At 39.1% G+C, this 138,974-nt stretch overlaps 6 protein-coding genes across 13 annotated transcripts in view; 4 read left to right on the top strand and 2 right to left on the bottom strand.

The window, feature by feature from the left end:
- LOC116437549 (MARVEL domain-containing protein 2-like) overlaps window positions 1-8,350 on the top strand; it is an 8,729-nt gene extending 379 nt beyond the window's left edge. The window contains exons 1-6 of one of the 2 annotated variants that reach the window (XM_032095286.1): window positions 1-1,011; window positions 2,584-2,616; window positions 3,702-3,838; window positions 4,664-4,835; window positions 5,248-5,298; window positions 6,214-8,350. The exon at window positions 1-1,011 is cut by the window's left edge and continues 370 nt beyond it. In XM_032095286.1, the coding sequence (XP_031951177.1) occupies window positions 1-1,011; window positions 2,584-2,616; window positions 3,702-3,838; window positions 4,664-4,835; window positions 5,248-5,298; window positions 6,214-6,330 (1,521 nt within the window). In that variant the 3' untranslated portion in view covers window positions 6,331-8,350. The remainder of the gene's footprint in view (window positions 1,012-2,583; window positions 2,617-3,701; window positions 3,839-4,663; window positions 4,836-5,247; window positions 5,299-6,213) is intronic. The other variant, XM_032095288.1, reaches the window with a different exon arrangement.
- Window positions 8,351-10,899: 2,549 nt separating this feature from the next.
- On the top strand, window positions 10,900-22,927 carry LOC116437551 (general transcription factor IIH subunit 2). The gene is made up of 15 exons (XM_032095289.1): window positions 10,900-11,296; window positions 11,389-11,466; window positions 12,389-12,425; window positions 13,037-13,123; window positions 13,943-13,993; window positions 14,393-14,447; window positions 15,494-15,599; window positions 16,581-16,671; window positions 16,836-16,923; window positions 17,479-17,586; window positions 18,752-18,815; window positions 19,692-19,795; window positions 21,657-21,759; window positions 22,052-22,091; window positions 22,510-22,927. Exons 1-15 carry the CDS (start codon window positions 11,241-11,243, stop codon window positions 22,627-22,629), a joined length of 1,188 nt encoding a protein of 395 aa, XP_031951180.1. The 5' UTR covers window positions 10,900-11,240; the 3' UTR covers window positions 22,630-22,927.
- Window positions 22,928-31,769: 8,842 nt separating this feature from the next.
- On the bottom strand, window positions 31,770-37,097 carry LOC116437552 (survival motor neuron protein-like). 4 transcript variants are annotated; one of them, XM_032095291.1, is made up of 9 exons: window positions 37,000-37,096; window positions 36,841-36,912; window positions 36,628-36,753; window positions 36,150-36,350; window positions 35,627-35,767; window positions 34,548-34,619; window positions 33,918-34,028; window positions 32,979-33,064; window positions 31,770-32,350 (listed from the first exon to the last, which is right to left on the bottom strand). In XM_032095291.1, exons 1-8 carry the CDS (start codon window positions 37,036-37,038, stop codon window positions 33,008-33,010), a joined length of 819 nt encoding a protein of 272 aa, XP_031951182.1. In that variant the 5' UTR covers window positions 37,039-37,096; the 3' UTR covers window positions 31,770-32,350; window positions 32,979-33,007. The 4 variants fall into 4 exon arrangements, with proteins under 4 accessions (XP_031951182.1, XP_031951183.1, XP_031951184.1 ...); XM_032095292.1 differs by having other exon boundaries at window positions 31,770-31,956; XM_032095293.1 differs by lacking the exon at window positions 31,770-32,350 and having other exon boundaries at window positions 37,000-37,097.
- A 1,659-nt stretch (window positions 37,098-38,756) lies between these two features.
- Window positions 38,757-43,270, bottom strand: LOC116437553 (small EDRK-rich factor 1-like). 2 transcript variants are annotated; one of them, XM_032095295.1, is made up of 3 exons: window positions 43,094-43,270; window positions 39,852-39,960; window positions 38,757-39,282 (listed from the first exon to the last, which is right to left on the bottom strand). In XM_032095295.1, exons 1-3 carry the CDS (start codon window positions 43,098-43,100, stop codon window positions 39,210-39,212), a joined length of 189 nt encoding a protein of 62 aa, XP_031951186.1. In that variant the 5' UTR covers window positions 43,101-43,270; the 3' UTR covers window positions 38,757-39,209. The 2 variants fall into 2 exon arrangements, with proteins under 2 accessions (XP_031951186.1, XP_031951185.1); XM_032095294.1 differs by lacking the exon at window positions 43,094-43,270 and adding an exon at window positions 42,903-43,062.
- Window positions 43,271-43,668: 398 nt separating this feature from the next.
- BDP1 (B double prime 1, subunit of RNA polymerase III transcription initiation factor IIIB) lies at window positions 43,669-96,009 on the top strand. Of its 3 annotated transcripts, none has more exons than XM_032095284.1 (42): window positions 43,669-43,902; window positions 48,122-48,674; window positions 49,337-49,443; window positions 50,436-50,495; window positions 50,852-50,992; window positions 51,867-52,000; window positions 53,001-53,095; window positions 53,677-53,731; window positions 54,401-54,544; window positions 56,101-56,385; window positions 56,723-56,897; window positions 57,913-58,072; window positions 60,468-60,544; window positions 61,941-62,085; window positions 62,249-62,325; window positions 62,908-63,067; window positions 63,484-63,566; window positions 64,745-64,976; window positions 66,024-66,208; window positions 66,881-66,968; window positions 67,611-67,798; window positions 68,364-68,547; window positions 69,948-70,063; window positions 70,753-70,972; window positions 71,486-71,673; window positions 74,766-74,961; window positions 75,968-76,185; window positions 77,096-77,486; window positions 80,285-80,383; window positions 80,668-80,704; window positions 81,132-81,215; window positions 81,857-82,085; window positions 83,259-83,416; window positions 84,053-84,194; window positions 84,767-84,953; window positions 86,231-86,291; window positions 87,824-88,013; window positions 89,430-89,640; window positions 90,543-90,585; window positions 91,409-91,703; window positions 92,975-93,209; window positions 93,569-96,009. In XM_032095284.1, the coding sequence occupies exons 1-42, from the start codon at window positions 43,721-43,723 to the stop codon at window positions 93,695-93,697; spliced, it is 6,939 nt and encodes a 2,312-aa protein (XP_031951175.1). In that variant the 5' UTR covers window positions 43,669-43,720; the 3' UTR covers window positions 93,698-96,009. The 3 variants fall into 3 exon arrangements, with proteins under 3 accessions (XP_031951175.1, XP_031951174.1, XP_031951173.1); XM_032095283.1 differs by having other exon boundaries at window positions 66,881-67,097; window positions 87,827-88,013; XM_032095282.1 differs by having other exon boundaries at window positions 66,881-67,097.
- A 539-nt stretch (window positions 96,010-96,548) lies between these two features.
- Window positions 96,549-133,568, top strand: MCCC2 (methylcrotonoyl-CoA carboxylase 2). Its single transcript, XM_032095285.1, has 17 exons — window positions 96,549-96,745; window positions 100,019-100,085; window positions 103,979-104,063; window positions 104,308-104,409; window positions 105,039-105,166; window positions 107,520-107,632; window positions 112,512-112,625; window positions 117,232-117,296; window positions 118,216-118,315; window positions 119,249-119,344; window positions 120,542-120,614; window positions 120,820-120,896; window positions 122,936-123,002; window positions 123,269-123,425; window positions 124,217-124,331; window positions 125,572-125,657; window positions 133,137-133,568. Exons 1-17 carry the CDS (start codon window positions 96,614-96,616, stop codon window positions 133,252-133,254), a joined length of 1,695 nt encoding a protein of 564 aa, XP_031951176.1. The 5' UTR covers window positions 96,549-96,613; the 3' UTR covers window positions 133,255-133,568.
- The last annotated feature ends 5,406 nt before the right edge of the window (window positions 133,569-138,974 follow it).

Here is a 138,974-nt window from a genome sequence, read left to right as displayed (position 1 = left end):
GCCGCCGCCCCGCTGCCGCCGCCTCCGCTGCCCCTGCAGCCTCCCTTCGGCCCCGGCGGGGGCACCCCCAGCCCCGGCGCGCCAGCAGAGCTCAAGCCGGTTCGGCGGTTCATTCCGGACTCCTGGAAGAACTTCTTTAAAGGGAGACGCCACCCCGGCTCCAGCTGGGATAGCACGGCCTCCGACATCAGGTACATCTCGGACGGGGTCGAGTGCTCGCCGCCTCCCTCTCCCACCCCGCTGCAGCCGGGGACCAAGGCTGTGCCTGGCTCCTACACGGACCCTTTCGGGGCGTCGGGCGGGAGCTACAACTCTCGGAAGGAGGCCGAGGCCATGCTGCCTTCCGGAGACCCCTTGAGCTCGCTGGAGCGCCGCGCCGGCACTGGGCAGACGTACAGCGAGCGGGTGGAGGAGTACCACCAGCGGTACGCCTACATGAAGTCCTGGGCAGGGTTGCTCAGGATCCTCGGCGTGGCTGAGCTGCTGCTGGGCGCCGCCGTCTTCGCCTGTGTCACCGCCTACGTGCACAAGGACAACGAGTGGTACAACATGTTCGGGTACTCGCAGCCCTACGGATACGGGGTGGGCAGCGCCTATGGGGGATACTCCTACAGCGGGCCCAAAACGCCTTTCATCCTGGTGGTGGCGGGAATGGCGTGGATCGTCACGATAGTGCTGCTCGTGCTGGGCATGTCCATGTACTACCGAACTATCCTCCTCGATTCCAACTGGTGGCCTCTGACCGAGTTTGGGATCAATGTGGCCTTGTTCTTCCTGTACATGTCGGCTGCCATAGTGTACGTAAACGATACCAACCGAGGTGGGCTCTGCTATTACCAGTGGTTTAAGACGCCGATAAATGCATCTTTTTGCCGTGTGGAGGGAGGTCAGACTGCAGCAATCATCTTCTTGTTTGTCACGGTGATCATGTATCTAATTAGTGCGGTGGTTTCCCTAAAGTTATGGAGGCATGAAGCAGCCAGGAGGCACAGGGAATTAATGGAACAGGAGGTAAGTTATTAGTTATCGCTTTCTATCTACCTGTTACCACATGATGGGGAGCACTTTTAAGATCTTACCATGGCATAGATGGAGTCGAAGCAATTGTCTTGTCTGCAGCAGGGCTATAGCCTTGAGGCTGAATTTTAACCAGCCATACAGTATTAGAAACTGACAAATGAAAGGCATTTTTAAGGTGTCAGATCCAAAGTCTTGGATACCTTTTTTTTTTTGGTTGTTTATAATTCACCTTGGGTAAGGACCTGGCAGTGTTCTCTTCATAATACTGGGCTCTCTTCCTGAGTCAGCTGTTGAACTACTTCCTAGTGTGTGTTTTCCAAACAAAGGAAGAAACGAACAACGTTCATCTGTTCAGCAGGGTTAGGTGGCTTAAAGCCACCTAGCATTTATCTGAAGACTGTGCTTTCAGCACATCAAGTGCTAGTGTGCATAAACCTAAGAATGTGAAATACTGATTTTTGTTTTGCAAGCAAAACTCCAAGCAACTTCTTTATGCCTTTTCAGCTTTCCTCACAATAGTTATCAGCAAATATTAGTAATAGCAGCATTGGCTAAATTGCAGTGTCTCAAATTGCGGTCAGCTGCATCTTTTTCATATAAAATATTTTGCCTGACTACTGGCCTTGCCCACACTAGAAGCATTCGATACTTGCCTGGTTAATGATAAACTATAACAGTAGGGATTTAACACTCATACCTAGAGAGTTCAAAGTAATTTGTGTAAAACGTCCTTCATTTGAAAACACCAACAAAAAACCCTTTAAAAAATGAGTAAGTTAATATAGCGTGAAAATTAATGTGTGTCAAATGTACATAAGCCTAACTTAAGGAGGGGTCAGCCTTTACATGATTTTAGAAGGAGAGAGAGAGAGAGTTTGAAGTTGCATTTCCTCTGTTCTGTGACTGCAGTCTGATTTGCAGCATTTTCATTTAACACTGGTTTCCATAAAACTGAGACTTTTCTTTTGGAAAGTAATTATAACTCTTCACTGAAAGTTTTTTAACCGACTGATAGTATGTCCTGCAAGAATGAGGTGATTGCCAGAGTTACACACAAGGTATTAATTCTTCCCTGTTACTATCCAAGTTTTTTTAGGCCAGTTACTAAACATTTCTAAAGGGAATACTTTAATAAGAGAGATTAGACTCTGGAGAGTGCTGTGCAAAACAGCTGCAGGTTGAGCTACCGGTTAGTGCACTGTTGCGTGTTCTAGGCAATGAATTAGGCTCAGAGTGTTAGTGAGTTAACATGGGCTGGAATGTGAAATAATAAAGGAGCTTGGGAAGTGGATGGAGTATTTCCTGCAAGCTGTTCCTTACAGCTGTGCTCTGGGAAATCCTGTTGTTCTGGGGTTTGGGTGGTTGTTTTCCGTAAACACTCTTTAAATTAGTGGATCTGAAAATATTCTTGTGCTAAATTTCTTCACACCTAAATATAAATGTAATTTTCTGTAGAGTATTATTTTGAAAATGTTTGTATTTTAGGAGTCTGTGCTTTTGTATACTATCTTTGCTGAAAATAAAACTTAGTTATTTCCTTTTTTTTTATATTTTTTTTGATAGATGAAAACACAATCCACTTTTCCAGAAAAGAAGGTAGGAAATAGGAATTTATTTTTGTGTTTACTGGTAATTCTAAATGGTTATTATTTTCCTTGTGACTATTTAAATTTATTTATTTACTTACTTATTTGACTGGGAAGAGATGGGGTTTCGTTCTTCAAGTTAGTTTGGAGAGCATTCCCCTGCCTAGAAGATTCAAAAGAAGCTTGTTAAGAAGTTACTCCTAGTTCAGCTAGGTTATAAAATCTATAAAATTGTAAAATAGCAGATGTGATGGCTACCTCTCTATGTGCACTTGCCCTTTTCTACGAGGTGACAAGTTCGGTAGCATTTATCACAGAGTTTGGCAGACATGACTAAAACAGCAGGTCGTCTGATGATAGGTTTTAGACACTCACTCCTCCTAGCTGTGTGCCTAATTTGCAGGAGAGCCAGCAGACGCACAGTGCTGGTGCCCTGTGAGTTTAGCTTCTTCCTTGGTCTCTGAGACTACTCCAAAGACCCCCTTGCCAGTTTTAAAGCATCAGCAATGTGAGTGTTTCAGCCACAGAAACTGTTATTGCATACACTGCAAAGATTGTATAAGGTTTCCAGAGAAATTACGGTGTATTAATTTCAGTCCTAAATGTCTCCTGTTAGACACTGTGAATTTCCTACCACTGTTTTCTCTGTTGATTCAGTACTGGATCAGGATCCTTTTGTTTGTCTTCTAACAAGATTGCACATGTTTTTATTTGTGGATCAAGGGATGAATGGTGCAAAAGGAAACAAGGAGAAAAGGGAACTCCAGAGAACTGAATTATTCCAGTTCATTCACAAATTAAATGAATACCGAAGGAAACTTCCATACACTTATTTTTTAAAACAAATCTTTCCAAACCTGCAGAAGTATTTATCTGTACTCCCCTTAGGACAAACTGAAGAAAAATACTGTGTGACAAGCATTACTGTAACTCATTGAACTGATTTTCTAATTACAATAAGAGTTGTAAGAAATATCTGTGACTTCCTTCTACTACTCCTCAATACATGTATCTCGGTCTTCAAACAAGTTGTGTATTTTGTGATTTATATAAAACTGATTTCATTATGAACAAATTCTTTCTCTTTTAAAACAGTATGAAGATGATGACAGACCAAGGGAAGAAGTCAGTTACAGGCAGCTCAAATCAGTGGAAAGAAAACCAGAGCTACTTAATGGTCATATACCTGCAGGCCACATTCCTAAACCTATAGTGATGCCAGACTACTTAGCGTAAGTGACTTGATTTTGATGAACCAACTTAGTGGAGGATACTTGAACAATGTTTTTCACTCTGCATTTCTCCTGTATACACTTGTGGTTTCTCTCCCATGCATATGCTGTGGGAACTCATAATTGTGTTTTAAGTTAACGTTAAGAGGTAGAGAGGATGGGGCTGGTATCAGTGGCATAAGACCAGTAACTATAAATAAGGAATCTCAATTTAAAAAACAAACTTCAAATGTTAAAGCAGAATTTAGCAAGTACACTAACTGCCAAAGGAACAGAAGACCACCATGCAGATATTAGAGGGAAAAAAAAATAAAATACATGGGAAATTGCCTTTTTAGGGCCTGAAATTTGACTACTCTTACACTTTGTAAGTGCTAAATTTGTAACATGCTCCCCTTTAAAGGGTAGGCCTTTCCAAGTATGATGTCATAAATTAATTTTTACACTATTTGCTGTGGGCACAAATAGAAATAAGGGAGGTTTCACCTGAATATTAGGAAAATTTACTTTTCTCTGTGAGGGTTTGCACAGGTTTCCCATAGAGATTGAGTCTCCGTGCTTGGAGATATCAAAAGCTGTCTGGACACAGTCCTGGTCTAAGCGTTCCTGGTTGTGCAGGAGGTCAGATCAGATAACCTCCAGACGTCTCTTACCACCTCAACTATACTGTGATTCTCTGATTTCAATGCTTTACAGATATGCAAATTTCAGGAGGTTATGAGACTAGCAAAAAAATACAGAAATGCACTGTCAAGGTGGAGAGTCTAAGTGGTGTTAATAAGTTGTATCTCTAAAACTAGTTCTTGACATTTTTTTGTTTTTCAGGAAATACCCTGTAATTCAAACAAATGAAATGAGAGACCGGTACAAAGCAGTATTCAACGATCAGTTTGCTGAGTATAAAGAACTGTCTATGGAAGTTCATGCTGTATTAAAAAAGTTTGATGAGCTGGATGCATTGCTGAAACAGCTTCCATACCATCCTGAAAGCATATATGTAAGTACCTTTGAAATGGGCTCATGGAAAGTAGTGCTATTAGGTGGTATTAGGCAATTTCTGACTGTCTTTCAGCTAGGGCACGATGTCTTCTAATGCTGGCTGTGACTTGGTGCGAGTTTCCCTATATGTTACATCTTCTCTGGGCATTAATTAGGGATACCAAGTTCCAGTTATGATGTATACATGGTTTTCTGGGCGGGGGGTTGTTTCTTTGTTTCATACAAGTAGCTTTTAAGCTCTAGTGAGTCACAGTTGATGTATTTTCATTATGTCTCAAATAGAAGATTTACATCTAAAATGTTAGAACCACAAGGTACTGATCAGATGAAAATTCTGATGAGTATTTTGTAGAATTTACATGAAGATGTGGAGCACACTCAAAGTTTAAAAATCTGTGGTCTCTCATTAGGAACAGGAAAGGATATCAAAAGTTCTGCAAGAATACAAGAAGAAGAAAAATGTAAGTGTTTTTAGATTTACATTGCTACTTAATCTAATGACTAGCAAAGAGAGTGTAAATAGCCAGTACTTCTGACACTAGGCAGAATTGAGTACCTCAGGGCATCTGTAGCTATTACAGTCTTCTTAAACTTCGGCAAGGTTTGGACACAACCCATACACTCATGCCAACAAGCATGCCAACAAGTTTTGAGAATAATGATTCCAGTAGCCACGTGTGGGAAAAAAAACCCAAACCACAACCCAACAGTTGAGCATTTTCATCTTCTGAGAGTATGCTTCATCTCTTAGCATTCTGCACTCAGAAGACTAATTCAGTTATAGTCACTGACTGACACAGCCAGCAGATGAAAACAGAAAACATAGTCTTACCCTTGAAAAGAAGTTTTGTATTTTTTGAGGAATGGAATTTAGACACTCTCAAAAAGTAATTTTCAGTGCAGTCCAAGAGGTTTCTCTTTTTAAATGCAGGTAGCAAATGTGCATCTGTATTCCATTAAAAACATAATGCATTACAAATACCATTTTTTTCTCCATGGAGTTCAGAGTTTGTGTCCATGTTAGTTAAACTTCATTGCTTTTTAGGGGGGGAAAAGATTTATTGCACATTTATTGCAGTAAAAATATATGTATAAAATCTAAATTATGTAGTAGGATGTCATTTATATTTGCAGATTTCTGCTTTAAAACAGCTGTTTACTAAGTAACTACAGCATATAAAAGCAGAACATCTTCTTCTGGCCTTTCATGAAGGAAGGGGAAACAGGAAATAAGAAAGGGCCAGGGAAAAAGAGTGTGATTTTTGAGAATATTTACGTACTGTCCTTTTAGTCAAGAACCTAATTGATACTAGACTGTTCTTGGAAGAGCATGGGAGCCTAATATATTAATGTAAAGGTTTTTGTATTTTTGGCAGGATCCTTCATTTCTGGAGAAAAAGGAGCGTTGTGAATATCTGAAGAATAAGCTTTCTCACATAAAACAACGAATTCAGGACTATGATAAAGTTATGAATTGGAATGTAGAAACTTAGCTATGCCTTCACTTCATGGATACTATTCTCTATTTTTTAAATTGATATGCATATTTTAACCTATTTATTTACTCTTTGAACAGTACACTTATGGGGATTACTTAATCACTGTCATATATTTGGATGTTGTACATTACTGATAGTTTTGTAAACAGATCAAATTGTAATTGAAGTTAGGAGATAAGTTAGGAAACTAATTCTGCTTGCATTAGTGCAAATACTGGCCTCTTAAATATCAATACTTTATTTGAAAATACTTCATTTGCAGACTTTCAAAGCCTACGGGAGAAAGCAGTTTCCAAATACCTTCTGGAAACTGCACAGAAATACTGTTAACAATTTTGGATTTTCTTTATATGTGACATCTTAACGATATCAGAAGGATATCATTAAGATGCCTGTCTGGGGTTTGATGGACTGCCTAATTGCATTGAATAATTGGGGCAGTTTAGAAGCTAGTTTACTAAGAATTTTTGTATTGTATTTCCAAATGCTGTATGTTATGCTAGAAATTATCTTGAATTTTGCCCAATGAGAGGGGAAAAAATGACTTCTTATTTAAGCAGCTGGGGGAGGGGGACTTGGGTTTGTTTTTTTTATTGCCCTCTTCAGAGATGATGCAACAAATCTATACTTGGCCTTAGAGGAAAAGAGGTACAGGAGGAGACATATTAATGTTCCATTAGTGTTGCTATGGGTCAGTGTGCTCTGCCTACCTTTCCTGGATCATGCTGTTGGGGGTACATGTGTTTAAGGGCTTCACTCTGCATCAGCAAGTAACAGGACTTTTTGTCTAGGCAGCAGCTGTTAGTGAACTTGGCATTCAGAGAGTAAGTACAGCAAAATGAATTCTCATTCAAGGTATAAATTGTTAGTAGCCTCTAAAAAGGCCAGGTAAAACGTATTAAAAGACATACTTTCCAGAGCATATTTGCATAAATTCAGTATATGTTTTTATATTTTCTTGGGGATATTATCCTGGGGATAGGTTTGTATGTGCAAGTATTTTCATAAGCCAGTAAATTTTCTCTTTGTATCCTTTTTCACATCTTTATTTACTTTATTAACTTTTTTTTTACTTACTAAAATGGTTAGAAGCATTGATAGTTTCTCTGTACAGTTTTCTACTACTGAAATTTGTCTGTTCTGAAATGTTTTTTAATATAAAAACCCCCACCAGTGTAGCCATATTACTCTAATGCTTATAAAGACATTTTGTTAGAAAAAAGTGCATTGATTACAGTTACTGCAAATTTTGTTAGTGATTTGTTTCTTCTTTGAAAGAAAGTTTTTAACTTCTGCCTTAATTTAAAGGAACAACATCAGGAGAGCCGTTTCCAGTTTAGTATGGTCGTGGTAGTACTACCTGTGCTCTTCACTGCTGGAAATGTATTAACACACCTCACTCTGACCACTGTAGCCCTTCTGGTTTTTAAGCCATTGTCATTCACACTGCAGTCCTGATGGCCATGCACCCACCTTCCTATTTGTAAAATTGACATTCCAATTTTATCAGCCACTTAATTCCAAGAGCTTTAGTGGATGAAGTAAATAGCCACAAAAAACAAGATGCCATGGGAATACTGAGAGAATTTGAAAACTTGGCACCTCTTAATTTCAAAGCCTTCAGTCTCATCTGCCTGGAAGGTGCCTCAGTATTTTCATCATTCTGAGAACAGATGAGTGTCAGTGCTTGTGCTCTCTCTCTTTTCAGTGCCTCTCTCTCTGGTTCTTGTTTGTGTTTATTCCAAAGGAGAAACCTCTCTTCTTTATAAAGGAGATGGGCCAATTTTTTATACTTGTGCTGAATACTTGTTAAATTGTTCTTTGTAAGAGAAGTACTTGTCCAAGTCTCCACAATCTAAATAAATTACCTCTCACTGTACACCCAGGTTTCTCGGTTTTTCTCAGTGAGAGTTCTGGGCATTGCTTCAGTAACAGAAGAAGATTAATGCAAGTTTGAGGATCAACTGGTGTTCATAAGGTGCTAACAATAAACTGACTGATGTTTTCTTTGGAAGATTCACAGTCTGCACGCTTAATAGGTCTTCTTTCTGTAGGACAGTGAGACCCAGCTCCAGGCTCCTTTTGACAGTGGTCTGAGTTTCAGTCTTTGAGAAACTGGCTCCTGGTCCCTCAGACAGTGTCTACATAGCCTTTGGAGAACCATCATGCTGCTTCTTTCCTGCAAAGTTTCCGACAAATGGATTGGGAAAAGGGAATGCCATACCTATGCCTAGAATGAGGAAATTAAGTGGAAACATCTGTATGTGGGTTCTCTGTTTCCCAGCAAGATGCCAAAGGTGTGGCCAAGTAGATTTTCCAAACGTTGGGAAGAGAAGCTGGGACAAAAATAGTCCCTTCTGCCTGCCTTCTGAGTTCCAAACAGGATTAGTGTAGGGCATGACAGAAGAAAACTACCATCCTAAGGTACACAGGCCAACCAGTAAATTACAGTAAATTACTTGCTCAGCCCTGTATCTGTTACAGGCCTCAGGACTGCTGAAGCACTTCTGGTGTGTACAATCTGTGCACTGGTTTTGCTCTAACCTACAAATGGATGAATGAAAAGGGTCTTGTCAACATGCTGCAGACACGCTGAAGAAAAATTATTAGTCTAAGATTAGTCTAACATTTTCATCTCTCAGAGAAATGAAATAGGAATTAATGGCTGGAAGCTGAAGCAAGTTGGAGCAAGACAGAAATTAGGAGGAAAGTGAGGGAGAATCTCTCAATCTGAGTTACCATCAGAACTATCAAGGGAAGTGGTCTCTTGATATCCTTAAAGAATAGATGGCATACTCAAGACAAAACTGAAGTTTTTAGATGATTACCACCTCAATCTCTCTGTGCAACTCCTAATCTACACTTCTGCATGTATGTGTAAACAATCTGCTATGTGGTCTTACTCGTGACTGTGCTTTTGCAGAAGTTAGTTAACATGTAAATGAATCACCGAGGAATACTGCCCTACATTAATGGGCATGCCTTTAGTTACAGTTTGTCCTCAAACAGGAGTGTATACAACAAAAAGTTTTATCCTTCAGTCTTCCTGTTAGAAAATGCTTGCCTGGCCCCATAGATCTGCAAAGCAAGATGCTGAAGATTTTTAGCGTTTCTACAAATATAATAGTTTCTAAACTGGATTTTTGTTTCTTCTTGTCTTTGTAAGCAGTTGGGTATCCTCGATCAAAACAACTCTGGCAAGATTGGCATACTTTTTACTAAACCGTACATTTTTTCAGGCCAGATAAAGTGCTGCCTAAAAATGTACCCAAAAGTTTGTCTTGCACAACAGTCTGACTAGCTTTCATGACAGCATATTGAGTACAAATACTCATGGCAATGAAAAACCTAATTGTTTAGAAATTGTGAAAGAAGGTATCCAGTATGTAATTTATTAATTTCAAAATTGTGGTGGGATATCAAGCACTTGTACAATCAAGTTTTACAAAATTACTGTATATCCTGTATTCCAATCCAGCACTGAAATTCTAGGCCCTGACAATAAAAATACTCTTGTTCTGAAAGAAGTCTCATTTCTCACTTCTTGTATTAAAACCATCAGCTTGCAGCCATTTTTCATTTCAGTGTTTTATAGATTGGACCTTTTCCTTCTAAAGAGAAGATGGTGTACGTCCTAGTAGGAGTTGATCAAACTACAACTATATCAGTTCCAGGAAGCAAATCCTGACTTTTCAAAGGATTCCTGTTTTCCTGTCTTCAGACTGCTTTCCTTCAAAAAAAATCATTGATTTTTCGCAGGTATGGTTTAACAGAAAGCTAATTAATTTCTCCTCTCTTTCCATTATAATTATACATTGCTCCTGATAAATGCAACAAGCTGAAGGGTAGAGTGGTTAGTTTTTCCCCCACTCCTGGTTCAAGAATTGTTACTACTGTTTACATGTTTTCTTCCTCATTTATTGTCTTACTTGGATGCAGAGTGCGACTCCTTAGAAACGGATGCTCAGTAACTTTCCTGTAATTCAGGAGGTGAAGCCCAGTCTTGGCACACTTCCACTGTATCCAGTAAAGTTTTAATTGCTCTGCAGAGCAATCGGCAGTTAGCTCTGATCTAATCCTCACTGTGGTGCTTATGAAATGGAAACTCTTGGTGACATGAGATGAAAATTATTTTAGGTAGATGCAAATCATAACATAACATCAAAATACCTGAAACTTCTTGCTTTTGCTGTCAGGGTGATAGATGGCTGCCTTCATTAACCGGCCTATGAGCATAATTATGTGTTAAAATCCAGTGTTTTTTCCAGGCTCCTGCGTTCCTCTATTAATTACTGAAATTGCTTCAGTTAACTGCAGAAGTGCCAGACAGTGCCATGACCCTGGGGCCTGTGCCTGGAGACACGAGCGAGGGACCACCTCAGAGCGACGCCACCGTGGGCTCCGCGTCCGCACGGGCGATGTCTCCGTGAGGCGTCTTCCCTAAGCATCGTCCCCTCCATGACCGTACTTGAAGTATTTCGACGATGCTGTGGAAAACACAGCGGAACGTTCCCGGAACGGTCGCTCCGCGGTCCTGGCGGCGGCCGGGACGGTTTGGCGGCGCACCGAGGCGGAAGAGGGCGGGCGCCGACGTGTCCGGGGCGGCAGGGCTTAGCGGCGGGCGCGGGCCGGGGCTCCTCTCAGTGTCCTGCGGCTCTCCTTAGCCCCCCTGGGCTGCCCTTAATCCCCCTCGGCCCTTCTCGCCCCACTCAGTGTCCCTCGGCTCCCCTCAGACCCCCTCTCACCCTCGTCTTCTTCCCCCAGTCCCCCTCTTCACCCCGGAACCCTCTCATCTCCGCTGAGCTCCCCTCATATTCCCTTAGCGCCCCGCATCTCCCCTCAGCCCCCCACAACCCCTCTTAGCTCCCTCTGCGCCCCCTCAGCCGCCCTCAGCGCCCGCGGAGATGGATGACGAACCCGAGCGGACCAAGCGCTGGGAAGGAGGCTACGAAAGAACATGGTATGTACTTCCCCGCTCACCTTTCTCTTCTTTCTGGCGAAAGAGGAGGAGAAATCTCTCCTTTGCCCGCTGTAACATTCTGTTTTGCGTAGGGAAATTCTTAAAGAAGATGAATCCGGGTCGTTGAAAGCAACCATCGAGGACATTCTCTTCAAGGCAAAGAGGAAAAGGTATTTGGTATGGCCACGAGTCTGCTAACAGTACTGACCTGGTCGGTTATAAGGGCTTGATCATCCTCAAACTGGGTCGTCTGGGATGAGTTAAGCATAAGGCATGCCTGCAGGATGTGTTTATGTACTTCCTCCTTCAGAGGGGCAGGTGCATGCTAGATAAAATGGTAAAAAATTAATTTTATCTCTAAACACTGAATGTATACAAGCTAGGTATCCCATGTGTATGCAAGCTACAGGTCTGATGAAACAGTGCAGAGCACTGCAGTTGCAATCTGCGTAGCTTAGAGAAATCATATACAAATCAGAAATCACAGGATAGTTTGGGTTGGAAGGGACCTTAAAGATCATCTTGGTCCAACGTGCCATGAGCAGGGACACCTTCCACTAGACCAGGTTGGTCAGAGCTCCATCCAACCTGGCCTTGAACTCTCCCGGGGATGGGCATCCACAGCTTCTCAGGGCAACCTGTTCTAGTTCCGCACCACCCTCATGGTAAAAACATGTTTATCCTCTAATCCAAATTGATCCTCTTTTAGTTAAAAACATTGTCCCTCGTCCTATCACAACAGAAGCTGGCTTTTGGTATCATGGTTACAGATTTCTGTTTCACATTTCAGAAAAATTGCTAGAAAAAAACCCTAAGTTTTGCTTTATTTCAAGTTACATTAAAACTGGATTTGTCAAATTTGGATAAAATTTTAAAGTTTCATTAAACCTGGCAGAAAGAAATAGTTCTTATTTGTTTTCTGAGAGGTGTGAAATCTGGGATTGAGTTGCGGGGTTTTTCAGTTTGAGTAAGTCTGCATTTTGTTACTGCTACGTATTTGCCAGAAGTCTAGTATTGGATTTGTTCTGGACTTCTTTTTTAGGGGCTGTTCACTCTTTTGAATTTGACTTAAATTCTTCTGTGTTTTGTTAGACTCTTTGAACACCATGGACAAGTTCGTCTTGGAATGGTATGTTAATATCTTAAGCCTCTTCTGTCCTTAGTCCAAAACTGCTTGGCTAGAGGTGGTCATCTGGATCTGAAATACAGTTCTGGTGGCCTAACAAACTTCATACCAAACTTTGTGGTTTCCACCATTTTTATTTCTTTTTGAACATTCTTTGTTCGTTAGCAGTGTGGATCTGAAGCATGGCTATTTAGGGTTGGAGGTTTGACACACAGGGTGTGTTTGGCAGCAGCAGTCAGATCACATGCACTCAGACTTGTCCACTTCTCTTCGTGTGAAAAATGAGCATAATGGAAATGGGTTGTAAATAACCACATTGCTCTGTGCAATGCTGAGCTCTTCAGATGAAGACATGAATGTTCAAACTATGCATGTTTTGTAGCTAGTCACGAGAGGAGAAGAACAGTGTGCGTTTTTCAAGAGGGGGCTTTTTTCATTTTAAGAGAGAAGTGGAAAAATGCGTTACTTTTCAGTTGATGTTAATTGCACCACTCAGTATACTGAACTTTCCTTGTTGGAGGGAGGAAGTAGTGTTTTTTTAAAGTAAATGGAATAATGAATTCATTTCAATGAATGTATTCTGTGAGTGATTTTCACATATGGTGGAAATGCAGATGCGTCACCTTTATGTGGTTGTTGATGGATCAAGAACAATGGAAGACCAAGACTTAAAACCGAACAGACTTACTTGCACTCTGAAGGTATTCATGCACTCAAAAGTTTTTTCTTACTAAGCCACCTTTTCTCTGTGAGCTGGTTGCATTTTGCATTTAAAAGAATTGCAATCTCCTGTATGTGCATAGCCTCATCTCTCATCCCTACATTTTTCTCCTTGCTTCTGATGCTAGTCTGTCGCTTTCCTGTTTTTTGAATAGTAAAATCTGTGTGGCTTTATTTTGCCCTGCACATGCACTTCTGAACAGTAAAAACACTTTGCGAGGGCATATTATGGGAAGACACATTTGGAAACTGTGGAAACTACGTGTTGCCTATAGTAAGGGGATGACATGTTTTAATTACGCATCTAGAATTGGTTTATATCTTTTTCTTACAGTTGGGTTTTTTTAATGAATTCTTATTTGAAAGGATGCTAGATGGGAGTTGAACTGGATTGCTGTTGTAGATCATGGAGGACTTGAACTATGTACATCGTGTTCTATATGGTCTTCTCCAACAGTACTAAAGCATGAAATCCTGGATTTTGATGGTTTTGTACAGATCAGTGCTTTTTGGTGTATTGTAAACCTCCATTTGAACTGGCAGGAATCTAGAACTTGAACACAGGGAGTGAATAAAATAAGGGGGGAGTAGTTTCTGAAATCTACACTGCATTGGTTACATGGGATGAAGGAGGAGGGACGGGTGAAAGAAGGATGAAAAGGAAAGGCTCAGGCCACCTGTTTGTGTTACCCAACTTTTGTTTTTTTTAGTGATACTAGATGTTTTTCAAGTATCACCTACTTAATGCATGTGGAATAAAAATATAATTAGTTTTTAACTGTCTTAACTTTTCTTTATAGTTACTGGAATATTTTGTTGAAGAGTACTTTGACCAGAATCCTATTAGTCAGGTATGTACCACCATGCAAGAAACAAATAACAGAAAACTATTTTAAAAGGTAGTTTTGGTTATAACCTAGTAAAATGTTTTCAATTTATGTGTACCTTCCCATCCCTTATTCATCAGTCTATTGAAATTCTTGTTTCTGCCTGTTTCTGCCAGGCGTTTAGAATTTTAGAATATTCCTTTTTGTACGTTTTAACAGTAGTAATGAAAATACAGGAGTGTTTGTTAACTGGTGCATCATGTTGTGCTGCTGTTTTTACACTTAAAGTAAAACTTGTATAGACTTGTATGGTTAAATAGTTCTGGTCCATAAAGAAGTAAAAAAAGTATAGTAAAATTCTAAATAAACTCATTTTAAAACTTCCTAAGAAAAGTTTTGTCTTTTTTCCTTCCCCTTTTTCAGATTGGCTTAATTGTAACCAAGAGTAAGAGAGCGGAAAAAATGACAGAACTCTCAGGTAGGGAGGTCGTATTTTTTCTTAAATTTAAGATGTTTTTATCCTTTTCATTGATTTTACAAGTTCTACCTGATATACTGCTGAAAATGAAGTTATGTTATCATAACTCATTTTAATTTAAAAGATAAATTATTGCAAGTTGTCTGAAACCATAGTCTTTATTTTGATCTGTTTTGATCCACAATTGTCATTGTGTGCTTGTTTGTGATCAAGTCTTGACCAGAATGCAACTCAGATATATTGTTTCCCCTGTATTTAATTTTCTACCCTGTTCGTTAATTTTGTGTGTTACAATATCTGTGTGTTTTGTGAGATTTGATCAGATGCTAAGAAGTCAAGGTCTGTTTGGTTCCTGCCTGCTGTTACGCCGATCTCTTTGACTTCAGCAGGCTTCATTGAGGAAATTGGGGATCAATCAGTCTTTCAACCGTACTTTGAGGATAACAGAGGAAATAAAACTCTTTTTCTGTTTGTGACACAAGTCACACTCATGTTGAGGGCTTAATGATACCCTACAGTGATCTTATTCTTTTTGGCTGCTAAATTTTCTAGCAACTGAGTGCCTATAGAGTAAATGTCTGTTTTCTGCGTTCTGATCAAGATACCAATTTCTAAGGAAAAATACAGACCAGCCCCACTTCAGTTACAGTGGGGATACTGCAACACGATGTATCAAACAAGGAGGCCGTGGAAAAGAAATATATATGGACAGACAGATTCTTGCTAGATGTTTCAGAGATGTTTATTTCTCCAGCCACATGGCCGGGGCTCTGCCGAGGAACTGTTCCAGTCACGGGACCAAGGGTCCTTCTGCCCGCGCAGGGAACACAAACCAACCAATGGGAAGGAGGCTGAGCAGGGGCAGGGAAACCCCGTGTCTGTGCCCTCAGGGCCCCTCTCCCAGGGCTACACGGCAGGGGGAGGGACCCTGATACACTTCGAAAGCTGTTGTTACACAAGTACACCTTATTACATATGCAGTTTAAATATTTCAGTTCTTTAACTTGTTCTATCACTTAAATTGATTGTATTTTTTTCACTTACAGGAAACTCAAAAAAGCATGTAACTGCTCTGAAGAAAGCAGCGGATATGAACTGCAGTGGAGAGCCTTCTCTATATAATTCCCTAAATCTGGCTATGCAGACTTTAAAGTTAGTATATACAGGGAGTTTTTTTGTTTTCTTCGTGATTGTGACTTTTTTGAGAGGCAGGGATAGAATTTTTTTCTAAGTAGCATCTTGTATAATGCTGACTTGAGTCTTTAAAAGGTGACTTAATGTCCTCTTACAATACAAATCATTAAGTTAAATACTCTAGTAGTGCACAAGTTTATTTTCTATCACTAGATGCTTGTATTTAGTAGTGTGCTTCTTATAGAAAAGAAATTTGAAAACCAAGTTGATGGTATGTAGATATTGTGATGAAAGACACTGCAATTGTTTTTTACTGAAAGGCTAAGGTATGAGAGAGGACAGAGTTACGGGTTAATAATGTAAGAGAACAGGAAGAGAAACAACATTGTGTCACAATAATCTTGTGAGAGTTTTGGCATAGAAACATCAATTTCTAGAAATTTAGAAAGATCAATTTTCAGGTAGGATTGATTCAGAACAGTTGTCTGCTATGTGTGGTGTTGAGATGTACCCCAGTTCATGGAAGACTGAATTAAGAATTACAGCTAAAAACACTGACAGAACAAAACTAATAATCAGTGTCATGAAAAGCTATTTTAATTACTAGCTGGAAGAGAGTTTTCAACTGAGAACTAGAGGTAATTAAAAGTAATGGATTTACATTTAAAAACTGATTAGAGGTTTTTAAGAAGTCAGGAAGACTTACTATAGTGTTTCTAGTTTGAAGTGAATTTTGCCTGTGAGTATGGGTAAGGTACAAAGGATTCATTACAGCAAACAATTAGGTAACAACTACACAATTAAATACTGTATTTTAGATACTGGAAAGGTTTGGCTTTCAGAAGGTGAAAATCTGGTGCTCAGACAAGGATCTTGTCACAGTTTCTAGAGCACTTAATATCATGTCATCTTCTGACTTTGATACATTAAGGTCCTTGGAAATGTTATCATACAAATAGCTAAGTGTGCAGAAGTAAATTAATTGTGTGCTTTCCTTAGGCACATGCCAGGACATACAAGCAGAGAGGTTTTGGTAGTCCTCAGCAGTCTGACAACATGTGATCCAGCCAACATCTATGATCTAATTAAGGTACAGAATTGAAGTTTGACTACTGCATTGAACATTCAAGCTACCGGAGGAAAAACAGGCATTGCGGTGTCATCACCAGTTAATCTTCATTTAAGACTTTAAACCTTTTTTACTATTTCTTGTTCTGCACATGAACTTGAGTATGTTTTTTTCTCTGTTTGAAGTGTTTAAAAGCAGTAAAGATCAGAGTATCTGTCATCGGCCTAAGTGCTGAAGTTCGAGTTTGTACAGTACTTGCCCGAGAAACTGGTGGTATGTATCTGAAGTTCAGTAGTTATATTACTAACACAGATTTTAAACCAAAATTAAGTAATTTGTTATATATTCATTACTGCATTTTGATATTTAAGGATGAGTATTTTACATTGTGCTGGCAGAAAATTAAAGGGTTTCCTAAATCTACAAAATACACAGTAGTAAGTGAAATTATTATCAGCTGGTAGCTACAGCTCTAGAGAGAAGAAATACATGTCTTTTCAAACCTTGTGTTCCACATAGAAAGCTATGTGATGTGGAACTTTATCAATGTAACATGCTAGTATCAATTGCTGCAGTGGTAACTCTTACACTGTGAGTACTACACTGTCAAGTTGGAGAAAAAGCTTTGTGCCTTCATATCTAATTTAACATTCTGTTATTCCTAATTTTAAAACTTGCTGTTTTCAGTAGCATTAATAGGGCTGCTTTTTAGGAACAGGATTGGATAAATTGTGTTTTCTACCTAGTTGTTTTCTGTCATTTGGCGTATATGTTTGTACTGTTTTTTGCTCATAACCTGACAGTACGGCATTTCTTCATTTGTCACAGGAACATACCACGTTATTTTAGACGAAAGTCATTATAAGGAACTGCTGATGCACCATGTTAGTCCTCCACCCGCCAGTTCAAGTTCTGAGTGCTCCCTTATTCGAATGGGTAGGATATGGTTTTGTCAAATTCCTAGCACAAGATTTGCTTTGTCTTTTCCTTTATTTGCCTCTCCTCTGTTAAAGCTATACAAGTAGTAAGAAGCGTAATAAAGACATTGTGGATTTTTTTTTTTATTTTAACTTTTATTTTGCTAAATAAGTATCAGTTTTCATGATGTTGTTCCTGCAGAGTACTCAGCTATTAAATAAACCTTATTAAGTGAGACAAATTACTGAACAGAAGTTGGAAACAATAAAGTGGAACAATACTGACTGCACAGTAATTGTTATAAATTTAATATTTAGAAATGAACTATGAAAAGCTATTTTGTTTCTCCCTCTGCTTTTTTCCCCTGAAGAAGGCAACTGTTACAAGTATTAATTGATTTTAAGAGCCAGAGGTAGTAGACATTTATTAGGAGCACTACTGTAGTGTTCTTTCAACAAGTAGATTAGGTACCTTTTCTTTTCCTGATGTGTTTCTTAATAAATTTAAGCTTGGAGTTAAACCAGGATAGGAGGAGGTGGAGCATTGAGTTCTCACTTTCATCCACCCTTTTCATAGAAAGAATGTATTTATTTTTATGGCTAGATATAGATACTGAAGAGGTTTACTTCTCATAGGTAAAGCCTGAGCAGCAGTTGGAAAAACAACTTCTCACCTCTCATGATCTGTAAAAAATAAATGGTAGAAAGACAGGTATCAGTCTCCAAAAAGTCCTGTAGTTTCATCTGTCATATACTGCACTTGGAAGGTGAATATAAGCTTGATGGATGCATATAAAAATATTGCCCCCTTAATTAGAAACTATTTTAAGTTTAAACTAGTTTAAGTGGATATTTGTATGCTGCTCATTCTGCTCTCCTACCATTGCACGTAATTTTCTTTTTAACTGTTCTTCAAAAATGGGGTTCCAGTGTGCTTCAGTTAACACAAAGTCTATGACAAAGACATTTTTTCAGCTGGGGGTAAAGTAAAGTCAGGGAGGTGCGGATGTAGGTAAAGAAGAATTTGGTACCTAGCAAGAGTGTATCAGTTCTCCTGCAATAACAAATGGGAAAGAGATAGGCCTGAATGTCTAGAATAATTTTTGAACTTCCTCATTGAAGTAAGAAGCTGACACTTGACTTGCATGTTTAAAATTGTTAATATGGGATGTTTTTCTTTTCAGGTTTTCCTCAGCATACTATTGCTTCTCTATCTGATCAAGATGCAAAGCCCTCCTTTAGCATGGCGTAAGTAACATTGATTAGAATTCAATGAGCTGATAAGAATTCAGTATTAATTATTCAATATTTAGAAAATCTGCTTGACAGTGAAAGTATTGCAAAATAATATGGAAAAAAGACTTCTCAGTAGAAATTTTATTTCCATTGGTAGCTCCAATATGTGGCCATAGTTACCTCTGTTAAATACGTGTTTTAAAATTTGCATTTAAGCTTTTTGAAGGTAGTAACTGGTACTTAGTTCTGTTACACAGTGATTGGGACACAGAGGTGGTACAAGGTATAAAAGTAATTACTGCCAATTTTACTTGCAGTTCTTGATTTAATTATTTAATTATTATTATCATTATAAAAGATAATTTTGAAGATGGAGGGATGTTATCTGAATAAAGTACTTTTTATGTATTTCTTAACATGACTTTAAAGGGAAGTTTGAAATAGAGGCTTCATTTGATGACTGTACCAGTGCACTTCTCAATGAAAAAAATAATTGTTTGCCAGGGTGGTAGGGGAGTCTGAATTTCAGAAGGAAACAGTGTCCAACAGCATGTGCTATTTGTAAGAATAAGTACTACGTGCATTTTAAAGTCAATACAGAATATTTTTGTGTCTAAAAAGAAACAACCATGCAGTTATTGTTCATATTTTTATTTTTAAAGATTGGCTCCTTTATATGGAAATACTTGGTCTTTGTTCTGTTCCTGTGGGAAAATGTGGTTACTGGTACCTCACCGTATCGATTGTTTTCTGACACTTGCACATTAAACTGTTGTATGCAATCTAGTGAAACTTTTAAAATGATATGTTGTGTAAATAACACGATTTGTAGTTACGTGGTAGCATGGTATTATCTCTTAAGTACTGAGTTGTTTCTTTCTACTGTAGGCAATTGGAAAATAACAGTGACCCAGGTCTCACACTGGGTGGATATTTTTGTCCTCAGTGCAGAGCCAAATACTGTGAGCTTCCTGTGGAATGCAAAATCTGTGGTAAGTAGCAAGAAAAGGTGAGCAGATGAATCAGGAGTTTGTGGTAAGAGAATTAAGGGGTAGAAAAATTCAGCTATACTTAGTAATTAAAAGCCAGCTCTGCTTTAAGGGTCCTGCGTTTTTGTGACCTGGGATGTCAACTCCATCCAAATGTCTCTCAGGACTATACCTGTAACAGTAAAGCTGTATCATATTCCTTGGGATAAAGAATATACCTATGGCAAAGTGGGGAAGAGGGGTGATGCATGCGGGAGTGGTAACTTCTCAAGAATCCTCATTTAACTAGACACACCCATATTTCAGACTCCTCAGTGCAAGGCCATGGAAATAGAGTGCTTTGGAGTAAGAGGACAGAAGTACTCTCACCTCCAGGAGTACATGGATGAGAGATTTCCAAGTTGAACCCAAGGGCAGGCTGCATAGTGACACATGACAGGTTGTAAAGTTGTAAACAGAAGCCTTGCAAATGTTAATGGACTGTGCAACCAAAACGATGCCTCCGCCCATTGCTCTTCGTGAGGGTGGGAGAAAGGATTAGCATGGTTTATAGTATTAATATTGTTGGGGGGATGCTGTTCTCCTAGCTTCTACAGGCATATGACTAAAACATGATAGGTATTACCAGGATGCATGTATTTGGAAAGAGGATGAAATAATTATAGTTTTGGGTCACTTTAGCCTAGTTTAAGTTTTTCCTACCAGCATGAGTTCCATTCCAGCAAGGGAATAGTGTAAACTGGAGATACCCTATGTATCTGCAGTGAGGTCTCCACAGCTGCAGTGATCAGCAGAACAACAGTTTGGACAATTACACTGCATGTGAGTGAGCGATGGAGATGTTTGTGCCAGTCCATGCCCCAGCTAACTTATTCTCATGGTCTAACCCCAGCTGGCGAGTCAGCCCCAGACACCCACACACTCCCCACTGGTGAGATGGGGGAGAGAATCAGAAGTGTGAAAGTGAGGAAACTCATGGGTGACGTTAAAGGCAATTTAATAGTTACGGCAAAAGCTGTGCACGCAAGCCAAGCAAAGTAAGTAATTCATTCACCACTTCCCATCAGCAGAATCTCCCAGAAAGGAGGACTCCATCACAAGTAAAAGTTACTTGAGAAAGTAAATGCCATCACCCTGAACATTTTCCCATTTCCACCTTCTCCACCCAGCTTTATAGGCTGAGCATGATGCCATATGGTGTGGGATATCCCTTTGTTCTGTTGGTGTATTGTTGACTGCAATCCTGACTGTATCCCCTCCCAATGCCTTGTCCACCCCCAAGCCTACTCACTGGTGGAGTAAGAAACAGAAAGGGCCTTGATTGTGTGTAAGCACTGTTCAGCACTAAAGAAAATATTCCTGCCTTATCAACCCTGTTTTCAGCATAGATCCAAAGCACAGCCACATGCTAGTTAGTGTGACAAAAATTAACTGTTTTAAAACCAGCAGACCTGTGTTAGCTGAAATGGGGCTATGACATGGTTTTGGCAGTTGTGTAGCAGGCTGTAGTAGAGGTTTGTAATGGGGCATCATTGTAACTGGTGGTGTGATATAGCAGAACTATCATTGCCAAAAGGAGCTTCCTAACTTCACCACTGTGTGTTGTAAATGTATTTCCAAAGACCGAGTTAAACTTTTTCAGTAGAAATGTGAGCAATTTGCTTGTTCTTTATATTTGGATTTAAAACTGGACAGGATTACAGGTTTGGCTAATGGAACAAATAATTCTATTTTTTAAAATTCTTAGAAGCTCTCAACCACTGAGTAATTAAAAATATTATTTTTCCTTTTTACTTTATTTGATACAGAAAAGTTTTTCAGTAAATCCTCCCTTGTAACAATTTTGGTGTCTCTTTATTTGCAGGTCTTACGTTAGTGTCTGCACCTCACCTGGCTCGGTCTTACCATCACTTGTTTCCTTTAGATGCCTTTCAGGAAGTTCCACTGGAAGAATACAAGGGGGAACGGTATGCAAATCATATTGTGATAATGAGTGTACTTGTGGATCCTGTAATTTTTTTGTCACAAAAATAAGAACAGTTGGTAACAGCTTCCTTGCTACTGGAGTTCCTGAGTGTTTGGGTGGTGTGGGGCACCTCTAGCATTAAGAAATACTTGTAGTTTCCATGATCTGTGAGTTCAGTTGAATAGCTGAAATAATTGCCAGAAATTGTTACTGTGTATGAGATCTTTTTTAAACACTGATTTACACAGTCTTGACTCTTTTTTCCAGTTAAAATAATACAGTTTTGCTTTTAGGTATTGTCAAGGCTGCCAGGGAGAAATAAAAGATCAAAATGTAAGTATGTTGAATGGCATTGTAATGTGTGTTGAGGGGTGTGAGAAATAGAGATGATCCTTTAGTGTTGTCTCCTAAAGACCAGAAAAATATTTGTGAAAGTTAATGTCATGGTAGAGTTCTGTGTTAAACAGTCACGCTTTCTAGACTTCAAAGTCTGTAGAAGTGTGGGAAGGAATCTCCTAGTGAGCTGCATAAAAAAGCTTCCACTCTGAGCCATTTGGAAGCATCTACAGTGACCTGAGCTCAACCCTGTGGATATACTTGCTGTCAGAAGCTTTAATTCCACTGAGTTTCTGTGATGCTAGCAGTATAGTCTATTTACATTCTCTTGATGACATAACTGTTGCCCTACTGTAGTGTTATGATGATGATAATTTCTGCTAATTTGACTTGCCTTTCTATCCTTCCTACACAGGTGTACATATGCAAAGTGTGTCAGAATGCATTTTGTGTGGAGTGTGATCTGTTTGTTCATGATTCGCTGCACTGCTGTCCTGGCTGTATTCACGAGCACCCTGCTCCTGTATCTGTATGATCTCATCTCTTTTTAAAAATTGCTTGTCATTGCTTGTCATTCTTGCATGAATCTAATTTGTTTATTCAGCCATCGCTTTAACTAACAATCTCTGAACAAGAAGATGATTACAGCGGGATGAACAGTGGAGTAGGTGCAAACTTTAATGTTTTAATGATTTTATTACTTTTAATATATACTTGAATTATCTGTATCTATTTTCTTTGTTCTTGTCTAAAGACCTACAGCTTTTTCCAGCTGTTACTATAATAACGTGTATATTTGTAAATGTGAAAGTGATAAAACTGGTTTTTATGATAATGTGATGTTTTGTCTTGGTTTCATTATTTGTTCAACAAGAAGCCCTGAAAATACATTTTACACATCTATTTTTACAAACTTTTGGTTTTGCTGGATGGTGGATTTCTGTAGATCAAAATACTCTTTTCTAAGAATTTAGCAAAGATGTTTTTGAGCAATTAATTGGACATTTCATGTATTAATTTCAGGTACTATGGGTATTCACCTTGGCGTTCAGTAAGGCAGCTCAAATACAGCTGTTACAAATGTGCTGAAAACACATTTTAGGTTTTAATGGTGCAACTCAAAGCTAACTGAATTCTATTACTGCTGTATCTGCAGCTGCCTGGTTGAAGTTTCAATTTCTTACAGGAGGGTAAGGTTGCTGAAAGGCAATGAACTTGCAAAAGGGCAAGACCTGAGTTAATACAAACTATTGTTTGATGGACTTAGTGTTGAAGACAAAAAGCTGCTGTTTGGTTCTTAGGCAACATTGAATTGACAGAACTGCACATCATCTTCTCCCCTTGGCTAAACCCTTAGAGCAACAGACAGTACGGTGGCTGCAGAAGGGGAAGTGTCTATCCTTACCTGAACTTTGAAGAATAGAAGTTGAGACAAATGCAAGACTGCCATTTTTCAGTGTCTGTTCAAAGTGTGTTTGCAGCTTGAACCTGTGAGAATTGTAATGTACACCTCAGTAAGAGGAGGTTACAGGTGCAGTGTCTGAAGCAGTACATAACATTGGGTTTTCTAGAGTCACCTTGTGATGATTGTAAATACATCAGTGTCTGAGTCGCTCTGGGTGTATATGACTTAATTTTTGAGCTTTGTTTTTTGTCAGATTAGAAATGACAATATAACAACTGAATCTTAACACAGAAACAAGCAAAAAACCCAAACCCCTCCTCTTGCATTAGTTCCATTTTTCATGCTCACCACATATAAACAATACATGCTACTTATCAGTTCTTATAGGCAGTTTTCATTCAATTGTTAGTGTAGCTCTTTCTGTGCTTTTTCTACTGTTTGTGCCCCCAGGCTGGATAGAGTGCAGTCATTCTCTTGTGTTGGCAGAAAAACGACAATGTTGAGCATCTGCGTCTCGTTTTGTGCCAAGTCAAACAATCCCTATAAATCCTTTGTGCTGTCAGCTGGTTGCAGTGCCTACTGTAAGGGTGTCCTAAAAACTAGCTGAAAAAGGACATAGAGTGTTGTGGTCTAGCAGGCCATTCCAAGCCAAACTAATGCACTGAGCATCTGGCTCTTAGATATTCTGATGCTGATGACAGCCTCTTGAGACAGTGTTTTCTGGTAATATTTTCATCTTTGCAGTCAGTATTTTCTAATGGAAGAAAAAGGGGGTTGTCAGAACACTCCAAATCCTCCTTCTTCTCTTGCTAGATACCAAAATAACATACTCCTACACAGCCTCTATTTCTGGAAGTAAAAACTGTGTAGAAGTTGCAGCCATATACTTCATTATCAGCTTGTGGTCACAGCAATAATTTAGTTTGTACTTTCCTATCCTTCTCATTGGAAGAACAGTTTAAACTAGCTCCTGAAAAATCACTACTATTTCTCTGGTGTATAAAGACTTTAATCTGTGTCCTGTGTATTTAAAGCAGCATGGAGGAAGTTTTTCTTCCACCTGTTCTCTTTGACAGGATTCACTAGCTCTCCCTTGCTTGTGGGAAGCTCGAACCTTCTTAATTCTTGTTTATTTCCTTATTTACTACATCTGCCACAAGATCAGTCAATCAATGAGGTTATTAGGAGCCCTGTGAGAAATCTTGTAGTTCTTGAAGATGTTGCATAAAAGGTTCCAGACTTAATGTGCTGAAGGAAGGGAGAAAAAGACCAAAACACCCAGTGGTGGGGTTGAGGACGCAACAGTGGCAAGAAGTTTGAGACTATAGAGTGCTGCCATGTGGAAGGGATTGGATTTCAGAAAGGCAAGTGCCCTTGCTTTCCTTCCAGTTTACATTTTCTTTGTAGGACTAAAAGTTGCCATCTGTAATAACACTCATAGCTAATTTCCAGGAGTGGAAATGCTGAAAATATAGACATTAAAATACGAGTAAAAGAGGACCCCACATTGGAACAGGTGGATGCCTGAAAGAGGCTGTGACCCTGTGGAAAGTCCACACTGCAGCAGGCCCTGTGGCCCCAAGGAGAGAGGAGTCCATTCTGAGCTGGTGTGCTGGCAGCACTTGTAACCCTGTGGGGAGCTCATGCTGGAGCAGCCTGATCCTGAAGGACTGCGCCCTGTGGACAGGACCCACTCCGGAGCAGCTCTTTAAGAACTGCCATCCTTGGGATGGACCCACATTGGAGAAGTTCATGGAGGACTGTCTCCCATGCTAGGGACCCCACGCTGGAGTGTGGGGTATGCCCAGCTTCTGCCCCAGAGGGAGGTCTGCTGAGATAAGGAGATTGCATACCTCCCAGCAGAACTCCCCGGGAAAGACAACCACCTTTCAGTTACGGTGAGAAGACAGACCCAGAATCCTCTAGGAGACCCTATGCAGATCTTTTAACCCATTGGCTTTTACCCTCTGACACCCAGCCACTGTATCCCTGTAAGATCTAGCCCTCTGCCCCTATGAGACCAGAGAGAGCTCGTCCCTTGCCTCCCCTTCACGGGGCACAGACTAATAAAGCTGCCCCATGCGGAACTGCTACACGGGTCTCTCGTCTGTCTCCTCCTGGTCTGGCCTGGAGATTGCCCTGCAGAGCAAGAGCTGAAATCACAAGCTGAGAATCACTGAAGAGCTGATAGCTTCTCTGCAAAGGCACTGTGGCTACGGCTGAGGGAAGACACAGGGTCCCGGGAAGACGGTTCCTCACGGGACCATCTCTCCAGACCGGTCACAGCTTCCTGGGTCTGAGCTACAGACCCCACACCAGCCACCTCACTGGAGTAAGGGAAAAGTGTGAGGAATCCTTCCCCTGATGGGGCAGAAGCGGCAGGGTTGTGTGATTAATTGACCACAGCTCCCTTTTCTCTGCATTGCTGCAGGGATGAAGGTAGAGAAAATTTTAAGTGAAGTCCATACAGAAGGGAGGGGTGGGAGGAAGATGTTTTAAGATTTGGTTTTATTTCTCATTAACCTACTTTAATTTGGTAGCACATTAATTTCCCCTGTTCAAGTCTGTTTAGCCCAACAGTAATAGGTAAAGAATTATTTCCCTGTCCTTACCTTGACCCACAAACCTTTCATTGTGTTTTCTCTCCCCTGCGCAGCTGAGGAGGGCAGTGATAGAGAAGCTTTGGTGGGCACCTATCGTCCAGCCAGGGTCAACCCACCACAGTAATTTTTCAGAATACAGTAGGACTAGAAGACTTTTGTAACTATCATAGCACTTTTTGGCTTGGGATTTGGATGAGAGAGGAAGGTGACTTTTTTAGCCAGAAAAAAAAAAGCCCAACCAAAAAAAAACCAGAGTGGAGATCCTGGATCCAGAATGCCTTCTGAATACTTGCTATTGTCATTGTAAAGGCACTAGTCAATTGGAGTTCACAGAATTTCAATTTGGCTAGTCACATTTAATAATAAACACCTGTTTATACCATCTCTACAGTTACCTTACCTCTTCTTAGCTAAATCAAGTTCTTATAACCTGTAGAAACCATGTTATTAAGGAAAGAGAGGTGATGATGAATGTTAGCTAAAAGATGTGTAAAATATAATTTAGTAGTCTTCCTTGTTTTTTCAAAAAAATGTGAAAGAAGATTTGTAGCAGAGACAAATGACAACTAGGTGAGCTGAATGTTTCTGTTTTGCACTGATTCCCACACGTAATCTTTGATTTTCACAAGTTTGTCAAATACATGGAGACAGAATTCCAGGAAGTCCATGAACAACTGCAGAAGAGTTAAAACCCTACCATAAGAAATAAGTACAATAGATTAAAGTCCTTTTTGTCCTATACATGATTCATCATGGTCTTTGACAGAAATGGCAACAGCTGCTTTTTTTCTCACACTCTTATTCAATCCAGTATGCAGTGTTTTTGCTGTGGGTTAGTTTTATGTACCATGATGGTTAGATGTACCCCATGCGAACAGCACAAGAAATTCTGTTCCCCTTGTGAATTTGTTCTGGGTAAAAGTGCGGGTAGTATTTCAAAGTATGGCATATGTGTTCAGAAAAACCCAGCAGAGTACACGTACAGGTAGAGCGTGCAGGATGCAGTCCTTTGGTAGATGGCTGTTCTGTGCCAGAGGAACCAATCCTGATTTACCTGCCAGAGCTGGATTTTTTTTTACAGGTAATTGAAAGCAAAACTGGGAGGGATTGTTGGTTTGATTTATAAAATGGCACAAGTTTACTTACAGTACTTGAATATACATTTTATTGATGTATATTCATGTATACAAGATACTTGAGTATACATTTTATTTTCATGCTGCTCGTCATTTTGCATTGCACTGTATCCTTCATAAATGCTCTCTTCCGAATGAAGAATAAAGGCAACTCAATTGGTCCTCAGGCAAAAACTGTTCTACATTTTTTATCATTCTTGTTGCAGTTCCCTGCACCTTTTTCTGTTCTAATACAGCATTTTTTTGAGCTGAGGGGACTTCTTTCAAATGCACTGTTTAAGATGTGGATCAGCCATGGGTTTTTACAGTGACATAATTATGTATTTTCTGCTTATTTGTCTGTAACAGATGCCAGGCTTACAGATCTGATGTCTCTTCCTTTACCCCAGAGGTGCAGACTGCTCTTTAAAAATTGGCAGTATGTTTTCCCCACTGAGCCATGAAAGATCTACTTTCTGATGTATGCCCTCCCCTTTTCTGATTTAGACAATGGAAATCTCCCTGAATTCGTCTGCAGGAGACATTAATAAAATTATTCCAGTGAGTGTCACTTCCAAGTCCTCTGCAACTGTATTGTCCCCTTCGAAAGGTTCCTTTACAACCTGGTTAGCAGTTGGCTCTTCCAGCTCTCTTCACTGGCTCTTTGTTCCTGCTGACTGGAAGAAGGTTTAGATTAGTTTAGCTATTCTCAGACTTTTTTTTTTTTACCCAGCCTGTCTGATTTTCTTTTACCCACTTCATTTGCCAGAGGTTTTTAGCCTTTTGTTTTCTTTGTAAAAAAAACTTCAGTTTTTTGAATGGTGCTTTCTGTCATGGGCAGAATGGGAGCTTCAGATGAGGTTTATTAGGGAGACCCTCCCACTGAGACATGGGGTGCAGAAAAGACCTTACCTTCTAAACTCCTTCTGAGAGAGGAGTTCAAATGTGGCTGTATCCATTCTCAGCCCCAGATTTTGTTTTGTTTTCTTGTAAGCCTGAGATGTTGGCAATCCAGTTCTGTCCCTGCTTTGGAAGATGTGATAGCAGGCCAAACCTTTCCCAACTAATCAAGTATCTTTGATTGCAAAGGTGATCTCACCTTGAGCATCTTTGAGGATGGAGGAGTCTGACCAGACTCTCTTAAAACCTGGCTTGCAGAAGCGCATGCGGAGGCCACTGCTGTTACTAAAGCCAGGCGTTTTATACAAGCTTGAACTGAGCTGGTTAGTTACATAAACACAGGACAAGTAAAAGATTCACTTTCCAGTGCAGGTGGGACAGAGGTTCAAGATAGTCCTGGTGCCTAGTTAAAATCTCTTGGCTTTCAGTTAGGAGAGAAACACAGCTGAAAAATGAGAATGGCTTTTGCAAAAGCTGTAACAAGGAAATTGAAATGAAATGGCCCTAGCCCTGTATGAGGTGAAAGCCAGAGCAAAGAGTGGCAAGCAGGGTATGTTTTTGGAAAGGAGAAAGCATTTATCTGGACACTTGTACATTTATTTGTCTGGTGTTACTAGGAGACTAACACTGAATCAGGTCTCACAAAGCAGTTGTGATGAAGGGCATGTGTTCAGGTCCTTCTGAGAGGGAAGAGCCGAATGAGATGAATGGCTGTCCTCAACTATGGAATCAGAGGTGTTCAGCACCACTGAAAGCCAAACACTGTCATCCTGCAAAAAACAGGTTTATAGGGAGCAGGGGAAGGTTGAAAAGCATTGCATTTTGAGAAGGGAGGATTACTGTTTATTTCCACCCCGTCCCCCTCTTCCTTTCCTGTGGGTGCCTTGAGTTTGTCAACACAGAAAATTCCTTCTATCTCTAAAGTACTCATGAGACCTACACGCTCCCTGGACATGTATTTTGTCTTTTCTGTTGATGACCTTTATAAGCTATTGAGTTACAAAATGAACAACAGCAGGGGCAAACTTGAGAAAGGAAAGCAGATAGTAGCCTATTGCCCAGAAACTAAATTTTAATGGATTTTTTTACTTGGATCTGCTGCTGTCACTCATTGGCACAATATTCAGGAAATATATACTTGTTTAATCTTTAACAGGAAAGGTCATCCCTCTGCGGCATAAAACTTAGTTGTTTTTCTTAACCTGAAGGCGCTCATCCTTCCTGCAGGGTAAAAGAATAAAAGTCTACAGCCAGCCTGATTGTTTAGTAGTGTCTACACCTGCAGCACTTCAGATACTTCCCATTTATCCTGTAGGATAACTGCAGGAAGACAGTCTGTTAGGTGAGTTTAAAGGAGAGAATTTCAAATGAAATTGTCTGAGTAGAAAAGACTTTAATCCTGCTTCAGGATAAATTAATCTTCTGTTTGTATACTTTTTCAGTTGCAAATTGTCATTTTTAATGGGTATTATTTCTTTCTGTTTTATACACAGCCCAAAATGTGTCTTGCTTCTTGAAGTGTGTTCAGCCTGCTTATATACTAAACTTTGCTGAGACCTCTATTGAAATGCCTTCTTAGTTCCCCTTCTACAAAGCAATGGAAATTACAAGGAAAATAAGCAGTGGAAAAATCAACTGACTTAAAATGGAGCTTTGTAACTTTGTTGCTAGTTATATAAGCTTAGATGCCCTAGCTGTTAAAACTGTGTATTTCCAAAATGATTCTTGAATGTAATTCTTTTTTAGTATAGTCTTTACTATGTTATACATAGGCGAGGGAAAACGTCTTTTTCTCTAAGCAAATGCCAAGTCTGTCATATTATCTTCCTTTATTTTTGACATACATTTCAGTATATATAGTGACTTAATTACAGGAGTCACATCTTGTAAATAGGTTCACCATAAGGCAAGGCTGGAGAGTATATGTGATGGCACTCAGGCCTGAGGGAGATTGTTATGCTTGGTATCTTGATGTCTGCAGAGCTGATCTGATGTCTGACCTCCAGTGGCTGCACAAGTGGGTGTTGTGTTTGCTTTGTTCTGTAAGAGTGGTATATGAACACTTGAAAACACACTGGTATCTTATTCTACCAGGCATTAATATGCCTGCTAGAATATCCTTTATCAGTCTCCTCAGTCTGAGTATCACAAAGCTCAAATGTGTAGAGTTCAAAGTTCTACTGTTTTTTCCAACCTAGCAGCAACAAATTTGTTTTATTTTTAATGAACCATACCTCAGCTTCACTGCTTATTTGTTCATGTTTCATATGGCTTTGGAGCATCTTTAAATCCTTACTGAAGCCTGTTTATTTTTGCAGTGAAAGTAGCAAACTGTGGAGGTTTCCAGAGGCTTGGAAAGCCCTGTTAGCAAATCATTATGTTACAGAAACTTTATAATACTTGATAACGTGTCTGCTTAAAAAGAACTGGCCGTTATCCACATCAGATCACAGCCAGAGCAGCAGCAATAGTGGCTTTTCATCACTGTGTTTCTCAATTGTCTGGTCCCATGACAATAGCAATGGTGGGTTGGCTCCTTGATACAGAAGCCCTTAAAATGTCTAGTATCGTGATGAAGCATCCCTAGTGTAAGAGTTCAAAATTCCTTGGCAATGGGTTTTGCCCCTTTCACCAATTTTTCAAGCCTAGAGAAGTTTGAAAATTAGGGTTTGGGGTTTTTTTCCTCATCTTGTGTTATTAATTGTACACCTCCATTGCAAATAAGCATTGTCCTGGTTCCAGCCAGGAGAGGGTTAATTTTTGCAGTAGCCAGGAGAGGGCATGACTAGGATCCTGAGATATACCACCTCACATCTTTGCTGGGGATGGGAGAAAGGACCATTCCAGCTCACATATCCTGGTAGTGATCAGTTGTTGTTGGGAGCTCTTGGCCTGGCAAGCCCTCGTGTGTGAATAGTTTGCCTCTTTCTTGTACATCCTTTTATTAATATTCTATTCATTGTTTTGCTTGTAATTAAATCAGTTATATGAATCACTTGTGAAATAACAACCATAAACCCCTTACTGAAGTCAGAACTGCAGCAAAATTAGTGTATGCTAGATTTTACTAGTGTTAAAACCTGATGAAAGCCACTTTTTGTAACAATACCAGACACCAACACAGCTGATTGAAGCAGAGGGCAGTTCTGCCTCTTCACCAATCTGAAAAGATGATTTAGAAGCTTTGCCTCACTGCAATCAAACTTAATTTACTTCCCCATGACAATTAGCAACAAAGAAAAAAAAGCCTTCAAAGTAGCTTAGGTAAGTTATGAGTAAGTCTTTTTTTGCTCAATTACTTGTGGGAAAACTGATTTTCTGACACTTGACCACAGTAGGAAAAGGAAGTGAATGCAGTGAAGTTCATGCCTGTATTTCCCTGAAAAGCAAACCACTGGCTTTAACTAAATTACTGCCTAGTTTTGTGGCTACAGCCTCTATTAAGAGTAGAACTGTAAAGTAAAATTCAGCCCTAAAGGGCTGTGTCCATACTTACCTTTCCACGGGCTTTCCCTAAATTGCTTTCAGTAATGGTACTCAGAAAATGGCAACACAGCAAGACTTTCTGCTGTATTTCAGCCATGCATCCAACCAAGAGATGTCTATGGAAGCTCAAAATAAAAACTACCCCAAAACAAACTACATCCCTAAATTCAAAGTTTAAAAAGTAGAACTTTATTCACGCATTTGAAACAAGACAATAGCCTTCCTGAAAACAGCTGTCATATTTCATTATTCTGATCAGACCAGTAAGATGTCCCTCCTACTATAACAGTAGAGTTTTCCATGTCAGTGCCGCCAGTGGCCACTGTAACACACATTGCTGCCATAGCTCTCTCCTAAAAGAGGATACCATAATCAATAATTCTGGTGCTGTCATTCACACAAAAATTCTGAGGAATGCAAGAAATCTTGAGACATAAAAGAAATCTATTACATGGGGTCAAAAGGATTACATCTATCATGCGGTGAGAAGACTTGAAATTGCCTCAGGGAAGTAGAAAGTATTTTGTTGCTGCAGCGCTTTCAAAATACATTTGACTAGAGGTCTTTAAGAAATAGCTCATTTCAATGCACATTTAAGTAGCAGTCTGAAGTTATTTATTTGTTAACAGGGACAGCTCAGTATTAAGAAAATGTTATGACTAATTGTCTTAAAAAATGCAGCTCTTCACCACCAACCACCAATGCATAAGTGATAAACACTTCTCAGTGGAAAAGATTTGTACCTGGCTTTAAAAAAGAAGCAAAAATTAGTATAAAAGAGCTTTTTGTTTTCAAACACACAAAGAATTACTTAACTACACAAAAATTACATGTTGTCACAGAAAATCAGAAAACAATTCCCCATGAGAATATAGTTTTGTTTTATAAGGAAGTGAACAATATATTGGAGAATTCTGAACAAAGCATTTCAAATAAAAGCATGGGTACTGAAGTACTGAGAACAGAATTGCTCAACATTATGAAACTGGACTTGTCCTGAAAACAGAGTTTAGCTACAACCTACCATCCCATCTGTGTAAGGAAACACAGATGAAAAAACTGCATTTCGCTTACAACCTTTTGTTCCCAAAACAGCCCACAACAAACCATTAATAATTCAAATAAGCTGCACTGTTCATCCTGATGTAGACAGATGCTGTAGTTACAACTCTCATCGGAGCAATGAATACCTTCCTTCATTCTAGCTACGAAAATACAACTCCACAGCTGCTAAGCAAAGAAGGGATTACTACTGGCAGAAGTAGTCTTTACAGAGAGCCGTAAGAGTGGATGGAAGTCCCAAAGCCAAGAGGTTTTTGAAGGGAGTTCAAAACTTGACTGTATCTTAAATTTACCACAAAGCTGCAATACTTACAATCCTTCAGAACAATGGTGGATATTCAGTTATTTTTCATGTGTTTGTCTCTCCAGTGCTGCTTCCATTCGGCTTTGTTTTAAACCCTACAGGATACAATTTAGAAAATCTTGGTTTTGCCAACATGGAAAGCTTTAGTCACAGAACGAAAACATTTCTGGACAATCTTTTTCAGTCCTCTACAAATCATGAATAGTTTTTAACTTTCTTTGGAAATCAGAATGGGCAGTTTAAAAAGGATAAAAGCCAAACTACATGTCTTCTTTATAATCAGAGGCTATGAAGAATAATTTCAACTATATACTTCTTGTGCAATTGGAAGTAAATTAAAGCAATGCACAATTATATATAATCTGAAGCACCAAATCCTCCTTTTCCAACTTCCTCAGTGCAAAGAGTTCATTGTGTCATTTTCTTTCTTCAGGAGTGTAGAGATGAAAATATGAACCAATAATACAAGTCACAGATTTTCACAACTATGCTGACAGCTTCTACTGGACCTTCATAATGACATGAAACAATTACTGATGAATAATCTCTGCAAAAGTGCCAAATCTGCTCTTAAATGTGATACTACCACTAATACATAGAAGAAAAGAAAACACATAGAAGACTATTGAAAAGTAAACATTTACTCCACCTGTCTACAAACACAGAATTGGTAGTTTTAAAATGGCTATAAAAGTACCTCATAGGACACCTCCAGTAGAACAAAGTACCAGAACATCAACTAAATATATATGTATGTATATGCTGGCTTATGTGAATTCTACTCAATGACAATACTTATACAATACAAAACACCCTTAAATGTAGCAATTGCAATTTAGAATAAGAGACCTAAAAAGCAGCCCTCCCTGTCTAACTTCTTGCTGCAAACAGGAGCACCAACAGCAGAGCAAAATTACCAAGACACTTCAAAACCAAAGCGGCACGTACCAGGTAATATCCAGTGTGGTAACCACTCATGTACCAGGCTATCAGCATGCTCCCCAATGCTTCATCGTCCTCAGCAGAGTCTGGCCGCATGGGTGGTGGAGGAGGAATCAACTAAGAAATCACAAAGGAAATGTCTATGTTTCAATAGTATGTCCCAGATCAGAGAGCACCTGATTCTACAAGATTAGAGCATGAAACTGAAAAACAGGAATGTATCCTCAATTTGTACTCTGAAAAGGAGTCAAAGATGATGTTTTCTGAACACATGTAATTTCCAAAGCCTAGAAAGAAACAAGACTCCTTTAGCTTAACTGTACACAAAAAGTGCTACTAGGGGGAAATACTATCTTCTTCAGTGAAATGCTGTTGCTAGAAAGTGTAGTTTCTTTAAATAATTTTCCCCTTGTTATTCTTACCAACAGCTTCACTGTCACAGAAATGAGTACAAATCAGACCTCATACATTAGATTACTGGGATATTTGGAACTGAATGTGTTAACAAATATGTGAAAAAAATAGGCAAACAGTACAAACATGTTCTAAAAACAAAGGCAGTGAGTACATTCAGTGAGAAAACCTGAGATCACCAATACTCATCTCTGACATCGTCCCCATTCTCTCATCACTTACTGGTGGTCCTCCTGGGAAGGGTGGGGGCCAGCAAGATAAAAATGATGGAGGTGCCTTGAATTTTGATCCAGGCTACATGGAAAAAGTGGAACAGTACAAATTAAAAGGCAATATGGGATTTTACTTAGGAGAATTACATGAAACAATTCATGTATCTTAAACAACAGAAAACACACCCCAACAATTTAATGAAAATACAGACAGTAGCTATTTCTGAGGCACATTCCATAACTTGAGAAGTACCACTCAAGATTACTCATCTCACTGAGGTAAACACTGCTGAAACAGGGTTCTGGTTTATTTTTAAAGGGTTTTCCTAAGTGGAAGTCAGTGGTTACACTCTCAACAGGAAGAAACAGATCAAATATTCACACAGGCAAAAAGGTAATTTCTCTAATCCTGTGCAGATGGGACAAAAGCTGACTAAATTCTATTATGCTGGTGAATGTCTTTAAATAAAGATCTTAGATACAAATCTACTGATACGAAAGGAAAAAGGTAAAATAAAATCTTATAAAGAAATCTTGCACAAACAGTAATATTTAGAAAACATACTGCTGAGTTCACTGCACTATTACTTAGACTCCTACACAACAGGAAAACTGAAGGGTGTATCAATACCCCATTCACTCCTAATTCAAGAGAGGAGCTACAACTGAGAGGCTCTACGACATGTGGACATCACTTTTAATGCCTTCAATGTCCTGTGAAGTGAAACACATCAATTGGCTAGAAAAAGTGAAATTTTAAAACATCAACAGCACTGTCAATTAACAACAGCACCAGAATCCAGGGAACAATACCCCTCTTTTAAGTTACAAGACAATTGGAAAGCAAGTGTTACCTAAGGAGCAGAAGGCTCTCCTCATTAGACAGCAGCACTGCAGGAGGACTATGCTGTGGCCAGATTATTACAAAATGACAGACCAACAGATATTTAACATGCATATCTGTACATCCATTCTCAAAATGTTAATTGAACCTAGACAATGATAAATATCATCATATTGTCTCAGGATTCAGAATAATAACAGGCTTAACGATGGTACATGAATTATTTCAATTAAGGTTGAGCTTACCCTTCCTAGGCCTGGGGCTGGTGGTGTGGGAAATTGCAAGTTTTGAGGCGAAAATCTTCCTTTTGTGCAGTTGTTTTTGTTTTGAGGTGACTGGGAAGATTTTTCACTTTCATCTGTTGAATATGGAGTCTCGTTTTCATTCTAGAAGACAAAGACAGTTTTATGAAATGCACTAAAGAGGAGCTTACAACAAGCAATTTTAGAGTGAAAAAGCTTGGCAAGTCCCATTCACATCCTCCCTCTCTCCAGCCCTCCCAGTTCTACCCAGCAATAACTTCACCTGCTCACTAGTTTAGCTATGTTATCTTTCACTGGTGAATTTCTTGTTGTCCCCTCCCTTCCTCCCATGCTGAGTTCAAGAAGTAAAGGGATGCTTTCATTCCCTCCATCAGCTTGTGTCTGTTTACAACAGAATTGTGCATCGCTTCTCACTCTGAATACCAGCAGTGCCACTAGACATACTAAAAGAAGTAGATTCTCCCACTTTCCCATTTCTTTACAAGAGAATGAAAAAGTCCCTCACCTCCCCAGAATGTCCCATCCCATTTACTGTTTCATCACTGGGTGGAGGAAGTAGATCAGACAGGTTCTGCTCCTCCTGATTTCCATATCCTGTGTAAGTGACAACACATGTGCCTCTCTTCTGGTTGATGGAGGCAATAGTTGCTAGATATAAATTACCATCCTCAGACCAAACCGCATTGCAGCTATCACCAACCTTCCACTGCAACAGAAGCAAGAGAAGCGTGTAAATACCTACACCAATGGTTGGACAGAAGGTGCCTTTTCCTAAACTACTTTTTGTCCAAAATGATGGATCCCACCTACAGTGTTTTCTTTGTATTTACTAAAATTCCTCTGTGTAACCTAAAAATAAGGTTTATAACGTTATCACTCCCCACGCCACCACCCCAAAAGGTTAATGTCAAGATGCAGCTACTTTTGAGTACCGAAGTACAACATGCAGTACGAGCACCACTGGCATTTACAAGTGAGGCGACCTGTTTCAAAGGCGCTGTATTGCTCTTCTTTCTATTTCTGATCTTTTTATGGTTTTTTCTCTTTATCACCAGGCGCTGCTCCTGCTTGTCTGAAGGCTCCGAGCACTCCCCATTCTTTAAGGCATTCTTCGGGAAGAGAAAGGAGAAAACCAATAAATGCCAATCCAGCGGCCTCAGCCCCACGATCCGGCCATGGCAGCGCCGACCCCTTACCTTGAAGGAGGCCACCGCCTTGTCGTACGCCTTGATGAGGGCCGTGTCGTCCCAGATGTCCGAGTCGTCGCTCTGTGGAGGCCATACACCCTTTAGCGCCACGGCAAGGCCCCGCTCCCGGCCCCGCTCCCGCTCCCGCTCCCACCCCGCCGTTCCCACCTGCCCGGTGCCGCGCCGGAACAGCACTGCGTCCGCCATGGCCGCGCGCCCGCCGCGCACGCGCCGAGCCCCGGGCCCGCCCCGCTGCCGGAAGAGGGAGCGGCCCTGCCGGGGCCCGCCGGGTGCGCCGCCGTCGCGCTCCGCGCAATGCCCTGGGCGGACGCTCTTGGGAGCCCCGCCCTAGCGAGGTGCGGAGCGGCAACCAGGACCGAGCCAACGACAGGCGAGCAAAGGAGTTGCTGCTGTGTTGAGTGCTGGGCTCCTCAGTACAGGAAAGACAAGGAGCTACTGGAAAGGGTCCAGCAAAGGGTCACAAAGATGATGAGGGGTCTTGAAGCATCTCTCTTACGAGGAGAGACTGCGGGAGCTGGGCCGGTTCAGGCCGGAGAAGACTGAGGGGGGATCGTCAATACATACTACTATCTCAAAGGCAGGTACCCACCCAGAGGATGGCACCACTCTTTTCTGTGGTGCTCAGTAACAGGACAAGCAGTACCGGCCATAAACTAAAACACAAGAAGTTCCACCTCAGTATGACTTCTTTGCGTTGAGGGTGGCAGAGCACTGAAACAGGCTGCCCAGAGCAGTCATGGAGTCTCCCCCTCTCTGGAGACATTCAAACTGCACCTAGGTGCATTCCTCTAGGTGAGCCTGCCTTGCCAGGGGGGTTGGACTGGATGATCTCCACAGGTCCCTTCCAACCCTAACAATTCTGTGAATTTGCTTAATTTCTCACCAACTGCAGGTGTTACGGTGCCAGCACCAGATACATTTTTCTTCCAGTTCTCAAGCTGTGCCAGGGGCCTGTTACCACTAAATGAATGCAGTTAGATGGAACAGAGCTTACAAAAGCAAAGGCTTCAGAGGTTGTCTCTAGAGATTGAAAGCAGTTACTGAGGAATACATTCAGTGCAGGCAGCTCTGGGTGCAGCTGCAGTGGGAGCCCAAGGCAAGAGGCCATGAACTGCAAACCCTTTGCAAAACAAAGGGCACAGAGACCTGTGGCATCAGCCAGGGAATTGGACACTGACACAGCAGGAGCAAAGGACCCACCCTTAGACTGTGAGGATATAAAGCCCAGGGATTCCCTCCTCAGAGGTACAAGCTGGAGCTGTTACTTTTTAAGTTATTGCACCGAGATTGAATAATATTAAATATCAGGATGTACGACACTCTGCTGTGGGAAACCTGGGGTTGAGCTGGTAAGGAGTCCTGGTCAGACTGTGAGTGTGGGAGGTGTAGCTGTGAAGGGGCTTCAGTCCCAGCTCAGGTGGTGTGAATGTGGCTGCCAGAGTGGCTTCTGGATGGTCAGACAGGGAAGTTTCCTCAACAGTTTTCCGCTGGTAAGTACACAACATTCTCCAGCCTGCCTGTGAAGCAAGGGCTGAATTTGTCACACTACCTTTTATTCCTGAGGCAAGCTTAAGCAGTAATTTCAAATCATTTTAGTGGCATGACAATGTCAACATCTGCTGACATTGCAGCTCATTAACATCAAGCCTGCAGCTTCTCTAAGTATCTGGACTAGATTGAGTCCATTTTGTACACCAACAAAGTCTGCAACTCAAGAAGCATATTTTCCTGTAAGGCAGACTTACACTGCATGTGATAGTGCTTACAATATGCATTTCCTATAAACATTACTTACACTTTATGTTACACTTACATTCTTATATTGCATGTCTCCATAATCCATTTCTTGTCTTCTTGGGTAACTTTTTAGAAATCAACTGATTATTAACCATAACCATTTCAAATTAGACAGTACTTCATGCAACATTTTATTGTAAAAATATTTTAAGGTGAGATTTACAGTTCACACCTCTGCAAGGTTAAGCACATTTTACAAGTGTGTTCCATTCTGAATGAAGCTGTACTTCTGAGAATTCAGACAACCAAATCTGGTCTAACTGTAGATTCAGAAATTCTGTTTCTGGAACCACTAAGTAAAACTAACAAATGCAGCAAAAGCTAGAATAAAGCTATTGCTTGGTACTTTTATTCATACACATGCAGAAGAGTGTAGTCAGTTTTTGAAAGAGCGCTCCAGACAACTAGGCCTATAGTAACCAGAAAAATACTCTAACTAATGCTAGTTGAACAACTCTGCACAATAAACATTTAATCATTTAATGGTTTGACACTTTTATAAATGATCTTCTAGGTCCTTCTGCTTCATTGGTGCACTTTATCTTCTCCATAGCACCAGCTCAGTTTGTTCCTGCCTGCAGAGACTTCCTTTCATTAGCTGCTTTTTGCTTTTGCTGCATGATTTCAGAGTCTCTGAGAAGGGAAAAAAAAAAAAAAAAAAAAAAGAGTTGGATACTGGCTCACAATTTTTCTAAGCAGAGTTCCCTCCAGCTTGCTTTTGCTCTTTAGTAACCCCCACTTGAAGAAGGTAAAAAGATCAGTATAAAATTTCTCAGTTAGCCATGAGCACTGTTTTTATTACCCTGTGTTTTTTCAGTGCATGCATTACCCCATGAGGCAGACAATTTACTTGATTAGTAGACCTCATATAATTCAGTTTTAGAAGTAAAGGACATAATGGATCAAACATCTTCAAGAAAGCATTACACAATCGTTTCCTCTTTGTAGTAGGCAAAAAGCTGCTAAAAAAAACAAAACAAAACAAAAAAAAAAAAGCAGCTTTACAGGACTTAGAAAAAACCAGATCTGTTTAACAGCAGATAAAGCAAACTTTCATCCATGGTTTATGCTCTGGCACATGACTGGACAATGAATCAAAACAAAGTATTTAAATGCTGTGTCAGCTAAGACAATGGATTCTTTTTGACCCATTTCCCCCTCCTTTTCTGCCTAAACATTTACTCAACTGTACTATATCTTACCTCTGTTTCCTCTGAGAAGCAGATAGGCTATCTTCTTTCCTTTTGCCTTTGTGGATCTCCTGAGTTTTCTTCAGGTTCTTTTGGCGGGCAAGTTCACGCTGGTTCCCACCTACAAGATAATATACAGTTAAACAAGTACTACCACTTGTTTTTTTCCACACAGTCTGCCTGTGCAAAAGTATTATAAAGGTGGTACAGTTTGGGACAATGTGTAGAGCTAGTATGGTCATATCTTCTATCTCAGTGTCCTCTTCTAGTGCACAACAGGAGGAATTAAAGGCTCATAGCTGTCACATTTACAATTCTGTATGTCATGTTCAAGAGATCACCAAAATTCTAATACTCCTTACAGAAACAAAATGTAGTTTGCTATAAAAGACTGAAGGAAAACCATTGCACCAATAGGCTGGGCAGAATAATGTCAGTAATGTCAGTAACTCATCCAAAGAGGAATCATCCACTCTCAAACAGATTCTAGCATTCAATATAGCTTACAAATTAATTTTAGACTGAAAGAACAGCATTAAAATTGATTACACCCAAATACTATTGAAGAGGTGACCTCAAAAGGTGTTTTTTAATTTGAAATCAAGAGCAGAACTTAAGCACGGGCCTTAGCAATTGGTTGGCCTTACTACCAATGAAAGTGAGAAGAATAACATTTCTTTTATATATATATGTATATAGACACAAAACCCATATCACTGTCAGTATAGATGACACTTCTTCAGGGAAGAGACAGCTTTCCCCAGGACTACCAACCACACAAACTGCCACAAGTTAGGAATGCAATCTCTTTGCTCACACAAAGTTCCTGAGGGCATGGCATCAAAACTTTCAACTCCCCATCTAAATACTCAGGGTCTTCCAGGCAACGGCCACAGACATCACAGCTACAAACTCTTCTGCATTAGCTGGTAATCTTCACTCAGTATTCTCTTCCTTAGTTCTAGTTTGCTCCAACCTGCCAGAACTGGTTCACTGGCTTGGTACTTCCTGCTCTACTTCTTTCGGACTGAGAATGTTTCAGATATGCTAGGCATAATCATTTGTGCTGTTGAACGAACATGATAACATTCTTTTATGCTCAAAAATGACAATTGCATCTCTCCATAATTTCTGTTGTGTCTCTTTTCAGTCCCTCTACAGTCTTAAGACTGCCTATGCTATCTTTCAGTCTCAAAGCCAGAGATCTCAATCTTGAAGTGTAACTTCTGGTCTACGAAAGCATCTTAGGACTAGGTCACTTTTAAACAACAACCTGCTGATATGATCCACCACCTTGTACCCACACCATTTCTGAGCAGACACAGGTACCTGCCACATCAACAAGTAGACAAAAGCAACCCTGCAGAAGCAGGGGTTTGTGCATTCTTCACAACAGCCCATGGACTGCCTGGTAAGAGATGCCAGAAGCTCAAGTGAAAACAGCCCTGTATGACTGCTGCTTCCCAAGGGCTGCTCCTGCCCTGGAAAATATTTTTTTGACAGGACATTAAGTGAAAAAAATTTTTTTTTTTTTTTGAAAAAGCTAGCAGAACTTCTACTCATCCTCCTCACTAGCATCCTGTCCCCAAAGTCCATCTAGACGAAGGACAGCTGTTTCTTCAGAACTGAAGGAAACCAAACTGTGTCTGGCAGTACTAGTGTTGATTAGAACTTGATGACTCATGAGCAGATGACACATTCCAGGCCATAAATGGTTCCTGACTTGTGGTGCTCAGGAGGCAAGAACATTATATGAACGACTGGGCAGCAACAAAAGCACTCTTCTATGGTGCTTTAAAAAAAAAAAAAAAAAAAAAAAGTAGTATCTTCTTTTATCATGAAGAAAACAGAGAGGAAGTCAAAACACACTGCTAAAGCCAGAATTACAATCCACCCCAAACCTCATGCACTTCCTTAAGAGCAGTTACTCTCCACCCTTAACCTCCAGTTCTTCTTTGTTTTCCGAGCAAACACTGGGCATGGGCCTTGCAGAGTTTTTCCATACACACAGTACGGTTTTGAATTTAGGAACAAAACTCAGTTGCATCACTGAAAAGCAGCTGGCACAGCAAAGCAGAGCACATAGAAAAGCTGAGCAATACAGAATGCACACAACACAGAGTACTAAACAACTATCTAAAGAGAAACTTACCTGTACCATCCCTGCTTCCAAGTAAATATTGCCAAGGACTATTTGGCCCCACTACTTCACCTGGGATACTGAATGAGTATCCCTACCTTCAAGGGAGCCAGCGGTGTTTTCTACATTCTGTAATATCAACTCAAATCTTCCATGAAATTGTCCCAACAGAAGACAATTCAGCTTCCTGAAATTCAAGCATGAACTGCCACAAAAAGACCAGTACACCCTTCCTGCTTCTACATCTTTATACATTCCTCCTCAAGCATCCCCATCTTGGCCTATTTGTGCAAGACATATACCTTAGTTCAACCTGTCCTTGCTCTTCCAACTCCAGAAGAAGGAAAATACAAACAAAAATCCTAAACATGCCTCTTTATAACGTTCTGTGCACAAACTGTTTACATTCCAAGTCTTCAGCTACACTTCTGCAGCAGTGTGCCCTCATTACTACACGTTTTCGAGCTGAATGTGAAAGCACGACCTCAACTAAACACAAGGAGCTTCTGTACTGCCAAACATAACATGCAGAAGGCACAGGAGCAATCCCAGCAGTCAGGAGAGCCAGAGCACCCTGGGTCCGGTCCACAGTTCTCCGCCATTTTAGAGCGGGTATACGAACATTGCCGTTCGTCAGCACTGAACACAGTGATGATTTACCAAGTGCTCTTGCCCTTTCAACAACGCTCTCAACAGCCACAAGTTAAGCAGCATAATATTCAGTGCTCAGCACTGAAACAAAAGTCCTTTATTTTCAGTCTGGGCGGCACCCGGGACTGGCTGTTGTTGCAGCCCATCATCACCTGTATTTCTCGCCCCCATCCCCCCAGCGCTGCTACATCAGAAGGCGGAGAAGGATGTTTTCGCCTCCTGCTTCGGACGGCGGCAGGCTATGGGAAAAAGCCTCATCCCCACGCACTCACTGCTGCCGAGATTTTGCCAGTGGGACGCCAAGTCCACAAAGACCCAGACGCCGACTCCCGGACCCGGCATGACTCCCAGCCGAGCTGCCCTCAGTGTTGCGCCCATGCCTGGAGCCGACCAGAAGGGCAGCCCAAGTTCCGCCGCCCACTTCGCTACCCAACAGGCCCCAAGCAGCACCCCCGGTGCTCACGAGTCATGGCGAGACGCTCAGGCCGCGCAGCACCGCTACGGCCGCCACCTGCCCAGAAGCGCACAGAACCGCTGCCACCGCCGGAGCCGCCTGAAGCGCTGCCCCTCGCCGCTGCCCCCTATGGGTCCTCTCTGGCCGCTGACGTCACGGCGCCGCGCAGCCCCAGCCCAATCAGCGGGATGCGCGCGGCTGCCTCCGCCCCCGTGGGTGGGATCCCTAGGGGGTTGCTGCCATGTATCTTCCCGGGCCTGGGTGTGAGGGAGAGATGGGGACGGTGTTGGTGTAATAGCCTGGACTCGGCGCCAAAGCGGGCGCCAGGAGAGCTGCTTAGAGCCGGCTGAGCTGAGGGCTAAGGGGCCGAGAAGTTGCTGGGGCGTTATAGGCGGCTCCGGCGCCGTTATTGGTTGCCCTGTACAGGCTCCCCATCCTGCCCCTCCTCTCCCGTCTGACGCACGCTGATGACGTCGCGGGGCGCGGCGCGGGGGCGGCACGCCGGGAGCCGGCCGGGCTCGCGGCCTTACCGGGCCGCCGCCGCGCGCTGCTGACGCCGCCGAGCTCGTGGGCCGGCGGGCGGGCGCGCGCCTCTCCCGGGAGTGCCCGGCGCGCGCCTTTCCCGGCGCCGCCGCCATGTTCCGGCGGGCCCGTCTCACCGTGCGGCCCAATGTGCGGCCACCGGCCAGGGCCGCCGCCACGGGCACTGCCACTGGCGGAGCGGACCCGGAGCCGCCGGAACTCCCAGGTTCGGACACCCCGGTGGCGGACAGAGCCGGGACCGTGGCCGTATCGACGGACGCGCGGCGGGCAGAGAGGTGAGTACCGCCAAGCTCGCCCTGGCCGGGCAATGTCGGGCCGCCGCCAGCACCGGGTCGCGGACCCCCGGGAGCGGGGCGGACCTGTGCAGGGCGGGACCCGGCGGATTCGGGGAGGTAGTGATGTCTTTCCGTAGCGTTGGTTGTCGTGGCCTGTCACCCTCTAGTTGTCAGTGCTATGGTAGGAGGCTGGCTCGTTCTGAAGACCTTCTGAAACACGCGTGCGATCGGTGCTCGCTGACAGCGCGTCCGTGGTTGTCAGACAAGGCCTTGTGGATGTTCGACGCGTTCGCAGCCTAAGCTGAACCCGCGTTTCTTCACTGCGGTTGTGCAGCAGGTGCTTGGAATAACATTGGAGTGGGCTGCCAAGGGAGGTGGTGGAGTAACCGTCCATGGAGGTATTTAAGGAAAGACTGGACATGGCATTTAGTGCCACGGTCTGGTTGACAAGGTGGTGTTAGGTCATAGGTTGGGCTCGATGATCTCGAGGTCTTTTCCAGCCTGATTGATTCTGTGATTCTGTAAGTTAAGACTGCAAAGGAGTGGGTGGCCCAGTATGGTCTGACACTCTTTTTTTCTGGCTCCACAGCAGCCAGGAGCCCTGGTTTGCTGTGTGCAGCAAAAATTCTTTGTGCTCTGTAACCAGATGAGATTGATTTTGCATTCCTACAGCATTTTCTCTTTTGTGTTCATTTCTTCATGAACTGGCAAGGGAGGACTTTCTGTCTTTGTGTGAGTTTTTTTGCCTGTTTTGTTTTTTAAGTGCTTTTTATTGTGATGGAAGCACATGATAAAGTTGGCCTTAGGACTGGTCCTCCCTGAGGACCTGCCTGTTGTGGGTTAAGCCCAGCTGGTTGCTAAACCCACACAGTTTTTTGCTTGCTTCCCCACGTCCGTGCCCCTCCCAGCCTCGCGGGATGGGCAGAAAATCAAAACGGCAAAAGCGCAAGAAAAGATATGTCAAGATAAAGACAGTTCAGTAGATTAAGAAATAACTTGATAGTGCACATAAGCAAAACGAACTTGTAAATTCATTCACCACTACCCGCAGGTGTTTTACTCTCTCCAGGAAGGAGGGGATCCATCGCTCACTCACAACAGTTCCTTGGGAAGACAGATGCTGTAACTCCAAATGTCCTACTTTCTTCTTCCCCCAGCTTTTATTGAGGAGCATGATGCCACATGGTGTGGGATATCCCTTAAGTTGTTTGAGATCAGCTGTCCTGGCTTCGTCCCCTCCCAGCTTCTTGCCCATCCCCAGTGTGTTCAGTCAAGGGGCAGGGTGAGAAAGGACCCTGGTGCTACACAGTCCTTGCTCAGCATTAGCTGAAAACATGGGTGTGCTATCAACGCTGTTGTGTCACAAATCTGAAACAGCACCATGGGAGCTACTGGGAACCAACAAAAGCAGTACAGATCAGTATTTCAGGACATTTCCTGTGTCTGGTAATTGTTCTTCAGAACGACATTCACACTTCTTTTGTACAGTTGGGTTTGCATCTTTCATGAATACCTCTATTCTTTAAATTGTAGCTTGTCCCTTATGACAGTATGATGAAACAGTGTTAGTGTCTTCTGTTTCAGTGGCTAGAAATTCAGGTATCAGACCAGTTGGCATGGCATGTCTTTAGGAAACCTGTGCTACTTTTTACAGAACTTGTATCTTACATCTTTACTTGTTTTCCATTGTGTTTTAAGGATGTCATTTTTTCAAGTTTTATTTATAAAATTTTTATGTTACAGGGAGCACCTTACTGGATCCTTTGGTATCTGATTTTTTTTTTTTTAATGAAGACAGTTTTACTATTTTTAACTTAGGTGGTACTGTTGCTGATTCAGCAGATTTGTTAAAGACTTTTGTGTTTGCAGTATAACAGGTGTGCCAGTGTAATATAATTTTAAGTTTCAAAACTAGATACCAGTGCAATTCTGAAAAGCACTCTGATCTATTTTCATGGCCTAAAAAATAGGCCTTTGCCATATAACCTTCTGACAGGGTAGCCTACCTAGCTGACCAAGGGAAGCCAGTTCATGTAATCTTTTTGGATTTCAGTAAAGCTTTCGAGACTGGCTCTGGACAAAACATCCAGCATATGGCTGGATAAACACATCATGAGATGGGTGAGCAACTGGCTCATGGGTCAGGTGCAAAGGGTTACAGTGAATGGGGTGACATCAGACTGGCGACCTGTCCCTGCTGGGGCTTCACAGGGCTCCATTCTCAGCCCTGTGCTCTTCAACATCTTCATAAATGACCTGGACACAGGATTGAAAGATATATTAAGTATGTTTGCAGTTGATACAAAATGGGAGGACCTCTTGACTCCCTCAAGGACAGGGAGGCCCTGCAGAGAGACCTCAACAAATTAGATGGCTGGGCTAACACCAGCCGTATGAAGTTCAAAAAGGGAAAGTGCCAGATTCTGCACATGGGATAGGGCAGCCCTCAATGTAGGGACAGACTGGGGAGTGAGAGGCTGGAGAGCAGCTCCATGGAAAGGACCTGGGGGTTCTGGTCAGTGGCAAGCTCAATGAATCAGCAGTGCCCTGGCAGCCAGGAGGACCATCCATGTCCTGGGGTGCATCAGGCCCAGCACTGCCAGGAGGGTAAGGGAGGGGATTGTCCTGCTCTGCTCTGCGCTGGGGCGGCCTCACCTCGAGGGCTGGGATAAGGTCTGGGTGCCACAATATAGGAAAGACATTAAACTATTAGAGAGTGTCCAGAGGAGGGCAATGAAAATGGTGAAGGGCCTTGAGGGGAAGCCGTACGAGGAACAGCTGAACAGAACACTTGGTCTGTTCAGCCTGGAGAAGAGAAGACTGAGGGTAGACCTCATTGCAGTTACAACTTCTTCATGAGGAGAAGTGGAGGGGCAGACACTGATCTCTTCACTCACAGCTGCTCAACTCTGCATCTGTAGCATCAGTCACTTTACGCTGTTTTGTTTTCTATATACTGAGTAAGTTTTGTTAATTATCAGGGAAGTGAAAATTTTATAAGCATAAGATAATTCTAAATTTTTAATATACTTTCTGTTAAATTGTATTTAACTGTTCAGAAATCCAGTATTGTACTCTGATTAAAAACTCCACATAACACAGGTGGTATGGGAAAGGTGAATGAAGAATTATTTTCTACTGTCTCCTGCTGTACTAAGAATAGTGGGTGTTGAGTGGAACTTACAAGGATCTCATTCAAAACACACAAATAGGCACCATGTAATAAGCCCTCTAAACACTTTGCCCAGGGCATTTGTTCTGTACTAAAAATGTGTATGAACTCACAGTGTGGGACAAATTGATTCAGCCATTTACCAGAGGCTGCTAAATGCAAACACATCATCTGCAGCATTTGCCTGAATCACAGACAGTAGCCAGAGAGAATTTTAAAAAGTTTCACTGAATGTTTATACTTGTTTATATTCCTTGGAAAGCATTTGCTTCTGACCATTTTTAAAAAGGTTCAAGTGAACCATGGGTGTGGTTGTCCTTACGTACAGAAACGAGGCATAGTTCCAACATAAAATTAAAAAAAACCTCTTTATGACTCAGTTATAATTATACTAGTCTTACTGTGAGTAACAGCCATGAAGGCGAACACTGGTGGAGTCAGCAGATTTGGGATGATCATAATGGTTGGCAATTTTACTTGGACTTTGAAAATTATTTCTGCATGTGTGATAGAAAAAGTACTTATATAACAATTTTTTCCAGGGAAGCTAAGGATTTTTGATGTGTTAAGCGTGAGTAAGGGTTTGACTGCCGAAGTTTTTCTGGAAGTCAGAGTTTACATGTCATCTACTTGCAAATGTGTAAGAGGAATGTTCACATTTATTGTAAGAAAAGTCATCAAACTACTTGTTACATATAGCTTTGTTAAAATGTTTTTAATATGTCACCTATATTATGTGGGTAATTTTTTATAAATCTTTATGGTGCTGGTATTTTCAGCTGAAAGGAGACAGTCTTCAGGGTGTGGGAACGTGTTACTGTTGCAAGCTTGTTAATCAGTAATTTGTATTAGAAACTAATATGCCAGTTCTTATAGCGGATTATTTTATTAGGAAGTACCAGCTAAAGGTTGGTCCTGGCATCGCTTCTTGTGTATAACTGCTTTTCCTGTAGCATGGTGTTTATACTGATTGGCCCATAAACACATCTTAAGAGTAACAAAGCTGTCACTGTAAAGTACTTCAGAATACTCTCTTAAATTTTCCAGCAATGACAAGGCTGATAATACAAGTGACACTGGGGAAGCTAGTAAACCTGCAGAGATGCTTACACAGAGAAGAAAACGTATCTCCACCATGCCAAATCTTGTCAAACCAAGAGCTGGACCATCATCTGCTCATCGTTCCACACCAAAACCTCAGAGGCGAACATCACAGGCTTCTGATGGCAGTGCTTCACTTCAGAAAGATCCCTCCCCATCAGAAAAGAGTAATGTTGAAAGCTCTGTAAAGTCTCCCATGCTTCCTGAGAAGAAAACACCTGTGCCACAAGTGCCACAGTTTTCGCCGCTAAAAAAATCTGTGAACAAAGAGCAAACTGTTGGTGTAGCTGCTCAGAAAAGTGATGATAGCTTGCAGAAGAATGTACCCTCTCCCCTCAAGGAGAGACCAACACAGGAAAGATCACAAACACAGGAGGAAAATCTGCCTGCAAAGTCTTCTCCTGAAAAAGTCAAACGAACCTGTTCTGACCGTGAAAGGATCCTTAAAGCTCGAAAGTTAAGAGAAATGCTTAAAGAAGAGCTGAAGAAAGAGCGGATGGTAAGGCCTCTGTGTTTAGCAGTGCTTATCTGTGAAGGGCAAGACCTGATTCACCTTTCATACATTATCTCTGCAGTAGTGTTTTCTGACGATCATGAGCTGCTTACTGCTAGTAGTCTGTCGTACCTCGTAACTCTCTATGTGTTTATTCTGTTTATAAGCACTAGCAGCACTTTGTTCCCTAATAATACAGATTTCACAAGGAATTGTATATCTTTTTATTTGATAGACCCCAAGTCTTTTTGACGTGACACCTGGTATTACTTTATAGTCAGCGTTCCAATTTTGAAAGTTTCGCGGTTGGTAATACAGCAGGGAAGTGTGCTGCAAGAAGCTTGGATTTGGGATGTCTCATATTTTTTCAAGTTGATCTTTGTCAGAGTTCTGTAATTTTGAATAACTTAACTTATTTGTGCCAGGTATTGAATGCCTCTGAAAGGGTAAGTGACATAAGGGTCTGTAATGCCATTTCTGAGAATTAAAAATTTTAAGATAATCTTGCTTTAGTTCTTGGAAGTGCTGTGTGTGTGTGTGAACAACAGAATTCCATGAATGAGGTACTTTGTAAACAAACTAATAATAGTTAGTGAAATATAAAATACTTTTAGGGTGAATCTAAGTGTTTGTTGTTTTCTTTTGTTTCATTTTGTTTTGTATGGAAGAAATTGAAACACAGGCCTCCAGTAATTGAGGGACGTTCTCCACCAGATCGTTCTAAAATGACCATGAGAGACTTAATATACTATCTGCCAGAAAACAATCCGATGAAGTAAGTATGACTTCTTTTCTCTGTCCTTAGGTTAAATTACTTCTTGACTTCTATATTACTTAAATATGGAGTATTAGCACAGATACAGTATTGTTGCAATGGTAACAAAAGCTTCTAGACTAGCTTATAGTTTTCACATCTGCATAATTCTAGCACAGAAGCGAGAATGGAGCTTAGTGTACTTGTTGAAATACACAATCATGAACCTGTCCCTAGTGTTGATCTATCTCTGTAGAAAGATAGAATAGTAGATTTTTTTTTCAGCTGCCTGCTGTGAAATTTTTAGTTGTGGCTGTTAGGGATGTTATAATTGCCTACCAGACCTAGTGGACTCGGGAAGCTAAGCATTTCTCCTTCTAAGTGCTGAAGTACAAAAGGCACTGCAAGACCCTTGAGGTCTTGACATTCCAACTGGATAGGTGTAGCTGTTGCTGTTCCACTGACATGTTTCACCAGTGGCGAGGCTGAGGTGCATACAGGGACTACTAATGCAGCTGGCTGCACAGACTGCCACAGACAGAGCAAAGCAGGGCCTTTTTCTTGCAACTACCAGAAGTACATGTATCCAAGTCCTTGTTCTTTCAGTAGCAGATGAGTTTTCTGGTATTGGCTGTTATCACCTGCTTGTTAATGTTTGTGTGCTTGTGTGTTTTATTTATCACTTGTTTTTTCTTCTACACTGAATAGTCCCTAAGGAGGTAACAAGCAAAATGCTCTCACATTCCCTTTATCCCTACACTGGATTTCTGCTTCAAATATCTTTTTTTGTCCCTGCTTGTACAAAAAAAGGGCAAAATTCATTAAGCAGTGGTGGTTGTGTAGTTAGACTTAAATCTGTGTGATACAAATGTGTAAATAATGTGATACAAAGAATTGAAAAAAGAAAAAGCTTTGTGTTTCTTTGTTCATTGTCCACTAAAAGCCAATTTTGTGGAATAAAGCAGAAATGTATCTCTACAAGCAGTCATCTCTAACTTTTTGTGAAATTCTAGGTCTTCATTGGTGGAAGAAAAGAGAACAGAAAAAAGTTCTGCGCTGAATCAAATGAAAGAGTAAGTCTTGATGGTGAAGTATAGTCAAAAAATTTTCTGGTGTAAAAAAACTGCGTTTCTGTGATAATACTAACAGTGTAGGTGTATTTTTCTACTGTTTCAATATCACAGCCTAGTTTACAAAAATTGTGATTTGGCAGGTAGGGTGGCTAAAGAACATTTTGCTTTCAGTGTTAAGTTTTTGCATATTTCCATTTTAAAGCAGAATGAAAAGCAGGTTTCAAAGTTCATGTATTAACTAATTTCTTGATGTGTTGCATTGCTGGGTAGTTCATCCAATTGTTGAATGTCTGGCATACTGAGCAGCGATTCAAAACATTGAACAGTATTTTTGCTTACTGTCTTAAAAATTGTAGACAGGAAGAGAAAAGTGGTCCTGATCATGAAGAAGAGGAGGAGGAAGAAGAAGAGAATGGGGAAGAGAGTCAGGATGGCCCACTTCTTGTTCCTCGTGTGAAAGTAGCAGAAGATGGTTCAATCATTCTGGATGAAGAAAGGTAAATTCTGTGCCTGACTCATGGACAGTATTGCATTGCAGCTTAGTTTGTAAACAGAGGACTACTTTGGACTGGGACAAGTCTGAGTGTATTTATGTTTGAGAGTTTGCGCTAACTTGGGAAACAGCTTAAGTATGTGGCAAAATACGAGCAGCAGTAATCTGCATCTCTGTTATGGCATACTTTATCAGAAATGCTTTTGGGGAAGGAGGTAGAGAGGAAGATGACATATTTTATTACAGTGAGTGAACTGAAGATTTGCCAAACTTCCAAATGTCTTCTGTTTAGCTGACTTCATTGCTTCCCACAGTTAACATGTATCTGCTTACAATTATTTGGTTTTCAGTACGATTTGCTCCAGTTTTGCATCTTGCATGTTGCTGCTTTATTCTTCTGTCAGTGTTTTCAGTAACTTTGCTTAGAATATGACTTTCAAAAAGTAGATTATCAGATTTCTGAGTTCCCCAAAGATGTATCTAACACGAAGTTTAGGCCAAGGTTTAAGGATAAAGAGGACCTGGTAAAAGAATTTGAAAGTTTTCTTGAAGGATATTGAGAGGCTGTCGTGGTTTTGCAAACTAGATTTCTCAAATGTTAAAAGGTCTTTTTTTTTTTTTAAGCTACTTAATTATGTCTGTCTGTATTAAATCTTACAAAACAGAAAAAACAAATTTACTTACACAGGGTAAGTAGGGTAGTGATTTCTTGCTGCATTCTCCCATTAAAGTACACGTTAGTGTAATTATTAAAATTAATTACACAGTAGAAGTGCTCACTTGTGACAAAAAATTTGAACATCTGTCTTGTAAACATCTACTACATGTTTTCTTAGCAATATTTTGAGGTGAGTCTTTTTGTGTGTTTACTTTCCCAGCTTAACTGTAGAAGTTCTAAGAACAAAAGGTCCATGTGTTGTAGAAGAAAATGATCCCATCTTTGAGCGTGGCTCTACAACAACGTATTCTAGCTTCAGGAAAAGCTTTTACACAAAACCGTGGTCAAATAAAGGTGAGCATATTTTTGATTTCAAGTTTTGAGTCTGCAGAAAAGTCCTAGTTTTCCTCCTATGCTTTATACTTGGCAGTTTTTATTCCCAGTGGAGTAAATGAATCTACTCACATGCCATGTCATCTCAACCCTCCAAACTCTTACAACAGACAGAGCTGTGGTATTTACTGTGAAAAATGGCATTTTTAAAAAATCAAGTGCCTTTTTATATGTAGGCTACCTGTGCTTTTTTCTGCCACGGATGTTTAAATGTTGAGGAAATGCTAGTTTGCTTTATCAAAAGCATAGTTTTGGATTCTGGCTTACAGATATTTGAGCTCTGTATGGTACTTCTTAACCAAGTTCCTCCAGCATAGGTAAGAAGAGATTGTAGAAGGTATCTCTGTGTGGACTAATTCCAGTGCAGATGGACAGCTGTGTTTTGATGAGTGGGTGGGTTGTGTTCTTCATTACTCCTGCTGTCAATTGACTATGGTCTCTAGCCTTACAACACTGCAGGACTTTTTACAATTGGAAGTTACTTTTTACAGCTGTAGATGGAAAAATTAGCTTCAGAATTCACTGTGCTCTTTTTGGAATGCACTCTTCCTGTTAAATAATAATGGAGACAGTAGACTTTACATGGTGTTTTTCTGAATTCTGTTTGTGCTTGTGTTCGTAATGAAAATGGACAGGGGCAATTTTGGGTTGGTTAGCTTTGATTTACTGGCTTTAGAAAACATACTTCACATTTTGCAGTTTTCTAATAGATTAGACAATTCCTTCTGTTGATAGTTGGTAGTTCTGTTGATAGATTCAATAAACGTTTACTATAGTGACCTAGGTAAAATAACAAACATACTCCACATATACTCATCTGAACTTGCAGCTACAGTAGACAGCCTCAAAGTTACTGATCTTATGACAGTAAGTTTGCAAGGTGTTTTTATTTCTGATAGCAAGAAAGATGGTTTAGTAAATACTTAAGTGTGTATAATTTTTTCTTTCTTTTCCCTTCTAGAAACAGATATGTTCTTTCTAGCTATCAGTATGGTAGGAACAGACTTCTCCTTGATTGGACGGCTGTTTCCTCACAGAGCCAGAGCAGAAATTAAGGTAAAAATTAAAGTACTCAACAGAGCAATTAAGCATCTGGTTTCACTTTTCTTTTTCTTATTTACATTCCCATGATTCCTTTATTGTGTGATAATTGTGGTGCTAATTTTTTCCATAGTAATGCTTTTTTTTAATACCTGTTTCAAGAGGTTGTAAGTATCTGAAACATTAAAATGCTCGTTGAATTTCAGTGAATGTATCTAGTAAATCTAGCATACTTAGACACACTTTGTTTTAGTTGAAGAATCCTGGTAATCCTAAATGGCTGTTTGGTAAGGGGCTTCGGTGTTGTCTCTTTTGTTGTACACAGCTGGGAAAGTCTTCACTATTTCAAACCTTGCTTAGATTAAAAGTCAAGAAAAGGTGTAGAAAATAATAAAAAGAGTGTAACTGGGATAGCTATGGTAACAGATTTTATATTTAAAAATTAATTACAAGCTTGTGTTCTGTGAATGTGCATGAAAATTTCAACCACTTTACTTGGTTTGTTGCACTGAAGGCTTATCTTGAGCTGCCATTTTGTACAACATATTGTTGCATTTTTTGCTTAACGATAAACACAACTGTGCATTTGCTTTTAGAACAAGTTCAAACGTGAGGAAAAAGCTAATGGATGGAGAATAGACAAAGCTTTCAGTAAGTAAATATTCCCCACCCTAAAATGAGTCATTAAATGGTAGCCATCTCTTTTCATGGTAATTTCTGTGCTTTGCCATGTTTGAATTACTTACAAGAGAGTTTTTGCTCGTAGATGAGTCCAGAAGCTGTGGAGTCTTAGGTTTTTATAACAAGCATAGTTCACAATAACAATCTTTAGGGTTATTTTCTGTCTTTTCTAGATGTCTGCTAAATGAGGTTAATATAAACTTTCTTCTGTATATATTAGTTGAAGATAATTCTTCTGACTTGTGGGAATTTCTAACAGTTATTTATTGTAAACTGCTTTAAGAGTCCTTAAAGACTTTCTTTGTTAGTTGAATGAGGTACATATGTCCTACAGCAGCATGGTAATACATTATTTGGTACTATGATACAGTTAATGTATTTGTCAGTTCTTAAGTTTTCTGAACTACTTAGATTTATAACTTGTTTTTTAAAACTAATATACCATAATCCAGTCACCTTTATGTCAACTTCAGCCCCTGCTCAAGTGATACAGAAAATATTTTCAAGAAGAATTCTCTTTTAAATGTACGTAATGTTTGCTTTTTACATGTTGTGTATCACTGATTATTTTACAAAGCTGAAACTCAAAAAAATAATCAACTTCGAAATCTGTTCTATGTCTTTGCTTTAATCTGATAGAAGAAAAACGACCCTTTGATTTTGAATTCTTTGCCCAGCTGCTTGAGAAGGTCTTAGCAGATGAGGAAAAGAGGAAGCAAAAGACTGTTAAAAGCCAGAAACCAAAGAAAAAGAAGTCTCCAAGGCCACAGAAGAAGTCAAAAGGTACTTTAAAAGAGTGCTTGAGATGGCATTACAGAGCAGTGGTCAGTAATCTAGCAGAGGAAAAATCACATATGGAATCTTTTCCTTCCCTGTTGTGCAGAGGGCAAGATCTTAGCTTCATAGTGTAGCTTTTTCAGGTGTAGTTTACTGATGTGCAGGATGGTAATAATTAGTAACAGAGCTGAAACAGGATACCACAGTGAAAATAGTGCTCTTCCACAATCTGAAGCACTGATGTTCTAGTTCACCAGTTCAAAGGATCTCCCTGAGCTGCTAATGAATTCACTTGTAGAATTTTTGGGCCAAAATCATATTTTTGGCAAACTCTTCTGTGTTGAAAGTTTTCTTGCATGTAAAAGCCTCCTCTTTTAAGGGTTCTGTTTCTCCTTTAATAGTAGTTTATCTTCCTAAGTTTGAGGTGTATGATTCTTTTCACAGAATCATGTAAAAGTTGTGTTATCTTTCTGGTCTGTTCAAAATAAAGATTGTGATTAATTACTGTTGATCACCACTGTGTCTTACTATCTTAGTACCTGGGAAAGGACTTTTCACAGATGTGCTTTAATTAAAAATAGTTATACTGACCGTTTCATAAATTTCTTGCTAGTTCTTTGGTATTGTTCACTTGTTTGCTCCACAAGGACCCATTCTTTTGTAGATGGCATTGTGAAACAAACAAGTGAACATCTTTTTAAAGGGGATGCCAGCTAGGAAGCAACATCTCTTAAAACTGAAATAGTTGCTGCTTTTCTATAGCCTTGGTTTTGGATTTGATTAAGTAAAATATCCCATGTACTAGGACTTAAAACCACATAGAGAAATTCTGTTTCTACACTTTAGTGGTAGATTAAAGGTACTTTGTGTGTAAAGCAATGCGAGTATGCTTTTCTACTTCTCTTGCATTTTGGACTTCTTAATTACAGGGAAACAAATTCATTTAAGAGTAATAAAAAGGAAAGGAAAGGTTCTTGGTGGTTAAATACAGGATCAAGACAAAATTTCCTTTAAAACAGCAGGGAGTAAAATTTTAGAAACTCATTAAACCCAGAAAATAATTTGCAAATTATTAGCTAGATAATATTTCAGCTTTCTTATGTAAGTTAGAATGATCAACTGTAATAGATTTCTTGATAAAAAATTACTTTTTTATGGCGTACATTCTGTAACCTTCATCACCTATTTCTGCAGAGATACAGGAATTCTTTATAGGAATAGCGATGTCTATTTTCCCTGAATCCAAATGTGTCTGTGTAAACTGTGAAAAAGCATAGGCACAATAACATTTACTAAATTGGCTTTACATCCCATATTGACTTTCCCCTGGTGAAGTGTTCTCCCGTGTACAGAATATGTTTTGTATTAAATGCTGAAGTTATTCTATGATGAAGCTTTTCTGGCAAGTCCATGACTGACTTTCCCCAGTCCTGCTCATACACCTGGCAGTGTACTTGCAGTGATATATGAGTACACAAATGTTTTTAGTAGAAATGCCTTTGCTATTTATGACTCCTAATACTCCACCAGTCTGTTAACCGAGAACCATATTGTCTCAATAGCAAAAGCTGCCAGCACAGAAGCTGCTAATGATCAAGATGATCTTCAGGAAGCTGAAATTTCTGATGCAGAAACAGAAGCAGATGGTGTGACGGCTGAGAAAGAAAATGAGGAATCTTTGGGCATTTCTGAACAGGCAGAGGAACAGGTTGCCTTAGAGCCAGCATTAGCAAAAAAGAAGAGAAAGAAGAAGAGAAAAGAGGATCTTGAACAGGAAGTAGAGAATATTCTAGAAGAAATGTCTGTTCCTTCAAAAACTGCTGAAGAAGGGATATCCTCTAATAAAAGTAAGAGGCAAAAGTGCTCACTTTCAAACATTCAAATAGAGATTTTATATAAAGTCATTGCAAGCTTAAAAGTCAGAATTTGGTCTTTGGTTCGTACTGCTGATCTGCCTTGTGGGAGGTTGTGGAACAATGCCTTTCAAAATCAGCTTTCATTCTAAATTGAAACATACTTTTTTTTAGACGAGAACAGTTCTCTTAAATCTTAGTACTTAGACTTTTTCTACTGGGATTTTTAGTCTTATATGAACTCTTTTTCACTGTAGCTAGGATTTGATTACTGGAATTCTAAGATATTTCCCAGAATGTCCAAACTGATTTAATTCTTATTAATTATCAGGGAAAAAAGTGATGCATGATGCAAGCAATGATGGTCATACTGCCTGTGGAGAAGAAGTGGATTGTGCTATTGAAGGAAAACAAAATGAGACTGCTGTAACAGAGGAAGAGAGGTCAGAGTCCTGTTTACCAGTGAATAACCAAATGGAGAGAGAAGGTGCCATCAATTTAGGCAGGTAATGTTTATAATGGAACACTTAGGCAAAACAAAAAATACTTTAAAGTTTTAATATTGGTTTTATTTTTTCATATTTACCACCACTTAACTGCCACATAATGTGCAGATTTCTGGTTTCTGAGAGCTGTCCTGGGGTGTAATAAGCTGTTTATGATTTACACACCAAAATATTCTCTGTCCTAATGGCCGCTCTTGCAAAATTAACGTACATAATTACTAAAGTCACTTCCAAAAGTTATTTCATTTTTTAAGAGTGTTTAGGAAGGCCATTGTTTATCCTAACTTCTAATATTTCTCTTGAAGTACTGCTTGACAATGTTGCTAAGTTGAGTTACTAAATGCTTGGAATTTTTATCTGTAATAAAATGGTTCTTGTGGAAAAGGAATGTTGCTTAGATTTTATTTATGCAGAGTCTGGCTGAGAGGAAAGCTTTTGGTTTCAGTTTTGGGCATACTGTTACTAGAAAGAAAGTGAATGCTTGTTTATTAAACTTGTTATATGTGAAAGTGGTAATCTGAAAGTTCATTATGACACTGTGAGTGCTACTTTAGAATTTTGTGTGTTGATTTGTTGTATTTAGCTGCATTGTAATTGTTTGTTATTTTATACAGATTCCCAGAAACTTTTATTTTCTTTAATAGTCCATTAGAAGCATATGCAGGAACAGCTATTTGCCTTTGGACTCAACCTAGACTGTTACAAAAGATCAGAGGCAAAAAGCATCTGCATATAGTTGTTCATGTTAAAGTTTATTTTTTTAAAAGCAGTCAGTCTAGAATAATGAGGTGAGATTTTAACATCATCTTAAAATTGCAGTGCAAAAATACTGAAGTTGTTTTAAAGCTCATTTTCTGCAAATATTACTAAAACTTTGTGAGATTCTCTGAAACACGGGTAGTTATTTTGCATCAAAATTGCATTGTTTTTCTGTGCAACTTAATCTATCTGTAAGCAGAAATAGCTTTTTTCATACAAATACACTAATGTTCCTATATGTTTTTATTTATTTCAGCCTTGAAGATAGCAATGATGTTACACTAGAAGCAGAATCTGCTAAATTGAGGACCAGAGATATTAGAGATGACACATCACAGGAAAGCCAGAGTCCAGAGTTACCAGTTGCAAATATTAGAAGCAAGGAAGGACAATCTGTAGAAACTACAGAAACAAAGGTATTGTTATTTTTTAATGTAGTTCTTCTCGAGATCTTGCCCATGATCATTAGAAGTGGTTTGTAAATCAAAGTCATTTTTTGGTTGTTTTTGTGTCATTTTCACCACCAGGTGGAAAACAATCAACAGGCCTAAGAACATGACCAAAATTTAAATACTATCAGTTTTCCTGGGTTTAATGAGTTGTCTGTTAACCTAAATTTATTCAGAAAGTATAGTGTGCATGCCTGACTTCTCATAGACAATTTAAACAGCCAAACAGTTTAATTATTCAAAAGTGAAGGGCTGCAATATGAACAGCTGGGCCTTGGTGCAGGATTTTATTGGCATATGCTTACTGGCACGGTGTTGGAATCTGATTTGAGTGGAATGTGCATTGAGTTGTTTGTGCTGCTCAACAAATGATCTGGATGATGGGATAAGCTGTAACCTCAGCAAGTTTACACATTAGGCAGATCTGGAAGGAGTTGCTTCCCAAAGACAGAGACACCCAAAGGTTGTAGTGGCCTCCAGAGGGACCTGGAGAGGCTGGAGAAATGGGCTGACAGGAATCTCAGGAAGTTCAGCAAGGGGAGAGGCAAAGTCCTGTGTCGGGGGAGGAACAACCCAAGGCACCAGCACACGCTGCAAGCCACCCAGATGGAAAGCAGCTTTGCAGAAAAGAACCCAGCTGTCCTGGTGGTCTCCGAGTTGAACATGAACCAGGAAGGTGCTGTGGCTGCACAACCAGCTAATGGTGACCTGGGCTGCAGCAGCAGCAGAAGCACTGCCAGCAGGCTGAGGGAGGTGATCCTTGCCCCTCATTCAGCACTGATGAAGCCACCTGGAGGACTGACCAGTTCTGAACTCCCTGGTAGGAGAGACCTGGACACACTGGAGACAGCCCCTCAAGGGCTCACACAGATGGCAAAGAGGTGGAAGCATCTCTCCTACAACAAAAGGCTGAAGGAGCAGGAGCTGTTCAACCTGGAGAGAAGGCTCAGGGGGTCTCTTCAACAGTTACACAAAAACCCAGGGGGAGGGTGCAAACAGGACGGAGCCAGGCTCTTTCCAGGGGTGCCCATTGACAGGACAAGAGACAATGGGCAAACGATGCAAGACAGGAGGTTCCTTCTGAACACCAGGAAATCCTGTTTCATTGTGAGGGTTACCAAGCACTGGCACAGGCTGCCCGGAGAGACTGCGGAGTCTCCATCCTTGGCAAGATTCAAAAGCTGTCTGGACACAGTATTGGGCAACCAGCTCCATGTGGCTTGATGTATTGTTTTTGCACGGCCTGATTTTGGTAACAAGGGGCTACAGGGGTGGCTTCTTTGAGAAGCTGCTGGAAGCTTCTTCCATGCCTGGCAGAGCCAATCCCTAGTGGCTCCAGAGATGAACGTGTGGCTGGCCAAGGCTGGGCCAATTAGAAATTATGTTAACGCCTCTGTGATAACAGATTTAAGAAGAATTCAAAACAAAAAAGGGTTTTGCAGTAGTAATTACAGCCAGAGAAGAGTGGAGTGAGAACATGTGAGGAGAACAACTCTGAAGACACCAAGGTCAGTGGTTGCTTTGGGCACTGGAGCTGAGATTCCTCTGCAGGCTGTGGTGAGGCAGCTCTGGCCCTGCAGCACATGGGGATCCATGGGGATGCAGAGATCCACCTGCACCCCATGGAGGAGCCCCACATTGGAGCAGGTGGAGAGGAGGCTGTGATCCCATGGGAGACCCATGGAGAGAGGGGCCCTGCTCCCAGGCTGGAACAGCCTGTCCTTGGAGAACTGCAGCCCATGGAAGAGTGACCCATGCTGCAGCAGTTTGAGGGGGACTGGTGCCCATGAGATGGAGCCACGTTGGAGAAGTTCATGGAGAACTGTCTCTCATAGGAAGGACCCCAGGGTGCAGCAGGAGAACGATTCCTCTCCCTGAGCAGTAGGATGAACTGACCATAGCCCCCATTCCCTGTCTCCTTGCACTGCTGGGGTAGGAGGTAGAGCTGGAAGGAGGGAGAGGTGTGGGGAGGGTGTTTTTAAGGTTATTTTACTTCTCATTATCTTGTTCTGATTTTGTTAGCAATAAATTTACTTCATATCTCTAAGCTGAACCTGTTTTACCCATGATGGTATTTAGTGAGTGATCTCTCTCCTGGTCCTTATCTCAAGCTATGAACCCTGTGTTAAATTTTCTCTCCTCTGTCCAGCTGCAGAGAGGAGTGAGTGAGCAGTTTTGATAAGTACCTGGCATCTGGCCCAGGTTAACCCACTACACTTGATCAAGGGATTGGACTAGGAGCCCTCTAGCAGACGCTTCCACCCTCAGCCATTGTGGGAATCTTGTTTTTGCTTTTCTTTACATTACAGTAAAAGATCATCTGTATTTATTGTTTCTTTTCTACATTTCTTTTCTTCCTCAGGACGAAGGTACACATCACTCACAAAAAACAGATGAAAAGCAGAGTGCATCAGAGGGTGGTTCACAGTCTGAAATCATGTAAGTAGAATTATTTGACTTTGCAGTGGCACTTGAACTAAACCTGTATCTACTCAATTTGGATATAATTCCAATTGACCATAGCAGGTTGAATCAGTCAGGGGATCATGATAATTTGTTTTCCATATTCAGTGAAGTTTTTGATTACTGAGTAGCAGTGCATTAGCTATGATCTAAATGGTAGATAGGAACAGGGATAAAGACTTAGCTAAACTTTGAAAAAAAACAAACTAGTCTTACTACAACCAGCAAGAGCAAGAGAATGAAGAAATCCTGTCACATTGTGGGTAAATGTGAAAATCTACAGCTTGGCTGTGAAATTTGATTTTTGTTTTTTTTAATAGAAGGGGCTCACTGAATTCTCTGACATTTGTAGTTGTCCATCAGAGCTTATTAGCTGTACACTAATAAGTTGTACTTCAGATCTTATGTGTGTAGTGTAATTCTTTCTTTTTTGGAAACTGTTCCTCTTCAAAACTTGGTGCAAGCCTCTAAGATACAAAATACTCCAGAATGTCTCTGTCTTGTCTGTACTCCTTTATGAAGCTGATTTTGGTGACTGTTTCTTATGGTGAGAAATGGTGTTTAAAGAAGTCTGTGCCTAAAGTTTCCATTTTTGCATGATCATTGACTTCTTATTTAATGATAGAGTTTTTTGAGGGTGATTTAGAGATGGGATACTAGTTAACGCTGAGTTGATTTTCATGCTTCCGTCTTTCCTTTTTGGCATGGCAGCTCATTCTTACGATGAAGACTGTCAAAAGCTTTATTTGTCCTGTTCTGGGGAGAATATAAGAAAAGGTAGTAGTTCGCAATCTGAGGATTGTTGATAAGATACAGGGCTGTGTCAGTGTGTGAATCCCAGGACAATCCATTGCAATGGTTAAGGACACAGAGAGTGATGTATGTACCCCATTCTTCAGTAACATGTGGATGTTGTCTGTAGGACAAGGTATTTGAAAGAAGTTTGTTTTTCCATGACTGAGATAGCTTTGAAAGGGGATGGGGGAACAGGAGAGGCAGATGCAAAACATTGTATATAGGGCAGATTTATGTTATTTCTATATAAAAGGGAATTCACGTGACTCGTGAATCTCTAGGAGAAGAAATATTCCTATTTATTTAACAGCAGGAAATGCTTCCTTCAACTGTTTTTAAGTAGATTCCACTGAAAGCCAGCAAAGTTGCTAAAGCTTTTTTGATGCTGTTTTCATAACACTGTAGCATGTCTTTTAATATCAGAAACATGCAATGGATTTTTTTCTGTCAATTATCTTGCTGCATGCAGTGTCTTGACCCATGCAGTCTGCGATGCTCTTCAAGTACATCTTGAACCATGTAAGACTTTAAGTCTCTTATTGGTAATAATGCATACCACATTCTTTTATATCTTAAGGAAAACTGAGAAGTCAGCAGACAGAAGGCGCTTGCAAAGACCTAAACCCAATTTAGTGAGATCATCTGGAAGGAGGGAGACAGCAACACAAGACAAAACAGAAGCGAAAACTTCCCCTCCAACCCTTGCAAATGCAGGTGAAAAGGTCAGAAAGAGGAATGTTACTTAGTATGTTGTTCTTGATGCTGCATCTGTTTTGCTCAGTGTTGATACTATGGACCATCTACAGTCTTCTAAGTAACATTTTGAGAACTGCTACTGAGATGTCTGCACTTGTCAAAAGAGTAATATTCTTGCCTCGATTCCAGTGCTCCGAAGAGGACAGTAGGAGAAACAGAAATGAAGCCACGGAAGTAGAGAACAGGGATTTGGATACTGCATCTGAGTAAGTATTGAGATAATTTTTCCACTTTCCTGGAATTAACTGACTGTAATTGTTAACTTGTTCCGTATAGTTCTCTTAATAAAAGATAGCAATGACTGTGAAGCTTTAATATAAATCTCAAAATTGACTTGAGCATTTTTGTTTTGATGATACCAGATGGTACTTTGGTAGAAAATATGTACATCTTTTGTGGAAAGTTGAGGAAAGCACTGCTTTATGAAGTACCAACAATGCCTGTAATTTGAGAGAGGAAAAGTGATAACTATGGCTTTGCTTTCCTCCCAGCCTCAGTTATCAGGTAATGGCTCTGCTTCTGATGCTTGCAGAAGCAGCTATGGCATGTAGTCTAGGTTCCTCCCCTGTGTGATAAATTAATCTCTTTTTAACACATAGATAAATTGAATTTTCACATGTTGTAAGACTAAACAAATCTTGTTTCTTGTGTGAAGCAACTTGCCTAAGTTTGGCCAAATCTTTCTGAAGACAACACAATTCCAGTAAAAAAATCTGTGCAAGATATTGTATGTTAGATAGGCTTGAATATTATGGAATGAATGTCACTGTTGTGGATCCTTTGTGCAGAGAACCTGAAAAAACTTCCATTGCAAAGCCAATAGTTAGAGGATATCGACAGAGATTTAAACCTAATGTCACAAGAGCATCTGGAAGGAAAGAAGAGCCTGAAAAAGATGCAGGAAATGATAAAATGTCCCATCTACAGCCTAAGGGGGAAACTGAGAAGGTATTTAATAAAGTAATGTAACTGAAGATAATGTGTTAGCTGAAAATCTGCTGGATGCAGCAGTAATGTTATCTTTTTGGTTTTTTTCTTTACTTTTTTGCTCCTGAATATAATCAGGAATTAGCCACTTACTTAACTTGCTTTCAGTGACAGTGTGGTAACCTCAGCTATGCTGAGAGGTTGTTAAACACACAGTAGATACCAATAATCTTTCATGTCCTGCAGCAAATACAACTTCAGGTGTTTGATCTAGCTTTTACTGCACCTGTCTGACTGTGAAATGTACCCTGTAATTGTATATGTGTCATAAGCAATCTATTTTGTCTCCTCTTATGAACAGTTACTTGGTCAGTTAGGTGATGCTGTATTTTATAAACCTAAGGTAGTTCATGTCATAATGTTCTGTTTCTATTCAGAATAATGACCAAGGTAATAGATCTGATGTTACCAGTGAAGATGCTGCAGAAAAAGATGACAAAGTCCTGGAGACAATGTCTCAGTAAGTATGAGATAAGTAAGAAGATAAGTGCTGCTGTCTTGCAATTTACCATTCCTGTCACTTCTGGTGGTATTTTACAGTGTGGTAGTTGGAGAAGTTTTTGCAGAAACTTCTGCAGTGAGACAGAAATTGAGGGCAAAATAGGAATCTTCACTTAGGAAACATAAATTAAACACTTCTGGTTTTAAAGTGGTGCTTTTAAATTATAAGTCAGTCATGGTAAATGCAAAAAACCCTGAAAGTTTAGTCCCTTGAAAACTAAAACAAGCCTTAGCTACTGGCTTTTAACACTAAAATGCATCCTTTTCAGTGCTTAAGTATTTAAACAGGAGTAAGTGTTCTTAAGGTGTAGTTAAGTGTTAGGCATCAAATAAAAGGAAGAAAAAAATCCAATATGTGGGCCATTTAATGCACATATTTATTACGTGTTGCATTTTTCTTCAACGTGCCACTACAGAAGTGGCAGCTGTAGTGTAAAAGGAATAACATGTTTTACAGAAGAGATTGTAAAAAATAAATACTAAAAAAAGCCAACTGTCCCCCAAATACCTCCCCAAAAAATCCCCCAACCAACCTCAACCAAGAACAGAAATAAAAAAAAGCCTCAAACTTTTGTTTTTAAAGGGAGATAGTTAAGAGGATGGATGGAGATAAACTGGGTTTGACAATCTGCCAGAAAAATATTTTCAGTTATTTCTTTCATTAATCTGCTCTGTAACTTGATTCTCAGTGTAAAAAGGCATAGAAGAATCTGACAGTTCTAGTAGTGCACTACTGATATTTTTACCTTAGTAAGATGACAAAGTTATTTATGTATTTTCTGAATACACTGAAGAAAAAGTCTGAACATTTGCAAATTTTTTAAAACTCTTTATTAATTAGGTCTGTCTGCCTCTAGACTAGATAGGAATATAGAGAGGTCCATTATGGGCCAAAAGAAGGTCTCTCTAGTGCGGTACCCTGTCACCAATGGAAAGAGAAAAATAACAGGGCAAACATATGTTTAAACTCTCAGTCCCTAGTAGATACACTTCTAATTTTATTCTTTCAAGACGCTAGTAATACCATTTAGGTAAGTGTTACTAACTGTTTAAAAAAATGGGGAAAAAAAATCACTTCTCCAAATCTTCTCCCACTTTCAGGTGTGGTATCTACTTCATGTATATATGTTTTTCCAGGTCTAACGAAACAGCTGGTTTAAAAGAAGATGGCAAACAGAGCATGTTGAATCCAACACCTCTAAAGAGAGGTAGAATACAGAGACCAAAACCAAATCTAGGAAGAACTGTTGCAAGGCAAAAAGAACTGATAGATGAAAAAGATCCTGAAGAGGAGACAGCTGAAGGTGGAGAAGCAGAAAAAGGTGTGATACGTCATCAAGATGAAAACAATGATCCCTCCCTCAAAAGTGTAAGTTTCTTGAGCAGTTGCTTATGCACACTGTTTTGCTGGGTCCTTAGTAGAAGCCTTGGTAACAAAGCCTAGGTACATACCACATAATTTGTAAGGATAGGCTTTGCATGCTTTATTTATTATTTCAGAATAATCTTCATTGTCATAAAATTTCCTCATTTTTGCACTTGGGTTCTGTTTTCCATGGTGTCAGGTTTAACCCCAGTCAGCAACCAAGTACCAACTCTCTTGCTCACTGCCCCACTAGCAGCACTGGGGACAGAATTGGAAGGGTAAAAGCCAGAAAATGGGCTGAGATAAACCCCTGAGTGCTGGATGTAAGATTTAATAGGGAAAGCAGAAGCTATACTCATGTGCAGAGCATCAGCAGAAATTCTTTTACTACTTCCCATGAACAGGCAGGTGTTCAGCCATCCCCAGGAAAGCTGGGCTTCATCACACATAATGGTTACTTAGGAAGACAAAAGCCATTTCCCCCCACTTTATATACTAAGCCGTGTGTTGTATGGAATATCCTTTTGGTCAGTTGAGGTCTCCTGTCCTGACTGTGTCTCTTCCCATCCTTCTGTGCCCCCCCAGTTTCTTCTCCAGTTTGTCAGTATGAAAAACAGAAAAGGCCTTGGCTCTGTGTAAGCCCTGCTCAGCAATAACTGAAACATCTCTATATTATCAATCCTGTGTGCAGCACAAACCCAAAACACAGCACCATACATGACACTGTGAAGAAAGCTAACTCTACCCTAGTCAAAATGAGCATACATGAAAATTGAATATATCTCACTTTGTCATATTATGATACCAGATCTGAAAAGAGAAATGCAAAGAAAAAATGTCTTGGAAGATGAACCACTTAAAAAATAAAGTATAAAGAGAAATAACTTACTTTATAGTAGACACTGATATTAGTTGGATGCAAAAGAAGCAAGAGAAATTTTAGTGTTTCTGTAGGAAACATAAAAAATTTCTCATGTTCCTTCTGCTCTTCTGAAAGAGAGATTGAGCAAGTATTTCATCTTAACAGAGTGGAACTTTTATTTGTTTTAGGATTTAACAGTTCATGAAGACACTCAGCCATCCAGTGTGACATTAGAAGATGTTTCTACAGATTCTAAGATGAACTCAATAAATACAAGACAGTGTTTCCAAGAAAAGTCCTCAGAAGCAGAAAGCTATGGAAGTGAAAAGGGATTGTCAGATGTCTTGAAAGAGGTTTCAGATTCCAATGCAGGGTAAGGTTATTCTACTTAAATGGAGAGAAGGAATGGTTCAAAGCCATCAGTATCTCTAGGTATTTTACCATTTTACATTCAACTCCAGCATTACAAACAAGTTTTATATATATAAAGAGATGTTTAATCAAGACAATACTAGACTTTAACTAACAAAACCCCCAAGGGCTTGAAAGCATTAAATTTACATGCTGTTGGATGTTAATTTGATCTTTGGACTATGGGCCTAATTTTCAAATAAATGCGTTTTTCTAATGCTTGGTCCCTATGATTGTCTTCTCCATGTTGGTCTCCACAGTGCATCCCAGTGTGCTTATATAAATCCTTGAGTACAGGGTCTGGTTTTCAATTCAAGTGTCTCTTAAAAAAAGTAGTCAACCACAGGTGTTCTGTAAGTCTACTGGGTAGCTTTAAACGTGATTAGACAAAGGCATTTGTAAAATGTATATATCATGTTAAAATGTCTCAACTTGCCTTGCAGGCCTCAACTGGAAGCTGCAGTTAACTTACCTTTGCTTACCTACTTATAAGATACACAGGCTTTTGGTGATGATCACTGTGTTTTTATTGGATCTTTTTTCCTGTCACTAACATTGTTATTGCTCTGAGAGCTGCATACAAGTATGCCATATTGTCCCATGCCTTTGACTGTGCTTTTGTTTGTTTTTGTAGGGAATCTCATCCTCAGAAGGAAGAGGAGAAAACTGTTGTATCATCAGCTCGGCTACTGAGGAGTCGATTCCAGAGACCAAAGCCAAATGTAAGAACAACAACTACTAGAAAGGAAGTGCTGGATGTAAATAATAAAGGTGCATCACAGAAAGATACCAACAAGGAAGAAAGTTTGACACAGTGCGATAGTGCATGTAGCATCCCTCCTGACGCAGATGTAAGGCTTTTTTTTTTTTTAACTTTAGTTATATTTGAGCTTTTGGTTTTGTGAAATGAAATACTGATGATTAAAAAAAAATATGAAGTTAATAACTTCTTGAAATAATTTTTTCAAAAGCTGAAATTTTCTGTATTAAAACTTGTGTACTTTTCACTTGGTCGTATGTGAGGAGAAAAAGATGACTGTATCTCTTGCTATGTGTCCAGATGTCTTTCTGACCCAAAGTGGCATTATAGTTGACAGTGAAGAAAGAAGAAGTATTAATAGAAGATGGCACAGAAGAAATACCGATTTCGAGCTATTTTGTCTTAACTAAAAAAGTGTGTATTTGTCCTTGAAAGACTAGGAAATCATTAGTGAGCAGTTACTTAGGAGTTTTGTAGGAGAGCGCAAAAAACTCAATCTTGAGTTTTTCAGAGAGTGGTAAGTACCAAACTTCATAGACATAATAAAGTCTCATTTTGGTTTATTATTACAACTTGTTCTGGTTCTTGTGTTTACATTTTTCAGAAAGCAGGAAAATGTGAAGTCTTAAACCCACTAGAATCCTTGGGAAAGGAGAAGTCGTTTTGCTCTCAGGAGGTTTCTGAGAGGCCAAGTTCTAAGTCCCCAAAAACATTTTCAAGATCGGAGGATGGTGAAATGCAGTTCAGTCTACCTGAAATTAGCCAAGATGACATCTCAACTACTAATGCAGCGTAAGGGCTTAGCTACTTTTTATTCTTGACTGTAACAATGAAAGTGTTTTACAAGGAAGTCCTCGTGCTAGTGGATTGCCATCTGGTAAATATACTCTAGTGAAAATACTGCACAAAATTTCCATTCTCATAGTTCCAACACTAGTGAGACTAAAATTTCGGTAGCTTCTATGCTAAGAATGAAATTAATGAGCATTCTCTTTACAACTGTTTCATCATCTGAAAGACTGGATTCATTTCATGTAAGCAGGGAAATACTAGTTTGCTTATCAGAGAAACAATGTGAAAATTGCTTCAGTTTTATAGCAGTAGGTAGTCAATAAGCTAACTTTAGTGAATTAGTTAATTCTATTGTGAAATATTCAAAAGACTGTTAGTTTGAAATTTTTGCTGGAACAAATTGTTGTTTGTAACTTAAACTCAGCAGAGCTTTTTGTTTACAAGATTTCGCTTAAAAACTCAAGTGTTTTTTGCATGTAATACTAATGGACCTGGGTTTGTTTTTGTACTATGCATTTGTATTAAGTTTTGGATTATTTTTTCTGTCTTAACTTTGCCTTGATAGCAAAAACAGCACTCAAGAAGAATGTCAACAAGCACCTCTTCCACCTATCCAGCTGGCACGGAAAAAGAGGTACAAACCAAACTTGGTAAGAGCTATTGGAAAGAAGGAGTTAAAAATATCAGAAAATGAGAGGAAGAAAAAGCCTGAAGCAGAGCAAAAAGATGAGTTTGACAATGCTGTCATGGTAAGCTTTAATAAGAGTAAGGCTTTGCCTTCAAAGTTAGTTCAAAGTGCGTGCTCAGTTTTATGAAGTTAAATGAAAACATGGAAGTTGCGTTGCCTGAGGCTGAGACAATATATTAGATGAAAAAAAATTCCCAAACCTTGGTAAGCTGAGGTATTATAGGTATGAAATCAGTGAGGTCTACAACTTAAAGTATTAATTATTTTTTTTACAAAGGATCTGATTTTGATTGGATTGCATGATAGGAAAAAATTATGCACATTTAAAATAAACTCAAGAACAAAAATGCATAAAAATTAGCTTTTTTTGCTCGTTTCACCTTTCCTGACTGGATTAATCAAGTCTGTGTTGACCAATATAGTATAATGTCTCAAGTGAAGGCAGAGGACAGCTATTTTTATGAAAAAAAGGGTTTTTTAATTTGATAAGCTTTAACTGGCTTCATCACTACAGTACCTCGTACTTCTCTACTTCATACAAGTAGCTGATACTGTGTATCCCCACAGATACTTTACTAGGGACTGTAAAAGTTGTGAAAATCCTCAAAAGCCGTTTACAGTGTGATGCGTTCTCTGTAACCTTTTTGTGGGTTGTACATGAATCATATCATGGATGTAGGGATGTCTGCATTGACTTGCCTTAGATTTGGAGTACAGGTAAACTTTGCAGGAGTGACTCATGTTGGAATGGTTATAGCTGGTTTTATTCTTTAGCCTGTGTAAAGTACTTGTGTCGTGCATTCATCTCTCATCTCCCTTCAGTGTCACAATCAGCTCACTCCTAGCTGAGATAGTACCTTGTGGTTCAGTCTTGGCTGCTCTAGACCTGTGGCCTGTGAACCATGCACAGGCATCTGCTCTGTACTGGGCGAATCTGTAGAAGATTTTCATCATCCAGTCTGATGCCCCTCTTTACTAATAAAGCTGTCACAGGCCTGAAGTGGTGAAGGATATGTTTGAGTGGCTTCTGTGTGGAACCAATGTGGCAAATACAGACGTAAAGCTTATTAGGCCTTCTGGATCTTGAGGTTATGTTATTGTGGCTTGGGTGTGTCTGTGCTGCCCTCTGCGGTGTCCAGTTTTCAAAGGTTTTCCGTTTGCTGAAGTATTTTGTTTCCACAGTGCTTGATGTATTAGGGAGTTGATTGAATGTTAAATAGACAAGTGTTTCCCATAGTGTTTGGGTGCATGCAGTATTGAAGAGCTTAACTCTAGGTATCCCAGGACTATGAAGACTTCTGTTCCTTTTTGCATATAAATTGACCTATGATAACATGATTCCTACTTTTATTCCAATTGGGAAAATAGCATAGTTTCTATTTTTGTATGTAAAATACATGTCTGTTTTAGAAGCTTACATACTTCTATTTTTCTTCATGCTTCTTTTGCTGTAAATTTAAGGGTGAAAATGAAGCTGTATTGTGTCAAGCAGATGTGTTGAGCAAAGAGGAACAGGAGCAGCAAGAGGTGCCTCAGGTGCCCTCTATTTCTGAAAATTTATTGTCTGAACAAAGCAGGTGAGGTTTGAGTTTAGCAAAATTACATTTGAAAAGCTTTTGTCTGTGCATAATGAGACACTTTTGCAAATGTCAGTTCCTCTGCTCCTTGTCTTTTGTCTTTCTACAGTATTTCATTTCCAGTGCCTCCAAACAGCTTCTTCCAGTGTTTTCAGAGCACATTTTTTTTAGCTGCACTCCTTGCCATTGTTTATCTGGTACATACTTGATCTGTATGAGCTCATAGCTCTTCTTGACCAAGGTTTTTTATTACTGGGTCTGTATTTGCTTAGGTAGCAATCACACACGTAACATATGTAACATATAAATTTTGCGAAATGTAAGAGACTTGACTTTCATTGATCCCCCTATGTGCTCTTCTATTTTACTGCTGCTCTTCTTAAAATAAGATCTTAAGTGTGTGTTAGACTGCCAATACTTTGATGTTGGTATGGTTAGCAACCCAACTTGTTTTTTATGTTAAAAATGTCTTGACAAAGACATTTGTTATTCCTGCTCCGAAGTTAACCATAAATGAGAAATGTATTTTAAAATAAAATTCTATTGATCTTAAACAAAGCAATCTATTAGTCTCATGTACGAGTGTTGATTCAAAACTTAAATGCAGAAGTGCTTATTTTCCCTCCCAGCCGAAGTCAAATGTGGTTTTATCTGTTTTTGTTTTTGTTTGTTTGCTTTAAATTCACCAGTGCTGAAAAATTTACCTCCCAAGAAGGTAAGCTGAGTGCTCTGAAATCAGGACAATTGGGAAAGATCGAGTCTTCAAGAACTAGACCAAACCTAGAAAGAACAGACAGCGAAAAAGAATCTCCAGTAGTACAAAAACTTGCTGCCCCAGATGAGGAAGAAATGGATCAAGGACAGAATCTGCCTTTGGCAGAAGAATCTGAAAACCCTCTCTCCTCAAAAGTGAGAATTCTGTTCACGTATTTCTGACTATACTTTCTGATGCTTGGTTCACACTAGCTGTTTTTAAGACATCTAAGTAAGTTGCTGTAAATGCATTCATTGATTTCAGCCTAGTAAGAATTCTTGTTCAGTATTTGCATGCTATTATAGGGTTTTCCAAAATTCTGTTAGTGACACATTGATAGGACATCTAAAGACTTCACTTGAACTTTGACATTCCAGCCATAATCATAATATATGAGTAGCTACCTGCATGCTGTATTTCTATTGCTGGGTTTCTTCTGAGCTCCTTGGAGGCTTCTCCTGAAGGACTATATTGGTTGTAGTATCTTTTTAAGTTAGCTAAATGCTTTCCTAGAGGAACAAGGAACAGTGATGGTGCCATAAACTACTTGGAAGTTTTTAAATGAAGTTTTGCCTCAGATTAGCAGCTTGATCATAATCTCCAATACTTTTTTTACACGTGATATATTTTATGCTAATTCTGTTGTTGGTTTTTTTCTCAAATCAAAGGATGACATGGAGGTATTGTTGCTTGTGGGAAATACAGCCAGGAATGACAATCTAGACATAAATTTAAGAAGCATGACATCAGAAACGCTTTGTTCTTCTAAAAAATCACCAAATTGCCATAGCAATGGAGAGCAAGAAGAATGTCTATCTACAGATGCTATAGGAAGCATTCAGGATACCACAGAAAGGTAGAGTTACCTGTTGACAAAGTAAACTCTTATATTAGTTTCAGCTGGAGTAGAGTTTATTTTCTTCTGAGTAGCTGGTACGGTGCTGTATTTTGGATTCAGTATGAGAATAGCATTGATAACACACTGACATTTTAGTTGTTGCTGAGCAGTGCTTACCCTGAGTTGAAGACTTTTCAGTGTCTCATGGTCTGCCAGTGAGCAGGCGCACAAGCAGCTGAGAGGGAGCACAGCCAGGACAGCTGACCTGAACTGGCCGAAGGGATATTCCATACAATGGAACATCGCGCTCAGTAATGGAGGGAATTGGCCAGGGGCTGCTAAACACTGCTTGGGGATGGGCGGGGCATCAGTTAGCAAGCAGTGAGCAATTGTGCATTACTTATTTCCCTTGCATTTCATTCCCCTCTGTCTGTGTGTCTGCCTCTCCTTTTCATTATTTTATATTTTACTTTGTTTTGATTATTACACTGTTCTTATCTAAACCCACACAGTTTACCTTTTCTTTCCAATTCTCCTTCTCCCTGTGGTTTGGGGACTGACTGGCTGCATGGCACTTACTTACCAGCTGGGGTTAAGACACAACAGTACTTTAAAAACTTTGTGCATTTGTCCAGTTGTTTTCATACAGCACTTGCTTTTGGAAGCACAGGCTCTGAGCTGTACTAGTTGTTCTCTACTGTGTGCTGTGAAAGTCACTAGGTGGCATTCTTAAGTAATGTAAGTTTTTAAAAGGATTACAGGATTTTTTCAAGGCTGTTTTCCTATTTAGAAGGTACTTCATGGGTGAGAGTATAATAAAGTAATCAGGATTTGGCTGTCTGAATTTCTCAGTAATAAATTCTTGGGGTATGGCGCACCATGAATGTGGACCAAAGACTGAGCAGTGCCATTTGCATTCCCTTATAAACGAGAAGTGGCAAGTAGACAGCAAGCTCTTTTTATGTTTCTGTAAGATATATTCTGAGTCTCTTAAATTTTTCTTTCCAGTAGGAGAACTTACTGTGATGATGCTTTTTATGTGTGTGCCGTATGAGGCAGATAGCGCCATTTACATGTGACAGCTCTGGGTTATAAGCTACCTTTTGCTTAGTCTTAATTAATATAGAGCAGTCTCAATTTACTTTTGCTGTTCTCTGAAGTTATCTTCTGCTTTGCATCTGTCTCTGAAACTCTGCTTAAAATCTCTTCCATAAATTACATTGAAATCATGTCAGTGTAATGTTAGCCTTTGTGCTAACAAGACAAGGGCCTTACTTCACAGTCTTCTTGTCTTCCACGATGGTGGACTTTCACAGACTCGCGGAATGGTTGAAGGTAGAAGGGTCTGTTAAAAGTCTTCTGGTCCAACCCCACAGTCAAGCACCTGGAGCTGGTTGCCCAATACTGTGTCCAGACAGCTTTTGAATCTTGCAAGGATGGAGACTCCGCAGTCTCTCTGGGCAGCCTGTGCCAGTGCTTGGTAACCCTCACAATGAAACAGGATTTCCTGGTGTTCAGAAGGAACCTCCTGTCTTGCATCGTTTGCCCATTGTCTCTTGTCCTGTCAATGGGCACCCCTGGAAAGAGCCTGGCTCCGTCCTGTTTGCACCCTCCCCCTGGGTTTTTGTGTAACTGTTGAAGAGACCCCCTGAGCCTTCTCTCCAGGTTGAACAGCTCCTGCTCCTTCAGCCTTTTGTTGTAGGAGAGATGCTTCCACCTCTTTGCCATCTGTGTGAGCCCTTGAGGGGCTGTCTCCAGTGTGTCCAGGTCTCTCCTACCAGGGAGTTCAGAACTGGTCAGTCCTCCAGGTGGCTTCATCAGTGCTGAATGAGGGGCAAGGATCACCTCCCTCAGCCTGCTGGCAGTGCTTCTGCTGCTGCTGCAGCCCAGGTCACCATTAGCTGGTTGTGCAGCCACAGCACCTTCCTGGTTCATGTTCAACTCGGAGACCACCAGGACAGCCGGGTTCTTTTCTGCAAAGCTGCTTTCCATCTGGGTGGCTTGCAGCGTGTGCTGGTGCCTTGGGTTGTTCCTCCCCCGACACAGGACTTTGCCTCTCCCCTTGCTGAACTTCCTGAGATTCCTGTCAGCCCATTTCTCCAGCCTCTCCAGGTCCCTCTGGAGGCCACTACAACCTTTGGGTGTCTCTGTCTTTGGGAAGCAACTCCTTCCAGATCTGCCTAATGTGTAAACTTGCTGAGGTTACAGCTTATCCCATCATCCAGATCATTTGTGGAGATACTGGACAGGATTTGACGCGGTATTGACCCACAGGGTGCACTGTTGGTTATTGGTCTCCAACTGGACTTTGTGTCACTGATCACAGACCTCGGAACCAGACAGCTCCATTTTTAGTCCACTTTCAGTCTGTACTTCATCACCTCCCTTACATGCCTGTTAGAAGAGACAGTATTCAACAGTGTTACAAGCCTTACTGGAGTCAAGGCAGACACTATTTACTGCTCTCCCTTCATTTATCAGGTCAGTCTTTCATTGAAAGAGGTTATCAAGTTGGTCAAGCATAGCTTCCCCATTACAAATCCATGCTGACTACTCCAAGTTAGGTTGTTTTTTATGTGTCTGGAAGTAGTTTCCAGGTTGGTTTGTTCCATCACTTTCCCAGGGACTGAGATGAGGTTGACTAAACTGTAATTTCTGGATTACTCTTAGTCTCTTTTTCTCAAGTCATGAATTTAGAAGGCCAAGATTTCTGTCTTCCTGATCTGAGTATGTTTGAACAGATGTAAGAATTGTATCCTTTTTGAAAGTATTAAAACCTTGAGCACTGGAATTAGTGAATATAATGTTCCTATGGCTGCTTAATTTTGGAGTACTGCGTTGGTATAGCTGACGCTTTCTACCCTCTCTGACTTTTGTTTTCCTTCCAAAAATTTTTCCCAAAAGTAATCAGGAAGGTCTACTGCTGCAGACAAATTACCTCCTTTTTGCAGTGTTTTTTTCTTCCTTATGTTTTTTTGCATGTAACCAACTAAGCAAATAAAAATTCAAAACACAAGTTCATTTCTTGCTGGAAGTATTAAATATCTGATAGTAAGCCAAGCTTATAGAGTGTACTTTGCAGAAGTAAAAGTTGAAACATGTTTTTATAGGTCCAATGATAAATTAAGTTCTGGAGAGGAAAGTGAACAGAGAGCAAGGGAACCCCATTGGAACCCAAGGAGAGACCTAAAGAGACTTATTAGGAAAAGGGATTATCCTGAAGAAGGTGAAAACAGAGAAGAGGACATCACTGAGAGCAGAAGTGAAGAAGAGTGTTCAGTATTATTAAAAACAGGTGTATCAGTGGTAAGTGCTGATCATGTATTTTGAGCCAGTTATACTTCAATCCTTTTGCCCAAGTTCTTAGAACCATAGCTGGCACAGAAATTCAGTATATGGCTGGAAAAGGTTATGTGATTATTTAAATTTTTTTTTTAATTTACTGTTGGAAATTATGTTGAATAAATGGACTTAGAATCTAAGATATGTGGAAATATTTAATACACACTGTTGTCTTAAGTTCCATGGTTTATATGGTCAGAAATTTGCATTATAATAAACACATGCTAACACTGTTAAAAAATAATTTACTGTTTGTTATTCATTGAACAATGGAAAATAAGGCCATTAACTAACTTCAGATACTACCTAAAATCTGTATTAGTATACTTAGAAATAAAAATGAGTATGAACAAAGTTCAGACCTTAAATTTGCTCAGCAGGCTTAACTTAGCCCAGACTAGTTCCATCTCTGTCTAATGCAGTGATAACTGAGTCAAGTTTATCTGGTGTTCCCTATTTTCTACATGGATGACTAAAATCTTCTAGTTAACATACTATTTTTGCCAAGTATCCATAATTGATGAACTGTGGTTGCTGATGTTTGTCTGTGTATACGTTGAACAATATTTAAATGCTTTTATATAAAGTATGATAGTTTTTTCTTCCTAGTTTGTTCCCAAGGCAGAAAAAAAAAATTCCTTCCTGCAAATTGTTCTTTAAATTTATAGGTAATTTTAGAAAATGATTCATCTTTCCAGCTTCTAAAGAGTTGGTACTCTTGCTGAATTGAGCGTGGTCTTGGTCTATTAACGACCAGCATCACTGGGAATTCAGGCATCGTAGATAATGCCAGTTAATGACACTTCTGCTATAGAGCCCAAAATTAAAGACAATGAGTAAAAATGTCCTAAGTTATCAGAGATGACAGCTGGGCACATTCTCAAGATCTTCAAACTAAGTTCTTTAAGTCACCAAAACCAGTTATAAATGTTTGGCACTTAATATGGTCGTAATTATTTCCTCTGTTCAGCAAAATTTCAGCAATATAGTGGAAGCTGGATCCTTCTCAGAAGCTACAAGGAAACACAATTTTGCAGAGAATGTTGAAGAACCATATTGTAAGAGAATCAGGCAGGACATTATACTCCAGCCTCCAGGGGTATCATCAGAGAGTGAGAGTCAAGTAGAACAAGATGATGATTCTCAGCTTTCTGCCTCTCAGGAAAAACATTCAGACAATCTCACGAGGTAAGACAACTGTTTTGGTTTGTAAACTCAACTGATTGATAATTATTGGCCATAGTTCTGCCGTATGTTACGTGAGTGCATCATGTCAGTTCTTGTGTCTTCCATCTGAACTTAGCAGATGCATGCAGATATCCCTATGTCTCTTACCCTGCCTGTATTCTGATAAAATGAACACAGCCAGCACTCTCACCAGTCCATCCCATGGTTTCAACAGAAATTCCTGATTTTACAGGGGAGGACTTGAGAGTATTTGGGGGCACAAGGATTGTGGGATTAACCTAAAGAGAAACTTTGTGCTAAAAATATCCTCTGCTGACATTTGTTTCCACTCCCCATCAGTTTACCAGGGAGGATGTTTTGGGGGGGATGTTTTTAATTACTTTTGATACTGAAAGTGGTTGTGCCCATGATTTTGAGGAAGGAAACAGAATCAACTGATTATTGAAGAGAATGCTGTCTGAGAAACCAAAGGAGATAAGTAGTTATTATCGAAGTTTGTAAGCAATAGTCTGATCAACTAAAGTATCATAGTTTGGGGCTTCAAGTGTAGCTTTAGCGAAAAACAACTGAAGTTGTCTTAAAACATGACTTAAAAAGCAAGTGACTTCCACATCCCTCAAGATTAAAATTATTTCATACTTTTCTCATCAAGGAATTATGTATCTTTGCAAGCTTAATTGTGAAGATTTCTAGCATTCTGAAACTGCTTAATACATATTGACAATCAGTACTTTATGTATACAGGAAGAAATTAAATTTCTGATTAAACGCTTACTTGTCACTATAAAGAAGTAAATAGTTTGCATTGTTGGTCATGATAACTTTTTTTTTTTAATTGAGTTTGTTTTGATTTGTAGTATCCCACTTTTTGGAATGTCTTGGACTTCACTGTTTTTGTTCTGTACTTTAGAGGGCAGTTCAGGAGATCATCAAAGTGGACAGCACTGCCAGAACATGGGTTGGAGCCAAAAGCTGCTACTTCTTCTGCCTCTGAATGCGAAGCTGATTGCAGTGAGAAGGGGAATCAAAGGCAAGGTGCTACAGTGAGTGTTACCAGAGGCAAAAGTTTGAAAACTACACAGAGAAGAAAATCTGGGAAGGAACCCAGAAGTTCAAAGATAACCTTTGTCACCCTTCGGGCTTCTCAAGAGGAGGAGGATGCCGAGGCAGATGACTTTGAGCTTTATGATGAAGATGAATGCTTTGCACCAGAGGAAGTAAACAAGGCTCCAGTGTTCGTTCCTATAGGTCTTCGATCTCCAAAACCAATTCCTGTGCAGATACAGGAAACCATGGAGGAGGTATTGTGTTGCTGGGTTCTGCATACGTAATTTTGTTCTGATTGTTTTAAAAGATTTTATTCTATTTGTATCTCTGAGTATTTGGGTTTTATCTGAGTTCAAGAATGGTGTTGAGAGTAGCAGGGATGTTACTTGGCACATACACTTGGTTTTGAACTTAATACTGCATCAGCCTAAAATCCAGTTATGTAATTATGTTTACAACTATATATAGGTCTGCAAGGTACTCATCAGTTTGTTTACTGGGATTGAATATAGGTCCAGGCTCAATCCTTATCCATGTGTTTTGAGGCCCAAGATGGATCAAATGGAGCACTTCGATTTCATATTTGAATGTTAGGAAATGAGGGTATGACAAAAATGTTCCTGTAGGTCATGTCCCCCTTGCCAAGAAACTTTTAACTGTCAGGTAGGCTGACCTGAGCAGCAGCCAGACACACACATCTGCATGCTCACTCCCTTTTCCTGTGGGACTAGGAGAAATTAGGAAGGAGGGTCAGAAGATTTCTCTATTGATATAAAGACAGTTACATGCATGAAGGAAAAGTAGCATGTAAATAAAAAGCAAAATAAGGAATTTATTTACTACTTTCCATTGTCAGGTTACTTCCTGGAAAGCAGGGCCTCAATCTTTTTAAGAGTGACTTTGGAAGACAAATGCCATAACCACAAATGGCCTCCTCTTCTCCCTCCTTTCCCTGAGCTTTTATTGCTGAGCACATTATCACAGGATACAGAATTTCCCTTTGCTCATTTTGGGTCAGCTGTACTAGGTGTATGCTCTCCTGATCTCTTGCTTACCCCCCTTGCTCACTTCTTGCTGGGTAAAAGAATAGAAAAAAAGCTTTGACATTGTGCAGGAACAGCAAAAAACACCGGTGTGTTACCACACAATCCAAAAGACAGCATATACATCCCAGCCATGCCCAGTACAGTCTTCACTCTTAATTTCATATCATTTGTATCATGCCCAGGTCTTACACTATCCAGTACATCCTTATTAACCACAGCTTCTCTCTCTGTTCTTTGAAAAATATATGGCTATCATTCCCTTGGTCAGTGCCCTGCCCCCCACCTTATAATGTCCATCAAATGGCCTTTTTAGTTATTTAAGCCATGCCTTGGGCTCCATGTATTACATGGTTGCTCAGGAGAGGTGGCATGCTGTGTTGAGTTTTTGGGTACCAAAGCCAGCTCAGGTCAGTGACAGCTGTGCTTGCCTGGTTTCTTGTGAGACCTGCTTTCCCTTGATTCATGTTCTTCTTACTGTCATGTACAACTCAGATGATGGGTTAAAAAATTTAAATGTATATCCATTAAAATCTCCAGCCCTTGTTGCTTTGGTTCCTGCAGTAGAGTTTGGTGGTGTGGTGGAATCCACTCCTTCCTTTTCCATGCTCCAGTGTGGGTTCTCCATGGGATGCAGTCCACTTAAGGATGTTCTTGCTCTGTCTGGCAGGGGTAGATCAACAGTCCCTGATGCTCTCAGTGAGAGACCATCTATATCTTTGTTAATACTGTGCATTTTTACTCTTTCATAGATGATTTGTAGAGTTGTAAACTTACACACCTGGAGTGCAGGCCTATATTTCATGTGCACCCTTAGACTGTAATTGAACTTGAGCATGTAACACTGTAGCAGCACATGGTATTGTATCTACTTAGACCAATCACCAGAGGGGAAATGGCATACATTTTTTGGTGCCAGGGAACTGTGCAGGTTTGGGAACAGTGGCCTCTGTTCAAGGCCTTGGAAGGGATTGTGTTCAAAGAATTAGACATTTTTCTATTTTTTTTCCCTGTCATCGCTACTTTCCATTCACTTCAGTGATTTTTGCTTTCTGGTGCTTTTTTGCTTACTGCTACTGCTAGTCCTCTTCCTCTCTTTGCCCACTGAAATTCTGCTTTTTATTGTCTTCTGAATTAATCACACTGTTTCTTTCTCCAGGTGAAACTGCAGAATAATTTAAAGCTCTGTCAAAACACCAAGTGGTCTCTAGAGTAAAAATGGGCAGCAAAGCTGCTGCATGGAAACTTTTGCTGAACCTTTGATTTCAGAGATGTGGAATATATATTATGTGGGGGAATGACAAGCAAGTTGCCTGGTTTAACACTTAGGAGACAGTAGTACTAGTGAGGGATGTGGTCAGAGGACCTGAGGACCCAGCTGTTGTAAAATTTAAATAGGTCAGTCAAAAGTATCTGTAAAAAGCGCAAGCCTTTGAGAGCAGCCCAGATTGAGCAGTGTTTTTTGTGAGAACTTCCCTGGAAATATCATAATCTTTCTGTCAAATTTCAAGTCCTTATTTCTGAAAATGTCAAATGTCTGAAGTTCTCAGTGAAAACACAGAGCTGAAGAAACAAAAGTAGGTAAAATGGTGAGTGGGTGTGTTTCTATGTGTCTGTGTGTCTTTTCCCTATCTTGCTTTGGAAATAAGTGTGAACTGTTTTTCCTTCCAGAAGACTTAAAAAGCAGAAAAAGAGTGAAAACTAACAAAACCCATTTGAGGTAAACAGTCACCATAAAAGATCTCAGCTGCATAACTTAATTTGGTGGAGAAGTGAGTGACTAGAAACAAGGCCTTAGGGTGTCTGATGCTTCCACTTAGCTACAGATAGCACTGCCAGCCTCCTGTTCATACCACTGCTTCCTTCTCAAATCAGAAGGTATGATTTTTGCAAAGGATCCCTCTAGATGGCGAACATCTGTTAAATATGTGAGATTTATAAAAATTTGCATTTGACAGATCTTCTTTTGCATCTGATGAACTGAAATACCTGTAAAATTATTTTTACAGCTGGAAATATCTGTGAATATCCCAGATGTGCAGGTGGCTACTGATGCTGAAAGTCTTTCTTGTGCATCTATCCAACCAGTAGTACAGAGGGAAGAAAAAGTAAGCACCTCAACAGCTGTTAGAATGTCTTTTGTTTGTTTCATAGTTCATACAAAGCTATCTCAGCAGTCTCTTGTTGCCTGTCTGAATGTAACTGTAGCTTATTAGACTGCTACCTGTCCCACACAAGTATGAGGCACAGCTATGGGAAAATTGTGTAAGTAAATATTGTTAGCCTTAAAACCGGGGTAACCTGTGGGCACAGAATTTATGTGTAAGCGTTAAATAAAAATTATGGAGTCATTTTATGTAGAACTTTGATACTGTTTTTCTTTGTATTTAAGGAAACAACCATACATGAGAATCCAGATGTGGACAAAGGTAGATATGAAACAATCTTGCTCATGTATTTCTTGTTAACTTGCTACCAATATACACATTTTCCTCTTTCTTAAAATACATTTCCCAAAGGTGTCACCATCTTGACTCTCAGGCTCAGCTGTGTCCTGCAGTGGATCAGCTGGAACTGTCTGTGTCCAGGGCAGCCCCCCTGCTGCCAAAACCTTGCCACCTGTATCCAGTACACCATTAAAGGGAGTCATGTTGCTGCTCAGTGTTTTAACAGTAGTTTGAATTTGCTGAATGAGAATGGCTGCTTGTCTACAAGCATTTTCATCCATAAGTAAGGTCAATTTAAAGAATATGTACTTCACTGTATTTGTGGTAGTGTCAAATACTTTTGAATATGGGTAAATGGATTTCTGGTTAATGCGCTTGTGATTTTTAATGTGTGTGTACAACTTCATAGGAATTAACGATGGAAGCACTGAAGCTGCTATGACTTTACTTGCAATGGGTGATCCAAATTTCCAGTTGAAAACAAGCTCTGAAGGTATGATCTGATTTATGAGACAAAGCCTTGCTCTCGTGCTTTCTGGGTCCACCTAAGGAGGGATGGAGCAGTGGCTGCAAAGCTCTTCCACTTGCTGCTGCATAGCAGGAGGTCAAGAATCTTTTATGCTTTTAGTCCTGCTGCACTGTAACATATAGTAAGTCTAGCCAATGCAGGGTGGCTGGAAAAAGGCAGGCACCCTACTGAATACTGCCAGCTGCGTCAGTGCTAGAAAGTTGTTTGTGAAACTTGTTTCAGGAAGCACATGTTTGAATTGATCTGGTCACGTAAACTGGACAAAAGAAAGGGATCAAGCTTAAATGACTGTAACTGTCGGTGATCTTTCAGACCTTTAATGTGAAGCATAGCAGTTTCACCCTAACTAGATGAAATGTGAAATTACCTGGGTTTTACAGATTTTGTGTAGCATTTATTATCTGCTTTCATTGGTTGAATGTTAGTTTTTGTGTTCTTACTACCAGAAGTGTTCTCTAAGGACTGTATTTATCTGGGATTTGAATCTGTGTCTTTGGAGGATACAAACTGTGTTAAATGCAGCTTGAAGTTATATAGCTTTATATACGTGCCAAACCTGAGTGTTTTAAATGAAGTTTTCCCATTCTGTTTATTGTTATAACTAGAACGAACACACACGGCACCTGCTCAAGATGACTTGGACATGGCTGATAGCCTCGTAACTCACACCTACTCCAAAGAAAACAGAACTTCTAGTCAGTATTTGCTTGCTTCAGACACTTCTGTCAAGGAATTACTGCCTTCTGAGGATGGAAACATCAATGTAGAGAATCAAATCACTGGCACAGGAATAGGTGTAGACGAGTATTCAGAGAAGGATGCTACCGATACCAGGTTAAATTACCACTTCATTTTCTTTAGTGAGAGAGATCCTCTGACACTGCTTACTTTTGCTAGGTTCTTTCTGGCCTTTTTACTGATTTGCAAGCAGTCTTGCTTTAGTAAAGGTTTCTCAGTTTATTTAATTTGCTATGTAATCTGCAAAAACTCCTCTTGTCTCCTTCTTATGACTTCCATGAGGTGTTTGTATGTAATTTTGGGGATCTACAACTAGTTTTTGTCTCATGAAATTAAGTTTACCTGGGGAGAGGCGTGGGGGAGAATAAAATCTGCAGACTACATTGTACTGCATCCCTGTTAATTACCAAGCTCTTTTTCCTATAGTTCTCTACAGCTAATCAGACCAAGACAAATAGCTTAAGTATCGCTGCTGCTGTGGGGTGTAGATCAAAGATTCAGAGCAAAGAGATGGCAAGAAACCAGTTGATCTTCTGTCATTATGGTTTTTAGTGATTGATTTTTTACAATTCTGCATTTGTGAATTACGAGACAGCTTAATCCGACACTTTTCCAGAGAAAACATCTGTGGGGTATGCCCAGCCCCTGCCTTGGAGGGATGTCTGCTGAGATAAGGAGATTGCATAATCGTCCAGCAGGACTCCCTGGAAAGGCAACCACTTCTTTAGTCACTGCGAGAAAAGACAGACCCACAATCCTTTAGGAGACCCTATGCAGATCCTTTGTAACCCGTTGGCCTTTACCCATCCCCTTTATGCATACCCCTCAAACATCTACTGGTGACCATGTATTATTTGAAAGACTGTTTAACTTGTTGATTGCTTGAATAAACTATGAGATTATACTCTTTGAAAAATCATAATCAAAGATCCTTCATTTTGCATCCAGTTTAATTGTATCATTAAACCAGAACTTATACCATATGGTATGTATTAGATTTCTGATCTTCTCCTGTTATTTAAACATTTCAAATATTCTTTTATTTTCTTCCTTTACGTTGGAAACATACTAGTTTGCAGCATACCTATCTGTTTCAATTCGCAGATGATTTTTATTTTTTTTATTCTGCCAAATAGCTTTCTGTCTTCTCTGCCAGTTGCAGCCTGCATTTCAAGTCTTCATTGTCTGATCTACCCCATATCTCTTGTATCTTCACTAACCATCAAAAATAAAAAACTCTATTGATGACATTTTTCCTTTTACTTTCAGTGATAGCTCTTTGCCTGTGGCGAATAGTATGAGACTGACAGGAGGTGGACACCTGGAGCCTGAGCCAACCTCTGGAATACTGAGGTCCAACGAAAACATACTGCAGGAGTTACTGAATGCAAATGTACTTGTGGAACAGCTAGAACAAATTCCAACTGGTAAGCCTGTTTCTTATCCTAGAGCTCTGAAAATGTTATTCAGATAGATTCACATCTATTCATGAAATGAAACAAAGCTGAAAGTCTCCACTTTCATGTTCACAGATGATACATCACCATTGTAACATAGGGTACTCATTTGGTATAGTTTTATACATAAGTATACCTTTTGGCATAAAATTGAATTAAATTTGAGTAGCAGTTTTTTCCTGCAGGTATTAAGTTACCTGGAAAGCACTTAAATTACTGAACTGCCAATTCCAGAAATACAGTCCAATACAGTGTACTTTTTTTCTGTTTATTACTGTCTTTTCCTTCCATTAAAAGTAGAAGAGGAGATAGAAAGAACTGGTTTTCTATTCTTAAAGCAGTTGGAAAAAAGTTAGTCTTCAAACTCTTAATTATCTTCATATCACTGGCAAAATGCACAAGATATGAAAGGCAAAATGAGATATGTGTATGTGCCTTACTTACATAAGACACAAGTATACATGTGCACATTTATGTATGTGTCTATATAAACATACTACAAAATTTTAATATATACAAGGTTATATGTAAAAGGTAATATGAATATGTATATACACCTGCAGATTGAAAAGACATTATTTTAATTTTTATTCTTATAAAACTTAGATCCTACAGCCCTGAAGGGTACTGCAGAAATGCAGATGGTGGAACTAGAACCAATCAGACTAGCTGCAAATGATTCTTCAGTTCTTCATGACTTTGCAACTGGAAGTATGGAACTTAGCAAGCAAATAGACAAAACTGAGAGGTAGGAAGACTCATCACTTAATAACTGACTTTATTCCTGCTGTCTCTTAAAATATGCAGCTGAAGTTCAAGTGTAGTATGCGACTGTAATGGAAACAGTGTGCTCATGGACACTGTGTATGTTTATACAGATAGTGTACAGTTTAGACTTTAGGTTTTTCTCCCTTGCATATTGTGCTACAGCTTTTGGAGGTAGAACATTAACTTATGTTTGCTATTTCAGAACTTAGTAATTACCTTACTACTTAACTGTCTTTCATGAAACTGCAAGGAAATGTTAAGGAGTTGATTCATTTAGAAATGTTAAGGAGCTTAAAAGGCTTCCTGCTTGGTTGTTCTTTCAGTAGAAATGCCTCCATTAATGGAGTTACAGAGGCTTTTCCCTGAAAGTCTTCATGTAGACCTGTTCAAAGATTATGCATTTTATTTAGTAGAATGATGTAGTTTTTAAACAGGTGCTTTGTTTCTGTGTAATTACATATGCTTCATATTAAACAAATCATAATACCGAATTTAGCATATGCACAGGGTATCTTCATTTGGTTTCAAATTAACTAGATATATACCTTGCAGAACAGAAAAGCCGATAAGAGATGCTTGTGGAAATTCAGGATATTTAAGACCTCTAACTGCATCACTGAAACCTGAAAAATCACACCTTGGACTGGAGGACTATCCAAATCCAAGTTCCGTGGATGAAATTCCCGACCAAAGTCCTTGTCCTCTTGAGGACAATATATGTCCAGTTAACTTGACTCAGGTAAAGAACTTAATTACAGTCCAGAAGTGTCCAGTTTTTGAAATTCTGTGAAGAAAGAGGTTTTCAGTGCAAATGTGCTGACCAGTTCTAAAGATACTTCAGCTGGTAAATGAAACTTGATTTTTTGCAGGAGTATATCCAAACAATCTTTCAGACAAACTTAATCTTTGCAGACTCTGTTTAGAACATTTCAGCAATAAGTGATACGCCTTAGCAAAATTGTGAGGAATTTTGAAGGAGTCTTGATAGAAGAAATTAGCTAGGATTCATGTGTCCATTTAGTGTGACCTCTTACTGTTACATTTGTTTATATTAAACTGAAGTTAAAACATTACTGCTTGGATGGAGCATGTTTGTTGTCACTCTCATTTGCTTTGTTTAAAGCAAACTGTCATGCTCTTTCTCATTTATTTAAAAAAGCAATTAAGAGCTTTATAGGCATATTATTATATGACATATACAAATTTTGCATATTTTTACATACTTCTATATCCTTTATATCATCATCATGTATGTCATGGCCAAGCACTATGTCTTTCACATCCATTTCTTTGCAGTGGTTTGTGTGTCTGTATTCTAGTATAAATGAGAGTTACCTTATTTCTTCATGAGAGAAAGGTTCATTTGCAGTTTCCTCAGGGCTTCCTTCTAGTGTTGGCTGAGATCAGTGAGCACGTAGTTATGGTGGAACAGCTGATGCACAGAAGCTTGTTTGGCACAGATGTGTCAAGGCTGATTTCATGTTAGGAGCAATGTGCAAGAATGATGTTTCTCTTACAGGCCTGGCAGAGAGTATGAGAAAAGGCAACTTGCAGTAGATTATTCCTGGTTTGGGGAAAGGGGCAAACAATAAAAGGGAAGGGATAGATGAGCTGCAGAGCTGGGTGTTTTTGTTTGGCACTCAGTGTTTTGTTAAGGGTTATAGAAAGCTGCTTTCTTAGTGCCACTGAACAGTTTATTGTATGAGTCATCTTTGACAGCGTTGTCCTGTAGGAAGTATAAATTTATTTTGACAAACCATCAATACAGACAATGAGCTGCATATGAGTTTACAACAAGCTGCATATGAGTTTTATATTTCCCCAGTGTCTCTTGTCCTTGTCAGGCTAGTACTATTCAACCTAGAACAGCTAGAAGTGAAAACTGACACATGCAATAATGATGATGTGATTAGATTTTTTAGCTCTTCAGCATTTGACATTCTTTGTTTCTTCCTGTTTCCTACAGTTATTTCCCAGATTTATTAAGTTGTTTTATTTCAACTGTGTTGTTTCTAGAATGAAGCTTGTACTCAGGATGCTCAACAACATTGCGTAAGCAGCACAGAAGAAACTTCAGGTATAATGTCCTAATATTCAAAGTTTAGCAAAAGCCCACATTTGTGTATTTTGCAGTTACTAAAAGAGTAAAAAACCTAAAATTTTCATTAAAAAAAAAGAATTTTCATTGACATGATTAATCAGTCTATTCCATTAACACAGATAATGATCCACAGCACTGTGACATTCCCCTTCCTAGCCTCTTTTGTAAACAGAAACTAGATTTGGGAACTTTTTGAAGGGCCCTTCATTAAGTTTAAATACCAGTAGAAGGGAAACTTGTTCTCTTTTCCCTGTTGTGAGCTCCTGCTGCTTTCCTTGTGGTAGGTATAGCAGGTTTTAGAGCCCTTTATGCACCTCTGACTCACCCATTGAAAACTGAACATGACAGAGGGAGAGAAACTGTGTAGTTTTCCACTGGCTTAGTGAGCTATAGTTGCTCATGAAGTTATCAAGTGAATGCTGTTGTCAGAGTTGTGTGAGTAGGAGGGCTGTACTGTGCCAGTGTGGAGCAGGAGAGAAAGAAGAAGAAGAGAAGTGTAAGTAAGACAATCAAATTTCCTTCTTTAGCTGTACTGAGTCAACAGATTAATGCCTAACTGATATGTTATGAAAGTTATGAAGGTGATGTCTGCTTTTCCCTAGAACAAATTGAAATGCAGTTGGTTTGGAACCGCTACTTGTCTAACATATGGGATAGTCACAGTGTCAGAAGCCCAGAATACTTAACTTTACATGGAAACTGCAGTCCAAAGCTGTAACTCATGAGCTTGTGCAAAAGATCAGGCTAATACTTCTTAGACATCTGTTGCTATGCTCTGTTTTTGCAAGAATCTTGGGCTGAAGCATCTTAAATCATATTTAATTAGATAAAGAACCCAAGCAAGTTGTGGTTGGAATAAGAGTTTTACATAATTGAGAGCTGTCTTAAATAAGGGAGTGCCATTGTTGTTTTCCACCTTTTGAAAACTTTACAAATGTTTGTTCCTTAAGTTCTAACGGATGACATTTGGCAGTTATCTGTTAATGTCTGTTTGTTGACTAAATTATTTATGTTTTTCATCTATTAAATTCAAGACTGTGCTTCTCTTCTGCCAGTCCTCAGTGAGGGGAAAAATCCTGTGTTTACCTTCAAAACAGCAGATATCTGCCATTAAAGGAAGTAACTCTTAATAGCTGAGAGTTGCAATTAAAGACAGAGGGCCATTTGACCACCATGACACAAGTTTAACAAAACTTGAAATTACTCTTTAATGCTAGAGCACCTATTTAAAAATCTTCATCATTACTAGGCATTTTTAACGTTCCTCATTCTGAACGGTAATCATGATTCCACTGCAGTGAATAGGCACCAGGAGATGATAACGTGTATCTCATCTAAGAAGACAGGAAGCTTATTGTCTCAAGAATAAACCCAGTGCCTTTTTCCATGGAGAAATGAGTGCCTAAAATTTCAGTACTCCATGTAGGGAGGACATGAAGAGAACAGTGTAATTTCGCATTTGATTAATAATTTTCCATTTTTTCTTTATTTCTCTGGAAAAATTATAGTAGTGAATGATGATCATAGATGTCCAGAGGAAGAACAGACATTCATTTTAACACTGGTGGAAATCCCAGCTGACTCAAAAGAGTTTGATGCATCTGTTATGCTGGAACAAACTTCAGAACCAGTACTACCAGCACCAATACTTATCAGCCCAATAAGTACAAGTGAAACAACTGGGACTGCAGTGGAGAGGTAAATGCTTTATTTTTTATCAAAGTGAAACACTTTTTGTGTACCTTGATTGTTCTCTGAATGTGCAGTACAGATTAGAACTTCTTAAAAGAAGAAATGCAAGAGGAGGTAGTTTTGACGGACTGGTTAGAGAATTAAGAAAGTAAAAAGGGCTCTAATCAGATTTGAGGAAGATTACATAGGTGTTTTAAAGTTAGTGTTTTAGTTAGCTGGGATTTTGGTGTCACTTTAATTCTGATTTATCCTTTAGAGTAAGTCTTGCTTTTTAGTAGAAATAATTTGTCCAGCTTGTGCCTTATTTTGCCGTGAATCCTTACAGTGCAAAACAATTGAAATGAAAAAATCTAAGCATGTTTACATTTTTACAGTACTTTAACAGTTTTGTAGAGTGGCTGTTTATTAACTGCTCTTCCAGATTTTTCATGTAGAAAATGTGGAATATTTCTGGAAAACATGATAAAACTAGATATAAATTCTTATATCATTCTCTTGAGTTTGTGCTATGTTCAAAAGGCAGACAAGATGAAAACACTAATTAATTACCCAAAAGAATAATAGCTGGTTTGTCTACTGCAATCCAAAAGGGTTTGAATTTCTTTTACAAAGAGTACCTCTCAATGCAGTGTAACAAAATTGTTACGTCAACATTACAGTTGCACTAAATCTAGTCAGCTTGGGAGAAAAAAAAAATCAAAGGAAAAAGACATTCTGAAGGATGGAATCGTTGCAAAGTAATAAAAAACCCCCAAACCCTAATACTCTACTAATGTAAGTCCTCAGATCATAACTAGAGATGTGATGCAATTCTACATAATTGTGGAGAGTCTTGCTCTGGGATATCAGATGCTAGTATCATTCCTTTATTGAAAGGATAGGTCTTTGAGCGAATGTTGGCTATACAGTGTAAGAATTCTAACTCCTGTGGAGCTACTGATGATAAATAGAATAGCTGACAGGCAGAGTTAGAGTACATGATCTGTCTCGCTGTTCCCATACTGCTTTACCCTATTTTCCTAGTCTCTGCTGCTTCTCTGTATGTCTTACATATGTCTGTATGTCTTTTGAGATCATTCAGTGTGGGGGGATTCAACTGTGCAGATAAATAATACTGTATTTTAGCATTTTCTAGGGCAGTTAGTAAGTTGCCATATTTTTACTTCATATGAAAAGACCAAGTGGAGTTCAAATAGAAGAGCTAAAGTAACTACATTCAATTATGGCTAGAAAAACTAACTCCACATAGCACAACAAAATGTTTATCGGTAGTAAATGGTACATTTGAAGTTAATATTGACATAAAGCAAGAAAGAGTATCACCATAGATCCATGTGTAATTTCCATACAGAAACCTTATACAAAGTAAATTTTGGCTTCTTGTACAGTCACATTAATGACTTTATATGTAAACACTATCAGATCCTTGACAACTGCAGCTGGTGAAGTTGCTGCACCTTTAAACAGCAGTATGGAAACCAAACAACTAGAGAGTGCATCAGTAGGCCCTGTTCCAAAGTTGCAGAGAGCTCAAAAACGGTTGGCTGCAGAGCTTGAAAAGAATGATTTTCCTCCTTCCAAGAAAACTCCGTCTACTGTTGCAGTGGAGGATAACCTGGAAACCACTTACAAGGTGAGATCATAATTTGGTGAGTTTTCATGCATGGGGTAGATGCATAACACATAATAGAGCATTTTAATTATGTTTATTTTTTAATGGTGTTACTTGCTTAAATATGTACTGCCTGTAAAACTTAAAAGGAAAATCAACACCTATAGATTCCTTTTAATTTTGAAATCTACAACAGGTTTTGGATATTCATTATTTAGTATTAGGGTTTTTTGAGAATCTGCAGGCTCTCGGGTTTTTTTAATTTGACTTCCTAGTAGACAGACTGGTAATATGTCTTATTTGGTTCATTCTGCATCACCCTTTAGACAATGACATTGCAGGAGGGGAAACTCTGGATATATATTGGATGACTGGCAGACTGTCTAGGTTCACTGAATGATGTTTTGAATCTGCATTGTGTCTGTTACATGAAGAATCTGTTAGATAGATATGTTCCTATCGATTTTTAACATAGCAGGTACTAGTTTAAAAGAGCAAGCTGCCAGTGAAAACAAGCCACCATCTTTCCAGCTTCCTTCTGTGCTTTTTTACAATATGACCAAGCTTGGGGCAGTGACTACCGTTGATCTTTGTAAGTGGGCTAAGATTGTACAGTGTACCTTGATGTAGGAATGGGTGGTAATGCTCCACATGATCCAGAGAGCTTTTCTGTGAAGGGCTGGATAACAGTCTTCTTCCCTCTTTGATCTCTTATCTCAATATCCTTGTCTTGAGTCATTTGTCATAAGAACACCTTGAAAAGCCTGCTCAGGAAATGAGTTGAGTGATGAATGATGCTGCACTGTCTTCTGTATCAGTCCTGCTCTTAGAACTGTGCATGTGTGATATGAGTCTATCAACTTCATTGTCTCTTCTGTATTGTGAGCAATAAAAAACCTTTTTTTTTTCTTTTTTAAATACAGGGTTATTCGATTAAATCCACAGATGTGCCAGTGATAACTTCTGGTAGGTACACTTAAACTTGTAAGCCAAAGTATAATGAATGTAAATACATCACAACTTAACACTGGGTGTCATGCTAAATAGTTCTCTCTGAGGTCATCTAATATAAAAGTAGAAACAGATTTTCCTGGTACTACACTAATACCACCATTCCATGTTTTCTGCCATAAACTAGGTCTGCCGTACATAAATGTTGTTAATTTAATAACAGTTCTGAAAGCACTGGTGTAGCTAGTTTATTGGTGAAATTTGAGAGGGTTTTTGTCTAAACATGTTATCTTCTCTTAAGCAAATATTTCCACCTGTTAAAGAGCACTAATAATCAAAAGTGTTACCTGGCATTTAACCATACTATGCCAAAAAAATTTATTTTGTTTTGCATTTCTACTAAAAAAGTATGTAATTGTTTGGGAGCTTAGTCTGCCTCTGAAGAAACAGAGAAAAAGCAGAATTGCTGACAATGCAGTCTTCAGTGACCTGAGCCTACAATTTTGGCTCTGAAAAAGACTTTTAAGGGAAGTTGTAGAAGCTAGATGACTAGACTAAGGTCTATAGTGTGCTGTAAAGGATGAGAGGGGGAAGACTGTGCTGTAAAATTTAAAACCACACTTCTACCAGCTTTTCCTCATAAGATCTGTATAATCTTACAGGTTTTAAAAGTAGACCATGAACTTTTAATTTGTAGTGGTGACTTATAAATGGACAAATAAGACTAAACAAAAATTCAGCCCTTCTGTTGTAATGGTGCAAGCCATCTTAATGTCACAGGCATTTTTTGGGCTCTTGTGTTATCACTGAAGTTTTTGACTCTCAATTTCTTTTACAGGGAATCCTTCTCAAAAAACAGAGTCTTCAGCAAAGGAAAAAGTACTTACTTCTGTGTTGGTGTCTGAGTCTGTGTCACAACTGGCTGAGAGAAGCCATCTTGAGACTTTGGAGAGCTTAGGGAAAGCACCACTTGAGAATCCAGCATCCAAAAATGAAGAGGAGGTTATGTGGAGGTTAACCTCTAACACAGAAGCAGAAATAAGCAGACAAGGAAAGCAGGAGAATGTGCATGAATCTGCACAGTTGGAACATACTGGAAGCACAGCATCATCTTCAAAAACTCCATTACTCAGGTATGCAATAGTTGCAATAATGTTATGTCAGCTTGTTCTGTAAAAAAAGATCTTGTTTCTATGTTGACATTTTTTCAGTACCATTGTTTGTGGCCTGCATGGCTAAGAGTTACAGTTTCTATACTCTCCTGCAAATTAGGAAGGATCAAACTGTCCACGTTGAAATTTGCATCAGCTTACTCAGTAGATCAACTGGGGGGCACTACTGATGTAGTGTGTCTATTTAGATATTGATAGATGCCTCTTGTTAGGCAGACATCCATTGCCTGTGATAGGAACTTAAGAGAATTGTTGTTTTCCATGGGTGAGTCTCATGTTGTGAGATATATACCCATTCACTTGTTTTGGTGTTTGTCCTGCCAGTAAGATGTGTTACTGGTGCAGTACTGAGCATGCTGGATTTTTAGGACTAATTTAAGTCATTTCCCCTAAGGAGTTTCAATCTTGGCAGCTCAGAGGATATTCTTCTTATCTTATCTGTTGACTTGATTTTTTAAGTATACCTTTCTGTACTGTTTGTTTAAATGTTTTGAGTTCCTGCTCTCTGTTGTTCCTGTGCTCAATTATTTTGATTGTAATGCTCTGCTGGCCTCTTCTAATCTGTCATTTATTTTTTCCTTATGCTTGTGTGAGTACCAATACTGGCTATTTGTACTTGGGACATCCACGGCAATTGGATAGTGATGCATAAATATCAGAATCCTTGCCTTAAAGCTTACTTTCTAATTTGTAAACTCTTAACAACATGAAAAGTTAATGCTTTGTGTACGTTCCTTGCTGCCACGAGTTCCGTACACTCACTGGTCTGGGTTTGATGCTGTAAGGAGGCTAAAAACCCTGCAGCAGATAGTCTGCTGTAGCCCCGTCCTTGGGGATCAGGTTTCTTTTCCTATTGATTACATGAAGGACGTTCAGAATTTTCAGTGTATTCTTCAGGAGTTTGTCTCCATCCTTCTTGGAACCACTCTCTGAAAGTCTGGTAGCTTGTTATGGGCTGTGCATTAGCAGCAAATAGTAGGTTCCTGTTCTCAGGGTTAAAAATTGTCAAGAGTCTCTGTGACTGTTCATAAAAACTTTTTACCAACATATCCGGCAATATGAAAGCCTTTCTCAGAATGACATTTTGGTTTTTTCCTTAGAATTTTCGTATGTCCTGTAGGTGTATGTTTGTTTCCCGTGTAATAAGTTGGACTCCTGCAATACCATTTACATCTTCATCTTCCTTTTATGGAGCAATCCTGTGACATCCTGACTCTATTTGTTTTGAACAGGGGTGGACGAAAACCGTTGGGATTTTTATCTTTAATTTGCAAAAAAAGTAATTCTGAATCTGCAGAAGATGCCAAAGGGAATAGAGGGAAGATCCAAAAGCCTCGAATTGTGACTCCAAAACGAAGTCTAAAGAAGCCTACTCCATCTACTAAGGATAATAGGGAATCTTCTTCCTCTCCGTCTACTTCATCATCTGTGGAACATGAGCATGTAGCTGCTGATGCTGCAGTTACGGTATGAGTTTAATTTTGAACACCCATGCATTTCTGAGGTGTGAAGAACAGAGAATTAGTTGTTTTAGGAGTGGGTAGATGGTCTTGTAGCATTCATGTTTTGAGAGTGGTATCTGCTCTGGTCAACAAATTCTGACTTGTGCATGTGTAGGAAACTTGTAAGGGAACTAGGATGATTTTTCTCTGCATGGATATCTATTTGCTTCTCATTTTCAGTAAGCTGATGTTTCTTTCTTTGGTCAAAACTTCCTACATAAATAAAATACCCCTACAAAAAGCTCAAGTGGATATATATGTGAAAATATTTACACATACCCACCAATGAAGACTGTTAAGAGCAACCTTTTCTTGTTTTATCAGGTTCCAAGTAAAAACTCATCTGAGAAGCCACCTCTCTGTGCTAAAGATCAAGAGAAGGAAGGAGAGCCAACCAAAATCTCTGAGTACTTTTTCAGTGACATCTTTATGGAAGTGGATGATTCAGAATAGCAAATGGGTTTTATAAAAACCTAGGACCACAAAATATACTGCAACAAGAAAAGAGTATTTTAGAAGTTACAGTTGGTTCTGATATTCATTATGTCACGCTTACTGTCAGCTAGTAATAACAGTACTCTTGTTAATTAATGCCATGAAGGTGAAATGGATTCCTCCTGAAGCAACCTGGGCACTTTCAAAATGCTGACATAGTCTAAACCACTACAATGGTGTGTCACTGGACCAGACTAATGACTGCTGGCTTATGGTTTCACTTGTTTAGACACTGATAATGAGTGCATGACTGTCATACAGAAAAGTGCAATGAAATAATGTTTAATCTTGCAACAAGTATCCTTTTCCATTTTAATGCTGAAGCTTTTGGTACTGACCGTTCCAAGTTCTTTACTTCTTTTTGCGAAGTATGTTACGTCAGAAGGAGGAATGAACTTTTTGGATATAATGTAATCTCTGAAGATCAGAATGCAAATACTGGAAGTAGTGTAGTAAATACATACATACATATGTTAAGTACTGCAGGTATTTTTATTAGAATCTCCAAATTACATATTTTTGTAAGAATTTTTTAACCATGTAATTTAAAAGATCCTAACCTGAAAAACCCAACAGGATTAGTTCTTTAAAAATGTGTTGAAAACTTAAAAACACAGTTTACTAGGAGATGATAGCACAAGGTTAATGTTTGCAACCTTGTTTATCACTGGGAGGAAGAGATTGATGTTTCCTAGTATAAATGCTAATTTTCTTCTAGATTAGAAAGCAAAGCTATAGATTTCTTTTCCTTGTTTTTACATGTAGGTGTTTGTATATTTGCTGACTTCCTCGGTTTCCCTTGTGCAAAGTAGCACAAAGAGATTGGATTTAAACCATGACTATACAATGTCGCTGTTTTGACGATTTGCTGCTTTGAAGCAGTTGAATTAGAAAGGTTTTCTCATGTTGCATGTCTGCTTGTACTGTAACTTGGTATAAAATTCTGGTGTAGCTTTAGATTTTAGTCTTAAGTTTTTACTTACCTCATCAAGAGATTTGTCTTGATGAGGTAGTTAGGTTTATGCACTCTTTAAGTCAGGTGGTCACTGAAAGATTCAATATTTAGTCTGAAACTCCTGCGTGAACAAAAATGAGTGTGTAGATTTGAGTAGTCTTAAAATTTTTCCCGTTACTTAATACTAGGAGGTGCTTTTGCAAAATGATTTATTATGAAGGTGAAACTGATGTTTAAATGGTATTGTTAATGCTCTCAAGAAACCTATCATCAGCTTTGGAATGGGTAACCATTTACTGGCAGGTAAATAATATAAATATGTAGTTAATTTTGAAATAGTTGATGAAGTTTGAGAATGTTTTTCTTTTCAGAAGTTATTGGCAAGGCTTCTGAAGGAACCTTAAAAATTTTGTCAGTGAGGAGAAATACAGAAAAAAGCTACTATTACTGCAAATTGATATGTTAGCAGGCTTCTGCCAATGAAATGTCACTAGCAGCAGTATTCCTTGAGGTGATGGAAAAGGGGCTAGTGGTCCCAGTGTAGAGTAACTTACTTGAAAGTGTCTGATCAACCCACCTCACCCACCAAAAACCCCTCCAAAAACACCAACAACACTTTCTGTTCAGATGGTACGTTGTGCTTTGCCTAATCCATTTAACTTGAAATGTTTAAATAGTGTTTTACTGTAAACATGAAAGAGATTAATGTATACATGTAACTCTGTGTGTTGTATATCTTGTAGATATTAAGTATGCAAGTGTTTACTTCCTGATACGTGTGGCATGTTTATATCACTTGCACTCATAGAGCCTAAAAATAGATTCTTGGGGAGTGGCTATGAAATAATTGCCGTGAGTACCTTCTGAGTGAGTTCTGAGGGGATAATCATTCTACATGTAGTTGCATACATTTTAGCTTGCATTCATGTTACAAGGGGGAAAAAAACAACTACTTCATTACTAAGATTTATGGTGCCTTACCTGCATTGTTAATTGGGGCTATGCTTTCTTTTTCCTTGCAGCAAATAACATGCACTTTGTTAGAAGATTTTTTTTTAAAAGAACAAATTCAATTTGAATAGAAAGAAGATGATTTTGTGTTGTTTTGTGTATGAAAGTTTTATAATGATGAAGGATGTAAGAAAATATCGTTGAAATCTCAACACTTACAAATAGCATTTTTACAAAGATGTGGCATAAAACTGCTTTGCTTAAGAGTTGTCTGACACCTTATATCATCATATGTAAGCTTTCTGTGTCAAAGGAAGTAGTCCTATTCTGTATGTATATTATGTGAATAAATTATTTTCTATTACCTGTGTTTCCATTTCTTAAAGTATCAATTGTAGTTTTTAAATACTTGCAGGTACACTTAGCTAACGGGAAGTGTGAACTAGAGGAAAGGCTGAAGTTTGGGCTGCACCACTGGCGTGCACACAGACCTGCTGGTACAGCGGTAGGCTGAGTGTGGTTTAAGAGGGGCCTTGTCATTGTTCCCTGATTTTGTTCTAGAATAGAGCTTAATTTACTTGGTATCAGACTCCCCGGTGTACCTCTCTCTAAAGACAAGGGCCTTGACTTCAAACAAAGTAAAACTGAATGCTGAAGGAATAGCAAAGCTTTCAAGCAAGGAAGAAACTCGACCAAAGAGGTTTGGGTTTTAAAAAGATCTGTCCCTGTTACTGTATAAGTGAGCATGTAATCTTGCGTGGAAAGTGGGGCGTTCCAACACAAATTCTTCTAAAGGGCGATCTACGACGTTACCTTGTTCGGGGGACCGGGCCAGAGCTCCGCGGCCCGGCCCGGCCCCGCTGTGCCCATTGGCTGCGCCGGGGGGAGTGGCGGCGGTGGCGGCCTGGGAAGGCCGCCTCGGCTCCGCTTCCTCGGCTCCGCTCGGCTCGGCCCGGCCCGGCCAGGCCATGCTGCTGGGCGCCCCGCGGCTCCCGGGCCGCTGCCTGGGGCTGCTGCGCCCGCTGCTCGCCCGCGGGTATCGTGGGGAGGCGGTGGCGGCCGTGGGGTCGCGCCCCGACGCGGGCTCCGCGCTCTACCAGGTAGGGGGGGCGGCCGGGCCGGGCCGCAGCGGCGCCATGGAGGAGCCGGCGCGGCGGGGCGCGCGGGACGTGGCGAGCACGTGCCCGGGCCCTGGCCCGCCCTGGCCCCGCTCGCCGAGCGCCCGGTCCTGCCCATTTGTGCGAGCTGGGCCTACAGATGCCCTGTAAAAACAACGGGGGTTGGTGCGTAGTCTGCGTCGTCACGGATATTTTTGCACTTCTAAGGATGCCTCTTCCTGCTGCATTTGAAGCTGATGGATACCGTGCTAATGAGGTGGAGGCGGGGTTCGTAGGCGGTGGAAGATGGAGCCTGATGATTACAAAGTTGGATGTTTCCTTGTGTTTGCAAATTGATTCCCGAGTTGAAAACAGGTGGCATAGCTGTACAGAGTCATGGGCATGCCTCCAAAAACATCATCTTTTGAGGAGGAGAGCTAGGTGTAATTCCAGTTGTCTTTACGAAGAGAGAGCAGTACTTCCATCTGGTGTAAATTGATTTAATTTAATTGGGGCATTGTTAACGTCATCATATTAAAAAAATCGTGTTAACAAGCTGAGAAAAACATGGCTTTAGGTGTGGGTCAAGGGCATAGGAGGGTAAACGTTTGTTTTCATATTTGTTCACGTAAAATATCAAACAGCACGTGAAGCAGCAGCATATATTCTTACTGAGATAGGTCCCTTGGTTCTGTGTTGGGTTCTGTGCTTTGTTTTGCAGAAACAAAATTTTGGACAAATTAGGTGACTGAAGCTTCTGTGAAATTTTAGTGTTTGTCTGTATGTGTGTGTGTGTGTGTATATATATATATATATATACACACACGTGCAGAGCTTGTGTATGTGACATGTGTGTATATATGTGTACACGTTCATATTTTGTGTACCAAAAAAGGTAGTATTTTAATAAAGGTGTTCACTCATATAAGCTCTCCACAGATTCGCAGTTGTGTCTGGGTACCTTTCAACCTCAAAAGAAAAGCAAGGCTTGGTAAAATAGCTAATAGTGTTAGTATTTGGTAAAAAAAAAAATTATGGAACAACACTCCAAGTGCAAGTACTGCTTTACAGACAGAAGGAGCTGAGGTCCCTGCTTTGTGGCACTTAACTGTCTGAAATAAAATAATACAGGGAATAATAGTGCAAACACAAGAAGACATTATGATACGTGATGAAGGTCTTGCCTTCTTTGGTCAATGTTTACTTTTCTGGCTGTGAATTCAACTAGGCAGGCTGGCCTTTATAATGTAAACTGTTTCTCAAACCAGGTAGGCAGAAAGGTAATTTAAAAGTGAGTGAGTCTAAATTCTGGAAAACGAAAGAAAGTCTATTTGAAGATTCTAGGGACTAGCTCTTACATCCACTTTGGTGATGTAGCAGTAATTCATTTAGCTTGTGCAGTAACTGTAGGATTAGTATGTAGGTTTTGCCTCTGAATTTTGCTTTAAAATTTGTAGAAACCCACATATTAACTGCACAATTTTACACACCTTGCTGGTGCAAGGACCAGTTTCCAGAAAGAACTTGGTGCCAGTTCACTGGCCTTTTTGTCATTATTTAATGACAATAATGAAGAGCCCACAAATGCATGGTAGAACTAGCACATTTGTTTCTGAGACTAGTCTTTTCTGTGCATATTCAGAATTATTTCAAAACATCCTTACTTCTCTTTAGTAGAGTGTAATGGTGTTGTATTCTGGTTTAAGGCATGAAAGATCATGATAGAAGTTAAGTGAATTTAAGAAACTCAGGTGCTTGTGTACAGTATTTTTTATAGTTTATCTAAAAAGTCCTTTCATATTTTTCGTGTAGAGTAGCTAAAGTAGCTACAGTACGTCAAAATCTAAAGAAAAACCCTATGATTGTGACTACTATTTCTCTGTTAATATCCTCTGCCTTTTTAGCTGCTTTTTTATTTTTTTCCCATGTTAAAGGTGAGTTTTTAAGCTCAGTACTGTGTCCAAAAGGTGAGTGTATTCAGAGGAAACAGACTGACTGAACAAGGAGAAACAGGGAAAATTTTTGATGTGTAATGGTGCAAAATGAACCAGCCAGACAAGCTGAACACTGATACAGAGTAATACTGGGTGTTGTGAAAACTGCAGACTTTTAAAAGTATGGAATTATAGGGTACGTTTTTACCTTTCAAGAGAGCGTCTTTAATCTATTTGTAGCAATTACAGAGGCAGAAAAATGCAGTCTTTTGAAAGTTACTATGCACCCAAAGCAAATGTGAGCTGCCTCTACACATTCTAATTTTCTTTCTGCTTTGCATCTTTGCCTTTCAGTGCCTAAGTGAACAAACTCAACTGCAACATTTGCAGTTTCTTCTTAAGGGAAACCTTAGGTCTGAGTGTTCAAGTATGTATGAACATAGAGTTACCAGCTGTTTTTTTCTGTCGAAGTAGACTCAAATGTCATATAAATGAGATTTAGACAAGGCAATAAGACCTTGATGTGCAGCATGTTCTTTTATGGCAGTTGCACTTTTCAAAAAGGTAAAACTTCTTCATGTGTCTGCAAAAAAAACTCCCAACAAATTATGTTTGACTAATACCTTTCAATTCCTAAGAAATTGAAAAAAAACCCCAACCTGCTGTAATGTGCGTGCAGAGTTTTGTATAATTCTGATAAAAATGGTGAGCTCAGTACTGATTCACTCGTATCAGAATATGAGTCTTTGTTTTTCTAGAGGTATAATGGCAAGAAGCCCAGCAAAAAAAACCCAAACCAAAGCAACAAAACCCCAAAAAAACCCCCAAAACCAAGACAAAACAAAATCAACTTTTGCTGTATCTTTTTGTTCAACTTAAACAGCAAGAATCTAAAAAGTGTTTACCAAAATCTATTTGACTTAGGTCATTCATCCTTTGATTGAAGTCATAAGAGCACTTAATTTGAATCTGCGTTTTTTACAAGATTAGATTTAAAAGGCAAACAAAACTATGCCAAAAATAAACAAAATCTGAGAAACAACACTTCAGCTTTGTAGTGAATAGTTCTATTTTAGTTTATTAAATTCAGAATTAGTCTTTTGCTATCCTAACACAATAAGAATTTTTATGAAGCCTTTTTATTAAATGCTTTGGGATGCTTGAGGAAAGCCAGTACAGAGCTAGAAATGTTACTACTTTAAAGACAATACAGAGATAGTATATAGTAAGGTAAAATTAGATTTTGAAGAGAAATTAGTCTTGTACTTCTTACATTTGTTTAATAAAAATTAATATAGTCACTCTTGGTTGAATTTAAAATTCTGTTTTGTTCCCCACTTAGGAAAACTATGAACGAATGAAAGCACTGGTAACTGAACTACAAGAACAAGCAGAAAAAATCAGATTAGGTAAGTATGGTAGTCTAGATTTTCTGCAGAGCCTTTCTGCCCTTCAGCAGATCAACACTCCCACACAGCTTGCTGTCATCAGTGAATTTACTGAGGGTGCACTTGATCCTCTTGTCCAGATTGTTGTTAGACTTACTAAACAGGATGGGCCCCAAAATCAAGCCCTGGGGAACCCCACTAGTGGCCAGCCATGAGCTGGATGTAACTCCAGCCACCTCCACTCTCTGGGCCCAGCTGTCCAGATGCAACGTTTTACCCAGCCAAGAGTGCACCCATCCAAGCCATGAACAGCCAGTTTCTCCAGGAGAAAGCTGTGGGAGACAGTGTCAAAGGCTTTGCCAAAGTTCACATAGACAACATCCACAGCTTTTCCCTCATCCCCTAAGTGAGTCATGCTGTTGTAGAAGGAGATCAGGTTGGTCAAGCAGGACCTGCCTTTCCTAAACCTTTGCTGGCTGGGTCTGATGCCCTGGTTGTCCTGTATGTGCTGCATAATGGCAGTCAACAAGATCTGCTCCCTGTCCTTCCCTGGCACCACTGTCAGACTGACAGGCCTGTAGCTCCCTGGATTGTCTCTCCAGCCCTTCTTGTGGATATGTGGTCACACTGGCCAGCCTCCAGTCACCTGGGACCCCAGGTTAGCCAGGACTGCTGGTAAATGATGCAAAGTGCCTCTGTGAGCTCTTCCACCAGTTCCCTTGAAACACAGATTTTGAAGGAAACATTAAGATTCTAAGATTTTAGTTAAAGATAAGTTTTGCTAGAGTTAGTTAGAGGAAGGTGAAGGTGTAGGTCCACCTGAGACTAATTAAGAGTTAATAAGAGTTAAGTTAGAAACAAGCTTTTAAGTTGCAGATAATTAATTAACTGTCTTTCTATATTTGCTTAGCTGTGTTTATAACGAGAACCAGGAAACATTGATAGATAGATCTAAAGAAATTTAAAACAGTTGCTGATTTTTCCCATCTGGATGCTATTCAGAAGTTGTAAGGAAGAAACTGGGTGTTCCCCAAGAGGCTATTTGTATTGTCAAAACCCAGAGAGGTGGAAAGTTCAAGTGAGGAAGAGTATTATTCCTTCATCTTCAAGACCACTCCTCAATTAATAATGACCACTGACCGAATTTAGAAACTATACTACGCTGATTTCCATATGAAGCAGAGAATAGGAGGGGTCATTGTTATAAATATATATTTGTATTTTGGATATTCATAACTTTTGTGGATAAATGGACTCTGTAACCGTCCATACTTTGACACTGCATATTAGGAAGCTATTCCACGCAGCTGTCTGGCGCCAATAAACATGCACTTTCTAACGTTAAACTGTGAGAGAGTTTTTGACCATCTCAGTTGGATATCAATACTAGATCGATACTCATATTTTGGTAAATCACCCTCACTGCCCTTGGGTGGATCACATCTCCCCCCATAAATTTGTGTGGGTCTAAGTGGTATATAGTAGGTCACTAACCAGTTCCCCTTGGTTTATGGGGGCTTCAGTTTGCTTCTTGTCCCTGTCTTCTCAGTGAGCTGCATATCCAGTTAAAGACTGAATCGAAGGTATTAAGTACTTTTCCTCATCCTCTGTCACTATGTTTCCCCATACATCCAATAAAGGATGGGGATTCTCCTTTGCCCCCTTTTTGTTGGTGGATCTTTTCCAAGTTCCTAGCTGTGGTTGTGTTGGCAAAGAGAAAGCAGGTATGTAGTAGTTTAAAAGCTTGCAATCTGTGTTTCTTCTTTTTGACTTGTAAGACGACCCGAATGAATTGCAGTTGACCACAGTTAATGGAGACAATAAAAGGAAAACATTTAATAAATGCTTAATTATGCTGCCAGAGGCTGAGCAGCTTTAATTCTCACCTTCTTGTGACTATCATGATACTGGTTTCCTCATTTTACACACTGTTTCTTATATAATGCAATTTCTTCTACAACTTTGGAACAGAGCGCAGTTAAGATTTTGTGCTCGGTGCTTTTTCTTGCTTGCTGTGAAACAGATTTCTGGAGTTTCCTGATGTTAAAACCCGTGGACTGCCTCTGTCTTTTATGGTGTAGAGACTGTTAAGCAATTCATGAACTAATGATGCGTAGCTCATGAGCTAACGATCATGGCCTTCTTCATTGCTGCTCGCTTGCCTGTTCCTGCTTGTTACACAATGACAAGACCATAGTGCTTGTTTTTCCTTCATCTTTGCAAGCTCTACTAGGATGTTAATGTACAGTTTTGAGTGGCATTGATTGAAATTGCTTTACCTATTATTTAAGTATATGAGAAGAATTAGGTATCTATGTTGAATGCTTCTAAAGGGTATGTGCAGCATCTTTCGATTTCGCTGTAAAAGCTGTCTGTCAGAGGATGAGATTTTGTTTGAGGTCTTTGTAATGAATGCTTCATATGTTAGCTGTTACTTCAGTGTGTAGGGTTTTTGTGAACCCATGTCCCACTCTACTGAGTAATCCCCAGCTTTGCAACAGGAAGTGGTTCCTGCCCCTTTACAACAGATGGTTTTCTGATAGGAAGCACAAGAAGCATGTGAGATACATTTAATCCCCATGACTGATCCTTGCACATTGCAGTCACAGTGGTGTAGGCATTGTTGTAAAGCAGAAATTAAGAAGAGATTTCTAATTAAATGCCGCCAGGTTTGTTTCATCGTCAAGGACACTGCTTCTCAGTCTACAGAATGGAGATTAGTGCAGGGTAGAGTGTCTTGATGTTGGAAGAGCAATGTTCAGTAGAATGGCTACAGGGCCTGGGAAGCAAGCATTTATGATTAGTGTGTGAAGAGGAGGAGCACAAAGATGACAAAAGTCACAGGATGGAAATTATTTTTGCAGCATCACTCAGTGTAAGTGAAAGACTCCAGAGGTCAGGGGAAATGTAGTTATGTGGGATGTTGAGAACATGGATGGGAGTAGTATCTGTGGGTGGATATGAGAGGTTGTTTCTTGAGAAACTTCTACAGAAGTTAGGTTTGGGCTTAGGCTGGATATATAGACCTAATGAACTGGCTGAACTGAAAATAAATTGTGGGCTTTCTGGCATGCCTAACAGGTAGGAAATGATGTGTGTAGTGATCAAGGAAGGAGGTGGGAGAAAGGAATTCAAAGGTAGGCTTAGAAGCTCTGTTTCAGTGATGCCTAGCTGACAGAGAAATCCTGGAGTCTCAGGAGAAATGTTAGCAAAACAGCACCTTCTTTAATTTGGACAGGGAGACAATTTTAGAGCGATGAGGTGGATCAGTGATCTGTCTACACAGAGAGACAATTTTTGTATAAGCTATTGTTACAAGTGGCTGAGGCATGTCAACAAATCTTGAAGTATTGAATGATACAAAGCTCTAGAGAGCAGAAGATATGATTTAGGATGACCTTTAGTGAAGGGTTGAAATGAAACAAATATAAACTTGATATTAAATGCTGTGTGTCTGAATTCTGGTTATAGTTATGGCATGATCTAAGGTAATTAATGCGATGGTGCTGAGTCATTCAGGATTGCATACAGCATGGCTCTTCTGAATCAGTTCTAGGGACCACTATTTCCTGTATTTCTACAGCTGTGCTTTCTATATATTTGTGGTTTCTCCCCTTATGTTTGTTGCCAAGCAGTGGGGGAAAGTTTCAGACAACTATGTTTATTAAAATCTTTACCTCAAGACTAACTGTAAAAAATGAGGGGGGAAATAAAATAGGTTCTAAAAACCAAGCATTTTTATCAATACCTGAAATCTGTTTGAAGTGGAAACTATTATTTATTAAATTTATTATTAAGGTCCATACTTCAAAAACTGGGAACTCATCAGTGTTTCCATTCTAAGTTTTAATATAGCAGGTGATTTATCTTACCTGCATCCATAGAAAATGTGACAATTTACTGTTGTATCACAGGAGGTGGAGAAAAAGCTCGGAAGCTTCACACATCAAGAGGAAAGCTGTTACCCAGAGAGAGAATTGACAAACTTATTGATCCTGGGTAAGTACTTCCTCTTTTTTTTAAACATTTCAGGTTGTCTTTTGCGGGTTAATATTGCAACAGGCTTCTTTTCTCTTTAGCTTCCGTAAAGATTGGCAAATAACATCATTGAAATTTTACAGAAGCATTCTCTGAAATACTGATCTCCTAAAATTTTTTTTTTCCTAGATTTAACCTTTTAAGTGAGATTCAGTGGCAGATATAGTCAGTAATTTTTTACAGTTTTGTTTCATTTGTCATTCAGGTCTCCATTCTTGGAGTTTTCCCAGTTTGCTGGTTACCAGTTGTATGGTAATGAAGAGGTACCTGCAGGAGGCATTATCACAGGCATTGGACGAGTATCTGGGTGAGAGATTCTAGTCATCTCATTACTAATCATATGAAAAGGAAGAAGGTGTCATTTTATTTGGTTTCCAGTTAAAAATGCCTGTTAGCGTTTTTAGTGTTTCATTTCTGACACTCAAAAAATCAATGAAGTTAGTATCTCAATTTGTTTAGTCATAGCTAAGAGGAAGTGAGTTTTTTGGTTTTGATTTTTTTTGTTTGTTGGGGTTTTATTAATTAGTGTATCCCACTAACTAAACAAAACACACATGGAATTTCTGGTGTCTGTTGAAGGAAGGAGATCAGTGTATCTGGACAGCAATTTTCAAAGAATAGGGTGGTATTTTAAACTCAAATTTCTTAAACTCAGTTTAAACTGAAAATTAGTTTTGCTTACTCAAAATACCTCCAAGACTATTCTTGAAATTAATTGTGGTGCTATATAGCATTATTTTACTCCCTAAAATAATGGACAGGACATTGTAGTGCTGAGGCTGTTGTTACAGTGTGCACTTGAGGGAGTGCAGGTGAGAAGAGCTCTCGTAGAACATCAGGGCTTCAGGAGTCCTTGGCATGTTGCAGCTCTTAACCATCATACATACTTATTCATCAGAAATGGTTTTCTCTCTCATAAACTTGTTTTATTTTTAGGGTGGAATGCTTGATTGTTGCTAATGATGCAACTGTCAAAGGTGGTACCTATTATCCCATCACTGTTAAGAAACATTTACGTGCTCAAGAAATTGCAATGCAAAATCATCTCCCTTGCCTTTATTTGGGTAAGTCCCATTGCAGAAATAACCAAGGTCCTGTGTGAAGGGCAGCTCATGTGTCCAGAGATCGGACTAACCAGGAATGTATTTAAAGCACACCTATTCACATACATTTTCATTAATACTGTATTATCTCTACAGATTGGTGGCACACCTTAACTGGAGGGTGTGTACAGGTTCTCAGCACTATCTACTGTACTGCTGTAGGGGTGGGTTCAAAAAATACAGTTGCAGCTGTTAACACTGTATCACTTCTTTCTGTCATGGATGAGCAATCTTTCTGGTACTTTCATCTGGTCAATTCAAATTACATTTTAGAAAAAAAAAGTACGTTCTGATGGAGGATGTATCTGTACGAGAAAACATCCCAAGGAAATAAAAATAATAAGAGTGCCAAAATTGTCAGTAATAGTTTGGATCAATATATTTTTAGGATTTGGGATTAATTTTTCTGAAGCAGAAATTTAGTTGTATTTTATTTTACATTTTGAGTTTAGTCTATTAACTTCAGTCTATTTAGTCTAGATCCGTATTTGGCCAAACCTTCATGTAAGTTTTACTTACATATACTTTTATTACAAAAAATGAAGAACAGAGTGACAGGTATCTGTAATATATGACTGGTAGTTTTCTTAGCCTGGTTTTATACAAATACAAGAGGTTTCTGCCAGTGTCTTCCTTTCAGCCTGAATTCCCAGTATAATGACTTTTGAACCTATTAGCCAGTTTCAGTCAGATTTGACAGAGAGTTGTAAGAAAGTTTATATTCCTGTGGGTGTTGTGTATGTCAGCATCAGAGGAGAAAGGCTTTCTACTCCCATTTTAAGAAATAGGGCAGGTTATTTCTTGTCTGTTCAGCTTAGTTTAGGAACTTAAGTATCAGCTGAGGGGCATTCATTGGTTTGCCAGTCTGGATGCTTGTACTAGTTAAATAGTCCGCATAAATACAGGTCCTGGCCAGTACAAATGTTTGAAGTTTCTTGCCCTGCTGGTAGGCCAATCACGTGAATAATACCAATAGAAGGATTAGGAGAAGTGGGAACTTGAAACTGTTGGTGAGGTGGATGCAGGGACAGTGTGGGTGTAGATTTTGTGGGACTGCCATAGAAAGAGTCCTGGAGGGAAGGGCAGGCTATATTTTATCTTACATGTTAAAAAACCAGAAGAAACTTAGCTTTGCTGTTTGCAAAACAACTGTTACGATTTTTTTTGGTCTGAATTATCAGCAAATTCTGTCTGTTTAGAGAACTCTTACTTTTTAATGAGTTATCAGTGAGCAACTGTGGGTGATTCTACTGTTTTAAGATCTTATGGAATGAGGAACTGTGGGACACTGCTATGCTTTTGAAATAAAAGTTTAGAGTTTTATTCCATCTTTGAGATGTATAGTCCTTGAATGTACACTGTCATTCATACCTGGTGAGTTATTTTACCTTTGCAGTTTCTGTACTTGGGCTTGTTCCGGTTCGTTTGGGCTGTGTGATAAGAGGGAGTGCTTCGTAGGCGGTCAGCACTGTGCTGACTGTGTAATTTTCATGTTGTTTGAACTGCCTTTTCATCAGTGATAACAACTGCCTAGGTGCTAATTCTCACATGGACACCTGGTGCCATTTGTCACTGAGTCAGTCACTGGTGTAGGCATTTTCTTTTGGCTGCAGTCAGGTAAGATGAGAATGTGCATACAGACTGGTGGTTGCAAGTAAAAATTAATTACTTGGAGCCAGAGCTCTCAGGGATGCTTTACCTCCCTGTGCATTTCCTCATAGTGTCCAATCCTTTGGATACTTCTCATGACAGATTGTATTTTCATTAATTGGGAGCAGACACATAGCTCCTATTGGAGACCTGTAATCTCTGGAGGGTGTATCCTGAAGCAAGGGCACAAAATAAATGAATCTTCATAAAGATAGTTTAATGTTTTTGTGAAGTTTAATCAAGGTATGAAAGTACACGGGCAGCACCTTTTGAACTCAATGGTGGTTAGCTCTGCCTGTTCCTGGAGCTTGTGACAGAATTGCAATGGAATAGTTGAGTTTAAATTGTACATTAAAAGCATTTTTATTTTAAATATTTTGCAGCAAGATGAGTTTAGAAGTTTGTTTAGGGAGGTATGGTTGTGCCTTTACATGTCTGAGTTTATTTTCCATGAAAATTATGTTAATAATGGATGTTATTTTGGAGAGGCGTGTTTACTATTTTCCTTCTTTATTTTTTCAAAAAGAAGGTCCTATTATACCTAGATTCATAGAAATATATACAGTATTAGTAATTGCTGTATATTTTAAGTAACATGCAGATACTTTACCAAGAAGTATATAACACTGTTCAAAACATGTTAATATAATTTAATTCATTCTAGTTGATTCAGGAGGAGCAAATTTACCTCGGCAAGCAGAAGTGTTTCCAGATCGAGATCATTTTGGCCGTATTTTCTATAATCAAGCAGTCATGTCCTCACAAGGAATTCCACAGGTAATTTGCTTTTATCTAAGAATTAAATGTACTAAGTAGTTTTTATGCTTGCTGCCATTACCTCTTTTCAAGGCTTGCGCCCATGTTTTGTTCCTGACAGCACTGTGTTGTGCTAACCTGATGGCCCAGTCTGGGGCTTGGAAGCACTGTAAACACAGTAATTGTCCACAAGAATTCATTATAGTTTTGAAGAAACAGTCTTCTTTCTTAGTGTTCATGCTAATGATTTGACCTACCTGCTCCTGTCTGGGAGTAGGAGAGAAATGAACTTGGGAACATGGTATGTAGGGCCATTTGAGAAAGCACTAGGAAATTTCTTGGAACAGTTGATTATTCTGCATCAGCACTGCAAAGGTGAGGACTCCCCTGATGATGGTTAGTAAATGAGACATACCTTCCACTAACAGGGGCATGTGTATATTGATAAATGCATTTGATACCCTTATGTGCTTTATGATAAAACTGCTCTAATAATGAGGTTATTTTCTAGTGCATTAATGATGCATATAATTACTGTTAGTCACAGTTCCTGGATTTAGAAGTGGTTTTGTGTCATGGTTCGCTGAGGAGTACATAGGGATAATTTTTTTGATGCAGGTGGTGTGCTAGGGAAGGTGCACTTCTGGATCTATTACTCATGAAGAATGTGAAATGACTGAGGATTGCTGATGGGCAACTATGGCTGCAGTGAAAATGAAGGGCAGGATGTACAGTCCTAGTGGAGTAAAGAAAGCCAGGTGACAGGATAAAGACTTGAAGGGAATTGTTAGCAGGGACCTAATTGTTAGCAGTGAGAAGCTGCCACAGAGGGTGAAGAAGTCCATGGTCTTTGAAGATAACCTCCTGCAGATGAAGGAACACTATAGGAAAGCAAACGACCGGGTAGTTCCTACAGAGTTGCTGTCTACTCAGTCAACTCCCACTTCTTTGTATGGTTTTGTAGCCCCCTCTTGTACCTGCCTTATTTTTTGCAGACCAAAAATTCAAGTTCTGCACTTCTTCCTGGACATTGTTCCACACCTTTGATGTCCTAGTTCATTTTCTTTTCCAGATCTTACTGTGCCTTTTTTAACATGAAGGAGACAGACTGCACCAACAGTCCTTAAAACAAGTCAAAAAAGGCAAATTGTGAGAAACTTCTTAAAACTACCAGTTTTGAGCACCAGTTCTCAGAACTAGTCTTTTTCCTTTTGGTCCCAAGGGAGAGCAGTCAGCTTCCTCATTTAGCACTGAGGCACAGCAAAGTTCATTTGATCCTGCAGAACTCTTTCGGTTTACTGGGGAAAATATATAAAACCTTCCAATAAAACAATAAATTAATAAAAGAATAAAGACGTTGTTTGAAACTGGCATTCTTCATTGGCATCTGGAAGTGGTCAGAGCAAAAAAGAAGTTGTGATCATAAACCCAGGTTCTCTTTTAGGTCTGTGATATGTACAATCCTGACAGATTTATCTACAGCTGATTACAGTAAGAGCTGAGGAATGTAGAACATTAAAAAATTATCCAACCTCTGTTTTCTATATAATGAGAACAGCAAAATCTATTCTGAGTGAGACATAGGTCGCACGTACTGTGGAACTTGTGATGACAATATTTATTTTCAAGAAGAGAAGTTCTCTACCACACTTTGAAAGCCTGAAAAAGCTAGTCGTTATCCTGGCAAAGGGCTGGAATACAGTTTAATTCGTGGGTGCCTGCAGTGTGCGCTGAGGTTCTCCCAAGTGATATGTCATAGCAGTTATTTCACCTCACGTTGTCTGAGGCTGGGCTGTCACACAACCAGAGCCTGTGGCAGTGCTATGACATGAATCCCACCATAATACTACTGTCTAGTGTTCTTTTTCACCAGGAATGAAACCGTTGAGAGACTATTCTCACTGGATTCTCCTGCCGTGGGGCTTGCGGGGACACGATTGCAATCACTCACACAACAGATTCCACTGGGGCAGTGGACACGTTTTTTTTCCTGGGGGAAGGAGGTAGTAGAAGCCAATACTTTCAGGGTGAAGCAGATTGACCAGTCAAGGATACAGTATTCCATCTCACTCCTTACATGACAGATAACTGGTTTTGCAGGATTTTTGAGGAAACGGCCTGTGTTACCTTGATAACTTTTTGGCACATTTTGGAAGCAAGTCAGAGGTCAAATCTTCAGTCATCTTTTCCAAAGAATCCTGAAATCCACTGCTTCCTTAAAAATCCAAGGCTGAAGATTCCGACAACACAGTAGGCCTCTTTAGGAAGTATGACATAATTTACCTTCTGCAGTTCTTTCCAATAGTAGAGGTGGACCAATTGTAGTGATTTCCAGAGAAAAGCAGTGTTTAGTTAGAACAAAAATACATGGGAGAAAAAGACAGTTTGTAAGCTGGTCATCATGCAGACTCCCTCATAGGTCTAGGTTGGACCTAGTGTTTTTGTGGAACAGCAAGTGTTAAAGGAGTGATGTTTTGCTGAGTTATCTTTTTTGGAGAATTTTTGGAAAACCTTATTTTTGCTAGAGACTTCAATCATGATCTGGTATGGGAGTAATGATTTTTAGGTGTTATGTTGAAGATGAATATGTATACCCAGCTTGCAAGGTTGAAATTGCTGATGTTGGGCAGGACCTTTCTAAAAATGCCTGATCTTACAGTCATGATCATGTTTCCAGCATATCTTGAAACGTATTTAACATGTTTGTAAAGTTGCATTAAAAAGTTGAATTTGTTTTTCTTTCAATTACCATATGGTGTTGTATTAGGAGTAGTTGTATTCATATACCATAAAAACTAAATGTAAGAAAGATTTGTCTTTTATTAAAACACATTTCTGTTTGTTATGACACTGATGAAAGTTAAATTTTCCCAGTATGACACTTTCTTTAAATATTTGTGGAAGACTGGGAGAAATGTTTTACTGAAGTATTTCCTTTATTTAAAGAACGTAATAAGGGTGCATTTTGTTTGGGAGATGTATCTATCCTTTTTTTTTATTATTTCAAGGAGGCACTGTTATTTTTGTAAATCTATTATTGGTCCTGTGCTAACAGATAGTGGTAGCTAGAACCATCGAACCATCTTCCCTGTCTGAGAGCATGTTTTATTAGAAAATGGAATTAAGAAATTATGCTCTCTCTGATCTCCACTCTGGTCAATTCTTCTGACATGGGAGTCTGGATATTGTTAGTTTTGCTACCTGATGTTCTGTGCTGTGGCCTGCCTGAAGGTCTGTTCATCAGTTCATCAGTTCTTCTCAGTTTGGCCCTTAAAGTGCTTGCTTTTTTTTCCCATTTTAATTTTCTGGTTGCTGATAGTGCTTTTAATTTCCCCCTCCACTTTTACCTGTGACTAATTTATTTTACACCCACTACAGCTTAAATTATATTGTTGCCCATATGGGTGTGAATCAGAAAGATGTGATTAGCTCCTCATTAGCTGCTTCCTGAGCTCTGTCACATTCATACGCTGCATGGATAACGATGGGGGATGGATCAGCGGATATGAAATAGTGTATGTGCACTCAGGACTGTTGATTTTTGTTGAACACATGAAGAATTTCTTTGCAGCAATTTAGAAAATTAAGTCAGGATGTAGGACATTATTTGGGAGCTTGACAGGTAGGTTTTTTTTTTCCAGTAGATACATATTCCAGTTGGAAAAAATTAACACCTGAGTTAAAGTTTAAATGCAGGCACATTTCACATGTGAGCATGGTGAAATTAAGAATAGGAAAAAAGCACAAATCTTGGAGGAAAAAATGAAATATTTACCCCAAGTTTCTCCCATTTCTAGAGGTTCATGTTATTTTTTAATTTACCAGGAGTCATTTATTAAATGCACAACAGAATACTGTAGATTAATCATGTGACTCTGAATACAGTTTGCAATACTGAAAACTGTTTGCTGAAAAGGCAGTTTGATTTGATGATAGCAGATTGACATAGTTCATCTACTCCTGCTTTAGATAAGCATAATGTGATTTGGAAGTTTTGTTTTTCTATGTGCTGTTTTCTTCTTCTAAATTATCCTTAGAAATATCTTGAAACAAACTTAACCTTAAATAACATTGTTTCCTGGGGGTTTTTTAGGGTGTTTTTGTGTTTATGTATGGTTGTGAAAGAAAGTGTTTGCCTTTTCCATATGAGTATTCCTTTTCTTCTGCTCTACAAGTGTCTTGAAAGGGTCTTTGAAGATGCTCCTGTGAAGGAGAAATTGAGAAACTTCATTTCCATGATTGTCTACAGTTACAGTATTCATCATATCTGGGGTCAAATCAGTTTTATAAAAGTATCACCAAAATATTACTGGTAGAAAATGTTCACTGGATAGGTGTTCATCTCAAAATTAGGGAAAAGGATGAAGCAGAGATTATTCTTGTTGAAGCCTATAATGAGATGCTCAACACACCTCAAAAGGGCAAAATTAATTAGTTGATCCACTGAAGACCTGAAGTAGCATACTAGGAGATGGGAGAAATTTCCTTAAAAGGATGTTAACACTGGTGAAATTATGCCAATAATCAGTAACTGAAGTCCTGACTTTAGTGTAAATACTAGGAGAAACCTCTATGTTTTAACCTTTAATGTTGATCAGTAAAACCAAATTCCATGGTAGAATGTGTGTCTCTTCAAACATACCACATAAGTAGCTGATGGTACTTCATACGTGAATTTTCCAGCAGGGTAGTCTGAAGATCATAGTTCGAAAGACTGTTGAAAATGGAAGATTCCTTATTTTTTAAAGAAATGCTAAAACATAAAAATGTTTGCTCTCTTAGGCAAAAATAATCTTGCAATGCTGTCCAATGACCTGTATTAAAATACGTAATATCTTGTGCCTTTGCTATTTTTAAGGATTGAACAGTTCATCAACTTGTGCTTTTTGTTTTCCAACAGATAGCAGTAGTCATGGGATCTTGTACAGCAGGAGGAGCATATGTACCTGCAATGGCTGATGAAAGTATTATTGTTGGCAAACAGGGAACAATATTCCTGGGAGGGCCACCACTGGTAAGGATACAGAAGTTTCTAGTGACATGGCCCCGTTCCTCCCACTCCTCCCAAATCATGCTGCAATAATTGTCTACCTTAAACAATTGAGACATTTCTTGGCGAGATATTTCTAGATATTCTGTAGATTAGTTTGTATTTTTAAGTATGTCTGAATGTTTCTATCCTAAGTCAAATCTCTTCTGTTCATTAGAGGTGTATATTTATAAACTAGACTGTGTTAAGGTGTTTTTATAGTACTGCTTTTAGATTGCTGTGCACAATTTAAATTATAAAAATTGTTTCTATATTCCGTTATGTACTCTCTAGGTTTGACATGAAATTTGAAAAAATCACAACCATCTCTATTGTATCTCAAAGTCAAGATCAAAGAACATCTGAAGCAGGACTGGTCTGCTATATTTTTATGTCAGTTTGCTGACAAAGGAGACACACTTATGATGGAGTTTGTCACAGTACTTTGTCTTTCTCTCTTTCTGTCTTTTCACCTTTGTCTTTCTTTCTGTCTTCCTTTCTGTCTTTGTAAGGAAATTGTTTCTAAGGAAACTGACCTGAAGAATTCCTGTGAATTAAAACTTGCTTTGTTGTGGAACTCATAGTGGAATTTGTGACTGCAAAATACTGCAGTATAAGAGAGCTTTAAAATTACAGTAGCTTGGCACAACAAAAGGAATGCTTGAATATGGTTTACTATTTTAGAAATAACTGTATGTTCTGGTGTATGCTCAATTCTATACCAATACAAATAATAATACAATAATGTCAGTCTTTTGCCGACAAAGATTATTCTACTTAACACAAGCTTTGTGAGAAGAAAATGTATTTTCAGTAATAAATGTTAGTGCTAGAACTAACAGCATCACTCATCACAACTATTAAGTCTTGGTGAAACATGGCTGGATAAACTTGCTCTTTTGAAATAGTCAAATGCTTGTCAAATTTATTGTACAAACTGGTCTGAGGCAGCACGATAGCTCTGTTTTGGTTACAGTCTTTTGGGAACTTTTAGGTGTGCTTCCAGTGACAAAGCCAAACGTACATCAAATGTCTCTCAAGAGTCCTTCCAACTTGAGCATGCTGAAACGGAGAAATTGTTTTGTAACAGCATTGTTAATGAAGATACTGCTCCATTGATTCCTCTAGTAACAGAGGAGGCAAAGTCTCTTGGAAGTCTCTTCCTTCAATTAAGATACTGGGAAAATGTGGCATGTCCCATTAAACTACGGGAGAACAGGCACTGACAGATTTGTTTGTTGACTAGTTCCTAAGGCATGATTGTGTTACTCTCATTAAAAGTATGGTGGGCTCATCCTTTACTGTGATTTAGTGTTTACTTGTATAGCTTTGCTCTCATTTCCACAGCATATTTTTATATTGCATTCTTTTTCTTTAGAGTGAATTTTTTCCCCACTGTATCATCTTGTTGGTAAAAGTGGATTTGTCATTTTGTGCCTTTTTCAAAGTTCAGTGTATAGATGGGTTTTAAATTCTTATGCAGTTAAAAAAAAAAAGGGAAGAAAAAAGAAAAAAAAAGAAAAAAAAAAGAAGTCTTACATTTGTACGTCTTAAATAAATTCAGAATTTAACTGGCATATGGAAAGCAGGGGCATGGGACATATATCTGAAAGTACAGGGATACTTTGTTGTGTACCTTAATAAAACAAGGCATTTAGTTTGAAGAAATTTATTATTTTGGTGGAGCCTTTTCAAGTTGATAAGAAGAACAAAGTAAGCAGGAGAAGCAGATAAAGTAATGAAAAGCAACTATGTAATGTCAGGCTAATTTATTTACTGCTCATTAGAATTTGGTTGTTAGAATTTCATTGACAGTAATTGTTTCAAATGTCTTACCTAGGTTTCTGCTCCTTTTTATCTTGTATTAGTGTTTTTCAGCTTGTTTATATGTAAACAAAGACAAATACTCCTCAAAATTAAGTAATTCTTTGTAGATTTATCACTGTAATTTAGATATTTGGAGTTTCTTGTTGAAAAGTTGCGTAAACATGGATGAAGATACTATCTGAGAATAATATTAGTTGAGTAACATTTTGTGATTCATACATCTGTTCCTTGAGATAAGAAAATTAGTATGGTGAAAGACATGAACTTTGTACATCAGACTTTTAGTAGGTTCGTTACTATAACTAAGAATAACTGCCCTGGTTGCAGGAACACCTGAGCGTCCAAGTACAAACCTTTTCAAAAGGTTTTCGGTAAGACATGTAATACCCAGTACAACCCAGAAAGCTGGCTTGGAAGATGAAAAAAGAGAGCCAGCCTCTTGTTCTCTGGGAATGGTAATCATTTGACATCATGAGGCAATTCAGATCATACATGTGTGTCACTGATCTGTAGCACATGAGACTTTTGCCAGGATAGGCACCTGGAAAAGAGTGACCCAAGTCAGAACTCAGGGGGAAGGCTTGACTAGGCAAGTTGGTGACTGCAAGGATGTCACGAAGTTAGAAAGTTTTAAAATCTTCCTCCATTTTCAGAGGAAGATTTCACAGCTATCCTCCAATTTAATTTGTTTCTTAGCAACCTGCAGATGTAATGATCCTTATCTTTATGTGTATAGATCAAACTTTATTATCTCTACTGTCAGCCTTTCTGTTCTGTAGAGTTTTTGATACTCTTACTGAAAATATTCTATTTGCCGCCTTCTAAGCATCAAAACTACTTCAGGCTCCTATAGAAACTGCCATTCCATGCTGTAGCAGATATTGTAGCCGTTACTGTGTAAGCTCTGTTCTCCAAAACGTCTTTCCTATATGAAGAAAATTGGATTGGATGTTACTGCTTATCTGCCTAAAACAAAACATCCTGAGGAAGTGAAAAAAGAAAAATCCCTAGTGTTACTCATAATTAGTCTCTCTGTCCAGAGAGTTGTGGAGTCTCCATCCTTGAGATATTCAAAAGTCATGGTCATTACATGGCCATTAACAACCTTCTCTGGCTGACCCTGCGTTGAGCAGAGGAGTTAAACTTTGCAATCTCTCATGGTGGCAGACAGAGCCCACAGCTCCGATACTATGATTTGGAGAAGGAAAACTTCATCTCTGTGGAAAAAATAAAAAAGCCATTTTTGTAAAATATCTTAAAATTAGTCTCTGGATTTCTGTGCTAATGTAAGTCATTGTGCTATTCAGCTTTGTGCCAAGTTCTGGAGTAGTTAACAGTATAACTGGTTGTGTAAAGAGAGATTTATGTAATTATTTCATACAATCATAAAATCATAAAATCAAATGGTAGGATCACTTATGTTATAATACACCCTAAAGATCACTGAGTCTGGCCATTAACCTCACACTGCCAAATGCACCACTAAACCATGCCCCTTAAATGTCAAATCTATATGCATTTAAATACTTCCAGGGATGGTGACTCAACCACTACCCTGGACAGCATGTTCCAGTGCTGCATAACCCTTTCAGTGAAGAAATCTTCCTGACTTCTTTTAAAAGTATGTTCTTATGTTCAGTATTTAATGAAGACTAAAGTTAATTATGTCTCTGACAGAAACTTTCCATTAATTAGTGTGCCACACCTTCATATTCCATGAGTAATTCAAATTTCAAAGCAAAACTCCTACTGTTGAAGAAATATCTATACTTAAATTTGCAAGCTTGACAGTTTGGAAGTGTGTGTGTGAGAATATATACATATTTATATAATTAGTGTGCTTTGATTTTAGACATGAAACTGAAATCTGGTCTGGAAATGATAGTTCTCCCTTCCATTGCTTGTACTCTACCTCTGTACTCTCTGTGGATGATGAATAATGGTTTCACTAGCTTTCAAGGAATCCTTTTCAAAGCACTTACTGTAGAGTGCAAATGCCTCAAGAAGTCTTCTGGGGTTTTTTTTTAACCCCAGTAGTAAATTATACTGCTTTGTGCTAAGAAGGAGACCATTCACTCTTAAAACTACCCTTTCAGGTCTAAGATTACACAGATCTAGGCTTTGGATTCTCAGTCCAGGTACTTTTATGGACACATCATACTTGATCCAAACAGTTACATGCCACTGTTATGCTCTTTTAAAGAAAATTGTTATTAATAAATTACTGTGTGTTTGCTGGAAGGTTTAGAAAATGGACAACTTCTAATGGTTGTTTTATGGCAATATTTAAAATGAGTAAGTTAAAACCCATTAAGAGTTTGTGTAGAGAAAACAAAATTGAAAAATGCTACGTTTCAGCTGGAGTATTGTTTGCTTGAAACAACGCATGGAAATATCCCATTTGAAATTCCATGTTAAGTGCTGAGAAAATTTTTGTGAAAAAGCATGTTTATGAATCTAAAGGATGCGTAAGTATATTCACATTAATGAGGGACACAGCAGTAAATAGAACAGCAGGGAGTGTCTGTGTCAATAAAAACTATATATTAACATTAGAGTAAGGATGCAAAGCCAAACAAAAAAAGTAATTTTGACAAGATTCTGTGTTGTCACATTTTGATGCTCTGAGGGAGAGTAAACAGGGAAATATGATTAATGAAGAAGCATTTGCAAAGATCTCTGTTATTGCTGTACCTAAGATAGTATAAATATTAATGCAAGACAGGTGTCAACTGTGAAGCTCATTTTCCTTTTCTTGTGGTAGGTTAAAGCAGCAACAGGTGAACAGGTATCAGCAGAGGATCTTGGAGGGGCAGATCTTCACTGCAGGTTTAAAGAAATATTTTCACAGAGTTAATTTCTTCCATATTTTGGACTTCCCTTTGCCCTTCCCCTTCCCCTGCCTTTCCCTTATTTTATTGTATTTTGTTTTAGATCTTTCTTAAGCTGTATTTACATTTTTTAAATTATTTCTGTGTTATTATCTGGTGCTGACAGATCATTTCATTGTTAGAATGTCACAGTTACATTGTGTTACTCTAGTTAGGATTGCTTCCTTCATTTACTGCTTTAAAATACATGTCTAGCATACTGCAGCATCATGCATAATGTGGAGGGTTTTAATACTGAGTGTTAATAGAATGATATCTATTGAGAAAGATAATGCATTTTGCAGATTGTATCTTTCTTACTGCCACATAGAATTCACTACAAGCAAGATCAAAATAGCTTGTGCTTTTTGTAAAAGAATACTTGTTATCAAACCAGAAAAATCAATGCACTTTCAAGCTCTGCAATTAATAATAAACAAAAAATTAGGTATTACTGCACAGTAAGTTACGTATTGCTGTATAATAAATGCTTATTTGTTACTTCAGTTTGCTGAAGTGAATAAAAAATTGTTTTGAAGGGCAGTTCATGCCGTTTTTGTAAACATGTTTTTCTTTATAATTGAAATGAATTTTTGGTGCATTTGAACAATGCTTGTTATATTTTATATCATCATTTAGATTTTTTTATTTCCTGCAGTTGCTATTTTATTTCATGTCTGTTAACTTGAATATACTATTTTGAAGAAAAGGTCAGGCATAGGGGTTTTTTTAGGTAATTTAATAATAAAACACAGAGAGCTGAATTGTTGCATCTATATATTCAAGGTCTTAGCAGCTTTAAAATTTTAAGTTTTCATTGCCTGATTTATTGTTTTTTCCCCTAAGTTAGCCATATTGCTATTGTTATTTATATACAGAAAATCTGGTGTAACAGATCATTATGCTTTGGACGACAATCATGCACTTCATCTGGCAAGGAAAGCTGTAAGAAGTTTGAATCTCCAGAAGAAAGTAGATGTAAGTCTATGGAGTCTGAAAACACTGCATTGCTGAAATTAGGAATGCTTTTCTTAGCCCGATTGTTGTAACACTTATTTTATATAATACATATTTTGTCTATGATTTTACATGTTTGAAAATGGGAGTTATGGATGGTTCTCATCCGTAAAGATTTCTCTGATGTTGCAATTACATTCCCACTTTATTATTCTGAATAAAACTACTGGGATTAAATGCAAGAGTGGAGCGACTAGAAGAGTGCTTCAGAGTCATAGAATTACACTTTTAGATTAATCTAGTCTTGCAAGACATTTAATTTAATTTTAAACTGACATGATCATTTCCATGGACTTAAAATTAGATACCTGCTAAAGGATCTTTTTGAATAGACATTTTCTGGGATTATTAATGAGAAGTTGAAAATTGAGGGTGTGGATGTGAATCTTGTCAATGAATTGTATTGATTTAAGAATTCCTTGTAATAAATGGGATGGATAGCATATGGGGGTGGAATTGCCTTATTTTATTTTAGTAGGAGATCTGAGAGGGTAAATGGAAGCTCAAGGAAGGCAAGAAGTTGTATTCAGTTGTGTGACAAAAATCTTTACCAGTTTTTCAGAATGCTGCCTGCCTTATAGGGTGCAGGGGGAAAGTAAGCAAATAGGAGGACATGCCTAATTTTTTTATAACATTGAAGAGGTGGAGCATATGTGGAGATATATGCAGGAGTAGAAAAAAGGTAACAGTAAGTGAGAAGCTGTTATCAGCCTTCAGTTTAGGGAACTTGGTCTTTATACAAAATTATAAGCCAGTACAGGCATTTTGATATGGTTGGTGAAGAGAAGTCTGTGCTCAAAGAAGGTGACAAATTACTTGTTATTTGAATTTTTAACTCATAATGTGGGCTGATGGTTCCTTTGTTGTGTAAATTGTTTTGTTAAATTACTATAGGTGACTATAGAACCATCAGAAGAGCCTTTATTTCCAGCTGATGAAATATATGGAATAGTCGGTGACCAGCTAAAAAGAAATTTTGATGTCAAAGAGGTATGAGTCTTAATGCAAGATCCGTATGTCCATACGTGCATGCACCCATTTTATTGCGGGAAATCACTCTTTATAATTGTTAATAATTGATAATACCTGATTTGGGTAGTTATTTCTTTGTAGCTTTGTCCAGCAGATCTATTGTGATAACAGTGACTGTTGAGAATATAGTACTTTTTGGTTATACTTTTAAGAAGGTTGAGCAAGGATGAGAGTTCGGTAACATTCTGAAAAAGCTGACAGAAATGGGAACTCCTCATTGGGAAAGCATTCTATAGACTTGCCCAGGGATATGATGGTTTTCTTTTTCTGTTGACCCTTCGAAAGATGAATTGTTTCAAGATTCATGGAGTATAAGCACACCAAACAATTGAGCCTTCTCCCATCTGCATACAAATACTATTGTACTGTACTGCTGGTCTAGTGTAATTATCTGCCTTGGAACCTTCGTCTGAGCCAACATCCTTCCTCATATTTTGCATAAATCCCACATTCAGAGCCTTTTTCACTACTAACCAAGTATGTATTTTAGGAAGTGTCTTAGTATGTACCTCTCTTAAAAAGTTTGGCAGAAATTACTGGGATTTGCTTGGCATTAAGGGGAAAAAGAGATGAACAGTTTCGTTGAGTTTCATATTCACTCTCACAAGTTGCAATAGTTCCAATTTATGTTCTTTTAAAGTGGAAATAAATATCTTCTGACAAATGTCTTGCTAGCAGTGGATCTGTATTTATTAAAAATGGCTCCTCTGCATCACAGAGAAACCTCAAATCAGATCTTCATTATTTTTGTGTGTTGCAAACTCAAACAAGCCTAAAAATAATCATATCTCTAAGAAAGTGACTCGTGAGTGTATATGGTTTTTTCTTTACAAATGAGAGGCTATTGATTAATATAAGCAGAGGTTTTTCTTTGAAATTCAACTAATCAGGAAAATGTTGTTCTATGTATAATTTCACTATTTGGTTAGACCATTCTTAATCTTGAAATTCCATTTTTTACAAACGTGTAAATGAATCACACTTAAAAAACTAAATGGGCTTTGCCTGCCATCCAAACTGTTTATATGGTGGGATGCTTGATGTTCTGTAAATGTAAAGATTTCAAGTTACATGTTACCATGGTCTTTCCTCTGAACAAATTAAAAACCTTGAAGGATTAGGAATTTAATGTTATTTTTCCTTTTTTTTCTTAAGGTCATTGCTAGAATTGTAGACGGAAGTAGATTTGATGAATTCAAAGCCTTGTATGGGGATACTTTAGTTACAGGTAAGTAGAACTATAATTATTCTGTGTATGTTCCCACTAGCTTTATAGTTGGATTTATTCTGACTCACCCTCTGGTATTTTTAATGACGTTTATCTTTATCTTCGGAAGTATGGCAGTTTCTGTTACCAGGACAAAGTGTCACGTTTATATGCTATGGAAAAATAAATATGTGTGGAAATTTACAAATTAATCTTTCTCCTTTAGGATTTGCAAGAATTTTTGGTTACCCAGTAGGAATTATTGGAAACAATGGAGTTCTTTTCTCAGAGTCAGCAAAAAAGGTAAATAGATAGATTATTAGCTTCTTTGCCACTGAGAAACAAAACTTCTGGTGGACACCTTGCTCTTGAAATGAGGAAGTTTTTTAAATAGAGAAAGAGAACCTGCACCGCATTTTTCTTGTAAATGGGAAACAGTTATAAGCTGTTAATAAGCTGTAAAAAACAATGGACCATATTTTAGAAACAGTGGTAGATTTTTCTGATGTGAAGAAGATAGACCAATAGCAGAACAGCATTTGGATTCGTGTGAATACAGCATAGTTGAAATAGTATATCCTGAAACTTAGAGCTGCTACAAGTCCATGCTGATTGCATCAAATACCCTGTTGAGTATTCCTAACCTCTAAACCATGAGCTACTACAGAAAATTACATTGTTGTTTTTGTAATAACTGGAAAATTTAAAGCCGGGATTCCAGCACTCAGTTCATCGGCTTACCAGACTTTTAATTTTTATACTTTGCTGCAGTGTCTCCTGTCTTAGAATAATGAGTGAAAACCTGTGCACTCTCTCAAAATCTGTGAGCTAAAATACCTGTTTGGTGAATGAAAGGCCATCTATGAAGGAATATTGTGATTTTATTACAGTTAAGAGTGCTTTACAGTTTGGACTTCAGGGAATGATGGTGATAAAGAGTATCTGGGTATGGCAAAGTGCTTACTTTGGTCTCTGTTGTTTGCTTCAGTTCTTTATTTTTTCAAGAAACAACTGTCAGTTGAATTTTTTGTAATAGCAGTTATATATGCTAGTTTTGTTCCAACATGCTTCTTGAGCTAATGGTGAGGAAATCGCTGTTTGAAATGGGGGTCTGAATATACAGAAAAAGGAAGCATTGATGAGAAAAGTGGAGAAAGGAAGTAATTTTACTGGATTTATTGCTGTTACAAAAGAATACACAAAATTGAGTTTCATGTGCTGAAGGAATAGTTCCCACTTGGAGCACTGTGGTAAATGACTTTTTTTTCATCTGACATTTGTTTTAACAGTTATTTCTGAGTAGAAAATAACTCTTGCAGTATTTCTAATACTTCCAGTATTTTTCTAACAATTTAGCGTTACAACTTCTTTTCCTAACGATGAAAAGAAATGTAAGGATTCTTCATTTTCTGACTGTTACTGGCATATCAGTACTGTAAAAGGAAATTCACTTCTAGAGAAACCTTTGTCCATGCTGTTGCTTCTATAAGGAACATGCTCTAGCAATACTCCTTTTCTTTCTTTGCATTTTTGTAATGAATTGTTGCATATTTTTCCTGTGATCATCACTATGCTATTCACGTGCTTCTCTGATTATACTTTATTATTGTTCTCTCTTTTTTCTTTTTATAATCTTTGCAGGTTTTATATACGAAGAGGTTAGATGTTTTCTCAGTTGTGCTACATAACCTTGTTTTGTTTTGTTCACTAGCAAGCAGATAAATAACCTGAGGAGCTTTATTGATTTAGATTAGTCGAAACAGAGGCTTGGAATCTACTATTTGTAACTGTGCTAGGAAATTGGTCTTCTGCTAGTAAATAGAGAGAGGGCATCTGCGGTCAGGAAAAGGAGAAAACATTACAGCAGTTGGCAGGGCCATGAGTAAATAATGTGTGTGGCCTTTCCCATTTTCAAAGACTGCTTCTATTTTGTACAGAAAATGTGGAGATATGTTTCTCTGACTGACTGTCTTAATTTCTCTGACAGAGTCTTACCAAACTTGATGTCAGATGCCACACTGAAGCTGTCTGTGGTTTAACTGCGTGTTTAGGCTGAGTCACAGGAGTTGAGCTTTTTGGTATTAGTAGTTACGCTTTTTAAGGATATTATTTCTGTTTTACCATGGGCTCACACATTTTCGGAGATCTCTTAATTCTGCTACCATGAGTGCATGTTTTGCAGTTAGCTTTGAGTGAAGGAGAAGTAGTATAGCGCTTCCTGATGGAAGTACTCTGCTGGACTTTAGTGGAAGGATTTAGCACAGACTTCAAAGTGCTGGTAGTGATAGCTTCACTTGTCTAATTTTTAATGGCTTACTCTTTTCTTTTTTTCCTCTCCACAGGGTACACATTTTATCCAGTTGTGTTGTCAGAGAAATATTCCCATTGTGTTTTTGCAGAATATTACAGGTGAGTAAGATCAGTATTTTGAGGTTTCACTGTGTTGTAAACTTCACTGTTAGCTTTTGAGGCTGCGTTCTACACAGCCTCTTGTGTGCTTTGTAGTACCTACATCTCCAGCCTGTTTGGAAATCAGCCTGTCAGCAGCTGGTGAAGGCCTTGCCTTAGGATTTGCTCCTCAGTTCTTTCTGCATGTGCTGTGAAGCACGTAGTATGACATATGACACAGTATTGTAATATAAAGCTGATGAGCCTTTGTTCATGTATTTCTTTAGGTTTCATGGTTGGCAGAGAATATGAGGCTGGAGGGATAGCAAAAGATGGTGCCAAGATGGTAACTGCTGTAGCTTGTGCCAATGTACCTAAAATAACCGTCATTATTGGTGGCTCTTATGGAGCTGGAAACTATGGGATGTGTGGAAGAGCATATAGGTAGGTGTTGCTTCGAATTATGACAGCAGATAAAAATAATTTAAGAGAGCATAACCTTGAAGTACCATTCTGAAAAACCATCTGAACTCTTGAAGAAATTGTGCTGTTTGGAAAATAAAACAGTTCTCAGTGAATATGTTCATAAGTAAATATAGCAGCCTGACATTTGTAGACACTGATAAGGCTCATGATTCACCTTGAGTTAGGTGACAGAGGAGACCTTCTAACATGTAAACCTGTTCACATCTTTTGCTCCCATTTCAGTTATTGGTGAAAAAATTGTGAAGTCCTAAACAACCACTGGGCAGTATAGGCTGGTCCTTTATTCTGCATTCATAGGAAGAGTATATCAGCTTGTGTAAAAACTCCTTATTCACTTCAATGAGCCTGTTTTTATGAGTAAGGTTTTTAGAACCCCTAAAGATTTTTTTGTTGATGCTTTGGACATGGTTTATGTGATTTTTTAATTTCATTTTTCAAGGTTCCTGTTACTATTGAAGTTATTTGGGATGTTTAGGAGAAAAATTCCTGTGGGTTGGGGATGTGAGCTGAAGAGGCTCAAGAAAGAGAAATATTTAAAAAAAGGTGTTTGAATAATGGAAATGAACAGAATTTTAAAATTTTTGAATGCAATGCTGCAAGCACTGAAGTATGTTAATGTACCTTTTTTAAAACCTAATATGTTGTAATACTGTCATGCATAAAAATGAATTTGTAGTTGAGTGAGAATTAGTTCTGCATTAGGAAATATGGCAATGTCTTACCTTAATGTTTAATATGCATTTTTTCAGTCCAAGATTTCTATATATGTGGCCAAATGCTCGCATATCAGTGATGGGAGGGGAACAAGCTGCAACTGTTCTAGCTACAATAGCTAAGGACCAAAAAGCAAGGGAGGGAAAACAGGTACATCTTTCTTCCTTCGTTTGTAGTAAAGTCATTTTCACTTATTCTTTCACTGGAGTTGGTCATTTTGTGAGCTAGGAGGGGGGTACAAAGAGTGAGACATCAGTGAACTACCCCAATGCCACCTAGTGCACTAACAAACATGAAGCATTTGTGAAATGTTACTGCTTACCTCTTTGAAATGTGAAGATCATTCATAACATTTCTTAACTTGCTTAAAAAGAGGAGTATTTCATATGCCATCATATTTTTGTACTTTGTGCACCAAGTTATTAGTTCTGCCCCAGATGAGCAACCAGGAAATCTCCTTGGTTCAGGAGTATGAAGAGGAATATGTCAGGATAAAGTGTCTTTCCAATTACTATGAAGGTGGCAGTTTTAGAGAAAGTTGATCTTTGAATGATTCAGTGATTGAGAATTATGAAGCTTGTAACAGCAGAAGTCTGGAGAGGTTTGGAAAGGTTTTAGCTCATTTCAGCATTTTAATTGAAAATTAGAGGTATATTGTTTAGTAATATTTTACAGTTTCTCTGCACACTCTTTTCTGCTGAGTTGGGTTTTTTTAATTATGAGGTTTATGGTTATATTAGTGCCTTGATGCCGTAAGAAGCGGTTTTATTGTGATGTCTTAAAATTGTTCATATTTATCATGAATAGTTAATCAGAACAGTGAAGCAGTATGAATATGTTATCTCAGCGTTACTCCTTTTCAACACTTCACTTGTTCTTTCTGTGGGTAGAACATATTCACCCCCTGTCTGTCTGTCTTACTTTCCCAAATCCATGATACCCAGAAAGAAGTTCAAGAAAAATAATTAGTAGTAGTTAAATGTCAGTAAAATGTGTTAGAAACTTGAAAGTTTCCTCAATTACACAGTGACAGGTCTGGATCATAGAGAAACCCAGTGTTAAAATAGCACAGACTTAACTTTATTAAAAAATCTTGCCAAAGGCAACCCAAATTTTTTTCTCAGTACAATAGCTTCAGTAATTTTTCAAGTGCTAATCAGCAATTGCTCTTGCACTTAAGTGTATGTTTATTCTCCTTTTTCCACTCACTTGTTTTGAAAAGTGGTATTTTAATTTTATTATCAAACATGCAAAATTTATAATTGTGTGCTAGAAGAGTAAAAAAACTTTGGGGAAATCATGTAGGTATGATCTTCAGGTTGATGCTGCATATAAAGCTCTGCTATCATTGTAGAAGAAAATATTAAAGAATATTTTATCTGGTTTTTAGTTGTCTGAGGCGGATGAAGCAGCTTTGAAGGAGCCAATCATTAGGAGGTTCGAGGAGGAAGGAAACCCTTATTATTCCAGTGCAAGGTAACATATAAATAACTATTCTAAAACTTAATTGTAATCACGGGACTTGACATCTAGCTCTTGGTATTAAAGAACAGCAGAACAGAACAATCGAAAACAAAGATTGTGTTTGATGTACATTGAAACCAATGTCTTGTCTGTCTTATCTCTGGGACCTGGTACCATGAACTGTTTCAGAAGACAGCATGCACTTGCAGGAATTACTTTGCTGGTTCTAGAAGTAATGATGTGGTAGCATGGAGTTTCTATGTTATGTGTTTTGTTCTGCATAGGTTTTATATCATTCTTCCTGGTGTAGTATCTGGTCACCTTTCTAAAGCCTATTGAACAATGTAATGAGTGGCTGCATGTGTGTTGGGAGGAATTCATTTTAGTGGGATCCTGCAAGTAGAAGAGGCCAGTGGAAAAGGAGCTAGCAGTTTCGAGAAGACCTGAAGCCATGGTCATGGTAGGTGATTGTATTGGATGATAGCAATTTTTGTAGGGCTTTAGCTGATGGGTGCAGCATATTCATGTTTGCTGAGAAGTCCTTTACAGTAGCATTTCATGCTCAGACTAATGGAATATTAGTAAATGCCCAGGAACTATTTAGGCTAATGAAGCCAAGGTGGCACCCTGAAGTGATACTTGTGGAAAGTGGCTTGGAGGGTTTCTTGGCCTTTGATTGTTATTCTGCATTAGTTTCATCCTGTCAGTGCTAAAGTTCCTCCACGTATTTCTGCTTGTGGTATCCAAGAGCTTGTTTTCCACAGGCTCTCAGCTGCTGATGATAGCATATTTCAGTGACCCAGATGTCAGCTGTGAAAGCAGCACAGCTGGCAGTTAACACCCAGGAGACTCCTGGAGTATGTGGAAGAGAACTTCCTGGTCCAGGTATCAGACAAGCCAGCCAGAGGTAAGGCGTTCCTGGTCCTGTGCACTCTTCCAGTGCAGAGGAGCTCATTAAAGGGATTGTGGTTGGAAGCAGCTGGGGATGTAGTGGTCACACCCTGGCTGAGTTCAGGATCTCAAGGATTGCAAGCCAGCAAAGAGAAACTTTGGACCCTAAAATTTGGAAGAGTGAAGTTCCAGATACTTAAAGGGTTAGTGGATGAGATGGCCTGGGAAACTACTTAAGGACAGAGGAGCTGATTAGAGCTGGCAACTCTTCAAAGACACTTTTCTTAGAGCACAAGAGCTCTTCATTCCAGTGTGTAGGAAATAGAGCATGGCAGGCTGGAAACTGGCATGGCTGAGCAAGGATTTGCTCCTCAAACTGTGGAGTAAGAAGGAAATGTACACCCACTGGAAGCAGGGACAGGTAACCCGGGAAGAGCTCCTTCTTCATGATCAGAAGTAAGATATGAAATTACTGTTAACTTTTACTCTTTTCTGTAGGGATAGTGGAATATCTGATGTATAACTGACTTATGACTGAGTTATATCTTAACTTAACTGAGATATTTATACCTGGGAAATCTACATTAATCTTAGTGTTTAATCAAATGAATACCTGCATCAGGATTGATCTTTAATGGGTAGTAAAAGAAATGTCACAGAAGTTTTTAACAGCTGACGTTGTGCTCTAAGTCAAGAAGGAAAAATGAAAAAAAATATGAGTTACCATTTGTTATAGTTGTATTTTAAGAAGAAGAATTTTCCACTCATATAATAACATTTAAAAATTGAGTCAAACTGTCTGTATTTAAAATTAATCCCTACCCCAGAGAAGATGAATAATGTGATTTTTTTTTTTACTTTTTTTTTTTATACATTCACTGGAAACACTCAGACTCTTTGTACTCATGATTTATTTAACATTCAATATATTAGGTATAATAGCAATATAAAAACTTACCATCTCCCAAAAACCAACAGATGATTTACAGTATTTGTCAGTATTCACAATAGTAAGTTACTAATGTGTAAGGAAGCAGTTTTACCTGTAGGGTTAAGACTAGCATTAAAAAATACCGCATTTTAAATTTTTAATAATGTCCAGTGATCTTTAGACGTGAAAATTGAGTGTTTAATACTAGCTTTGTGCTCTCTAATGAACAACTTCTACCAGTTTATGTTTCCAGAATATCTGGCCATTTTGTGAAGTTAGGTTACAAATCTACTAGTCGCCCCAGTAAATAGCTTAAATCTGCCCAGCCTAGGTGTTAGAAAGTGCTTTTAGTGCTAGGTGACCTGTCATTTATTTGAAAAAGCAGGGTAGTTATGCATTTCTTACTGTTTGTGCTTGGAAAGGCGGTGTGACGTGCACAGATGTGAGTTGGCTGAAAACTAGCGTGGGTCTGGATTGCATGAGGTTGGGTTCATGTGACGCTGCACTAAAGATAATAAGCCCAGCTGAGACATGAAGTCAAATGTCAGAGCTGAAATCCCACTGAGGCTTATCTGGCTATAAGCAACGAAAGTTAAATGCCTCTTTTCACAAAGGAGTGCTTTTGACAACAGTGTGTGACTGGCTCAGGTCAAGCAGTCCTGGCTGGTTTCGCTTGCTTTTCAGTTCAAGTAGGTGCAGTCTGCATTGTCTAGGAGCTTTTAAATTGCTCTCTCATAGAGTTAATTGGGTATTTCAGTGGATATACTCATGTTTCCTGCCCTTTCATGCTTTGCATTATCTAATTCCTAAGCAAGATCTCAGATCAATAGTTCAGAAGTTTTCATTATTGTGGAGTAGGCTGTCCAAGCAGAAACCATGAGATGAAGTGGATTACAGTCTTTGCAGCAAGTGTTCTTAAGGGGATGTACCACTCACCTTGCACCTTGGAGACAGCCCTTTCCTCAGCCAACATCAGCAGCTGCTTATTAGCAAGCATTTGCTGTAATCCAGGGAGAAGTAACCAGTCCCCTTTGCTCTAAAGGGTGCTTCCTGTTGGGCTTCAAGCATGGTAGAAACACAGCTGATTGTCAACCAGATGTCAGGGTGCTGTAATTGAAACTGAATCTGGACAGCCTTTGTTTTGTAAGATCCCTCCACCAAAAAGGTCAACAAGGAAACTCCAGCAAACATCTTAGCATTTCTGAGAGAACAAAACTGATAGATGAACACAAAGACTGTTGTGTGATTGCTGCTCATGTGCAGCTGGTTTGGAGGCTCACTCATGCTGTTGTTCTCTTGCCTAATGTCTGCCTCACCCTTAATGGCCATTGAGATTGATGTGACCCTTCCACTTGACTTCATTAGGCTTTGAATCAAGCTTTTTGAAGTAATAAGGAAGGAGAAGGAAAATGCCTTAGTGATCTTAAAAGACAAGCAAATATCCCTATTTATTCTTTAATCATTTTGCTTTTAAGTGATAACTTGCTATATGTACAGGATGTCAATACTGTTCCCTGCAGCTGTATTTTCTAATCAGACTTTAACCAATTTTTTGATTAGAACCTTTCACAATGAGCAGTCTTAATTAATGGCGGTCATTAGGCAGCACCCTTTTTAATGAGTTATATTAATCTGCTCAGAGGTTTCTTAAAAGATTTCAGTGATTTGCATCTTAACAAATTACACAAGCATTTTACTTCAGGCAACTTCATTTCTTTTACTCACACTATCTCAGTTACAGATATTTTATGAGTGTAGTGTGACTCATGTTCCAGCAATGGGGTTTTAATAGATAGTTTAATTATTAATGTTACATCCCAACAGAGAATGCAGTTTTCTTCAAACAAAGAGAAGCAGAAGCCAGGGGTGACCATACGAAAGCAGCTTGACTTCCGTGCAACATCAAATCTCTACGGTTGTCAATATAAGTCAATTGTGTTGTTACCAAAAAAAGAAAAAAAACTAAACAAATCTGCCATTAAAATGTGCTTTATGTTTGGAAGTGGTTATTACAGCAGTAATCACTATGAAGTTGCAGCTTGGAAGGTACTGCACTAAGTTGGTGATTCTTTTGGAGTCAGTTCATCCCTGCCCTTCCAGGCCCTTAGCAGATGTGTTGAACATTTTAAGTATTATGAATTCCCTCATTCTGTTTCAATGTGTTTCATAAATAAAAAAGTTAATTGCAGGTATTTATTGGAAAAAAAATTTATATGCAGAGCAAACCTGTATCACTCAGAAATCCAAAATTTGCTTAAAAATAGAAATTACTATTTGAAATTGTTCATAAAGTTGGGATTTCTTTCACAGTCTTAAGAAAACAGAAGAGTTGAGATTTATTTGACCTCACAAAACTACTTTTATTTTTGCTATTAAGGAGGATCTTCTCCTTTCTTTTGGCACATTAATCTGACTATATTCATCATAAATAAACCAAAATATAAGTACAAGGGGAAGAAAAAAAGCATATGCATTAAACTTTGGTAATGCACACTCTATGAAGTTGAAAGCGTAGTAAGTACTGTCTTGGCCATTCTGTTATGCTAGATTTTATCAACAGCTACAACCACTGTCTTGGGAAAAAAATCGAGCAAATTCAAACATCTCTTATGTAAGTCTCTGTAAAACCACTTTTCTTCAGCTATTTTGAACAAAAAAAAAGCCTACAATTGCTTTTGCTTTTGTATGGTAAGAAGCAGTTCCTCTTATTCTTTTCAATAGAGTATTGCCCAAATAAGCCCAAATATTTTAATGAGTTACTGCTTAAAATTGAGTTACTACTTAAAATTTAAAGATACAGTTAGGAAAGAAGTTACTCACAGGAGTCAGACAGCAGGAGCTTAAAACATGCACTTTATCCAAGTTATGATACAGACGGCTCTTGTGTCATCTGAAACAGAATTTGCTGTTAGTACCGCTTCCCTGCAGGTACGGTGTGGCTGTTAAGAGTATTCCAATGCTTGGGTTAGTAGCCCACTAGAAGGGATGTACTGAGTGAGAATCCTAAAATGAGAAGAAATTAGAGGTACAGTTTTCTTATATTTGTATTTTGGGTTTATAGCAGGGGGTATTTTTGCCATGCCAGAAGTTTTTCTCCTTTTTACATTTGAGGAAATTCTTTACTGCAAGCGTGGTGAGGCACTGGAACAGGTTGCCCAGAGAAGCTGTGGATGGCCCATCCCTGGAAGTGTTCCAAGGCCAGGTTGATTGGAGCTCTGTGCAACTCAGAGCTCTAGAAACCTCTGGTCTAGTGGAAGGTGTCCCTGCCCATGGGGAGGGGGATTAGAACTAGATGATCTTTAAGGTTCCTTCCAACTCAAACCATTCTAGAATTCTATCATTTTTCCAGGCTTCTTTCTCTGCTGGGTGGGACCTAGCAGCTTGGCCAGTGAGTTGTGGCCACAACTACTGTGGTGCAAGATTTCTTAAATCAAAATTTGATTTTTCACTCCCAAGAAAGCAAGCCTGATTTTGTCCAGTTAGCAGCAAAGTCTTCCCTTCTCCAAACCCTTTCTTCTCCTTTTCTTCAGTTTTGCTCGTGCCCCATTTAGTTTAACAGTTTCCTGCTTGGGAAGCTGCACCATTATAAGATCTGTTTATAGTAGAGCATTCTTTCTGAGCTGGGTATCCTTTTTTTTCTCTATCTAGTTGGAAATACAGTTCTTTAATAGTTGGAAAACGTGCTCCTAGAGCTGAGCCTGAGCCCTTGTGCCTGAGGTTGTTAAAGGTGTCTTCTACTGCAATTCCATTTTGTGCTTCTTAGGATAGATACATGTTGTAAAATAAAAAGCATACATTGTCAGTCTCCTCATATTTTTATCTGATTTGATGAATATTACTTTCTCAGCAAATGACAAAATAAAGCAAATACGGAAAACAGTCAGAAGTGTCTGCTGCTGCCTCGAGCTTATAAGTATGTATTTATGTAAAGTTTGCAGTCTTCTTGGGGATGAGGTTGGCACATTTAGGACTGAAAGAAGAGTGCAAAATATATTGTTTCCTGTCTAACAGATTTTGCTAAGTAATCTCCAAACAATATAAAATTTGCAGATGGAACTTCAGTTAGAAAGGAAAGGCTGTGCCTTTTCTTGGTAGAGTCAGTCTTGGCTCCCTATTAATGACTGTTTCTTGTATTTTTAAGTTTTCCACAAAGAGCTAAGCATTAGCCAACACTGAACTAAGTTCACAAAGAATGCAAAATAAGTCTCTCTAGGGAAAGATGGGATGGAGGAGGAGCATCCCTGTCTTAACCAAAGATAGTGTGCATATGTTCTACAGATGGTGATTAAAGAATGCATTTAAATGAGATTGGGTTTCAATGAGCAGTGTGGTATCTTGCTTAAATATCTTGCTGGGGAAATAACAATATTTACAGTTTCATGGCCTGCTGGGAATTTCAACACAGATTTTAATTTAGGTGGGATGAAGCTATCATTGAGAACTGATGCCACAAAGACCTTAATTTTTGGATAATATCAAAGAGACCATTTACAAGTGTTGGCTATGTGTGGGACCTGGGAATTTGACAGTTGCTTATTTATAATTTAATTGCCTTCAAGCCTGGGTTAAGGAGGGTAGTATCTTCCAGTCATTCAGAAATTGACTTAATGGTAAAATAAATGAAAGAAACTGTATTGGGTCTTGTTGAGGTGGAGTTCATTTTCCCACAGCAGTCTTCACAGTCCTGTGCTTTGCATTAGTAGCTAGAAAGCCTCTCTCTCCAACATTTTCCCCCAGCAGTATTCTAGGGTGGGCAGGATCCTAGGAGTGGACACAACTAGGCCTGCTGACACAAATTAACCAAAGGGATATTCCATAGCATATGACTTCAGCTCAGTTCCAAAAGCTAAGGAAAGGAGGAGAACATTGGTTATTTACAGTGTTTGCTTTCCCAAGCAAATGCCACACATGTTGAAGCCCTTTTTCCTGGGAAGTAGCTGGACATCACCTGCTGATGGCAAGTAGAGAATAAAGTTGTTAGGTTTTTTTTCTCTTTGTGCCCGTGCAAACTTTCACTTATGCTTTAGTAAACTGCCTTATCTCAACCTATGAGTTGTTTTCCATCTTATTTTCTCTCCTCTGTCCAGCTGGGAAGGGCGAGTGATAGAGCGGCCCAGAGGGCACCTGGAATCCAACAAAGGTCAACCCACAACAGAAATTCTGAAAATACTTGAAATTTATTCTGACTTTTTAATGATGAAAGAGTAAACACTTGTATCATCCTTACCTGGCAGTTGAATTAACCTGAATAGTGTAAATAATGATGTGACATAATCCTTAAAGTGCAAGCATTCTTAAATGTCAATAGGTCATTGACAGATGGTCATTCTCCATGTGAACATTGACAAGCAAAGAGGGCTTTTTTCTTTAAGGAGATGATTAATTATGAAGAATCTATTCAAAATATGTAGATCTGACATTCTTCACTTATCTAAAATGTATACTTTGTTCTAGAAGACAATTCCATGGAGTAATGCACACCAGTCTATTGCACTGATGAACAGCATGAATTGACTCCATTGTTTTAAGTATAATTTAGCTATTTTACTCCTCTTTCTTTAATATAAACCATTTCCAGTTTCATGGGTTTGAAAGTATACCAGCTATGTATGTTGATTTCTTTTAATTATTAAAAGTTCTGGTTTGTTATGTTTTTGGTTTTTCTCTAGATTATGGGATGATGGAATTATTGATCCAGCTGACACAAGACTGGTTTTGGGCCTCAGTCTCAGCGCAGCACTAAATGCACCCACGAAGAAGACAGAATTTGGAGTTTTCAGAATGTAAACTTAAACGTGTGATCATCAGAATTACCTCTGTATATTTTTCTTGGGGCTGGGCAGCATACTAACTACAATATTGCGGTGATTAAAAATAAAGATTTGTAAGATGCTATTTTTAATGAAACTTTCATCATTATTTTAACTGACTGTAATTGTCACATGGTACTTTAGTTTTTTGATAGTGATTTGAGATTAGTCACTTAAGTGCTTATATAACTGCATTGCATGAATAAATTGCAGGTTCTAGAATTATACTTCATGTTTGACAAGAAACTGTTGATACTATCTTATATAAATAAATGTGCAAAGTAAGCTATATATTTGGTGCTTATCAGCTCCTTTGTTTCTTCTAATTCCTCTTTGTATGTCTCCTATAAATGCAAAATATTATTGAAGTCCAACAAAGAAAAACCCACATTTGCTAGTAAATAATTTCTGTGAAAGTTAAGTGCTGTAAGAGCAGGCAGGGACTTCAACACAGCATGAAATTACGGATTTCATGCAGTTGCTGTCATCTTGTTCTGTCTCTGGATTTCATCTAAAAAATACTGCTCTTCTGTGTGGTTCCCTGAAATCAAAACAACTATTGAACCTGATGGATGCATAATGTTTTCTGGAAGAGATGAAAGTGTATGCTGGTATCTGTGAAATCAGCAGGTTGCTGAGAGCGTGTGTGAGGACAGGGATTGGCTGCAAAGGTATTTAAACATCTTGGCGTGTGGTCCTTCTAGTAATCTTGGTTTCACAAAGACAGAGTGTTCTCTCCACAAGGATCAATGCTTCACTCAGAAGCCTGAAATCCACTGACTTAAAGAGTTTTGAGATGCTGGAGTGCTTTGGTTATTCTGGTTTATTTAGAGTGGCTTGTTCGAGTGTAAAGCTTTTCAAGAATTCAGTGTCTGTCATTTAATTTGTTCTCTTCAGAAACATTGCACCTTGTAGAAACTAAATACTGTTCTAGCTGGGAATAGGAGGGTGATTTTATGTTATCTAGCTTTGTTCTACAGGTGCCCAGCCCAGATAGCCATTGCCAGAAATATTCTTAACTGAGAGTCAAATCCAAGAAGAGCCAGTGTATATGAATAGAGGTCCTATCCTGTGCTGGCCTGTGGGGAGAGGAAAGACTCCTAACAGGAGTGATCATCCTTGTTAAGATGCTAGCTGCGATCTTCCTAGGCTTGTGTGGAGAGGAATTCCCTTTGGATCCAGGAGGAGGATGGAAAGTCTGCTATCTACCAGCCTTCCCAATTGTGTCTCAGATGCAAAAGAGAAAATGAAGTAATTCTTTGGAATGTGGATCTTCAATGTAGAAAACAGACAGCCTAGTATATGTTGAGGTGTATGTCTCTGGCACACTTCTGTATTGCACTAAAAGAGCAGTTTTCCCTCTCTTTTTATGGAGATGAGATGTATCCAAAGCCTGGTGTTTTCTGCACCACTAGAGAGATTACTTCTGTAAGTCTGCACTCTTGTGCTTACATGCATGTTCTTAGTATATTAAATATTTAGCAGAGAATAATAGTTTAAAATACTGCAAACTAGGCACGGAGCTGTGCTTTTGTGCCACTTATTCTTGTCTCACTACCCACGTTTGTGAACATGTCTAGCATAGACCCAAGATTTCTTGATCCTGAAAGTAAATTGAAGTTATTTATGGTTAGTAGGCTTCTGAAATGCTTTTAAAAATACCCTACTTTTAAATACAGATTTATAAAATATGTAAGTATATATATAAAATATAAGCAAGGAGGAAAAGAGTCCTGGACCCTGAAATGCTGTTAGTGGCTTCCAGTAAGAAGAAGCACCCTGTATTTTCTCCTACTCCAGTTGAATAATCAGTTCAGGCACTTGTCCTTCTCTTCTTAATTATGGGGGTCACTTTCACCTGTTTGTGACTCCCAAAGCCATAAGGACTACTGCCTATTTCTGCTGAGAAGTCTGATCTCTTCTGAATAATATTTTATTTTGAATGTATTCTTTCAATTACACTGGTAACTAAATCATGCCACGTTGGAGACAGTAACAGGTAATCCTGGGATACAGATGATAGAAGCAGGTATGTTTGGAAAGATGCTTCTGAGATGGGTAACTCTGTTGCTTGTTACATCTGAAAATACAGTTCTTTACATTTGTCAAAATTTTTTCCTCTGAATATGTGTGCAAGCAAAGTCAAAACACATATCTGATTAAATAGGAGCGTTCTGCCTTAATAATATTTAGCTTTGGAAACATGTTAAGCAAATGAACTTAATCGTCACAGGCTTAGCATCTTATCAGCATGATCTGGTTAGTGGTTGCTACTGAGCAGGATCTTCAGTGCAGAACAGCAGTTCAGAGAGTCACTAGTGGTTATCACTCCTCCACTGCACAGCTATTTGGGAAAAGCTTTTGCATATTACCGTGATGCATTCTGTGTGGGGCACTGACTGACTATATGCAGTGCCCCTTGTGTGTGATGGTGTTCTCATCACTGAAAGGGTCTCTTGCTGCCCAGAGGTTTGCTGAAAAACATTGTTTTCTGTGGAGCCAGCAGGAGTGAGGAGTTGGACCCCGTGCTTGTACCTCATTTGATGATGTTGGTAGATCTATTCATGCTGTCTCAAAATAATCACCCAGAGCTCTTGCATTGTGTCTGCCACCAGGAGTCTCATGCTTTTGCAGTAGCAGCTACCTTTTAGGTTTAACATGGATGCCCTTAAAACAGTAATTTACAGTTTTCATTGGCATTGTGCTACCAGTGGGATCCCTTTTGGAATGAAAGAAAATTTTAAATAAACCTAAATTAAAGGGAGCTGCCACTGTAAGGGTGTAGTACTCCTGATGGCAAGGCCAATGTAAAAGCGGTGGGTGAGTATTTCAAGACTTCTCCTTCTCTGGTACACATAACTTCTTCAGTGTAGTACTGAAGCAGTTCATAAACACTAATCTGTTTCTGTACTGGAAACGGTGGTACTTAGGATGGCACTGATTTTTCAGATGGAAGTTGAGGAATCAGGCTGTGCCGTATCAAGCACACAGGACAGGTGGACCAGGACATCACACATGGTGCTCTAGACTTCCTGGGGACCTTTGCTCCCATCTAGTCTTGCTTTGGGCATGGCTGTTCTGAGCTGTGTGCCTCCCTCCTGCCCCTGAGAAGAGGGAAGGCCAAGAGGTTACCTAGTTCTGTTTCTTAGTGGTAGTTAGACATGGTCTATTTAAGAGGTTAATGTTTGACTACAATGAGTTTAAAAGAGTCGATACTGTGACCTTGAGGGTGTTTTCAAACACCTTTATCGAAGGAAATGGGAAGCTGTGAATGAGGTGGGCTAAGCTTCTCAGTAACTAAGGGTTTCCTTCTCAAATTACCTGGGCTGAGACGGTGAATTCAGGATGGATCGTAAAAATGTACCCATAGCCATTTTCCTTTTATTTTCCTGGCAGCTAGGAAGGTGCTGGGAACCTGGGAGCTACAACTTGGTCTTCAATCAAATTGGTGGCAGTTTGTTTAACAAACGTCAAGGTAGAGCCTCTGGAACACAATCATTATGAGTCTGCTTCCAGGGCTGAAATGAGATGTGGGTTGTGCACAGCCTCTGTGATAACTCTGCCTGCAGAAATGGAGAAGCCACTGGGGACCTGTTTCCACCACTCTTCCACCCATATGGGATTAGTTTAATGGGGAGTTTGTAGCCTCAGTGTTTGTGTGGGCATTGGTATATGGACTGTTGTTCTGAGAATCCATCTTTTATTTAAATGGCTTTTTTCCAAACTATTACTCATTAAGATGAATTGCTATCTCCTCCTGAAATAGATGTTATCTTTCAAGTATGCCTCTGGACTTATTACTTCAGATGTGGCAGAACTCTGATTTATCTTAGATTTTCCTCGCTGTTCGAGGTTTCAGCCAAAGAAATGTCTTGATTCAGAAAGCCATTGATGGTATATTATTTTTTTTTAACTGTGGTTTATAAATTAAGGCAATTTAACAAGGCACTTACAAAAGCCCAATGCTTTTCTGCACAGCCTTAAAACATCCACTTAAAGCCAGATGTCCATTTTCATGTTTCTGATTCAGTAGAGGCACTTGTTCAAATGCTTGACACTAATCTCTACACTCTAGTAGTCCTAAAATCCATCCAACTCTATGTCTATGTCAAGCCAAATCTAGAACACACATAAATGCTTCAGAACTGCTCACCAGCATCAACATAAACCTCCATTTTTTCCCTGCTTTTAGAAGTACACTTAATTAATTGGTCATGATGGAAGAATGTGATTAGGAAAAGCATGCATGACTTTCAAAATTATCCATTTGATATACAGCCGCTAATGCACATTGGTAGCGTTCTGTTTGTACCTTGTCTGCAATAACATTTGCATGGAGAAAGTCAGCTTTGAGAAGCTTGAATTAGTACTTAGGTACAACAGAGCTGTCTGTCCCCAAGGTCTGATGGAATTGCATGCAGATTATCCAGAGCTGAGCTCTGAAGTGCCATAGGCTTCCATCATTTCTTAGCCAGCTGTCCTATGACTGCCTAGTGATGCTGTTAGAAAGTACCTGCCCTTTTGTAATTGTAAACAGTGATTTTGTGTTTTTACATCTTGACTCTTTTTCTGCTCCTTCCCCTGGTAGCTTCTGACACTCTTACTTAATATTCAGCTATCCTGCTGATATTAATCCTGCTGATTTTTTATCCCCTAGTGGTGGAGATAAAGTGTACAAGAATGGGTGAATGGGGAACAAGGGACAGTGATGTCTGCAGAGACAGTGTGATACAGACAGTAACAGGCGCAGAAGCTTACACAGTTCTATCGGTGTCTGTAGCCAGACAGATATAATGACTTTTGGAAACAGAAATTTGTAAATGCCTCCACATTCAACAATAATTTTACTGGAGTAGCTAACATTAAATTCAGCTTTTTACTGGAAGTGCAAGTTGGAAAGTAAACAGGGATGTTTTCTGAGCATCTCTGGTGTGTTCAACACTGCATGAGTAATCCTCATACTATAAAATGGTTTGAGTTTTTGGTCAGGCTTCACAGATGCTGCTTTTAAAGTTGAATAGGCCATATATCTGCCTCTCTGTATGAAGTGTTGAATTTTTCATAGCTGGGTTGTTTCTCTGTTCTAAGAAACTTTGTTCTGGCACGCCCATCATTTTCAGTACTGCACATGTGCTTTTGTTCCAGCCTGAGAGCAAAGCCTGGGCTTTGCTATGAGTGGTTTACCACCAGCATGACATCTGAAATCTTAGCCTTCCCTGTGGTTAAATGAAACTGGAAGATCCACACAAATGGGCAGAGGATCTCTGACCAGCAATTACAAATGAGACCTTTGCTGGATGCGATGATAAATAGGAGTGTGTGGGAGGTGGTAACAGCAAGAGGTGAACACGCAGCACTGGAGGCAAGCAACGTGATAGAGAGATCAGAGCCCTTTTATTGCCTCAAACAAAATGCTGCTGTTGAAAATTACTTGCTAAATCACACTCCAGTTGTTCCCTTTAAAGAATGCCTGCCTACTTGGAAAAATACATGCCTGAACCTGTTTAATTTTTTTTTAAACAACTTTCATTGTGTGTGCGCTCACATTGTATTGCCTTTCCAAGCTGTTCCTAGCTCCCCTTCCTAGCTTCCCTACAAATGACCAGCTGGGCGAGTTTTGTTAACAAGGTCTTCCAGCTTCCGCCTTCTCCAAATGATCCTACCTTCACCTAAGGAGACGCAGCCCAGTTCCTGCTG

This window comes from Corvus moneduloides, chromosome Z (genome assembly GCF_009650955.1).
Source record: "Corvus moneduloides isolate bCorMon1 chromosome Z, bCorMon1.pri, whole genome shotgun sequence".
NCBI lineage: Eukaryota > Metazoa > Chordata > Aves > Passeriformes > Corvidae > Corvus > Corvus moneduloides.
This window is presented reverse-complemented; position numbering and strand designations above follow the sequence as displayed.

Excerpts from the sequence above, each read along its gene's own strand:
- LOC116437551 (XM_032095289.1), top strand. The coding sequence starts at position 11,241 with ATGGATGACGAACCCGAGCGGACCAAGCGCTGGGAAGGAGGCTACGAA. Across the intron at positions 13,124-13,942 it reads GACTTACTTGCACTCTGAAG|TTACTGGAATATTTTGTTGA; the intron begins GTATTCATGCAC and ends TTTTCTTTATAG. Across the intron at positions 16,672-16,835 it reads ACATCTATGATCTAATTAAG|TGTTTAAAAGCAGTAAAGAT; the intron begins GTACAGAATTGA and ends CTCTGTTTGAAG.
- LOC116437552 (XM_032095290.1), bottom strand. The coding sequence starts at position 37,038 with ATGGCGGACGCAGTGCTGTTCCGGCGCGGCACCGGGCAG. Across the intron at positions 36,913-36,999 it reads TCCGGCGCGGCACCGGGCAG|AGCGACGACTCGGACATCTG; the intron begins GTGGGAACGGCG and ends TGGCCTCCACAG. Across the intron at positions 36,754-36,840 it reads AGGCGGTGGCCTCCTTCAAG|AATGCCTTAAAGAATGGGGA; the intron begins GTAAGGGGTCGG and ends CTCTTCCCGAAG.
- LOC116437553 (XM_032095294.1), bottom strand. The coding sequence starts at position 43,008 with ATGGGCGCAACACTGAGGGCAGCTCGGCTGGGAGTCATGCCGGGTCCG. Across the intron at positions 39,961-42,902 it reads CTGGCAAAATCTCGGCAGCA|GTGGGAACCAGCGTGAACTT; the intron begins GTGAGTGCGTGG and ends ATTATCTTGTAG. Across the intron at positions 39,283-39,851 it reads GCTTCTCAGAGGAAACAGAG|AGACTCTGAAATCATGCAGC; the intron begins GTAAGATATAGT and ends TTCCCTTCTCAG.
- BDP1 (XM_032095282.1), top strand. The coding sequence starts at position 43,721 with ATGTTCCGGCGGGCCCGTCTCACCGTGCGGCCCAATGTGCGGCCACCG. Across the intron at positions 48,675-49,336 it reads AGCTGAAGAAAGAGCGGATG|AAATTGAAACACAGGCCTCC; the intron begins GTAAGGCCTCTG and ends TTTGTATGGAAG. Across the intron at positions 68,548-69,947 it reads AGTTTGACAATGCTGTCATG|GGTGAAAATGAAGCTGTATT; the intron begins GTAAGCTTTAAT and ends TGTAAATTTAAG.
- MCCC2 (XM_032095285.1), top strand. The coding sequence starts at position 96,614 with ATGCTGCTGGGCGCCCCGCGGCTCCCGGGCCGCTGCCTGGGGCTGCTG. Across the intron at positions 107,633-112,511 it reads CCTCACAAGGAATTCCACAG|ATAGCAGTAGTCATGGGATC; the intron begins GTAATTTGCTTT and ends GTTTTCCAACAG. Across the intron at positions 120,615-120,819 it reads TGGGGATACTTTAGTTACAG|GATTTGCAAGAATTTTTGGT; the intron begins GTAAGTAGAACT and ends TTTCTCCTTTAG.